Source organism: Cottoperca gobio, unplaced genomic scaffold, assembly GCF_900634415.1.
Source record: "Cottoperca gobio unplaced genomic scaffold, fCotGob3.1 fCotGob3_44arrow_ctg1, whole genome shotgun sequence".
In the NCBI taxonomy this organism is placed as follows: Eukaryota; Metazoa; Chordata; class Actinopteri; order Perciformes; family Bovichtidae; genus Cottoperca; species Cottoperca gobio.
Genome location: NW_021167017.1, coordinates 1 through 111,081, shown reverse-complemented (window position 1 = coordinate 111,081; position 111,081 = coordinate 1). Strand labels below are relative to the sequence as shown.

General features: G+C 41.2%; 3 protein-coding genes and 7 pseudogenes across 3 annotated transcripts; 3 read left to right on the top strand and 7 right to left on the bottom strand.

Annotated features, from left to right (window-relative positions):
• Window positions 1–12,922: 12,922 nt before the first annotated feature.
• On the bottom strand, window positions 12,923–17,081 carry LOC115006053 (nuclear factor 7, brain-like; annotated as a pseudogene).
• A 7,168-nt stretch (window positions 17,082–24,249) lies between these two features.
• On the top strand, window positions 24,250–33,737 carry LOC115006058 (calcium/calmodulin-dependent protein kinase type II subunit beta-like). Its single transcript, XM_029428083.1, has 5 exons — window positions 24,250–25,103; window positions 30,226–30,301; window positions 30,396–30,490; window positions 31,359–31,592; window positions 33,416–33,737. Exons 1-4 carry the CDS (start codon window positions 24,842–24,844, stop codon window positions 31,589–31,591), a joined length of 666 nt encoding a protein of 221 aa, XP_029283943.1. The 5' UTR covers window positions 24,250–24,841; the 3' UTR covers window position 31,592; window positions 33,416–33,737.
• A 4,765-nt stretch (window positions 33,738–38,502) lies between these two features.
• Window positions 38,503–55,722, bottom strand: LOC115006056 (nuclear factor 7, brain-like; annotated as a pseudogene).
• A 1,952-nt stretch (window positions 55,723–57,674) lies between these two features.
• LOC115006055 (nuclear factor 7, brain-like) lies at window positions 57,675–59,625 on the bottom strand (annotated as a pseudogene).
• A 3,303-nt stretch (window positions 59,626–62,928) lies between these two features.
• Window positions 62,929–65,612, bottom strand: LOC115006054 (nuclear factor 7, brain-like; annotated as a pseudogene).
• A 149-nt stretch (window positions 65,613–65,761) lies between these two features.
• Window positions 65,762–69,758, bottom strand: LOC115006052 (retinol dehydrogenase 14-like). Its single transcript, XM_029428082.1, is given in 5 exon segments — window positions 65,762–66,195; window positions 66,957–67,259; window positions 67,511–67,694; window positions 67,696–67,754; window positions 69,749–69,758. Coding segments are annotated over 5 exon segments (816 nt in total). The 3' UTR covers window positions 65,762–65,935.
• Window positions 69,759–77,096: 7,338 nt separating this feature from the next.
• Window positions 77,097–79,715, top strand: LOC115006051 (UDP-glucuronosyltransferase 2A3-like; annotated as a pseudogene).
• Window positions 79,716–81,079: 1,364 nt separating this feature from the next.
• LOC115006049 (calcium/calmodulin-dependent protein kinase type II subunit beta-like) lies at window positions 81,080–103,913 on the top strand. Its single transcript, XM_029428080.1, has 7 exons — window positions 81,080–81,758; window positions 99,026–99,200; window positions 100,177–100,338; window positions 101,102–101,177; window positions 101,272–101,366; window positions 101,785–102,018; window positions 103,842–103,913. Exons 1-6 carry the CDS (start codon window positions 81,672–81,674, stop codon window positions 102,015–102,017), a joined length of 828 nt encoding a protein of 275 aa, XP_029283940.1. The 5' UTR covers window positions 81,080–81,671; the 3' UTR covers window position 102,018; window positions 103,842–103,913.
• LOC115006048 (nuclear factor 7, brain-like) lies at window positions 85,443–90,631 on the bottom strand (annotated as a pseudogene).
• A 5,033-nt stretch (window positions 103,914–108,946) lies between the features above and the next one.
• On the bottom strand, window positions 108,947–111,078 carry LOC115006050 (zinc-binding protein A33-like; annotated as a pseudogene).
• Window positions 111,079–111,081: the final 3 nt, after the last annotated feature.

Genomic DNA, 111,081 nt, shown 5'->3' with positions numbered 1-111,081 from the left:
CAGTTGTTTTGGAGGAGGTGCTGGATTCAGTAAAATCTGAAGCTGGAAAATATTCTGGTTTTGAAGCTTTTGTGTCAGATGGGGTTGTATCTCTCACTGGGAATGCTATTAAAGTGCCTGTGATAATTCTACCGAGATACAGGCGCTAAGGATTCATTTATTCTAGCTTCCGTGCTGCCCTTTTCTCAGGACTCAGATACTGGTGATTGTGTGCTGGGAATGGGCTTAACCACTCTGTGTGTTTCTTTGCACAGAGCCAGTCTGTGTTGTGGCCTTTTGAATGGTGAGGTCCACATTGGGATCCGGCCTGCCTTGCCTATCGATGGGATAGATATCATTATGAGAAATGATTTGGCTGGTAACCGGGTTTGGGCTGATGGTCAGGATGGCTCCCCATCTGTTAAGTCTACTCCTTTTGTTGAAAGAACCAGATAAGTGTCAACAGGAATTCCCTGAGGTCTTCACAGTTTGTGCTGTGACACAGGCAATGACTAGCGCTAGGTCAGATTCTTCCGTTGAGGAGGAAGAGTGTGATTTAGGGAGTTGCATGTACCTGAATCTCTTCCCATCTCACAGCAGGAGCTTAGTGGTGAACAGCGAGCTGACGCTGCTTTGAGTGAGCTGTTTGACCAGGTGCGGCCTAGCAATGATGCTAAAAGTGCAGCTTCTGGGTATTTCCTGCAGAGTGAGGTATTGGTGCGTAAGTGGGTGCCCCAGGGTTTTGATTGTGAGTGATCCGGTAGTTCAAATAGTGGTGCCAACTAAGTATAGAAATGCAGTTTTGAAATGTTCGCATGATCAGACAGGGCATTTGGGAGTTAAGAAAACGTATTGTCACATTTTGCGTTACTTCTTTTGGCCTCGTCTTAAACGTGATGTGGCAGCTTACATTAAGACTTGCCATACCTGTCAAGTAACAGGTAAACCAAACCAACTTTTGCCATATAAATTTGTTGAAACCATATTGTGTTCATGCGTCATCTCAGGTTAAATCCTCCTCCTCAGAAGCGTTGTGCTGTTTTGACTGTTGGTACAGTGGCGCAAACAGCATTTAATGGGGGGGAGATGTGACCCGCGCCTGATGCGTTACTTGCGGGGGGCGTTTGAAGAAACTCTGCATCACTTCAGAACTTAGATAGTTTTTTTGCTCACTTGACTGTGGGAAAGTGTGCCGAGTTGGTGGAACTGTTGAGAAGTTATCCATCCCTATTGCGACACGCCTTCAAAAACACATCTGATTGAGCATGATATTGATGTAGGTGACGCAAAACAATTTGTCAACCGATTTTAGTCTTGGAAGAGAAGAGAAAAGTAATTGATGGTGAAGTTAAGTATATGCTTGATAACTCACTTGGCTGTACCCTCTTTCTTCTCGTTGGGCTTCACCATGTTTGTTGGTAGAAAAATCTGATAAATCACCAAGATGTTTGTAACAGATATCGCAAAGTAAATGCTGTGACAAGGTCTGATTCTATCCATTGCCTTTGTTTGACAGACTAGACGAGGGAAATTTGACTGTAAATTTAGCGAAATGGGAGTTTGCAAAAGGCCACTGTCATATCTTGGTAAGGTGGTGGGTCAGGGTCATGTGCGACCTGTCGGTGCCAAAGTTTCAGCTATGGACGAATTCCCGGTTCCCACCACTAAAAAGGAACTAATGAGGTTTTGGGTTTGGTTGGATATTACCGGAATTTCTCAACAGTGGTCGCTCCTCTAACTGACTTGCTGAAGGCCAAATCAAAATGTATTTGTTCTGCCTTATGTCGGCAAGCTTTTGGTAACGTGAAAGCTTTGTTGTGTTCTGCACCAGTCCTGTTAGCGCCCCCGATTGGACCAGCCTTTCAAGCTTCATGTGGATGCAAGCCATATTGGAGTAGGGGCCATACTCCTCCAAACTGATAAACAAGGGATTGAACGTCCAGTTAGCTTCTTTTCCCAAAAGTTCAAATCCTGCCAGCTGAATTACTCAGTGATAGAAAAAGACGCACTGGCAATGATCTTGGCTTTGCGGCACTTCCATGTCTACCTTGACTCTGGAATGCCAATTGTAGTATTTACCGATCATAACCCACTCACCTTTTTGACTCTCTACAGACACCCGAATCAGAGGCTCATGCGGTGGGCCCTGTTTTTGCAGCCTTACAACCTGGACATCCACATATTAGGGAAAAGATAATGTTATGGCGGATGCTTTTATCCCTTTATGCACCTTTTGTAACCTTTCGCAAGTTACCCTGTACTTGACTAACGTGTGTTGTACATTGTCCTCTGCAGTTTTGGTTCCCTTCCTCTTAAATTGCTTCCCAGGCACCAAGGTTGCTGAGGTTGGAGTTGCCGAGTCTTGGGTAAAGTTGTGTTTGGTAGGGGGGTTGTTTCGGCCAAGCACCTTTTTAGAAAAATAATATTGTGTGGGTAGGGTCCAGGGTAGGAACCCTGTCTTATGACCTTCTATTGGCATCAGACAAGGACTTGTCTCTGTTCTTGTCTTGTTAGACCTCAGTGCTGCTTTCGACACTGTTGATCATGACATTCTACTACAGAGACTGGAACATTGTGTTGGCATAAAAGGAACCGCACTAAGCTGGTTCAAGTCCTATTTATCTGAGCGATCTCAATTTGTACTTGTTAACGATAAATCCTCCATGACAGCCAAAGTCAGTCTTGGAGTTCCGCAGGGTTCTGTACTTGGACCGATTCTATTCACCTTATATATGCTTCCTTGGGCAATATTATAAGGAACCACTCTATAAACTTTCATTGTTATGCGGATGATACCCAATTATATCTATCAATTCAACCAGATGAAACCAATCAATTGGCTAAACTTCAAGCATGCCTTAAGGACATAAAAACTTGGATGTCTAGCAACTTTTTGATGTTAAACACAGACAAAACTGAAGTTATTATACTTGGCCCTAACGCCTCCGAAACGCATTTTCTAATGACATAGAAGCTCTGGATGGCATTAACTTGGCCTCCAGCACCACTGTAAGGAATCTTGGCGTCATCTTTGATCAAGATCTGTCGTTTAACTCCCACATAAAACAAATCTCAAGGACTGCCTTCTTTCATCTACGTAACATTGCAAAAATAAGACACATCCTGTCTCAAAATGATGCAGAAAAACTAGTCCATGCATTTGTTACTTCAAGGCTGGATTACTGCAACTCATTGTTATCAGGTTGTCCCAAAAAGTCGCTTAAGACTCTTCAGTTGATCCAAAATGCAGCGGCACGTGTATTGACTAGAACAAGGAAACGGGATCATATTACTCCTGTATTAGCTGCTCTGCACTGGCTCCCGGTAAAATACAGAATAGAATTCAAAATCCTTCTCCTGACTTACAAATCAATTAAAGGTCAGGCTCCAGCATATCTTAAAGATCTCATAGTACCTTATAAACCAACTAGAGCATTACGCTCCCAGACTGCAGGGTTACTTGTGGTTCCTAGAGTCTCTAAGAGTACAATGGGAGCCAGAGCCTTCAGCTATCAAGCTCCTCTCCAGTGGAACCATCTTCCAGTTTGTGTTCGGGAGGCAGACACACTCTCCACATTTAAGAGTAGGCTAAAGACTTTCCTTTTTGATAAAGCTTATAGTTAGGGCTGGCTCAGGTTTGCCCTGGATCAGCCCCTAGTTATGCTGCTATAGGCTTAGACTGCCGGGGGACACCTCCCTGCTCTCTTCCTTCTCTCCCTCTCTCTTCTTCTCCCTCTCTATCTGTATGCATTTATGTAAATGTATGTTACTAACTCACCATCCGGGGTATCATCCCCGGAGTGTCTGTCTCTCATGTGGCAGGTTGCCACTGATAAAGTTTACGTCAGGATCATGAATCGTGACAGCGCCTGCTGACCAGGTCCTGCTGGACACCGGGAAGCCTTATTGACATTTTCCTGGATTCATCCAAACTTTCTATTTCTTTTTTTTTCCAACACAACATAATTTCTGTCAAATGTTGTATTTGTACTATGTTGTTTATCCTGTACACACGACATCTATTGCACGTCTGTCCGTCCTGGGAGAGGGATCCCTCCTCAGTTGCTCTCCCTGAGGTTTCTTCCATTTTTTCCCCTTTAATTTTGGGGTTTCTTTTAGGAAGTTTTTCCTTGTGCGATGTGAGGGTCTAAGGACAGAGGATGTCGTAACCTGTACAGTCTGTAAAGCACACTGAGACAAATGTATAATTTGTGATATTGGGCTATACAAATAAATTTGATTGATTTGATTGATTATGGGGGGGGGGGGGGGAGTGTGACGGCCTCAGAGGTGGCCTTGTCCTGTCCTTCCCATGTTGTGTGCTTAACCTGTGTTTCAGGAGGTTGATTGGTGGAGCTGAGACCTCGTCATCTCTTCATCACTGATTCAGCACACCTGAGCAGGCTGGGCTCAGGCTATAAAGAGACCTGCAAGATCTTCTCTGTCTCTTCCCTCTGGCCTGCTGCCTGCTATTTGTGTTGTGCTTGTGCTTTGTGGATCATTTACTTAAATTAATCCATATAGAAAAGTTATTTGATTGTGTGGTCTCCCTCCTTGTCACCTCCTCTCGAGCCAGGTTGTGACAATCAGCTTTAAATGGGTGACATCATTTAAATGCCGAACAATAGCTTCAAACAAACCAAACCAATGTAAGTGCAACATACAAAGAGATACATTTTTTTGCAGTTGAAACAGGCAGAGCCTCCCCCGTTATTATGAAAAGTAAAACAATTAATAACAATAAAATAAAATATAAATGTATATTTGTCCACTGGTCTGTGCTATAAATGCATTTTCTGTATGATTCCAATAATATTGATCATTTTTCTAGTCAAAATCGCTGAATTTGCGTATTCTCTGTTCAGATACAGGAGAGATGCGAGCTGAGGCAGCGACGAGCTGAGCCTCCCCTCGGATTGCGCAATCCCTCGCAAACTAGGTTGAGCGCATGCATTCTCTCTGTATATCTGACTCTGAAAGAGTCAGTGCCTCCCCAGCCATGAACCTCACCGCACGTCACTGTCTGGGTCCCACTCACAGTGAGGGAGTAGCGAGCCGATTGGCCGATGCAGAGCGAAGTGAGCGAGCTGGGGTGTGTGATCATGGCCTGGATGTAGGAAGGGGCTGATCCATTCACAGCACGGTAGACCAGGACCAGAATCTTAGAGCAGATTTTGGCCCCCACTGGTAACCAGTGAAGGGAGGAGAGGTGTAGTGTGGGAGAACTAAGGTAGGTTAAAGACCAGTCGGGCTGCTGCATTCTGGATGAGCTGTAGAGGTTGAATGGCACATGCAGGAGTCAAGCAGTAAGATGACAAGAGCCTGAACCAGAACCTGCGTTGCCTTCTGAGTCAGTAGGGGACGTATCCTCCTGATGTTGTAAAGCAGGGGTGCCAAACTCATTTTAGTTCAGGGGCCAATTTGATCTCAAGTGGGCCGGACTAGTAAAATCATATAATAACCTATAAATAACGATCTCAAAATGTTTCCCTTTGTTTTAGTGCAAACGAGTACATTCTGAAAATGTTCACATTTAATGAACTATCTTTTTACAAAACATTATGAACAACCTAAAAGTGCAATTTCAACAATATTATGCCTCAGTTTATCATTTAGTTGCATTACAACTTACAGATCACAGTGTATCAGGCACAACACATTTAGTCACAGGTATCTGGAACAATATAGTATTTTATTTTATGATCAAAACAACTTGTCAAGATATAGACATAATTAGAAAATTACATTCATTTCCACATCTGTGTAGTAATCCTGACACACCACACAAACACAAACTAAAGTAACAACTATTAAGGAGGCATTAAGTTATCCGCCTGCCTTGTAAATGTATACATGTAAATACATAAAGGTTGTGTCTCTTTGTACTGCAGCTGCTGACTGACATTATATTTCACTGTTCAATGTCTTTAAATATTTCCACAGTAAGTATTAATTTTCACAGAAATATATTCTCACGGAAATATATAACGTGCAAAAGTGTCCGAAGCAGCATTTTACATTAAGTATGCTTACTCACTGTTTAGTTTGCTCCTGAAACTTGTAATCTTTTAGCGTCACAAGTGCGACAATATCAGGCGTCAAATCCTGAGGAGCAGCCAGGATGTCATTTAAGTGTTTGTGTGTGAGCCTAGAGCTCTGTAGAGCTTTGTTTTATTGATGCTCATTACAGAGAAAAGTTGTTCACAAAGGTAGGTAGTCCCAAACATGCACAAAACCTTTGCAGCGAGAGCTGTCAATGTGGGGTGCCCTGTCGAGAGATGCTGATAAAAGGTGTCCAAGCCCACCGAGACAAATTTTTCCCTCAAATCTGAATCGCACTGCAAGTTGATTACTTCAAGTTGGATGTCGACAGATCAGAAGCCTTGACCGTGAACAGTGAGCAAAGCACTGCAGTATGGCTTTGATGCTAATGCTATTTCACTAGCAATAAGGTAGTTAGCTTTCACTGCTGCATCGCCGACATCTCGGCTTCAGGCTGCTGTTTCTTCAGACCATTCGCCATGATGAGTCTCATAGTGACGCCAAATATTATAATCTTTGAGCACTGAAAGCTGCTGTGAACACACCAAGCACACACCTCTGTGAATAAATAGGAAACGGTCCATTTTTCTTGGAAAACTCTACACTCCGTGTCCACGTTTCTCCTTTTTTGACAAAGACATTTTGGGTAATGAGGCTGCGAGTGTAATGTTGACAGAACCCGCCAGTTCCAGAAGTTTTTTTACTGGCAGCTCCAGCATGAACAGTTTGCTTGCTTGCCAGTGTTGTTTGCGACCCACAGTGGACCGGTTCCGGCCCGCAGGCCGTATGTTTGACACCCCTGTAAAGAGTGTTTCTGCAGAAGCCGACTGTTGCAGAGATGTTGGCAGTGACAGTTGGTCGTCCAATGTAACACCCAGATTCCTTGCAGTCCGAATTGGGGAAACAAGCAAGGTGCTGTTGGACAGGCTGCCCCAAAAATAACTCTTATGACGCCCAAAGAGTGTTTGTGGACCACGGAGGCACCAACAGACTTCAAGAGGCCATCTACCACAGAGTTCCCATCGTCGGCCTTCCTCTGATGTTTGACCAGGAGGATCAGGATGAGAGCGAGGGCGATGCCAAAGTGCTGGACGTTGGCACATTAAACAAAGACATCTTCCTGGAGGCGGTGAAGGTGGTGCTTCATGAGCCGTCCTACAGGGAGAACGTGCAGAAGCTGTCACTGACTTGTATTCTAACAGTGAAATGTTTGTGGTAAGTGTTTGAAGGGAGGAAAGAAAAACTGCACTAACACAGATACTTCTGTTGCCCTGTATGTACCTCTGTAGCACTTCAGTTTTTCTCTGACAGCAGCAGAAAAAGAAAGAATGAGAGAAGCAGAGAATAAATGATTGTTGTGTCTCGTCAGCTATGTTAATTATGTTTAAATTCAGTGTTAATATCTTGTATAATTGAGTTTTATGATGGTACAGCAGCACAAAATAAATGTCGGCCTCTGAAGAGCTGAAAAGACTCATGTCCAAGATATCATTCAGTCTGAATAATGTCTTTGAGACTCGACTGAACTGGTGTCTGAAGAAGCAACAACATCAAGAGCCACAGCAGAGATGCATCTCTTATCTGCCCTGGACATACAGCATGTCTGACAAACACAATGGGTTTTTGTGAAGGATATGTATTAAAAGAAAATCCATCATAAACTGCTGAGAGGTGCTGCTATTGGTCAACCTGTGCAGCAAACAGGAATATGCATGTAAATAAGTGACAGATCAAATGTTCAGTGTTCAAAATGAGTCTGCTGTGAACAAAATGTGGACTTTGTCTCCATCTTGTGGCGTTTACAGGAAATATAATGTGACCATGTATCACATACTGTATACATATTGCACATTCAATAATGTGGATGACATTATGCACATGTGGGTATGTTGTCCCTGAACACTGCCTTCAGTAGGTCACACAATTAATCACATGTAAGAGTGAAGGAACCAAATCTTTAGTGAAAACTCTCCTAAAGAGCAAATCCTTCAGACAGCCATCACTACATGTGTGTGTACAACCCTCAGTCCTCCCTCTATTCAATGAACATCTTTATAACACACTTGAGCATCAACACACTGTTACAACTTCAGATTACAAAGCTGACCAACAACTGCTTTATTGGTTTCTCATAAGACAAAGTCTCAAAGTGAAGAAGTATGTATTTTCTCAGGAGACTGTTGTAAATGATTATATTTAATGCTGCAGTGAAGGTGTAGGAGGGTAAATGTGATTCCTGAATGTTTCTAAGTGAGAATCAATTCATCTCCATCAAATGAAACCCGTTGCACAACTCTTCTCCAACATGCCATGCTTTATTCCTCACACGTGTTCTGCTACTTACAGTGGATATATAAAGTCTACTCACTCTTATAAAATTGCAGGTTTTTGAAACGTAAAGACATCAATAACAACGTAAATGTCAGACTTGTTCGATCTTTAATGTGATCCTCCAACAAACAAATCCACAGAAAACAACTAGTTAATTATCAGAACAACAAAGTGATTGCATAAGTCTGCACACCCTTTCATAACAAGCTGTGTTCAAAGTTAACCAATCACATTCAAAATCATGCATGTAGGTAAACAGCATACACCTTCCATCCATGAAAGTGATTCTGACTAAAACCAGAGTAAAGTCAGCTGTTGCTGAAGTATTTGTTTGAATGTTTGGTGTTGCATCCTACTGGGAGAGCCATGGACCACAAAGAGTTACCAAAGAAACTGCCAGATCTAATTGTTGAAAAGTAGAATCAGGAGAGGGATATAAAAGAATATCGAAGGCATTAGATGTACCGTGGAGCACTGTCAACCCCATCAATAAGTGGAGAAGATGTGGCACCACAGAGACATTGCAAAGATCAGGACGAGCCTCCAAAGTTGATGAGAGGACGAGGAGAAGACTTATCAGGGAGGCGACCAAGAGGCCAACGGCAACATTGAAGGAACTAAAGGAATTTCTGTCAGGTACTGGTCCCTCCTTGCATGTGACCACCATCTCCCGTATTCTGCACATGTCTGGGCGATGGGGTAGGGTGGCAACACGGAAACCCTTTCTTACAAAAACAAATATCAAAGCCTGTTTGAGTCACCCCCGAACCATGTGGGAAGATGTGTTGTGGTCTGACGGGACAAAGGTTGAACTATGTTAAGATATGTTTCAATACAGCTCATCATCCAAGGAACACCAAACGCCTGTGAAGCGTGGTGGTGGGAGCATCATGCTTTGGGCTGCTTGAATGAATAGCTCCAAATATCAAGATATTCTGGCACAAAACCTGCTGTCAGAAAGATGAAGATGAAGAGGAAGAGGAATATCTCGTCACAACATGACAATGACCCAAAGCACACATCCAAGTGGACCAAGGCGTGGCTTCAGAAATGGAAAATCAAAGTCTTGGAATGTCCCAGTCAGAACCCGGACCTCCATCCCATCGAAAACATGTGCAATGACCTAAAGAGAGCTGTACACAGGAGATCCCCTCGCTATGTGAAGGAACTTCTACTTTTCTGCAAAGAAGATCAAATTCCAAAGTGTCGATGTGCAAAGTGAATAGAGACTTCTTCACAAAGACTTGCTGCTGTAATAAATGCACAAAGTGCTTCACAAAGTGTTCGTTGGGTGAGGTGTGCAGACTTACGCAATCAGGGTGTTGTAGTTTTTAAAAACGTCTTCTTCCTAATAATTAACTATTTGTTTTTTAACTGTATTTGTGTTTGTTTGGTGGAACAATTCAAACATTTACTACGTTGTTATTATTTCTGTCTTTACGTTTGAAAAGCCTGCAATTTTATAAGGTGTGTAAACGTTTTATATCCACTGTAGCCTTCATCAGGGTGGCATGAGGCTGTTCTAGCTTCTTTATATACAGTCTGTATATAACAGATATATATACGGTTTGGCTGTCCATACATACAAATAAAAAGAGGTTTAATTATTAATGTGTTGAGATTAAATAAAGTTTCTTTAGTAAAAGCTGGTTTTATTATCATCTTTCATTGTTTGTATGTTTTGTAATTTGTCACATGAATATTTGACGTAAAGAAAGGAAACAACCTCAGAGATAACATTTTAATAAAACTGCTGATTATTTAATAAATAATCATGTGAAGCAGCATGATGTACATTTTATAAAGATTTAGTTCATTTAGAAATGAAACATATTAAAGTAAATTGTACAGAAAGTATTTCCTTTATGTTGATCTAAAACTGGACATTGTCATTTATCATTCATGTTATTGACCATGTAAACACTACAAACAATGTTATATAGGCTACAGGTTGCAGAAGCACTGTAAGAATTAAGACTGAACTCAAATAAAAGTATATTAAATGACTTGTTCCCTCAGAGTAAAACAACAAATCCAAATCTGAACTCATTCATAAAAGAGCCAAAACTCTCCAAACTAAAAGTGATGACTGATTCTACTATACAAGGTTGTTTGACTAAACACTAGATGTTGATAACCAGGATAATTAACAGCTTTGACTTGTTAACTTTGTTTCCTGATGATGTGATAAAGTTTCAGCATCTTGTATCCACATTGTCTTTAAGAGGTGGCATGACATACACACTAAATCTATTTCTGAAACGCCAACAAAGCAGAGAATTCACAAAACAACGTCAAATATTCTGAAGACATCCATTAAAGAGAAAACAGAAAGTCAAGAGCAGGAGTTCCCATCTTTAGAGATTTTAGATAAACAAACTATAACTACATCCTTCATGGCTCAAGATTAAAACAATGTGTTTACAGTAAGTTACATGAAGACAATAAACACATGAAACCATGTTGCATAAATCATTTCAGACGGAGACAATTCATAACAACAAATCAATTCTGCTGAAAAACAAAAGAACAAAAACAATCAATGCATTTGAATACACTGAGACTCTGAGTGTAAAGTGTCAAACTCTGACAGTAAAACATGAGCAAATGTAAAATAACTCATCTGAAGATTCAGAAATGTAACAAACTAAAACTGACGTCTGAAGACAAAAGTTAAAGAATCACAAGTGAACACAAAGTATTTGGTTTAGTGGAGACAATAAATGTTACATTGTGGTGATTAAACACAACATGCTGCTAACCAGGCTCGTCTGTAAACCTGCAGGAAGGTTGAAGAGCAGATGATGTAATGCAGTTTGAGGATTAACATCATATTTGTCTGGATTTTCTGTTGTTTGTCTTGATTATTACAATGAGATCTAGACAGACAGTGAAGTCAGACTGAAGTCTTAACGAACACTTACATTCCTGAACGTCACAGAGAAATCTCAGTGGGACACATTTTGATATCAGCAGTTTTATCTTCACCAGCTTCTCCAATATTGAACCATGGGAAGAGTTTCTCAGTGAAAGTGTCTCTGAGAGTGCAGATGTGAGTCATGTCTTCAGGGTCGGAGAAGGAAACCTCCCCCCTGTCATAGTCCAGCTGGACTCTGATCCTCTGGAGATTCTTCTTCACTCTGACAGTCTCACCAACACTATTAGTGTATTCTCCACTGTGATGTACTAAACACCAGATTCCATATTCTGGTGAAGCTTGTATCTTTCCCTTCCTGTCAACTGACTCTTTAACCAAACCTACTAACCAGACAGGATGATCTCCCACCTCCTCCTCCCAGCTGTGTTTCCCTGAGCTGAAGCCCTCAGAGCCCAGAACATCAACATACTCAGTGCATCTCTCTGGATTATCAGGAAGCTGCTGGTTTGTGTCTCCATGTCTCACACTGGTCAGATCATCAGACAGATAGAGCCAGCAGTTTGAATCTTACATGATCCTGACGTGAACTTTATCAGAGGCAACCTGCCACATGAGAGACAGAAACTCCGGGATGGTACCCCGGATGATGAGTTAGTAACATACATTTACATAAATGCATACAGATAGAGAGGGAGAAGAAGAGAGGGAGGGGAGGAGAGACACATGATCACCTGCATCAGCATATATCATATATATTATACATATTATTAGAAATGACACTTCTTGTTACATTGTTTAATGAACTGCCAGCTGTACTTACTAATACATATCGCTGCCGATTTAAAACATCAATCCGTTTAAATCATTCATCAGGTAACAAATCCAAACATTTGCTCAAATTTGAGGATTTTGATGTTTTTATTTGGCATTTTTCACACTTTAAAGATATTTTGATTAAAACAATCAACACATTATTTGATAACAGAAATAATATTTAGTCGCATCCCAAATGCACACAATCTTAAAGTCAATATTTGATGTCTGATTTTCTTGCCATTCTGGGCTCCTCTAATATGGATTAAACATTGAATAACAATATAAACTTCATCAGGTTATTCCTGTAGAATCTTCTACAGTCAAAGAAGCACAAATAAAGAAGATTTATTTATTGTTATGGATAAACTGAAATAATATATAGAATATGTCGACAGTCACACACGCTCAACAAATCACAGGTGAATTATTACACTAACATTCACTGTTCTTACATTGTGCACAGTAAGACCTGACGTTTTATCAAAACACTGGAGAAACAATATGACTGTATTAAGATACAAAAGGTTGTTTCTCATGTCTGGGAAAATAACATTTGTAGATATAAGTACAATAAGATGAACACATGGAATCTACTCGTCCCAGTTCTTGCAGCACATTTACACCACCAACACATAATTCTGCCGACATTTATGCTTTAGTTTCTCATTCTGTGCTGTGGAAATATATTGTATATTATACAACAATCAAGGAACGTGATCCATCATGTGACCTGCTGAAAGAGATCACATCTCATTCTTTCTTTAACCTGCATCTCTACATTTTCTTCATGTACTTTACAATTACACCATTCTCATCTATAAACATTTAACTGGAATTATCTGTAACTGACAAAAAACCACCTCCAGCATAACAATCCTAATAAATCACTGAGACGTCACCACCCTCCCTGAACGTCCACAGAGAAATCTCAGTGGGACACATTTTGATATCAGCAGTTTTAGCTTCACCAGCTTCTCCAATACTGAACAATGGGAAGAGTTTCTCAGTGAAAGTGTCTCTGAGAGTGCAGATGTGAGTCATGTCTTCAGGGTCGGAGAAGGAAACCTCCCCCCTGTCATAGTCCAGCTGGACTCTGATCCTCTGGAGATTCTTCTTCACTCTGACAGTCTCACCAACACCATTAGTGTATTTCCCACTGCGATGTAATAAACACCAGATTCCATATTTTGGTGAACAGTATATCTTTCCCTTCCTGTCAACTGACTCTTTAACCAAACCTATTAACCAGACAGGATGATCTCCCACCTCCACCTCCCAGCTGTGTTTCCCTGAGCTGAAGCCCTCAGAGCCCAGAACATCAGCAGAATCAGTGCATCTCTCTGGATTATCAGGAAGCTGCTGGTTTGTGTCTCCACATCTCACACTGGTCAAATCATCAGACAGATAGAGCCAGCGGGATGCAGTGTTTGGGTCCAGAAGGACAGGACTGAAGTGGACCTTCTCCTTCATCTTCTCCCAGACTCTGAAGGACAGGTTGCCCAGGTGTTTGGCCACATCTATCAGCGCTCCTGAGAGCAGCTGTGGATCTGACAGTGAGCACTGGACTCTGGCTCTGGTCTGAGTGGCTTTATAACTGCTGAGGAATGGCACCTTGTGTTTCTGCAGGTCTTCTTCAACAGCAGAGATACTAGTGTGACAGAGAGGAGATCTGCTCCTGAATCATCTTCATCTCTCTGCTGATAGTCTTCCCCTTCTGCTCCTCTTCCTCCCTCAGAGCTGCCAGTCTGGACTCCTCTTCCTCTTTCAGGAACTGGTGGAGCTTGTTGAACTCTGCTCTGATCTGCCTCTCTGTGGACAACAGCTGCTTCTTGGACTCTTGAATCACTTTGTTGTATGTTTTCCTCCACTTGTTTCGTGTTTGTCCCTCTTGTCCTGCAGAGACTCTAAGTCACATGTCAGCTGGTCCTTCAGCTCACTGACTGCTTGTTCTACAGGAACCACCGTGTGACTCTGGTGGAGAGAAAAGTCACAGACAGGACACAGAACTCTATCTTCATCCTTACAGAACAATCGAGGCTCTTCTTGATGTTTACTACACAACACCTCCACCTTCTTCTCTCCTTTCTCCGTCTCAGATGATCCAACTTTCAGCCTCTTAGCAAAGCAGTCGGCCAGTTCCTTCAGTGCAAAGTCCACTACTATATCTTTTGAGGTCTTTCTTTTACAAATGGGACAGTTTCTGTTCTTACTTTGTTCCCAGAAGTTCTGCAGGCAGCTGGAACAGAATCTGTGGTTGCAGCTCAGAGACACAGGATCTCTGAAAGTCTCTGAACACACATGGCAGTTCAGGAAACTTTCAAAAAGAGCGGTTTTCTCAGCCATCTGTCTCGGTCCCTGTTGTCTTTTAAAAGCAAGACTCAACAAGTTACTGTCCTTTCTCTTCACTCCAGACGTGTGTTTTCCAGCAGAGATCTCACACCCTGTCCTGGCGTCTCAGCTCTGTTCAACAATATCAAAATCTTCTTTTGTCTCCATGTATCTCTGTCACAGGGTGAACTATCAACAGCAGGAAATGCTGCTCTGTCATTTATTCACCAGCAGATGGTGACGTCAGGATGTCTTTCAGAGGGAAATGTTGAGCTTTTCCTTCAGTTGGGGACAATTACTTTGTACAGGTATCTGTTGGAAGACAAACACAAGAGGTTCAATCATTTAAAAAGCAGATCTTAAAGTTATTTCTTTTGGTTATTCGATAGACGAGTCAAAGAGAGATGAGAGGGGGGGGCAGGGGACGACATGCAGCAAAGGGCCACGGGTCGGATTGGAACATTGACTGCAGCGGTCAGAACTCAGTCTTAGTACAGAGGACGCTCCAGTAAAAAAGATGAAGTTATATTTCATTGTTCACTAAATAAAGAGTTGGAAATGCTCATAAAGGCACAAACAAGGAGAGGTTTGTGTCTTTGACTGAACATTTCAACAGGCTGAGTGACATGAAACCAGTTTGACAGTTTTATTCTTCAGCCAGTGCAACAGGAAACATATTCTGCTAACACGCCTGTTTGACGGTGTTCATATATCCAGTTGGACTAAAGAAATAGCACTCTCTTAATGTGCACTTATAGGAACAAAGCTGTTGTTCACTTTTCATTTCTTTTAAAACAAACTGACTTCATTATAATTGTTTCTACATTTTGTCAGAGTAAATGTACAAATAACAATCCTGATATCGAGTCGACATCAAGTCTCTCAGCACGAGAGTATTTTCACTCACTCACCCTCTACTGACTCTAAGGATCACACTACATGAGTTTATCTCATCATGCATTTGTTGGAATTATCTTTTAAAGATTAACACCTGCAAAATAAAGAAATGATCAACAACACATACATGTTCTGTCAATGTCTTAAAGATATTTAGAGTTTATAAACATGACAGTGAAAGATGTCGGACAGAGACGGTATTGTTGAGGAGCTATAAAGATAAGAAAGTAGAAAGTCTTCATCCTCAAAATGTTCAAATAAAACAGATTTCTTATTGTCATAACTTGTGTTTTCAGCCTCTAAAGTAAAACCTAGAAGGACACAACACAGCTCTCCTGGAAATACTTTTACATCTCTTTCTTTAGTGTTCTTGTAGCAGTCACTCTTCCTGGAGTGCACACAAAACATCCAGATAACAGTTGACACAATATCTAGACACAGAAGCAGAACATCGTAAGAAAGCGTGTAGTTCAGGCACACGAGTTGTTAAATAGCAACACTTCCCACAGACCTTCCAGTCTTACAGCGTGGTAAGGATCTGGAACAGAGGGATGAGAAGTGAAAACATCACAGTCTTTGACTTTGTTGATTTTGTGCAGCTTCTCCATCCTGACAGCACGTCTCTCAGAACCATCAGGAAATATAGTTCAAAGTGTGACGTGCCTCTGTTTGGTCATTTCAAACTGTTCTGCTCTGAAACGTCACAGCTTCAGTCTGTTCAGATAAAATACCTCTAAACGACTGTGTGAACTTTGACCAACAACAGTCAGTGTCAGGCTCGTCACTCACACAACAATTCAAAGTTTAGCTTCCTGTTCTGAGACAGAAGCTGCACCGCCTGTTTATCTACTTTACACCTTTCCTCTGTACAACATGAGTTATAGTTATTGACTCCAGACGACTTTCAACTTTATTAACTATAAAGTGTAAAGAGATAAGCGTTAAAGCTTGATCCCTTCAGACTGCAGGTATTCAAACATGTGCAGAAGCCCACACTGATGTTTTCCTGATGTATCTCTGCAGAAGAACACAAGAGTTGTTGAGGTACATGTACATATGGGAGTGGATTCCCTTCAGACCAGAGTTCTGCAGGAAACATGTTTGTCTCATTAAACCTCATTTTAGGTTGAAGGTCTCAACAGTTGTGTGCTGGAATAAACTGAACTCATTCATTAAACCTTTATCCTGCCTGACATCTTCATGTTCATTTCAATTCAACTCTGTTGATGTGATTAAAAAACATAAAGTTATATTTAGGACTCACCGACTTACAGTCTCTCCACTTCTCCACTTGATTCACTCCAGACGTGTGTTTTCCAGCAGAGATCTCACACCCTGTCCTGGCGTCTCAGCTCTGTTCAACAATATCAAAATCTTCTTTTGTTTCCATGTATCTCTGTCACAGGGTGAACTATCAACAGCAGGAAATGCTGCTCTGTCATTTATTTACTACAAACGGTAAAATAAGTTTAAAAAACAAAAGCTGATCTTTCCGGTTTATTCATTAAATAAGAAATGAAAATGCTCATGAAATGCTACAAACACGGAGAGGAGTGTTGTATTCTAGTCTAACGAGGACTGAACTTTTCAACAGGCTGACTGACAATAAACAAGTTTGACAACATTTTTACTTTTCAGCCACAGTAACATGACTTCCCCTAAACTTTTATCCTGCCTGACGTCTTCATGATCCTTTCAATCAAATCTGTTGAAGTGATTAAAAAACATAAAGTTATTGTTGAGACTTCCAAGAGTTTCATAATGTGTCCAGATGCTCAAGATAAGCCCTTCATCATGATCTAACACCAGGTAAAAATAACACTAGAACCCTCTTCTCAACAGTCAGCCACCTACTTCAGCCTGCTACAACTCTCCCTCCAGATGTCTCCACCGACCACTGCAACGACTTCCTGCAATTCTTTGACACCAAAATCAACACCATCCATCATCAGCTGGCCTCATCCTGCACTTCCCCAAGTGATCCACGTTGGATGGTTACCATCGGCCAACCATTCACCAGCAGCCTCTCCAATTTCTCATTAGCAACAGAATCTACCATCTCCAAGCTCATCCTTAAATCCAAACCCACTACCTGTCAGCTCGACCCCCTCCCCACTATCCTCGTCTGCCTTCCTTTTCCACCGTGATCACAAGAATCATTAACTCCTCCCTCACCACTGGATCTGTACCCCCCTCCCTCAAAACAGCTGCAATTACGCCGGTTCTCAAAAAGCCTTGTGCTGACCCAGCTGACCTTAATCATTACCGGCCCATCTCCAACCTCTCCTTCATATCCAAAACCCTTGAAAGAGTCGTTGCTGCTCAACTTCAGTTCCACCTCGACACAAACAACCTCCATGAACCTTTTCAATCTGGTTTCCACCCCAACCACAGTACTGAAACAGCCCTCGTTAAACTCACCAACGACCTCCTCCGTGCAGCGGACTCTGGACTACTCACCATCCTCATCCTCCTTGATCTCACCGCTGCCTTTGACACCATCTCCCACCTGACACTCATCCAGCACCTGGTTGACATTGGAATCTTTGTTGTAGCACTTTCATGGTTTTCATCATATCTCTCTGACAGACAACAATATGTGCAACTGAGCAACCACAGGTCCAGGTGTTCTGCTGTTTCACGAGGTGTCCCCTAGGGTTCAGTACTGGGTCCGCTATTGTTCATCATCTACTTCCTTCTTCTTGGCACAATCTTCCGCCACCTCAGCTGATGTGACTGTAGTCTGTTATTTATAGAGAGGAAACTAGAAGTCACACTAACACTCTGCTCTCTGCTGGATGATTCATGAACAGCAGCTCAAACAGACAAACAGGTCCAACCATCCATGGAAAAGGTCCAGTAAACATCAAAACCCTACAGTACCCTAAAACAGTACATTTAAATTTGAACGACATGAATTATTTCACGATAAGAATGCTGCAGCTCCGTCGTGAGACTCCACTCTAACTTCAGCTTATTTCAAAGATGGAGAATCAGAATCAGGGCTCCCCAGGACAGAGCTGGCCTTCTTAACCAGTCTGTTCAGTCTCTTCCTGTCAGCAGCTGAGATGCTGCTGCCCCAGCACACCACTCCATAACAAATGGCTGATGCCACCACAGAGTCAAAGAAGGTCAGACCTCAGTCTCCTCAGCATATAAAGCTGCTCTGTCCCTTCTTAAACAGAGCAGCAGAGTTATCTGACCAGTCCAGTTTATTGTTCAGGTGAACACTCTTTTACAATATCAATGTCCGTTCCCAGGTTTGTTCACTGGTGTTGGGGGAGAATGATGGCGCCTCCTGATATCCACTCCCTGTAAGGCTTCCTGGTCTTCCCTGCGTTGAGCAGGAGGTGGTTCCTCTGGCACCAGAGGGCAAAGTCCTGTGTCAACTCTCTGCACTCCTTGTCATCCCCGTCAGAGATGAGGCCGACAATAGCAGAGTCATCAGAAAACTTCTGCAGGTGACACTTTGCTGTGTTGTGGGTGAATTCTGCAGTGTAGAGGGTGAAGAGAAACGACGCCAGAACCGTCCATGATCTAAGCTGGTGAGGTGATGATCCACCCCGAGCGCTCCAGCTTGTCCCCCAGCAGCCTGGGTTGAGTGATGTTGAAGGCACTGGAGAAATCAAAGAACATGATTCCCACAGTGCCCCCAGCCTTCTCCAGGTGAGAGAGAGATATCTGCATCACGTAGATGACAGCGTCATCCACCCCGATTTCACTACACGCCATTTGTCCAACATCACATTGGTCCTGACGTCCACTATGATGAGTTCGTTCAGGCGGCAGATATTTGGTTGATGAGAACTGACTTTTTCTTTGAGTTCTTTGTCCCACCACAGTGTAAACCCGCCAAGCAGCTTCCTCAACACCTGAAGGACTTTGTCTTGAGCTCTGCAGAGCATGGAGTCATTATTATGAGCTTGGGGACATTACGTTACGTTACAGTTTATTTAGCTGACACTTTTGTCCAAAGCAACTTACAATAAGTGCAAACAATGATGAGAATATAACTTCAAACAGCAAGAATCTTGCAAGTACATCATGTGACGGCCTCAGAGGTGGCCTTGTCCTGTCCTTCCCATGTTGTGTGCTTAACCTGTGTTTCAAGAGGTTGATTGGTGGAGCTGAGACCTCATCTCCTCATCACTGATTCAGCACACCTGAGCAGGCTGGGCTCAGGCTATAAAGAGACCTGCAAGATCTTCTCTGTCTCTTCCCTCTGGCCTGCTGCTGCTATTTGTATTGTGCTTGTGCTTTGTGGATCATTTACTTAAATTAAACCATATAGAAAAGTTATTTGATTGTGTGGTCTCCCTCCTTGTCACCTCCTCTCGAGCCAGGTTGTGACAATCAGCTTTAAATGGGTGACATCATTTAAATGCAGAACAATAGCTTCAAACAAGCCAAACCAATGTAAGTGCAACATACAAAGAGATTTATTTTTTTGCAGTTGAAACAGGCAGAGCCTCCCCCGTTATTATGAAAAGTAAAACAATTAATAACAATAAAATAAAATATAAATGTATATGTGTCCACTGGTCTGTGCTATAAATGCATTTTCTGTATGATTCAAATAATATTAATCATTTTTCTAGTCAAAATAGCTGAATTTGCGTATTCATCTGTCAGTGCCTCCCCAGCCATGAACCTCATCGCACGTCACTGTCTGGGTCCCACTCACAGTGAGGGAGTAGCGAGCCGATTGGCCGATGCAGAGCGAAGTGAGCGAGCTGGGGTGTGTGGTTTGATCTTGGCCTGGATGTAGGAAGGGGCTGATCCATTCACAGCACGGTAGGCCAGGACCAGAATCTTAGAGCAGATTTTGGCCCCCACTGGTAACCAGTGAAGGGAGCAGAGGAGAGGTGTAGTGTGGGAGAACTAAGGTAGGTTAAAGACCAGTCGGGCTGCTGCATTCTGGATGAGCTGTAGAGGTTGACTGGCACATGCAGGAGTCAAGCAGTAAGATGACAAGAGCCTGAACCAGAACCTGCGTTGCCTTCTGAGTCAGTAGGGGACGTATCCTCCTGATGTTGTAAAGCAGGGGTGCCAAACTCATTTTAGTTCAGGGGCCAATTTGATCTCAAGTGGGCCGGACTAGTAAAATCATATAATAACCTATAAATAACGAGATCTCAAAAATGTTTCCCTTTGTTTTAGTGCAAACGAGTACATTCTGAAAATGTTCACATTTAATGAACTATCTTTTTACAAAACATTATGAACAACCTAAAAGTGCAATTTCAACAATATTATGCCTCAGTTTATCATTTAGTTGCATTACAACTTACAGATCACAGTGTATCAGGCACAACACATTTAGTCACAGGTATCTGGAACAATATAGTATTTTACTTTATGATCAAAACAACTTGTCAAGATATAGAAATAATTAGAAAATTACATTCATTTCCACATCTGTGTAGTAATCCTGACACACCACACAAACACAAACTAAAGTAACAACTATTAAGGAGGCATTAAGTTATCCGCCTGCCTTGTAAATGTATACATGTAAATACATAAAGGTTGTGTCTCTTTGTACTGCAGCTGCTGACTGACATTATATTTCACTGTTCAATGTCTTTAAATATTTCCACAGTAAGTATTCATTTTCACGGAAATATATTCTCACGGAAATATATAACGTGCAAAAGTGTCCGAAGCAGCATTTTACATTAAGTATGCTTACTCACTGTTTAGTTTGCTCCTGAAACTTGTAATCTTTTAGCGTCACACGTGCGTCAATATCAGGCGTCAAATCCTGAGGAGCAGCCAGGATGTCATTAAAGTGTTTGTGTGTGAGCCTAGAGCTCTGTAGAGCTTTGTTTTATTGATGCTCATTACAGAGAAAAGTTGTTCACAAAGGTAGGTAGTCCCAAACATGCACAAAACCTTTGCAGCGAGAGCTGTCAATGTGGGGTGCCCTGTCAAGAGAAGCTGATAAAAAGGTGTCCAAGCCCACCGAGACAAATTTTTCCTTCAAATCTGAATCACACTGCAAGTTGATTACTTCAAGTTGGATGTCGACAGATCAGAAGCCTTGACCGTGAACGGCGAGCGAAACACTGCAGTATGGCTTTGATGCTAATGCTATTTCGCTAGCAATAAGGTAGTTAGCTTTCACTGCTGCATCGCCGACATCTCGGCTTCAGGCTGCTGTTTCTTCAGACCATTCGCCATGATGAGTCTCATAGTGACGCCAAATATTATAATCTTTGAGCACTGAAAGCTGCTGTGAACACACCGAGCACACACCTCTGTGAATAAATAGGAAACGGTCCATTTTTCTTGGAAAACTCTACACTCCGTGTCCACGTTTCTCCTTTTTTGACAAAGACATTTTGGGTAATGAGGCTGCGAGTGTAATGTTGACAGAACCCGCCAGTTCCAGAAGTTTTTTTACCGGCAGCTCCAGCATGAACAGTTTGCTTGCTTGGCAGTGTTGTGTGCGACCCTCAGTGGACCGGTTCCGGCCCGCAGGCCGTATGTTTGACACCCCTGTAAAGAGTGTTTCTGCAGAAGCCGACTGTTGCAGAGATGTTGGCAGTGACAGTTGGTCGTCCAATGTAACACCCAGATTCCTTGCAGTCCAAATTGGGGAAACAAGCAAGGTGCTGCTGGACAGGCTGCCCCAAAAATAACTCTTATGACGCCCAAAGAGTGTTTGTGGACCACGGAGGCACCAACAGACTTCAAGAGGCCAACTACCACAGAGTTCCCATCGTCGGCCTTCCTCTGATGTTTGACCAGGAGGATTAGGATGAGAGCGAGGGCGATGCCAAAGTGCTGGACGTTGGCACATTAAACAAAGACATCTTCCTGGAGGCGGTGAAGGCGGTGCTTCATGAGCCGTCCTACAGGGAGAACGTGCAGGAGCTGTCACTGACTTGTATTCTAACAGTGAAATGTTTGGTAAGTGTTTGAAGGCAGGAAAGAAAAACTGCACTAACACAGATACTTCTGTTGCCCTGTATGTACTTCTGTAGCACTTCAGTTTTTCTCTGACAGCAGCAGAAAAAGAAAGAATGAGAGAAGCAGAGAATAAATGATTGTTGTGTCTCGTCAGCTATGTTAAATGTATTCATGTTCGTGTTTAGGGTTTAGATCAGGCTTTTGTTTAATGTCATGTTAGTCTGTGGTTGTCATGTGACCTTTTGTGTAGTTAGATTCACTCAAGTCTTGTCTCGTCGTACACTTCCTGTTTTGTTTTGAAATGTTTTCTTCCCCTTGTGTCATGTCTTGGTTACTTCCTTCCTTGGTGTGATGGTCTGCCCCGCCCCTGATTGTTTCCACCTATTGTTTTGTACTTTGTTTGCAGCAAAGCATTTTATTTTGTTATATCCGTCTCGGAGTCGTTCATTTGAGTTCACCATTCTTGTCTCTGAGTTCCTCAACAACTATGTTTGAATTCAGTGTTAATATCTTGTATAATTGAGTTTTATGATGGTACAGCAGCACAAAATAAATGTCGGCCTCTGAAGAGCTGAAAAGACTCATGTCCAAGATATCATTCAGTCTGAATAATGTGTTTGAGACTCGACTGAACTGGTGTCTGAAGAAGCAACAACATGCTACAACAAGAGCCACAGCAGAGATGCATCTCTTATCTGCCCTGGACATACAGCATGTCTGACAAACACAATGGGTTTTTGTGAAGGATATGTATTAAAAGAAAATCCATCATAAACTGCTGAGAGGTGCTGCTATTGATCAACCTGTGCAGCAAACAGGAATATGCATGTAAATAAGTGACAGATCAAATGTTCAGTGTTCAAAATGAGTCTGCTGTGAACAAAATGTGGACTTTGTCTCCATCTTGTGGCGTTTACAGGAAATATAATGTGACCATGCATCACATACTGTATACATATTGCACATTCAATAATGTGGATGACATTATGCACATGTGGGTATGTTGTCCCTGAACACTGCCTTCAGTAGGTCACACAATTAATCACATGTAAGAGTGAAGGAACCAAATCTTTAGTGAAAACTCTCCTAAAGAGCAAATCCTTCAGACAGCCATCACTACATGTGTGTGTACAACCCTCAGTCCTCCCTCTCTTCAATGAGCCTCTTTATAACACACTTGAGCATCAACACACTGTTACAACTTCAGATTACAAAGCTGACCAACAACTGCTTTATTGGTTTCTCATAAGACAAAGTCTCAAAGTGAAGAAAGTATGTATTTTCTCAGGAGACTGTTGTAAATGATTATATTTAATGCTGCAGTGAAGGTGTAGGAGGGTAAATGTGATTCCTGAATGTTTCTAAGTGAGAATCAATTCATCTCCATCAAATGAAACCCGTTGCACAACTCTTCTCCAACATGCCATGCTTTATTCCTCACACGTGTTCTGCTACTTACAGTGGATATATAAAGTCTACTCACTCTTATGAAATTGCAGGTTTTTGAAACGTAAAGACATCAATAACAACGTAAATGTCAGACTTGTTCGATCTTTAATGTGATCTTCCAACAAACAAATCCACAGAAAACAACTAGTTAATTATCAGAACAACAAAGTGATTGCATAAGTCTGCACACCCTTTCATAACAAGCTGTGTTCAAAGTTAACCAATCACATTCAAAATCATGCATGTAGGTAAACAGCATACACCTTCCATCCATGAAAGTGATTCTGACTAAAACCAGAGTAAAGTCAGCTGTTGCTGAAGTATTTGTTTGAATGTTTGGTGCTGCATCCTACTGGGAGAGCCATGGACCACAAAGAGTTACCAAAGAAACTGCCAGATGTAATTGTTGAAAAGTAGAATCAGGAGAGGGATATAAAAGAATATCGAAGGCATTAGATGTACCGTGGAGCACTGTCAACCCCATCAATAAGTGGAGAAGATGTGGCACCACAGAGACATTGCAAAGATCAGGACGAGCCTCCAAAGTTGATGAGAGGACGAGGAGAAGACTTATCAGGGAGGCGACCAAGAGGCCAACGGCAACATTAAAGGAACTAAAGGAATTTCTGGCAGGTACTGGTCCCTCCTTGCATGTGACCACCATCTCCCGTATTCTGCACATGTCTGGGCGATGGGGTAGGGTGGCAACACGGAAACCCTTTCTTACAAAAAGAAATATCAAAGCCTGTTTGAGTCACCCCCGAACCATGTGGGAAGATGTGTTGTGGTCTGACGGGACAAAGGTTGAACTATGTTAAGATATGTTTCAATACAGCTCATCATCCAAGGAACACCAAACGCCTGTGAAGCGTGGTGGTGGGAGCATCATGCTCTGGGCTGCTTGAATGAATAGCTCCAAATATCAAGATATTCTGGCACAAAACCTGCTGTCAGAAAGATGAAGATGAAGAGGAAGAGGAATATCTCGTCCCAACATGACAATGACCCAAAGCACACATCCAAGTGGACCAAGGCGTGGCTTCAGAAAAGGAAAATCAAAGTCTTGGAATGTCCCAGTCAGAGCCCGGACCTCCATCCCATCGAAAACATGTGCAATGACCTAAAGAGAGCTGTACACAGGAGATCCCCTCGCTATGTGAAGGAACTTCTACTTTTCTGCAAAGAAGATCAAATTCCAAAGTGTCGATGTGCAAAGTGAATAGAGACTTCTTCACAAAGACTTGCTGCTGTAATAAATGCACAAAGTGCTTCACAAAGTGTTCGTTGGGTGAGGTGTGCCTCCCTTCCTCCCTCCTAAACTCAGCTGCCACAAAGTTTGCTGACCTGCTGGGGTCAGTGCGTAGGGGCTCAGGGCCCACATCTGACGGGGAAGGGAGATCCAGCACTCCACCTCCCGCTGCCCTCTCTGCCCCCTCCCCTCCACACACCCCTGTTGTCCCCATGCAGAGTAAGTAGACAAGAGAAAGAACAGGGAGAGTACTGGAGACGACCGCTGCAAAATTTGTCATTTTGGAAAAGGAATAAAACAAGCTTTACATAGATCACTATCTTATTTTTAACAATGAATTGTTTTTGGCTGCACCTGTTTTTAGAAATCCCAAGTTTTCTTTTGTTTAATCTTTTTAAGTTTGCACTGAAGAGATGTTGGATGGTGAAACCACCTCCAATTGCAGAATCTAAATATATTGCTGTGATGAGTTTTTAGGGGAAAAACATTATAGGATGAAGCTGACGATGTTCTACATTTTTATTTTCAAAGACAATTCAATGAAAAGAGCTAAATCAATGATTAATTGATTTACTGACTTAAAATGCAGTCTGTGTAGCCAAAGCCAGATCATGTTTATTCTTCTGGGCCAGAAACTTCCTCTGTTGAAAATAGACCCAAACAATAAATGCGCTCTTTACTCCTATTTAAGTAAAATGTGTTAACTGATTTACAAAATGTGTCTTTTAAATGAATGTCCCTTTATTTATTTTTCAGATTTAACACTTCATTAGGAATTAATTGGCTTGATATATAGACCAAATAAAATAGTTAAATTGAATATTTGTATGATAATGATTATAACTGCATAGTTGTGCATCATTTAAAGTCTGTGCTTCATATTTGAAGTAGACCTGGAAATGATGAATAATGGTGTGCAAACGAAAGGCTTGAAAGGGTTAATTGAAAGGTATAATACTGTCGTTTCAATGAAAGATTCCACATAAAACTATATCTGTGGGCGCTGAATCTTCCTCTGTGTGGCGTCTGTAGTGCAAAAGAAGGCTGTGACAATGAGTAATGTTGCTGACACTGTAGTTTAATTTATAGTTATTGTGACCACACATTATTTTATTCTCTAATCTGTTGTTTTGCATCACTCCACCCCCCACCTATCCATCCATCCATCCTGCCTGGGCGGCACTCAGTGTCTCGGCTCACAGACCTGGTAAGCAGCGTTCGCAGGGTGCCGGTGGCCCCTGCACCTTTATCAACGAAAGCTGCATTGGTAAATGATTTAATATCAGATAATAAGATTGATTTATTTTGTCTCACTGAAACCTGGCTGAGACATGAAGAATATGTCAGTCTAAATGAATCTACTCCACCTGGTCATATTAATACTCGCATTCCTCGAGGTACTGGCCGAGGAGGTGGAGTTGCGGCCATATTTGACTCAAACCTCTTGATCAATCCTAAGCCTAAACTAAACTATAACTCTTTTGAAAGCCTTGTTCTTACGCTCTCAAACCCAACATGGAAAACAATAAAGCCAGTTTTATTTGTTACTGTGTACCGCCCTCCTGGTCCGTATTCTGAATTTCTATCTGAATTCTCAGAATTTTTATCAAATTTAGTCCTTAAAACAGATAAAGTAATTATTGTAGGTGACTTTAATATTCATGTGGATGTTGATAGTGACAGCCTTAATAATGCATTTATCTCAATATTAGATTCAATTGGGTTCAGTCAGAATGTACATGAACCAACTCACTGTTTAAACCACACTCTGGACCTTGTTCTGGGATATGGTGTTGAAATTGAAAGTTTATCAGTGTGTCCACATAATCCTCTTTTATCAGACCATTTTTTAATAACTTTTGAAGTCCTGTTACTGGACTACAAGCCAGTAGGCAAAATATCCTACGCTCGATGTTTATCTGAAAGTGCTGTGACTAAATTTAAGGAAGTGATTCCATCAGCACTTAATTCAATACCAGGACTCAATATCAATATAACAGAGGACTCCAATGCTAACTTTAGTCCCTCCCAAATTAATCATCTTGTTGATAGCGCTGTAGCCTCACTGCGAATAACACTTGACTCTGTCGCTCCTCTAAAGAAGAAGATCATAAAACAGAAAAAGAAAGCTCCATGGCTTAATTTACAAATCCGCAAACTAAAACAAAAGTCGAGAAATCTTGAAAGTAAATGGCGTTCCACTAAATTGGAAGAATCTCGTTTAGTCTGGTTAGATCATCTTAAAACGTATAAGAAGGCTCTCCGTAATGCCAGAGCAGCTTATTACTCTTCCTTAATAGAAGAAAATAAGAACAACCCCAGGTTTCTTTTCAGCACTGTAGCCAGGCTGACAGAGCCACAGCTCTACAGAGCCTTCTATTCCTATATCTCTCAGTAGTGACGACTTCATGAGTTTCTTTAACGATAAAATTATAATTATTAGAGACAAAATTAATCTCCTCCTGCCCTCAATTGGTAATGACTTAACTTCAACTGTTGGAATTTTAAAAACATCTGTAATTCCTGAAATATATCTAGACTGTTTTACTCCAATCAACCTTAACCAACTAACTTCAACAATCTTATCGTCTAAACCATCAACCTGTCTTTTGGACCCGATTCCAACTAAACTGTTTAAAGAAGTTTTACCCTTAATTAACACCTCGTTATTAAATATGATCAACCTGTCTCTATTATCTGGCTACGTACCAAAATCCTTTAAAGTAGCTGTAATAAAACCACTTCTTAAAAAGCCTAGTCTTGATCCAGAGGTTTTAGCCAACTATAGGCCGATATCTAACCTACCCTTTCTCGCTAAAATCCTTGAGAAAGCAGTCGCAAAACAGTTGTGTGACTTTTTACATAATAATAGTTTATTTGAGGTTTTTCAATCTGGATTTGGAGTTCATCATAGCACAGAGACGGCACTGGTGAAAGTTACCAATGACCTTCTATTGGCATCAGACAAAGGACTTGTCTCTGTTCTTGTCTTGTTAGACCTCAGTGCTGCTTTCGACACTGTTGATCATGACATTCTACTACAGAGACTGGAACATTGTGTTGGCATAAAAGGAACTAAGCTGGTTCAAGTCCTATTTATCTGAGCGATTTCAATTTGTACTTGTTAACGATAAATCCTCCATGACAGCCAAAGTCAGTCTTGGAGTTCCGCAGGGTTCTGTACTTGGACCGATTCTATTCACCTTATATATGCTTCCTTTGGGCAATATTATAAGGAACCACTCTATAAACTTTCATTGTTATGCGGATGATACCCAATTATATCTATCAATTAAACCAGATGAAACCAATCAATTGGCTAAACTTCAAGCATGCCTTAAGGACATAAAAACTTGGATGTCTAGCAACTTTTTGATGTTAAACACAGACAAAACTGAAGTTATTATACTTGGCCCTAAACGCCTCCGAAACGCATTTTCTAATGACATAGAAGCTCTGGATGGCATTAACTTGGCCTCCAGCACCACTGTAAGGAATCTTGGCGTCATCTTTGATCGAGATCTGTCGTTTAACTCCCACATAAAACAAATCTCAAGGACTGCCTTCTTTCATCTACGTAACATTGCAAAAATAAGACAAATCCTGTCTCAAAATGATGCAGAAAAACTAGTCCATGCATTTGTTACTTCAAGGCTGGATTACTGCAACTCATTGTTATCAGGTTGTCCCAAAAAGTCGCTTAAGACTCTTCAGTTGATCCAAAATGCAGCGGCACGTGTATTGACTAGAACAAGGAAACGGGATCATATTACTCCTGTCTTAGCTGCTCTGCACTGGCTCCCGGTAAAATACAGAATAGAATTCAAAATCCTTCTCCTGACTTACAAATCAATTAAAGGTCAGGCTCCAGCATATCTTAAAGATCTCATAGTACCTTATAAACCAACTAGAGCATTACGCTCCCAGACTGCAGGGTTACTTGTGGTTCCTAGAGTCTCTAAGAGTACAATGGGAGCCAGAGCCTTCAGCTATCAAGCTCCTCTCCAGTGGAACCAGCTTCCAGTTTGTGTTCGGGAGGCAGACACACTCTCCACATTTAAGAGTAGGCTAAAGACTTTCCTTTTTGATAAAGCTTATAGTTAGGGCTGGCTCAGGTTTGCCCTGGATCAGCCCCTAGTTATGCTGCTATAGGCTTAGACTGCCGGGGGACACCTCCCTGCTCTCTTCCTTCTCTCCCTCTCTCTTCTTCTCCCTCTCTATCTGTATGCATTTATGTAAATGTATGTTACTAACTCACCATCCGGGGTATCATCCCCGGAGTGTCTGTCTCTCATGTGGCAGGTTGCCTCTGATAAAGTTTACGTCAGGATCATGAATCGTGACAGCGCCTGCTGACCTGGTCCTGCTGGACACCGGGAAGCCTTATTGACATTTTCCTGGATTCATCCAAACTTTCTATTTCTTTTTTTCCAACACAACATAATTTCTGTCAAATGTTGTATTTGTACTATGTTGTTTATCCTGTACACACGACATCTATTGCACGTCTGTCCGTCCTGGGAGAGGGATCCCTCCTCAGTTGCTCTCCCTGAGGTTTCTTCCATTTTTTCCCCCAGAGTGAGTATCGAGCACGGCCCACCCCGACCCTTCTCACATTGGCCAATCACGGGGCCTAATGAAACGGCATTTCAGCGCAGGCCTGTGTGTGAGCAAGTGTGTTTCACAGTCAGTGTTTTGTGCTTTCGGTAAACAGGTACATAACATAAAGTACTTTGTGGTAAACTGCTCTTTGGTCAGCTAAGTTGGAAATTGGAACATCTGGATGTGTGTGCTTTGTGCTGCTATTAACATCCTCTTCAGTCTGCCATGGAGAGCACTGCTGACTGCACTCAGATTTATGCTTTTAACTACTTGTGATGTCTTTGAATACAGCGGTGACATTGTGTGCGGTGATATAAGGAGATGCCTTGTGTGTGTGTTTGACAGTCGATCAGGATCACATGATGAGCAAGGCTCACTATTGTATGTGTGGACATGTTTGATTTAATTAGTTTGACATGTATGAGAAATGAATTCCAAAACTAATCAAGAGTGATTTAACCTGCATCTTCAAAGATGTTTGTTATACAGAATCCACACTTGGTACAATTACAGCAAGTTTACTATGAAGCATATATTTTGCGCTCATTATATAAATGACCAAAGAAGTTAAAACATTATTTGCAGTTTTCCCAAAGAACATAATGTATGTCAGGGTTCTAACTGCCTTTGCCTGAGCATCTGTGTTGTTGCGTGAACAATTCAGAAACTAACTGCTCTCGATCTGAACAACTGTTGTGTTTACCTCTGATTAACTTATGTGCCTGTTTTTCTTCTGCAGGACGCAAACAAGAAATAATCAAGATCACCGAGCAGCTGATAGAGGCAATCAACAATGGAGACTTTGAAGCATACGCGTGAGTCTGCGTTTTAGTGAGTGGTTTGCGTTCAAATGCATAGTTTAGAGTTAATGTGTGTCTTCGTTAACATGCCCTGCTCTCTCCTCCTCAGGAAGATCTGCGACCCTGGACTGACTTCATTTGAACCGGAGGCGCTGGGCAACCTGGTAGAGGGCATGGATTTCCACAGATTTTACTTTGAGAACCGTAAGATTGATACATTTGGTGGCATTTGTCTTATCGGTGCTTATGTTTATTATTGATTCATCTTGTTTATCTGTAATTTTAGTGTAAACATACACGTCATTTGTCTGAATCACAAAATGGGGCCGTGTTCTCTCCTTTAGCTGCTGTACATCTCTACATTTGCCCTATTACTGGTTTCATTAGGAAATATTTTCACAGGAAGCGTCAAGTAGGAAAATGAAAGTAGATAAATTTAACTAAAGCTCCACCCTAAAAAAACTAGACTCGCCAACAATGGCTGAAGATATTCCACAGCAGCAACCACACCGACTGAGATGATTAGTGTTACATTTACACATTGTCAGGTAAATTAATCCTGATCTTCATTAATCCACACTGGAAAGACTATCACATGTATTTGTCCTACCTCAATCAATATGTATTACGACACTACGAATATGTTTCTGCACTATTATGTATTTTCTGCACAACTATGTATTACAAACATAATAGGGGCACTTCCCCTTTTAGAGTAACAGGTCAACAAACCATCACTTCCGGACTGCTGACGGAGGAGCGTGTAGGCGCCAAACTGGGACCAATGAGGAGAAGGTCAACGCCTACTCCATGTATTAGATGCGAATTTTCAAATGTTTGGGCACACCTGGAGCGGAGCCGTGAGACCGCAACGATGGGGCTTTTTGAGCCATGCGGTCTATGGAAACGGCGACGCGAAATGTGTCCTCAGCTGAGAATATTTTCTTTGTTTGACTTATTGCGTTAAATAAATATATAGATTACATTAGAGGATAATTACATAGTTTGTTGAACTATTACAATTCCAAACCGGTGGTGTCTTACTCCATTCTTTCTCCTGACATCTTCTCAGTTTTGGCTAAGAACAGCAAGCCCATCCACACCACCATCCTGAACCCTCACGTCCACATGATCGGCGAGGACGCAGCCTGCATCGCTTACATCCGCCTGACTCAGTTTGTTGACAACCAGGGTCGGCCGCGGTCCAGCCAGTCGGAGGAAACTCGCGTCTGGCATCGCAGAGACAGCAAGTGGCAGAACATCCACTTCCACTGCTCAGGAGCACCTGCTGCGCCACTCCAGTGAGGTAATGGAGAAAACTGACAGCAGGAGGCGTTCCTCTCGGAGCATGTTGGTACTCTTCAGAAAGCAGCTGTTGTACCTATGCTGTATATTTCACATGTTAGTTTAACACAACAACCAGAGTGGTAATAGAGGATAAAAGGCAAGAACAAACATTTCAAAGTTGGTAGCTCTAATTCTAAATCTAGTATTGAGTACATTGACTGCATTGCTGTTGGTTCTTCTGGGTGCTCACACTGTGTAGAAGCAGAAAGAAGGTTCTTACGGGATGTGTTCATTCAAATGCTGCATAGATTTTAGGTGCAGCGACAGTCAGCAAAAGAAAATCAGTGTGCGTTTCCATTAGCCTTAGGAATGCTAATAGTCTGGAGAAAGCTTGAATTCCCACCCAGTAAATCATTTAAGTTAATTCTATGAATTTACTTTTGGTCCTCATGTGGTGCTTTTTCAACTGCATGTATTTATTAAATGTTTCAGCTGATGCTGTAGCCTTACTGCCTGGTACACAGTAATCCTAGAGGTAGAAGTTGCAGGTCTATCATGATTCTAATCAGACTTTTGTTTCCTTCGTTGATATTGCAATGTTTGCACCATAAACAAGTAGAACAACATTTCTGCTATATTTAAGCTTTATTGTGGCATTCCCACCAAAGTCATGAAATCATGCTTATTGAAATTCAAGTTTTGAAGTGGTAAAAATCAAACTCCAAAATCATAGTTCATCATTTTGGGACATTAATGTGCTTGCTTGCAGAGAGTTACATGAGAATGTTGATACCACTCTCATATACGTGAAGCTGGAGACAGGTGGCTTAGCTTAGCTTAGCATAAGGACTGGGAACAAGGGGAAACAACTAGCCTGACTTAAAAAATGTACCTGGCAGCAATTCACACAAACACTGCAGTGCAAAAATGTAGAGGTGCTGGTAGGAAAACGTTGTTACCTTTGGACAGAGGCAGGCTAGCTGTTTCCAGTCTTTATGCTAAGCTCAGATAACCAGCTGCTGGTGGTAGTTTAGTTAGATTAAATGGTTTCTGTGAAGGGAAATCTTTGTGAGTAGAGTAACTGGAGACCAAAAAAGCTGCAGGAGACGGACTTGATGTCTTACGCTAAAGGTTTATTGGAGCTTGGAGGATGAGAAATGCAAGTGAATTACAGAGACGTAGTCCCAGTGTACGACTTTCTCTCAGGGTACTCAACCTACGCTGGGCGCACTAGATTAAGACCCCCAAATATGGCCATTCTCTGCCAATCCATTCATGTTAAACGATGCCATTGGATAATAAGTGCGAAAACATGTTTAGCTAATGACGGATCACGTTGGGCTCCTCAGGTCACAGGCTGCACATTGTAAAAGAGGTAGTTGTTAGCATCTGCAGGTGATTTAAGGCAAAGTGCACCTAATCTTATCCACTGATGTCTGTGTGCTCCCATTGTGTATGTGTGGGTGCAGATCCACAGAGACGGAGCCTCCATAACTCTTATGTACCAGCTCTCTCTACAACAGTCAGCCCTGTGTGTTGAGCTATGTGTCTGTGTGAGACGACGGGTCCTGACCTTAGACATGGTAAAAGAACAAGGTGCATGAATGTGACCTGGGGCCCACTGTGTTTTGTTTCCTAACTTAAGGAGAAGAAACTGAGAAATCCTTCAGTGTGTTGCTTTAATAAGAGGAATTTCCTCATCAGTGTGAATCCACTCATCCACAGTAAAAACAAATAAGCCTATTTCCCAAACTGTCAGACTATTCCCTTCATTTAAAAATCTGATCTCAGTCATATTTATTATTTATCATTTATTTGACGCCGTTTTGTTTTCCTCCTCAGGGATGAATGCCATAGCTCTGTCCGTCAGGAGTGCTCTGCTGGAGAGAGAGAGAGAGAGAGAGAGGAAGAGGAGGAAGGGATGAAAGAACAAGTCCAGTGTCGGTTTGGGGACAGGCCCCTCAACAACAACAACCCCCCCCCCCACCCCCCCCCTCACTGGACCCCCGACCTCAACCCCCAGCATGCATCTCTTCTTTTACTACTACTGCCCCCTTTGTTTGTCACCTGTCCTACAACACAATCTGACAACTATCAAACAAACAGCTCGACGTCCTTCACCCCCTGCGGCTGCGTCTCCTTCCCTCCGACACTCTGGGTGGGGGGTGGGGGTGGGGGGGTGTGGTGTTTTCAGCACTCGGTGTGATGCCTTCTTCCTCTGGTCTCTTTTTTTGTGACACCAACCCTCTTGTGCTCCTGTGAATCCACACTTATGTGACATAAACACTGCACTGGAAATACAGTATGTAAAGTTTTAAGTAAAATCTATTATCATTACTATATTATTATTATTATTATTATTATATTATTATTATTATTATTACTATATTAATATTATTATTATTACACATAAGCAATTGTATATGTAATTTGTATAAGTCAACATTTCTGATGCCAGTGGTTTCTATAGTTGAAGGAAATCTTTTTTTGTTTTTCTCTATCTTGTTAAGGAAGCATGTTTTTCCCCCATATTAACAGTGGCTGTTTTTTATTGTGGCTCTTAAGTGGAAAATTATATTGCCATTTTTTGTCAGTTGCTTCTTGTACGTTAGCTATAATTCTGCGCCCAAACTCATGGACAACATGTTTTTGTTTGTTCGATTTCTTTTGGGGATTTCTTTTCTTCTTTTTGGAAGGGGTATGTCTGATGGTGTGAATGTAGAGACTGAGTCTTTATGTATGTGTGACTGTGGTAATGTGAGCCAGACACATAGTGCTAACTCAAACATAATGCCTCTGTACAGAATGAGGAACCTGGTGTTTTCTATTGCTGCAATGTGAACGGCCGGAGAAGAAACGGCACGCAATAGGAGTTTTACCGTGAATTCCCTTTTCCATCTCCATGTGTAACGCTGTAAAGGTAAAAAGCCCTGAGCTCTCGCACGCTGAATGGTGAGGTCTAAAAAAAACTAGATTTGTTTCTCTTGGCAAATATGTTCCCTTCCTTGTTTTAGTATTGCTGCCACCATGAGGAAAACAAATCTGTTTCTCATTACAATGAGACCATTTCCTTGATACAACAAGATACTTAATGTTGGAGATGACATACAGACTTATTTGGTAACAACTTTATAACAACGACCCCTTTTCAAATGATCTGAAAATAATAATTATTCTGATGTTGTAACAAGAAAAGCATCCGGTTCAAACAGGAACTATCATCACCAATATTAGTATTAGATTCTGCTTTGATTGAGCACAGACGTGTACATAGAAGCATACGTTAAGAACAATTATTAAACATGCAGGGCTAAACAAAAGAAAGAGGTCGCATCATTGTCTTAAATGAAGTGGAGGGGCACGAAAGACTGCCTGGTTACAGACCTGCATTATAAGTCCTGGACTAGGCTGATCTTTGACCAGAGAAACATCAAAACGTTTAACTGGACACTAAAACATTTAAATAATATAGTTTTGCTCTTCAAAAAAAGGACGTGGCATTGTTAAAATACACAAATCACCGCTGTAGTATAAGGAATTATCCATCAATCAACTGATAATGAATTATAAAAAGTTTAAATGACTAAATACATCAATGTTTTGTTTATGTATTGTGTCTCCTACCAAGACTCAGTACAACTCATTAACAGATGAGACTACAAAAATAAATGTTATTGTCTCAAGTAAAATATCTCATACTGTACTGAGCACTATTTACTCGTCACATGCGGCCTTTTCTCACAATAATTCAGACAAATCTTTCGGCTTGTATTAAAAACAAAGTGCTCGGAGATGGATGCGCTGTTGGCAGCTCCTGCTGTTGCTAGGTGACAGCTTGACTACCCGCTTGAAGCTCAAAAGCGATTTTCTTAAAAGTTGTGATATTTTTAACTCACTAAAATATTGGTGCTTTGTGGAAATACAACAGCGGTCCAAACAAAAAGGCAAACGAGAGGTCGGTGCTCTAAAGACGGTATGATGTTTCCACAAAGCCACACTTACATACTCGTATCAGTCATTAAGAATCAACGCTGTGTAAGCGTGAAGCCTCTACAAGTGTGAGGAGTTTTCTCCCATACCATTCATAAACTTCTCTCTTCTGGTTCCTCATTTCAGGGCAGTCCTTTGCCACAGGGTGCAAGATGTGTGTGTGTGTGTGTGTGTGTGTGTGTCTGCAAGCATGTAAAGTACACATCTCAGTGTGTATTATTTAGAGGAAATATTAGAAGTGTGTGTTGTGTGAGAGATGGAAAGAGAAGGCTTTATTTCGGAGGACATATCAGTCCCCTTGCCTTCAGCCCAGGACTTAAAGAAAATGTATTTTATGTTCTTTTTTTCATGTATTATCATCTTTATATGACATTAAGTGCTTGTTTGTGCCAGGGGTGGCAGGATTAATCCGATGGACTTTGCAGCACTGAAAACTGTTTTTGTTGGGATTTGACTTCGATCAGCTCGTCTGTACTTTGCTTGTCCACCATTGGCTGCCTTCACATTTGTCTCGCCCCTATTGGTCAGACCAAGATATTAAAGAGACCGGGCAGTCGGTTTGGTGAATAGTCCTCAGGTTTCTATTTATTTTGAATATTTATTTATTTTAGTGGATATTTTTATTGTGCTTTTCTTTTCTTTTGCCTATTGCCTATCCCTTGTTTAAAGGGACACTGCTCCATGTAAAACAGGACTGTTTTTAAAGGGATAGTACACCCAATTTGCATCCTGCATGTGTTTTTCTGTAACGACCAACGTGGTGTTCATTACTTTTTCTTTTCCTGCTATTTTTCTTCTGTTGAACTTTGTTGAAGTTGTTTTCAACATTATTTTTTGCAGTTTTATGGTGTCCATCGTTGTCTTCCACTTAGGTCATTACTACTTTGCCAGAGTGGGACATCTATCTCTTTAAATCTCAAATAATACAGGATTGTATTTTGAGGGAACTGTCCCTCCAAAGGCTTCATCGCCTTTATATAAGGTGATGAAGGTTGTTTTTTATCAAGGTGAAGCGCTGAGACGTTGTATAATCGTGTCTCATCCAGTGTTAATGCCTCGTTGACCCTGTTCTAATACTAAAAGGTCAAAGGTAACCTGAAGATGTTTAATGCGAGATCGTGCTAACCAGACATGTCCAAAAAACATAGCAGCATGTACAGTACAAATGTGTTGTTCTTCTGTTCTTCATAGTGTGTTTACTAGAATTGAAAATCAATATAATAGGATTCACATATTTAAAATGAGGGATTACACAGTAATACACAACTGCAACTAACTAGCATTGTAGCTGGCATTTTCTTTGCATGACCGTCAACGAGACACTTGTTTTTTTGGTGTTTTGCTTTTTATTTGGTTTCTCATTTTCTACTGAATGCTGGTATACTCGACCTTTCTCTGTCTATTTTCTCAGCTTTTTAAGTGCATATAACTATTTTTATCTCAAGATGATTCAATGAAGATGATGATATTAATGACTGTGGCACTATGAGGATGTTGACGGTGACGATGATGATGATGTGATAAAGAATATCTTGCATGCTTTTCTATGGGGCTCTGTGTTGTCAGTGCAGAATGGCTGCCTTTTGTACTTAGCTGAGAGAAAACGAGGAGCGCTTGTTAACCATCGGCACCAAGAGTGACTAAGTGACACTTAGCTGCATGTCACTTTGAGGATCAGCACTTGAGTCCAACGGACAGATTTAGAGGCAGTTCAGAGAGCGAATGAGCTCCAGCAGGGGGCGCAGTCACACAACGTAAGCCTCAAACACACACAGATAGACGGCACATTGATGCTTCTAATGTAGCTGCACGATAAAATGACTTTGTGACAAATATAACAGACAATCTGGTCAGAGACAGCAGCAGTTTATCACTGTAGAATAAGAAAGAGCTTCCATTATAATTATTTAGAAGGGCTGCACGATTATGACCATAACGACCACCCTGATTACAGTCTGACATCCTGATGCTGATACATCATTGTTTTACTCAGTCATTTTGGGGAACAAAATCGTTCCTCCTTTATTCTCCCTTATATCAGAAACATGTGCATTCATAACTAGATGAAATGTACCAACACATGATGAATCATGATTCTGTATGAATGATCAAAGCTGACGTCATGATAGGAAATGATTAATTGTGCAGCCCTACATATAAACTACAATAAGTGTCCTTCTCTGCTGCCTTCCTGTCAGCTGTTTAGTCAGATGAGGCATTACTGAGATCAGCTGGAGCCACTGTGTTCACTCTGAACCTCGGCCATCTTCTTTCTCCAGCCAGTGACTAAGTTGCACTGACAACACTGAGTTGGCTTCTCTTCGTAGGGTGTCTTTCACTCGTTCTCCCATTCCCTCTGTTTCCAACCTGATGCAATCATTTCTCTGCAGTTGGCTCTTTCTACTTTGTCTCTTTTTGTCACTTTGGCTTTTCTTCTGTAGACTAATATTAATCCTCTAGTTCTGACTCTTTGGATTATTGCTCTGTTCTCTTACGTGCTACACGTGTTTCTATAACTTCAGGAACATGTGTTAAGCTGTTATCAATAAAAGGATCATTTCAATAGAAAAGTGAATCTCTTCCTGTGTGCAAACACATCAAATTGCAGCTCAGCTTTGATTTGTATTGACAGAAATGAACTCATTAATGTGTTGACGCGACCAGGTAGGAAACATCCGAGTCTTTGAATCCAACGTAACGTGAATCCACAGTGTAAATCCTGCAGTTCATCCAACACACACTCATGTGCTGATGGGAAGTTTCACATCTAATGGACAGTTAACATCAACACACAGAAACAAACAGCACATGTTGAAGAATGATGAAATGAATGCTGCTGTGCGATCATAAAGATACAGATTAATGTGAGTGATCAAGGTGAAGGTGACCACTGCGACCTTTAACATTCAACATCCACAATTTAAAGACGAGGTCAGGGCTTTGCACTCAACATTTTAATACATATTATTAGAAATGACACTTCTTGTTACATTGTTTAATGAACTGCCAGCTGTACTTACTAATACATATCGCTGCCGATTTAAAACATCAATCCTTTAAATCATTCATCAGGTAACAAATCCAAACATTTGCTCAAATTTGACATTTTGATGTTTTTATTTGGCATTTTTCACATTTGAAAGATATTTTGATTAAAACAATCAACACATTATTTGATAACAGAAATAATATTTAGTCGCAGCCCAAATGCACACAATCTTAAAGTCAATATTTGATGTTTGATTTTCTTGCCATTCTGGGCTCCTCTAATATGGATTAAACATTGAAGAACAATATAAACTTCATCAGGTTATTCCTGTAGAATCTTCTACAGTCAAAGAAGCACAAATAAAGAAGATTTATTTATTGTTATGGATAAACTGAAATAATATATAGAATATGTCGACAGTCACACACGCTCAACAAATCACAGGTGAATTATTACACTAACATTCACTGTTCTTACATTGTGCACAGTAAGACCTGACGTTTTATCAAAACACTGGAGAAACAATATGACTGTATTAAGATACAAAAGGTTGTTTCTCATGTCTGGGAAAATAACATTTGTAGATATAAGTACAATAAGATGAACACATGGAATCTACTCGTCCCAGTTCTTGCAGCACATTTACACCACCAACACATAATTCTGCCGACATTTATGCTTTAGTTTCTCATTCTGTGCTGTGGAAATATATTGTATATTATACAACAATCAAGGAACGTGATCCATCATGTGACCTGCTGAAAGAGATCACATCTCATTCTTTCTTTAACCTGCATCTCTACATTTTCTTCATGTACTTTACAATTACACCATTCTCATCTATAAACATTTAACTGGAATTATCTGTAACTGACAAAAAACCACCTCCAGCATAACAATCCTAATAAATCACTGAGACGTCACCACCCTCCCTGAACGTCACAGAGAAATCTCAGTGGGACACATTTTGATATCAGCAGTTTTAGCTTCACCAGCTTTTCCAATACCTGAACCATGGGAAGAGTTTCTCAGTGAAAGTGTCTCTGTGAGTGTAGATGTGAGTCATGTCTTCAGGGTCGGAGAAGGAAACCTCCCCCCTGTCATAGTCCAGCTGGACTCTGATCCTCTGGAGATTCTTCTTCACTCTGACAGTCTCACCATCACCATTAGTGTATTTCCCACTGCGATGTAATAAACACCAGATTCCATATTTTGGTGAAGCTTGTATCTCTCCCTTCCTGTCAACTGACTCTTTAACCAAACCTACATCCAGACAGGATGATCTCCCACCTCCACCTCCCAGCTGTGTTTCCCTGAGCTGAAGCCCTCAGAGCCCAGAACATTAACATACTCAGTGAATCTCTCTGGATTATCAGGAAGCTGCTGGTTTGTGTCTCCACGTCTCACACTGGTCAGATCATCAGACAGATAGAGCCAGCAGTTTGCAGTGTTTGGGTCCAGAAGGACAGGACTGAAGTGGACCTTCTCCTTCATCTTCTCCCAGACTCTGAAGGACAGGTTGCCCAGGTGTTTGGCCACATCTATCAGCGCTCCTGAGAGCAGCTGTGGATCTGACAGTGAGCACTGGACTCTGGCTCTGGTCTGAGTGGCTTTATAACTGCTGAGGAATGGCACCTTGTGTTTCTGCAGGTCTTCTTCAACAGCAGAGATACTGTGTGACAGAGAGGAGATCTGCTCCTGAATCATCTTCATCTCTCTGATGATAGTCTTCCCCTTCTGCTCCTCTTCCTCCCTCAGAGCTGCCAGTCTGGACTCCTCTTCCTCTTTCAGGAACTGGTGGAGCTTGTTGAACTCTGCTCTGATCTTCCTCTCTGTGGACAACAGCTGCTTCTTGGACTCTTGAATCACTTTGTTGTATGATTTCCTCCACTTGTTTGTGTTTGTTCCTCTTGTCCTGCAGAGACTCTAAGTCACATGTCAGCTGGTCCTTCAGCTCACTGACTGCTTGTTCTACAGGAACCACCGTGTGACTCTGGTGGAGAGAAAACTCACAGACAGGACACACAGCTCTATCTTCATCCTTACAGAACAATCGAGGCTCTTCTTGATGTTTACTACACAACACCTCCACCTTCTTCTCTCCTTTCTCCGTCTCAGATGATCCAACTTTCAGCCTCTCAGCAAAGCAGTCAGCCAGTTCCTTCAGTGCAAAGTTCACTAATGTATCTTTTGAGGTCTTTCTTTTACAAATGGGACAGTTTCTGTTCTTACTTTGTTCCCAGAAGTTCTGCAGGCAGCTGGAACAGAAGCTGTGGTTGCAGCTCAGAGACACAGGATCTCTGAAAGTCTCTGAACACACATGGCAGTTCAGGAAACTTTCAACAAGAGAGGTTTTCTCAGCCATCTGTCTCGGTCCCTGTTGTCTTTTGAAAGCAAGACTCAACAAGTTACTGTCCTTTCTCTTCACTCCAGACGTGTGTTTTCCAGCAGAGATCTCACACCCTGTCCTGGCGTCTCAGCTCTGTTCAACAATATCAAAATCTTCTTTTGTTTCCATGTATCTCTGTCACAGGGTGAACTATCAACAGCAGGAAATGCTGCTCTGTCATTTATTCACCAGCAGATGGTGACGTCAGGATGTCTTTCAGAGGGAAATGTTGAACTTTTCCTTCAGTTGGGGACAATTACTTTGTACAGGTATCTGTTGGAAGACAAACACAAGAGGTACAATCATTTAAAAAGCAGATCTTAAAGTTATTTCTTTTGGTTATTTGATAGAAGAGTCAAAGAGAGATGAGAGGGGGGGCAGGGGACGACATGCAGCAAAGGGCCACGGGTCGGATTGGAACATTGACCGCAGCGGTCAGGACTCAGTCTTAGTACAGAGGACGCTCCAGTAAAAAAGATGAAGTTATATTTCATTGTTCACTAAATAAAGAGTTGGAAATGCTCATAAAGGCACAAACAAGGAGAGGTTTGTGTCTTTGACTGAACATTTCAACAGGCTGAGTGACATGAAACCAGTTTGACAGTTTTATTCTTCAGCCAGTGCAACAGATGGAAGTTCAGGAAACTTTCTTAAAGTCTTATCTCAGCCATATCTTTTGCTTTTAGAAATGATACTTATATTAAAGACTCACCCACTTTGACTTCCCCTCAGTTTGCCTCTTACGATCCTCTAAATGTTCATTGTTCCATAGAAATCTCTCACACTGTCATGGTGTCGAGGCTCTGTTGTACAATGTCAGACTTTGCTTTTAATTTCTCTCTTCTTCATGAGTTAATCATTGACTTTAATAATGCAGTCATATGTTTCTATGACCAGCAGATGAAACATGATACTTTGCAAGCTGAACATGAGAAGACGTTCATTCTGGACTCCAACATGTTTAACCCTCGGTTTCCCTCTGTGAGATGATCTGGTCAGTGTGAGAAATCTCATCTTAAACACTAACAGGACGATGAAGATTGTTGGAAAGACACTCATGTAAAACTCTTTCAAGATTAAACTTCTTCATGACATTTAACTGACGAGTGTGTGTGTGTGTGTGTGTGTGTGTGTGTGTGTGTGTGTGTGTGTGTCTCTCTGTGCATTTGATTATTTCAGCTGTTATATATATCTAAGAGATATCATCTATATAAGAGATTTAGTAGAAACGTGTTTGTTCAGCGTTCCCTTGTATTTCTGATTACAGCTCTCACTATCCGTGGACTTTGTGTGACAGCTTTCATTTTATTGCAGGACCTTTGAACTCAAAGTGTTATGGTACATGTACATCCTTGTGATATCAAGTGTTTAGTTTCATCATAACAATTGGAAGATTTAATGTTTAGGGTCACATAAATCTACTAACTGTGTTGAAGATCAAGAATGTTTTTATGTGTCTTTTTTACATGTTTTGTTTTCATTGTGAAACCTCTGAAACACTAAAAACAAATATCTGATCTTACTTAAGGTCTGTATGATTGTGTCAGATCATAATAATACTTAAGACAATGTAGGTTTTTATGTTCTTGTATAATCAGGTAATAATGATGCATGAAGAAGCAACCAACAACATTCAAATGTATTTACTTCTCAGCACCTTTCACGTCCGCACAGGTTTTCAACTAACTTGTACGATATGATACATTTAACTTTTAAGATTTACTCACAAACGTGTTATTGAGATGATCTCAGTGTTTCCTAAACTCTGCTTTAAACTCCCAGTTTGTGTGTGAAGCAGCTTCTGGGCCTCCAACAATGAGAAGAGTCTAGTGTATTACATTTAACCCAAGTATGTTCCAAACCCCAAAAACAATATTGTAATGCTGGATTTCTACTCTAAATGCAATCATAAATAATAAGCAGTCAAAGAAATGGGATTAAAATACTTATTATGTGTTATTCTTTCTGTCCATTATAATGGACGGAGAATCTGAATGTGAGAAACCACCAAATATTAAAAATGACAATAAATAGTCTTACGAGACCTTTTCTAACAAAAACATGAGTTTATTTTTCATATCAATGAATAAAGTGATTTTAAAACACATTGCATATGAATGTTGTATTATTATATATACATGTTGTTTAATTATTAAAAACATTTTGGAGCACAAATGATGTATTTTAACAATATGAATTCTAGATTACAAGATGCCCTGCACTTCCTCCTTGTCTTACAGTCAACGGTTGTGTGGAGTCACATGACAGTAATCATACATTTAAACTTCCTAGATAAGTTATGCATTTTGGAATGGACGGATTAAGACAGAAAAAGTTGGTAGAAATGTTCCAAGATTGTTTGTGTCGAGGAACCTTTCCTGCAATCGACAACATGCAAATACTGCAAATCTTTTGTTACTGAATCATTAGGACTGCTTTGTCCATGAACACTGACTCTCACACCATTTAGTCACTAGAATCCATCTGCTCCTTCAAACAATCTACTTTCACCACTGCAAACACAAAACAGATTCGTATCTGCTGTAAAGTTTCTCTTTAGAGATGTATTAAAAAGCTGAAAACACCTCAATAAATACCTGAAACCTTCATGTTCTGCATCCCAGGTCATTACACAGAAACAAAAGCTTATGTAATATCAGTCTCAACACTATGTCACACGTCTCGCTCTTTGTAGGGTGAACACAGCGCAGGAAGTGCTGTACTTAAGTACACATCTGAGTACTTTACAGTTCTATTCCACTACATTTTATGAGACAGCTATAGTTACTTATATATATTAAGATGTTATACAAACATACGATCGGTTTATAAAATATGCATATTTATAGTTGAAACTTCCTAACAGACAATACAGTTGTTAACTTTAGCTCTACTTTGACAACATCAGATGCTGCTTGGACGTTAACCAATCAGGAACAACATTTCATCACTAAATGTTTAACAAATATAACACTTTGAATGGAAGCAATTTGCATCATACTTTTACTTTTGGTACTTTAAGTTCAATTTGCTGCTAAGAATGATGTCATTTGTAATTTGAATACAGGACTGGTACTTGTTACAGAGTGTTGCTTCTTTGTGGTAGTTCATCTGTATGTGCATGTACAGGTTAGTATTGCAGTAAAGATGGATTACACTGTATGTGTGCTCCAACAGCAGAACCCGACAGACTTTACGCCGTCCTGGTTCTGCATTCCACCCCAAACGGAGCTCTCGTTCCATGTTACCCTTTACCCAAGCTCTCCCCCAGGAGCATTAACTGAATACACAAGCAGATCTTAAAGTTATTTCTTTTGGTTATTTGATAGAAGAGTCAAAGAGAGATGAGAGGGGGGGCAGGGGACGACATGCAGCAAAGGGCCACGGGTCGGATTGGAACATTGACCGCAGCGGTCAGGACTCAGTCTTAGTACAGAGGACGCTCCAGTAAAAAAGATGAAGTTATATTTCATTGTTCACTAAATAAAGAGTTGGAAATGCTCATAAAGGCACAAACAAGGAGAGGTTTGTGTCTTTGACTGAACATTTCAACAGGCTGAGTGACATGAAACCAGTTTGACAGTTTTATTCTTCAGCCAGTGCAACAGATGGAAGTTCAGGAAACTTTCTTAAAGTCTTATCTCAGCCATATCTTTTGCTTTTAGAAATGATACTTATATTAAAGACTCACCCACTTTGACTTCCCCTCAGTTTGCCTCTTACGATCCTCTAAATGTTCATTGTTCCATAGAAATCTCTCACACTGTCATGGTGTCGAGGCTCTGTTGTACAATGTCAGACTTTGCTTTTAATTTCTCTCTTCTTCATGAGTTAATCATTGACTTTAATAATGCAGTCATATGTTTTCTATGACCAGCAGATGAAACATGATACTTTGCAAGCTGAACATGAGAAGACGTTCATTCTGGACTCCAACATGTTTAACCCTCGGTTTCCCTCTGTGAGATGATCTGGTCAGAGTGAGAAATCTCATCTTAAACACTAACAGGACGATGAAGATTGTTGGAAAGTCACTCATGTAAAACTCTTTCAAGATTAAACTTCTTCATGACATTTAACTGATGAGTGTGTGTGTGTGTGTGTGTGTTGTGTGTGTGTGTCTCTCTCTCTGTGCATTTGATTATTTAAACTGTTATAATCAGAGGTGCACATAACTGGTACGTAGGTACGGATGCGGTGGCAGAAATCTGGATTGCGTAACGTCACTAGTGTCACTGCGCGCCAGGTCATCAAAACAACACATAGTTCGTCTACACGTGTTTCTTGTAAACACTCAATGGAGTAGACTACTAGACATGTCCAGAAAACTAAATACATTATGCAGCTACTTTGGCGTTTCAACACATGCAAAAAAACAGCGAACCGAGCCGGAGCAGAAGAAAATATTTTTTTCTGAAAGGTGGCTCCAAGATGTGCCGTGGCTGGATGCTAATGATGAGCGCACCGAAATGTGATGCAAAATATGTCGCTTGCATCCACATCTAGCAGACATAACAGGTGCGTTTCACACAGGCTCGAAGAATTTCAACCACCCTTTGTTTGAAAAACATGAAAAGAGCAAGGAGCACGTTAATGTGGCACAAACTATTGCTAATAAACAAGCTAGTAAAGAAGAACTCTACAGCCACCCACTTGCTAGATGGCAAAACAAGCTGAATGAAGAACAGCGGTAACCCCTGTGTAATATTTTTCTCCTCGCCTTTCATAAAGCTAAACATGCACGTGCATACCTGTCAACATTGGAATTTCAAAACAAGGGAATGTTTTTGGCGGACTCCGCCCATATTTTAACAGCTCTCAGCCACCTAGCCCCCACCCATGTAACATTTTATATATTTGTCAACAAACAAAATGCTTGTTACTCACCAAATCAACTGATTATTTGAACACAAAATCCATCCTCCCTTTCTTTCCTCAAGAAGACTTCAATCACTGTTGTACAGTTTATCTGTGCGTTTCAGTTCCACCAATAAGTCCTTTTCTACAGACACGGAGGCTAATGCTGAAAGCCGAGTCTGTCCAGCAGCATTTCTGCCATAAGTTTTAATTCTCTTTAAGGCCGAGAATGACCGCTCGGCAGAAGCAGTGGACACAGGGATAGACTCGCTAGCGTCGGGGTTGGCCAAATGATACTTTGATTGCACGTGTTTCAGGGTAGATAACACCGACTCACAGACGTACGTTGACCCAAACATTGATAGTAGCTTGAGTGCAGCCCGTTTGACATTGGGATATTTTTTCCATTGGCACAGTTTTCCAGAACTCAAGGGTCCCTTCCCTCAGAACAGGTTTCAGTCGGTCTTCCTCAGAAAGTTCAATCATCTCCGCCTCGTCCGTGACTAGCGCATACCTGTCAACCCTCCCGTTTTTCCCGGGATTGTCCCGTATTTTTAACGAAAATAGGCCTAATTAAAAAAAGGTGTACAGTGGCCTCCGGTAGAGCAGATGGCAGTATTATGTTTAACTTCAGCTGAAAAACGTTATCCGCCAGTAAACACACAGAAGAAGAAAACAGGAACAATAACACAGAAGAAGACGAAAACATATGATGAGAGTCACAGTGACCGGGAGATAGATGGAGACGCAGTTGTACCTGCCAAACAAGTTAAAACTTTATACAAGTACCTGAACAAATGGGAGGACACCTTCCCTTATTTATTAAAAGCAGAGTCGGGACAACTCGTGTTTTATGTAAAGTGTGCCATTCAGATGTTAGCATCGCACACGGCGGAATAAGCGATGTTCACCAGCATGAACAATCGTCCAAGCACAAGCACGTCAAGAGGCACAAACCATACACTGTCAATGACTTCATGTGTGACAAGAACTGTGTCGGAGGCAGACCAAGTGACCAGAGCTGAGGGAAAGATGTCGATGCTAAAAACAATGTCGCCTTCAGCTTCTGCATTGATTTCAGTCGCAGTGACGCGGACATGTTTCCAGACTCTGACATCGCAAGGAAGTCCTCGTGGGGGGGAACAAAAGCCACACAACTCATCCATCATCAAATACATTGATAATAACTCATCAAATAAAATACATAAATCTTATAAACATGTCTGTACAAGTAATACATACTTTACATAAAGATGTATTTCCTGAATGTATATACCCGTCCCTTATGTGTTTACGTTTACATTGGTGGCTGAGAGCTGTTGGAGAGCCGCGCGGAGTAATAATAATATAATAAGGAAAATAATTCCCTTATTTTGAAATTCCAACGTTGACAGGTATGCACGAGCGGGGCTTTCAAACAGTCCGTCTCACAATTAAAAGGGTCGACGAGGAACGTAATCTGTGACCTTTTCAGCTGTAGATCATGGAACAGGGTCGCAAAGTTTTCGTGCAGGGTTTCAACCAATGTTGCATTTCGGCTTGTCCGCTTGCTTTCAGCAGAGGGATAATGCGCTAATTCTCCCTTTTGAAGAAGTGTTTTAAACAGTTTCAGTTTGTTAACAAAGCAAATACACTTTGCACTAGGTCAGGCAGCATTTTTATATAAACATGAACTCTCCCACTCTAATAAAACGTCCTATGTTGGTCTTCATATTTTAGCTGTGCATTTTTCCCTGCCATTTTAGGATGGAACTCAGATGGTCAGATAGTGTTTACTCTACGATTGGTTCCCCCCCCCCCCCCCCCCCTCGAAGGTGATTGGTTCACTGCATCGCAGGCATTTTTGTGATTGGCTCTTGGGCCACATCAAAATTAGACGCACTGTCATGCTCTCATACTGACAGCACACATACACTCACAAATAAAATTCGATATGAACTGAAGAGCCGCATGAAGCTGGGCAAAGAGCCGCATGGGGCTCGAGAGCCGCGGGTTGGCCACCCCTGGCCTAAAGTATAATTGTATTTATTTTCAGGATTTTAAAAATAACCTTTTTTCCCCCATTCTTTATATGAAAAACATCTTCGAACTGCTTTGCTCAAGTCTTCAATCAATTTCTTACATGGCACAATCATGAGTTTTCGAAAATTAATAGTACTTATAACTGCACAATTTTCCAAACTATGTCAATTTGTATGCATTTTTGGTTAAAATATGTGTTGTGATGGGGGTGACATTGTGTGACAGAAAAGACTTCATGTGTTGGAAATGACAGGTCACAAAAACATTTTTAAACAATGTTCAGTTTTATTGTCCCTTACACAAAACCCCCCCACAATTTTCCATTTCAAAACGAACACATTGAAACATTTATGAACTAAGTGAGTTGAACTTCAGAACAAAATCAAATTTAAACTCCTTTTTTTTTTTTAAAACTAAGTTTCAAATGTTTATGTTCAAAACGAAACAAACTAAAACATTCCTGTCCTCTAAGGCTGGTTTTAACTCAATTTGAGCTAAAATGAATTCTCACAGTATTTATCTGTGAAACTTGCATACAGTATATAGCAAGTCTGCTTCTATTCATCATGGTCAAGAACAGAGCGCATGTCTGCTCAAACTGCAGGATCCAACATCACATGTCGCTTTGTAACTGGCTGAGGATCTGGGACCAGTCTGAGAACATCTTCTGTCCGATACCAGAGCACATCATCTCTCATTGGACAGAAAAACCTGTTTTTGCCATCACGACCCAAAGCACAGTTGTCAGAGCCAACATCCTGTATAATGCCTGGGTAAGGCTCCCCATCATATCTGACCACACACCACTTTCCAATTAGTCCCTCATGAAGGTCTGCAACGGACTGAACTTTGGTGGTAGGTGTAAGGTTCGCTGGAACCGACAGTACTGAACCCAAAATCACGACACAGAGACAGGCAGAATACAATATAGTTCAGTTTACTCAGTAATCCAGGCAGGGTCAAATACCGGTAAATCAGTCCAAAAGGCAAACAAATCCAGGAAGGGGCAGGCAGAAGAATCGGAGTCCAGAAACAGGCAAACTAATAGTGCGTGGAACGCGTGACAGTAGGTGTGCTTGTGGATGTGGTTTTTGAAGGAGTTTCAGTTTCACCTGTTTCCTCCATGTATACCGTTTGGAGACCAAAACATCTGCAAACATGGGGCTCTGAGCAAAAGCAGCTCAGAATGCGCCAAGAGATCTCTCCTGGTCTTGTACAGACAATCTAGGAGCATAATGCAGTGAAATTACACACGGCACAGATGAAAACAAAATGAAAGTGTCTTGCACTCATAAACCATGTTTGCATAACAAAGCCTGTGGGTGTGGTGGAAAACGTCTACCTGATGTATGTGCATTGTTCCTCGGATAGTCTGCAGGCCATTAGGAAGAAAACTGTCCATTTCCTCAATCTCCTTCTCAGTGACATCAGCTTCACAGTAGATGGCTGTTTTGAAAGCTGCTCATACAGCACTTTTCCATTTGGAAGATCAGTGCCGTTTACTACTAGTGAGTCAGCCTTCCGTTTAACTGCTGCACCAATTCCATCAGCCGGGCCTTTTCCATGTCCTGTCTCCAGAAAGTTCCATGTGATCCTCTGAAATCTCATTTGAAAGGGGATAAGAAGAAGAAGTTTTTCTTGGATCTGTATTGTGTGGTGGTCCCATCACTGATTACATGCAGCATTGTGGCTGTTGGGTTCAGCTCTTTGAGGTAAGGGAGCACTGTGTTGAGATGAGCCCAGATAGCTGATGGGTCATGGCGCATTGAGGAGGTAATAGAACAGACCGACACCACCCCATTTTTGGTGTTAGCCACACCTGTATGGAGAGTGGCTTGTTGGTGGGAATCACCTAAATGGACTGCTTGGATCTCATTCCCATATTTACACATATAATTCTCCGCAAAATCAATTTGCAAGATAATAGCATCCTCTCCTAAATGCTGCGTCAGGGTTCTGAGAGCTGAATACTGATGTCTGGTGTTGTAGGTGTGTTTTCCCATCTTTTTCTTAAGTAGGTCTGAAAAATCATTCAGCAGTGTATGTAGAGTCCCATGTATTATTTCCTTTGCTGTGAAGTGAACATTAAACTTTTCTTCTGTTCCATCCTTTTTCTTCTTCTCCCTCTCCTCAACCTTGCTTCTCCATTCAAACCACCAGGTTTGCTCTCTTATATCAAAAGCAGGAATTTGTAGTTCATTATCATTACAGTCAGGGCACTCCCTGTACATGCACTCTTTTGTTGCATTTGTGCATGCCAAAGACTCAGTAAGGTCATTGAGTTTGGCACATTTAATCACTTTGTGATAGAACAGCCTATCTGCCATAAACGGGAGATGTGCATGTATTTTACAGAGGCATGTGTCTCTGTCCCTGATTGTTGGTTTTACAATCCAGAATGGTCGCTTTTTGTTACTTCAGGATTCTCCATCAGAAACGTCTTGTGCAGCGCTCCCATTGTTTCAACCACAAAGTGCTTTTGCATTGTTTTCTTATTCTTTGTAATTGTCTCCTTCTTCCCTGTTGTTATCCTACTGTCGTCATCACGCTCAATAAATGTTGTTATTTTTTCTTCCACTTCTTTGCTGATTTAGTTGGATTGCATTTCACGGACGTATCGAAGTTTGGTGGCCCTCGTCACGTTTTCCCTCCACAGCTTAGGTGAGAACCCAAACTGCTTTTTAGCGAAGCTGACCATGTGGTATTTGTTCAAAAGCCTACCGGCCACAACTTTGGCGATCAATTGGCGATCTTTAGCAGCGTGCATATTTTGATATTTCTTTTTTATTTGGGAAATGATTGTGTTGTGAAACAGCAGAGTTCTTCTTAAATCTTTTGTTCCTTGTCTCATCTGTTGTTTGGTTTTGTGCTTTGGTGAATCGACCATCACCATTTCCTTCTTAAGTCGGTGACATCTTTTCTTGTGCTTCTCAACCTTCTTTAAGGCATCTTCCAGCTTTGCATTTGTTGCATGAAGATCTCTGTAGACCTTCGCCCTTGTCTTCGTAACCTTTTTTCTTCCTCTTTTTCTCTGTGTGTGGTTTTCAGGTGCCGGCAACTGTAGTGTTTCAGGTGGCTCAGAGGAGCTGGAGCTGTCTAGTGAGACATGTTCTGGGTCAACAAGAACGTCTTCTGGTGACTGTGGTGGGGTTGTTCCAGCCATAAATCTCTCTACTACAGCTACTCTTTTCAACTTCCTGCGTCTGTTTTGTTGACATGTTCGCCATTGTCTCCTAGTTTTTCTTTGCTCTCTCTTGGACAATTCTGACACAGATTTAACAACAGCTCGTTCCTTTTTTTTCAGGTATCTTTCTCTGTCTTTCCTGAGGGACTCCTGGTATTTAACCTGGTCTGATTTAATCCTTTCTCTGTAAGCTTTTGATCTCTCTGATGTGGTCTTGCGTGCCATCTTAAAGAACAAGAGAAGGTGTCAACACCAGCATTGGATTTTTTTTTTACTGTGTTGCCATACGAAACAATTAAGTGTTTTGTTTAATGTAATATACATTATATTTCACTGATATGAGCCATAACACTCAACGTGTCATTTCCATCACAATAATAAAAGTGATGGAAATGACTTTTTGTCACATTTTAAAAAGAATCTCATGATATGTTAGCATGCTAACGTCTTCTTTAGAGCTAGCATTAAATAAACACAAGATAGACAATACCAAATGTTGTTTTTCTTATTATTTCTAAATTTAAAGGATATATGAGCTATTTGGAAATGACAGCCAATAAACACATTTTCGATTGACCAAATATTGACCTTGATTTTATCTTGTATCACTTCCCTTCATGGAGCTGTCTTTGTGCTGCAGCCATGTGCTCTCCTGTCACATGACTAAGGCTGTGATCACCAAGTTTAAAAACTTTTTTAAAAACTCACCAAATTCACATTTTGATGGAAATGACATGGACCCCAAGGGACAGGTGTTCTTTTTATAAAACAAGACATGAAATACTAATATATCTTACAACACATGATACATTTCATTAAAATGGCCATTTGTGTATCATTTGCACATACAATTCATTTTAGGTCAATATTAAATTGAAAACTTAGCAGGTTTGAATATCCAACATCAGGCTCAGGGACAAGTGATATACAGCAATATATAAACTTTTTATGTAATACAAATAATGACTGGTCTATGATTTAATTTTTGTATGTTGCTTTTTAAGTGAGTGTCACAAAAACAAAAAATAGGAAATGTGTTTCAGTTTTTCTTATTTCTGCCAGGGACACAAACATGGCGATAGTTGAAGAATCACCCAGGTACAGCTGCGTCTCCATCTATCTCCCGCTCACTGTGACACTCATCCATCTCTTTTCGTCTTCTTCTGTGTTATTCTTCCTGTTTTCTTCTTCTGTGTGTTTACTGGCGGATAACGTTTCTCAGCTCATGATAAACATAATACTGCCTCCTGCTCTACCGGAGGCCACTGTACACTTTTTTAAATTAGGTCTTTTATTTATTTTTTTGAAAGGTTAAAAATACGGGATAATCCGGGGACAAACGGGAGGGTTGACAGGTATGAACTTGACAGAGACACTACTCTGAGAGAATGGATGTTTTTCAAGCAAGCAGGAAAACACTTGGCAGCCTCCTCTGTGTATGACTCCAAATAGCCAGAGCCAGTTGAAATAGAGGACAGTGAGGAGGACTGTGAAGAAGACTGCACTTATTGAAACCACGCTACGTGTGGGGTGAGTACCAAACTCTGTCTCCTGGTACTCATCTGAGTAACTCACTAAAGATGTTATGTGCACCCCTGGTTATATACATCTAAGAGATATCATCTATATAAGAGATTTAGCAGAAACATTCATTTGTTCAGCGTTCCTTTTTATTGCTGATTACAGCTCTCACTATCTGTGGACTTTGTGTGACAGCTTTCTTTTTATTGCAGGACCTTTGAACTCAAAGTTTTAATGGTACATGTACTTCTTTGTGATATCAAGTGTTTAGCGTCACACAAATCTAGAAACTGTCATGAAGAACAAGAAAAGGTTTGTAGGTGTCTTTTTTAAACAAATATCTGATGTTACTTAAGGTCTGAAAGAGTGTGTCAGATCATAACAATACATAACACAATGTAAGTATTTATTTATAGAGACAGAGAGGAAACTAGAAGTCACACTAACACTCTGCTCTCTGCTGGATGATTCATGAACAGCAGCTCAAACAGACAAACAGGTCCAACAATCTTCAACTCTCCTCTCATATTTTACATTTTAACAATGAGCTCTTCTGGATCACAGAACCAGCAGAAAATGTCCAGAAACATCAAAACCCTCCTGATGAGAGAAGAACATTTAAATTTGATGCGAACGACATGAATTATGTCACGATAAGAATGCTGCAGCTCCGTCGTGAGACTCCACTCTAACTTCAGCTTATTTCAACGATGGAGAGGAGTTGGACATCACACAGTTGCCCCCTCCCCGCTCTCATATGTTCCCACACCAGGCTCTGAACTGACTGATGAGGTGACTTAAAGGGGGACATTTATTTTGTATTCTCCTTGATATTACTCAATAACCAGGTGACAATAAAACAGCCTCTCTACACACCATTTGTCCACTTTGGTCCTGACGTCCACCATGATGAGCTCGTTCAGGCTGCAGATATTTGGTTGATGAGAACTGACTTTTCCTTTGAGTTCCTCGTCCCACCACAGTGTAAACCCTCCAAGCTGCTGTAATGATACATTTCCTATGTCCATGTGAAATATTTTATGGTTTGATACATGTTTCACTGAACCTCTGCCTCAGCTGAAGGCGACATTATTTTTAGCATCGCCATCTTTCCCTCAGCTTTGGTCACTTGGTCTGCCTCCGACACACTTCTTGTCACACATGAAGTCATTGACAGTGTATGGTTTGTGCCTCTTGACGTGTTTGTGCTTGGACGATTGTTCATGCTGGTGAACATCGCTTATTCCGCCGTGTGCGATGCTAACATCTGAATGGCACACTTTACAAAAAGCACGAGTTGTCCCGACTCTGCTTTTTATTAAATAAGGGAAGGTCTCCTCCCATTTGGCAGGTACTTACATAAAGTTTAAACTTGTTTGGCAGGTACAGCTGCGTCTCCATCTATCTCCAGGTCACTGTGACTTATCCATCTCTTTTCGTCTTCTTCTGTGTTATTCTTCCTGTTTTCTTCTTCTGTGTGTTTTCTGGCGGATAACGTTTTTCAGCTCATGATAAACATAATACTGCCTCCTGCTCTACCGGAGGCCACTGTACACTTTTTTAAATTAGGCCTTGAAAGGTTAAAAATACGGGATAATTACGGGAAAATATTTAAACGTGAGGAAAACAGGATAGAAGGAAAAATACGGGATAATCCCAGGAAAAACGGGAGGGTTGACAGGTATGCTTACACCCCTCCCCTCTCTGCTCACTGTCTTTTTAAGACATAAACACACACACAGTGGATTCATCACCCAGACTGCCTTGCATTCTGTATGACGATTGAACTTTCTCTGCGCAGAGAGTAAAGTAAAGATAATAGTTCTCTCAAGAATCTTTATTTCACTATTATAGAACTCACAAAGAAAAGGACTTGATTAAAGCTATCCACAACTCTGCTTCCTCAACACCTGGAGGACTTTGTCCTGAGCTCTGCAGAGCATGGACTCATTATTATGAGCTTGGAGACCTCGGTGGAGACTCTTCCTGAGGAGATAGCAGAACTGCTGCTTTTGCACAGTTCCCTCAGAAGGTCATCTGGAGGCGTACTGGGAACAGATTGTCCACCACAACACCATGCTGCTGGACAGGCTGCCCAAATTGACCTCTTAGGATGCCCAAAGAGTGTTTGTGGACCACGGAGACACCAACAGACTTTCAAGAGGCCATCTACCACAGAGTTCCCATCGTCGGCTATCCTCTGATGTTTGACCAGGAGGATCAGGATGAGAGCGAGGGCGATGCCAAAGTGCTGGACGTTGGCACATTAAACAAAGACATCTTCCTGGAGGCGGTGAAGGCGGTGCTTCATGAGCCGTCCTACAGGGAGAACGTGCAGGAGCTGTCACTGACTTGTATTCTAACAGTGAAATGTTTGTGGTAAGTGTTTGAAGGGAGGAAAGAAAAACTGCACTAATACAGATACTTCTGTTGCCCTGTATGTACTTCTGTAGCACTTTCTCTAACAGCAGAGAAGAGAGAGAGAAGAGAGAAGCAGAGAATGAATTATGTTTAAATTCAGTGTTAATATCTTGTATAATTGAGTTTTATGATGGTACAGCAGCACAACATAAATGTCGGCCTCTGAAGAGCTGAAAAGACTCATGTCCAAGATATCATTCAGTCTGAATAATGTCTTTGAGACTCGACTGAACTGGTGTCTGAAGAAGCAACAACATCAAGAGCCACAGCAGAGATGCATCTCTTATCTGCCCTGGACATACAGCATGTCTGACAAACACAATGGGTTTTTGTGAAGGATATGTATTAAAAGAAAATCCATCATAAACTGCTGAGAGGTGCTGCTATTGGTCAACCTGTGCAGCAAACAGGAATATGCATGTAAATAAGTGACAGATCAAATGTTCAGTGTTCAAAATGAGTCTGCTGTGAACAAAATGTGGACTTTGTCTCCATCTTGTGGCGTTTACAGGAAATATAATGTGACCATGCATCACATACTGTATACATATTGCACATTCAATAATGTGGATGACATTATGCACATGTGGGTATGTTGTCCCTGAACACTGCCTTCAGTAGGTCACACAATTAATCACATGTAAGAGTGAAGGAACCAAATCTTTAGTGAAAACTCTCCTAAAGAGCAAATCCTTCAGACAGCCATCACTACATGTGTGTGTACAACCCTCAGTCAGTCTACTCACTCTTATGAAATTGCAGGTTTTTGAAACGTAAAGACATCAATAACAACGTAAATGTCAGACTTGTTCGATCTTTAATGTGATCTTCCAACAAACAAATCCACAGAAAACAACTAGTTAATTATCAGAACAACAAAGTGATTGCATAAGTCTGCACACCCTTTCATAACAAGCGGTGTTCAAAGTTAACCAATCACATTCAAAATCATGCATGTAGGTAAACAGCATACACCTTCCATCCATGAAAGTGATTCTGACTAAAACCAGAGTAAAGTCAGCTGTTGCTGAAGTATTTGTTTGAATGTTTGGTGTTGCATCCTACTGGGAGAGCCATGGACCACAAAGAGTTACCAAAGAAACTGCCAGATCTAATTGTTGAAAAGTAGAATCAGGAGAGGGATATAAAAGAATATCGAAGGCATTAGATGTACCGTGGAGCACTGTCAACCCCATCAATAAGTGGAGAAGATGTGGCACCACAGAGACATTGCAAAGATCAGGACGAGCCTCCAAAGTTGATGAGAGGACGAGGAGAAGACTTATCAGGGAGGCGACCAAGAGGCCAACGGCAACATTAAAGGAACTAAAGGAATTTCTGGCAGGTACTGGTCCCTCCTTGCATGTGACCACCATCTCCCGTATTCTGCACATGTCTGGGCGATGGGGTAGGGTGGCAACACGGAAACCCTTTCTTACAAAAAGAAATATCAAAGCCTGTTCGAGTCACCCCGAACCATGTGGGAAGATGTGTTGTGGTCTGACGGGACAAAGGTTGAACTATGTTAAGATATGTTTCAATACAGCTCATCATCCAAGGAACACCAAACGCCTGTGAAGCGTGGTGGTGGGAGCATCATGCTTTGGGCTGCTTGAATGAATAGCTCCAAATATCAAGATATTCTGGCACAAAACCTGCTGTCAGAAAGATGAAGATGAAGAGGAAGAGGAATATCTCGTCCCAACATGACAATGACCCAAAGCACACATCCAAGTGGACCAAGGCGTGGCTTCAGAAAAGGAAAATCAAAGTCTTGGAATGTCCCAGTCAGAGCCCGGACCTCCATCCCATCGAAAACATGTGCAATGACCTAAAGAGAGCTGTACACAGGAGATCCCCTCGCTATGTGAAGGAACTTCTACTTTTCTGCAAAGAAGATCAAATTCCAAAGTGTCGATGTGCAAAGTGAATAGAGACTTCTTCACAAAGACTTGCTGCTGTAATAAATGCACAAAGTGCTTCACAAAGTGTTCGTTGGGTGAGGTGTGCAGACTTACGCAATCAGGGTGTTGTAGTTTTTAAAAACGTCTTCTTCCTAATAATTAACTATTTGTTGTTTTTTAACTGTATTTGTGTTTGTTTGGTGGAACAAGTCAAACATTTACTACGTTGTTATTATTTCTGTCTTTACGTTTGAAAAGCCTGCAATTTTATAAGGTGTGTAAACGTTTTATATCCACTGTAGCCTTCATCAGGGTGGCATGAGGCTGTTCTAGCTTCTTTATATGCAGTCTGTATATAACAGATATATATACGGTTTGGCTGTCCATACATACAAATAAAAAGAGGTTTAATTATTAATGTGTTGAGATTAAATAAAGCTTCTTGAGTAAAAGCTGGTTTTGTTATCATCTTTCATTGTTTGTATGTTTTGTAATTTGTCACATGAATATTTGACGTAAAGAAAGGAAACAACCTCAGAGATAACATTTTAATAAAACTGCTGATTATTTAATAAATAATCATGTGAAGCAGCATGATGTACATTTTATAAAGATTTAGTTCATTTAGAAATGAAACATATTAAAGTAAATTGTACAGAAAGTATTTCCTTTACGTTGATCTAAAACTGGACATTGTCATTTATCATTCATGTTATTGACCATGTAAACACTACAAACAATGTTATATAGGCTACAGGTTGCAGAAGCACTGTAAGAATTAAGACTGAACTCAAATAAAAGTATATTAAATGACATTACATTGTGGTGATTAAACACAACATGCTGCTAACCAGGCTCGTCTGTAAACCTGCAGGAAGGTTGAAGAGCAGATGATGTAATGCAGTTTGAGGATTAACATCATATTTGTCTGGATTTTCTGTTGTTTGTCTTGATTATTACAATGAGATCTAGACAGACAGTGAAGTCAGACTGAAGTCTTAACGAACACTTACATTCCTGAACGTCACAGAGAAATCTCAGTGGGACACATTTTGATATCAGCAGTTTTAGCTTCACCAGCTTCTCCAATATTGAACCATGGGAAGAGTTTCTCAGTGAAAGTGTCTCTGTGAGTGCAGATGTGAGTCATGTCTTCAGGGTCGGAGAAGGAAACCTCCCCCCTGTCATAGTCCAGCTGGACTCTGATCCTCTGGAGATTCTTCTTCACTCTGACAGTCTCACCAACACCATTAGTGTATTCTTCATCACTATATGATAAACACCAGATTCCATATTCTGGTGAAGCTTCTATCTCTCCCTTCCTGTCAACTGACTCTTTAACCAAACCTACAATCCCAGTAAGGATGATCTCCCACCTCCACCTCCCAGCTGTGTTTCCCTGAGCTGAAGCCCTCAGAGCCCAGAACATTAACATACTTAGTGCATCTCTCTGGATTATCAGGAAGCTGCTGGTTTGTGTCTCCACTGTCTCACACTGGTCAGATCATCAGACAGATAGAGAGCAGCGGGCTGCAGTGTTTGGGTCCAGAAGGACAGGACTGAAGTGGACCTTCTCCTTCATCTTCTCCCAGACTCTGAAGGACAGGTTGCCCAGGTGTTTGGCCACATCTATCAGCGCTCCTGAGAGCAGCTGTGGATCTGACAGTGAGCACTGGACTCTGGCTCTGGTCTGAGTGGCTTTATAACTGCTGAGGAATGGCACCTTGTGTTTCTGCAGGTCTTCTTCAACAGCAGAGATACTGTGTGACAGAGAGGAGATCTGCTCCTGAATCATCTTCATCTCTCTGCTGATAGTCTTCCCCTTCTGCTCCTCTTCCTCCCTCAGAGCTGCCAGTCTGGACTCCTCTTCCTCTTTCAGGAACTGGTGGAGCTTGTTGAACTCTGCTCTGATCTTCCTCTCTGTGGACAACAGCTGCTTCTTGGACTCTTGAATCACTTCGTTGTATGTTTCCTCCACTTGTTTGTGTTTGTCCCTCTTGTCCTGCAGAGACTCTAAGTCACATGTCAGCTGGTCCTTCAGCTCACTGACTGCTTGTTCTACAGGAACCACCGTGTGACTCTGGTGGAGAGAAAAGTCACAGACAGGACACACAGCTCTATCTTCATCCTTACAGAACCAATAAGGGACTTCTGGATGTTTACTACACAACACCTCCACCTTCTTCTCTCCTTTCTCCGTCTCAGATGATCCAACTTTCAGCCTCTCAGCAAAGCAGTCAGCCAGTTCCTTCAGTGTTAAATTCACTCCTGGTTCATCCGTTGCGGACTTTGTTTTACAAATGGGACAGTTTCTGTTCTTACTTTGTTCCCAGAAGTTCTGCAGGCAGCTGATACAGAAGCTGTGGTTGCAGCTCAGAGACACAGGATCTCTGAAAGTCTCTGAACACACAGTGGCAGTTCAGGAAACTTTCAAAAAGAACAGATTTTTCCGCCATTCGCTCTGATGTGTGAATTATCTTTGAAAGCAAGACTCACCAAACCGGTGTCCTTCTGAATGACAGATTATTCTCCTTCTGTTTATAGTAAAGATCCTTCTCCCTGTAATGGCGTCTCGAGATCAGCTTTAAGTTTCACTTTCGTCGATTTAAGTAAATCATTGAAAGCTGACATGTTATCTTCCTACCAGCAGACGGTGCTGTTTCATTAATTAACAGATTTTACGGTGACTTTCAGCATAAAGTGCCTTGTAAAAAATAAATAAGAAATACAATAAAATGCATTGGTAAAGAAATGTTTGACTGCATAAATACTTAGGTTAAAACCATAATGCCACATTGCTTGTGTCACATGCTTTAGGTAATAATCTCCATTTTAAATCATGTGTTAAATATTAAATAACAATGTTTATTAAATGACAGTGAAAAACAAAGTTTTTTATTTGTACATAATAAATACATTAAATACATAAACACATAAAATAACTAGAAATCTTTCCATCAGCATTTTACACAAACATGTCAATGAAAATAAAAGATATTTAAAAAGAAATCACACGACCATAAATAACTAAGAATCAGTTCCACCATCAGGCCAGTGTCACCAGTCTCTCACTGGCCTCCCACAGTTTTTTTGCCACACCAGCGTCTCTTGCGAAAGGACGCAGAGTAGCTGGTCTGCAGTCGACAAAGTAACCCCCGCTGTGTTTGGAGGCTTCCTCTGACACAGCACAGTAGATGACAGTCTGAGCTCCAATCTCACACGGCACAAAAAACATCCACATGATCACCTGCATCAGCATCCGGAACAGGATGGAGTAGTGGCACGTCCAAGCACTTTGGACAAAACCTGGAGCAGCACAAGGAAGCAGAGATATCAGGAGAAACATAAATAAATAGTGTCAGCAATTTTCAGGAACAAAATCGTCCTCCTTTATTCACCTTATATCAGAAACATGTGCATTCATAACTAAAGTAAATTTAGCAATACATGTTAAATGATGATTCTGTATGAATGATCAAAGCTGACACCATGATAGGAAATGATTAATTGTGCAGCCCTACATGTAAACTGCTGTTACGTCCCCAAGGTGTAGCTAGGGGAAGATGGAGACAATAACACAACAACCAATGATTGATAGTCAGAGTTGAAGTGAACATATATAATGTGTTTATTTTCTAAATGAAGCTGGTTCCAATGAACACTCAAAAGTGAGGGGGAGGAGGGGACAAAGTAGTTGTGCCAAACAAAAGAAATATAACAAAACTAGGCCTGACTAATACTTCCCTTTTAAACAAAGCACAAACAAAAGCCCTCACTACCTGATCTACTAACAATGGGTTTAAACTAGTGATGGCAGTGCGACACCGAAGCTTCGATATGTGCTTCAAACCCTGAACTACAATTCCATAGAACCACTGCTTCAAAGCTTGCTTCAAATCACGTGACATGACGTCCGAAGCAGTAACTGCTTCATTGCCTGAATGAATCACTGACTGGTTCACAGTCCTATCAGGTGACTCACTGGCACTGCCTCGTCTCAATTCTGACACGTGACAAGTTGAGACAGTTTTGAATTCGAGCGCGTCAACACTTTATAACCGCTCTAACCAATGCACAATTTGTGGGTTGTTGTCGTAGTATGCGTTGTTGATGTTGAGTTGTTGGTATTGGATCATTATGGAGCCAGCCAACGATCAAAACTATTGTTATGCACGCCAGCATCATCTGTTCCTTGTGAGCGAGTAAAGACACCGTTTAAATCAAAAAACAGTTGAAAGCAGAATGTAACTCAATAAAAGTCTTTGAGTGTTGCACATCCCACATAATCACCCCCTGCGGTGCCCCAGTAGCTCACCTAGTGGAGCGTGCGACCCACACATGAAGGCAGAGTCCTTGCCGCAGCGGCCCGGGGTTCGAATCAGACCCATAGCCATTTGCTGCATGTCATCCCCCTTCTCTCTCCCTTTCCAATCCCAAACTGTGCCATCAGTAAAGGCATAAAACTCCCTAAAAATATTCACCGCCTGCCAGATTTACACAAACACACCCAACCGAGATATACTTTATTGATCCCGAGGAAAATTTAGGCATCCAGTATCTTAAAAGACATGACATCACACATCTGCAGCCCCCCCTCCATTAAAAAGTAAAAATATAAATAAGCAATAAAAGGCTGTACATTATGAATACAAAGTAACAATACAGGCTGTTATAAATAATTACAAAAGTACATTGCAACATTGACCACTGTTTTTGTTTTATGGTTTGAAACGTTAGAATCCCCCTGCCATCCCCGAGAGGTGTACAGTCTTATGGCCGGGGGGGGGCAAAGTAGTTCTTGATTGTCTCTGGAGCAGGACAGGGACAGCAGTCTGCGACTGAACATGCTCTTCTGCCTGGTGTATGTGCTGTGCAGAGGGTGGTGGGCGTTGTCCAGGATGCATAACAGTTTATCAAGGGTCCTTCTCTCTGCCACTGTCACCAGGGAGTCCAGCTCTGTGCCCGCTACAGAGCCAGCCCTCCTCCCAGTCTGTCCAGTGTACAGGGTGCCCCAACTTACCTAAGTCCGCAACTTCTCACCACCTACATGTTACCACAAACAATTTAATATAGGTTGGAGAAGAAACAATAAGCTCTTCCTGGTCCTCCTTTATTGAGGGCCCTTACTCCTAATAGGCCAGCTGGTAGTTTAGGGAGCCAATCAGCAGTCAAGCTGGTCTGCACAGTCAGGAATCCATCAAGAGGTAATCACCACCTAATTAGAGCAAAGGTGAGAAGAGAGAAGAGCAGGAGAGAAAAACACAGCAACAACAAAACACAACCTGCCTGGCACGTAACAACTACAATAAGTGTCCTTCTCTGCTGCCTTCCTGTCAGCTGTTTAGTCAGATGAGGCATTACTGAGATCAGCTGGAGCCACTGTGTTCACTCTGAACCTCGGCCATCTTCTTTCTCCAGCCAGTGACTAAGTTGCACTGACAACACTGAGTTGGCTTCTCTTCGTAGGGTGTCTTTCACTCGTTCTCCCATTCCCTCTGTTTCCAACCTGATGCAATCATTTCTCTGCAGTTGGCTCTTTCTACTTTGTCTCTTTTTGTCACTTTGGCTTTTCTTCTGTAGACTAATATTAATCCTCTAGTTCTGACTCTTTGGATTATTGCTCTGTTCTCTTACGTGCTACACGTGTTTCTATAACTTCAGGAACATGTGTTAAGCTGTTATCAATAAAAGGATCATTTCAATAGAAAAGTGAATCTCTTCCTGTGTGCAAACACATCAAATTGCAGCTCAGCTTTGATTTGTATTGACAGAAATGAACTCATTAATGTGTTGACGCGACCAGGTAGGAAACATCCGAGTCTTTGAATCCAACGTAACGTGAATCCACAGTGTAAATCCTGCAGTTCATCCAACACACACTCATGTGCTGATGGGAAGTTTCACATCTAATGGACAGTTAACATCAACACACAGAAACAAACAGCACATGTTGAAGAATGATGAAATGAATGCTGCTGTGCGATCATAAAGATACAGATTAATGTGAGTGATCAAGGTGAAGGTGACCACTGCGACCTTTAACATTCAACATCCACAATTTAAAGACGAGGTCAGGGCTTTGCACTCAACATTTTAATACATATTATTAGAAATGACACTTCTTGTTACATTGTTTAATGAACTGCCAGCTGTACTTACTAATACATATCGCTGCCGATTTAAAACATCAATCCTTTAAATCATTCATCAGGTAACAAATCCAAACATTTGCTCAAATTTGACGTTTTGCTGTTTTTATTTGGCATCTTTCACACTTTAAAGATATTTTGATTAAAACAATCAACACATTATTTGATAACAGAAATAATATTTAGTCGCAGCCCAAATGCACACAATCTTAAAGTCAATATTTGATGTTTGATTTTCTTGCCATTCTGGGCTCCTCTAATATGGATTAAACATTGAAGAACAATATAAACTTCATCAGGTTATTCCTGTAGAATCTTCTACAGTCAAAGAAGCACAAATAAAGAAGATTTATTTATTGTTATGGATAAACTGAAATAATATATAGAATATGTCGACAGTCACACACGCTCAACAAATCACAGGTGAATTATTACACTAACATTCACTGTTCTTACATTGTGCACAGTAAGACCTGACGTTTTATCAAAACACTGGAGAAACAATATGACTGTATTAAGATACAAAAGGTTGTTTCTCATGTCTGGGAAAATAACATTTGTAGATATAAGTACAATAAGATGAACACATGGAATCTACTCGTCCCAGTTCTTGCAGCACATTTACACCACCAACACATAATTCTGCCGACATTTATGCTTTAGTTTCTCATTCTGTGCTGTGGAAATATATTGTATATTATACAACAATCAAGGAACGTGATCCATCATGTGACCTGCTGAAAGAGATCACATCTCATTCTTTCTTTAACCTGCATCTCTACATTTTCTTCATGTACTTTACAATTACACCATTCTCATCTATAAACATTTAACTGAAATTATCTGTAACTACAAAAAACCACCTCCAGCATAACAATCCTAATAAATCACTGAGACGTCACCACCCTCCCTGAACGCCACAGAGAAATCTCAGTGGGACACATTTTGATATCAGCAGTTTTAGCTTCACCAGCTTTTCCAATACTGAACCATGGGAAGAGTTTCTCAGTGAAAGTGTCTCTGAGAGTGCAGATGTGAGTCATGTCTTCAGGGTCGGAGAAGGAAACCTCCCCCCTGTCATAGTCCAGCTGGACTCTGATCCTCTGGAGATTCTTCTTCACTCTGACAGTCTTACCATCACCATTAGTGTATTTCCCACTGCGATGTGATAAACACCAGATTCCATATTTTGGTGAACAGTATATCTCTTCCCTTCCTGTCAACTGACTCTTTAACCAAACCTACATCCCAGACAGGATGATCTCCCACCTCCACCTCCCAGCTGTGTTTCCCTGAGCTGAAGCCCTCAGAGCCCAGAACATTAACATACTTAGTGAATCTCTCTGGATTATCAGGAAGCTGCTGGTATGTGTCTCCACGTCTCACACTGGTCAGATCATCAGACAGATAGAGAGAGCGGGCTGCAGTGTTTGGGTCCAGAAGGACAGGACTGAAGTGGACCTTCTCCTTCATCTTCTCCCAGACTCTGAAGGACAGGTTGCCCAGGTGTTTGGCCACATCTATCAGCGCTCCTGAGAGCAGCTGTGGATCTGACAGTGAGCACTGGACTCTGGCTCTGGTCTGAGTGGCTTTATAACTGCTGAGGAATGGCACCTTGTGTTTCTGCAGGTCTTCTTCAACAGCAGAGATACTGTGTGACAGAGAGGAGATCTGCTCCTGAATCATCTTCATCTCTCTGCTGATAGTCTTCCCTCTTCTGCTCCTCTTCCTCCCTCAGAGCTGCCAGTCTGGACTCCTCTTCCTCTTTCAGGAACTGGTGGAGCTTGTTGAACTCTGCTCTGATCTTCCTCTCTGTGGACAACAGCTGCTTCTTGGACTCTTGAATCACTTCGTTGTATGTTTCCTCCACTTGTTTGTGTTTGTCCCTCTTGTCCTGCAGAGACTCTAAGTCACATGTCAGCTGGTCCTTCAGCTCACTGACTGCTTGTTCTACAGGAACCACCGTGTGACTCTGGTGGAGAGAAAACTCACAGACAGGACACACAGCTCTATCTTCATCCTTACAGAACAATCGAGGCTCTTCTTGATGTTTACTACACAACACCTCCACCTTCTTCTCTCCTTTCTCCGTCTCAGATGATCCAACTTTCAGCCTCTCAGCAAAGCAGTCAGCCAGTTCCTTCAGTGCAAAGTTCACTACTATATCTTTTGAGGTCTTTCTTTTACAAATGGGACAGTTTCTGTTCTTACTTTGTTCCCAGAAGTTCTGCAGGCAGCTGGATACAGAAGCTGTGGTTGCAGCTCAGAGACACAGGATCTCTGAAAGTCTCTGAACACACGTGGCAGTTCAGGAAACTTTCAAAAAGAACAGATTTTTCCGCCATTCGCTCTGATGTGTGAATTATCTTTGAAAGCAAGACTCACCAAACCGGTGTCCTTCTGAATGACAGATTATTCTCCTTCTGTTTATAGTAAAGATCCTTCTCCCTGTAATGGCGTCTCGAGATCAGCTTTAAGTTTCACTTTCGTCGATTTAAGTAAATCATTGAAAGCTGACATGTTATCTTCCTACCAGCAGACGGTGCTGTTTCATTAATTAACAGATTTTACGGTGACTTTCAGCATAAAGTGCCTTGTAAAAAATAAATAAGAAATACAATAAAATGCATTGGTAAAGAAATGTTTGACTGCATAAATACTTAGGTTAAAACCATAATGCCACATTGCTTGTGTCACATGCTTTAGGTAATAATTACCATTTTAAATCATGTGTTAAATATTAAATAACAATGTTTATTAAATGACAGTGAAAAACAAAGTTTTTTATTTGTATATAATAAATACATTAAATTACATAAACACATAAAATAACTAGAAATCTTTCCATCAGCATTTTACACAAACATGTCAATGAAAATAAAAGATATTTAAAAAGAAATCACACGACCATAAATAACTAAGAATCAGTTCCACCATCAGGCCAGTGTCACCAGTCTCTCACTGGCCTCCCACAGTTTTTTTGCCACACCAGCGTCTCTTGCGAAAGGACGCAGAGTAGCTGGTCTGCAGTCGACAAAGTAACCCCCGCTGTGTTTGGAGGCTTCCTCTGACACAGCACAGTAGATGACAGTCTGAGCTCCAATCTCACACGGCACAAAAAACATCCACATGATCACCTGCATCAGCATCCGGAACAGGATGGAGTAGTGGCACGTCCAAGCACTTTGGACAAAACCTGGAGCAGCACAAGGAAGCAGAGATATCAGGAGAAACATAAATAAATAGTGTCAGTATTACATATGCTGTATGTTTGGGGTGGGCAATATGATTCAAATTTAAGAAATTAGTCATTTAATATTGTGTTTTAAGTGTATCTTGTGATATTATTGTGATGAATTCAATATAAAATAATGTTTATATATATATAACATAACCAGATAGGAATGTTTGTTGTTGGATCATCCAGTGAATGAAATACAAGTCTTAATAACGGCCTGTAAATAAATACACTATTGTCATAAAGAAACACTGCTCATTGATTTTCAAAACTGAGCACAACGGCCAAATAAGAACCACACATCCTGTTCTGAAGAGAGCTACCTCAGTGTAAGCAGTACAGAAATGTCTGAAAAAGGGTTTGAAAAGTGTTTCTTGCTATATAGACCAACCCCTATTTCATCTTAAATACAAACATAGTGTATATAATAACACAATAGAATTAAAACTATTAAATAGACAGTTTACAAACGACTCCATATGAAGTTGTAAGGCTGTGACCTTCGTTCATTATCAATTATTCTCTTGATATTTGTTTCTTCAATAAAATGTCAGAAAATAGAATCATCTGTGAATTTAGCACCAAATTGTGTTAGATTAAATTCCTTTAACGGTAACCTGTATTGTTCTGTAAGCTTTTCAAGCAAAGAAGGTGGATAGTGCAACCCCAGGTGAATACCGGTGCAGGACAAGAGCAGCGTACAAAGCAGCACCTCTTACCGGGGTGCACAGCATAGGAGGTCACTCCTTTCCCTTCAGTGATGCGGGCCACTTCCTGACTGAAGTAGATGTTTGCCAGCTTGCTGCGGCAGTAGGTGAAGAATGGCAGCAGGTTGTAGTTGAGGTCCTGAAAGTTTAGTTTCTGGTATTTGTAGATGGAGCATGTGAGGGTGATCACCCTGCTGGGGGTGCATTCCTTCAGGCGAGGCAGAAGCAGATTGGTTAGGAGGAAGTGACCCAAGTGGTTGACGCCAAAACACATGCTGAAGCTGTCGTCCGTCCACTCGAGGACACCGGGCATGCCTGAGGAAGCGCAACAGAGGGTGAAGAAAGATGGCTTTTAGCTGATGTTGCTAAACAATCTCTACAGTACAGCCACCTCTATGCCTAGACCCATGACAAGAAACAACTCAACAAATCTTTAATGCAATGTTTAGTCAATAAAACTTCTAAGTCATCTACTCGAAGGAACACATTTCCTCTTCTTTCTTTCTTTCTTTGGTGATATTGTTTTATCATGGATCAAGAAACTTCCATGCGGTTGACTGCCACACCTGCATTATTGATCAGGATGTCAAGCCTCTTCTCTCTCTGGAGGAAGCTCTTACAGAATTCCCTCACAGAGCGCAGGTTGGCCAGATCCAGCTCCATGTGAAGGACGTTAAGGCTGTGACTCTTGAACTTGATCTCCCTCACAGCCTTCTCAGCCTTGTCAGGGTCTCTGCAAGCGATGATGACACTGAGCGCCTCTCATTGCCAAGGCAACAGCTGACTCCTTGCCAATGCCTGAATTCCCACCTGGAATAGACACAAATAGGAAGTTCATGTGTAACTGCTGGATTGTCCATTAAAGAGGACAGCAGTAAAATTGCCTAAATAATCAGCATGTTAATGTAATATTAGGCAACAACAGGCAGTGGTGTTTAGTGTAGTCATTAACAATTCAAGCCACACTGATCTACATGTATACAGTACAGTCCACTAATAAACAAAGTTACTAAGGGAGGTGTTTGCTCAAAAACAAGACATGCTTATTTACCTGTTATAATAATTATTTTGCCATCAAGTCTTTTCAGGTCGGTGCAACATCTTCTCTTTTTCATCACATAAGTGCACATGCGCCAAATGCTCAAATATCGCAAGGTCTCGCGAGAGGATTTTACTTCAACGTGAATTACCCTTAACCCAGGCGCTGACGGTTTAGTTTACAATACTAGCTAAAGTTACCTAAAAACAAAATTATAAACATGACAATGTGCGTACCGTGAAGCATAAATATGGTGTGTTGATACGCCTGAAGAACCTACGTTAAGTGCACGTCTACTATCATCGGAAACTCTTGTTTGCTATTTAAATTACCTTTAATACTCTGCACAAGTCAATGGAAGGTTTTCAAACAAGCATAGTGTAGGACAGCTGTGTGTGTTCACAGTGTTATTTTGTTCTGTACGATAAACATGAAAGTACATATGAGAAGACCATTTTTCTCTGTGCAATTCTTTTATTTAATCACCTAAAACAGCTGGTAAGTGACTGTCAAAGGTATTTTAGGGACAAAAGAATAAATATGAGCTGCTGTTCAAATCTCAAATGTGCCTTCCTATTGCCACTTTTGCATATGCAGGATACTGAGAATTCTTATGACTTGTTTGCATTGTGTATTATAGCTAGATACAACAAACCAAATAATACAATGTGGAATGCAGGTATGGGAAGTGGTGCAAAGTAACTAAGTACATTTACTCAAGTACTATACATAAGTACAATTTTGAGTTTATTGTACTGCATTTGAGTATTTCCATTTTCTACTGCTTATACTCTTACTCCACTACAATTCAGAGAAAAATGTTCTACTTTTTACTTCCACTACATTTCTTAGACAAATCTGAATACTACTGCACAATTTGGAAAATATAAACAGTATATACAGATCACATGTTGTGTATAGTGCATATGTTTTGCAGTAGATCTTGTTTTGTGAGAGCCTACTTCTACTATTCTATAAAGTATTGGTAACTGATATGTGTGTCTAAATTCCAATCATTTTCAGAAAAGCCATAGATTAATATCAAATTTCTAAACAAAATCAAAAACCAAGAAATTCAAAATTGAGTTATTTTGCAGAACCTTTGCAAACGTTGTAACTCTCAACAAATACTCTTTGTAGATGTTATGCACGACTCCTGTCAGTAGAGCAATAGCAGTATATACGGACAAAAAGAATAGAAAAAGCTAAATGTTTTATGTATAAAACAGATGCTCTGGATAAGAGCATCTGCTAAATGACCTGTAATGTATAGTTCATAGTTCGTCTACACGTGTTTCTTGTAAACACTCAATGGAGTAGACTACTAGACATGTCCAAAAAACTAAATACATTATGCAGCTACTTTGGCGTTTCAACACATGCAAAAAAACAGAGAACCGAGCAGGAGCAGAAGAAAATATTTTTTTCTGAAAGGTGGCTCCAAGATGTGCCGTGGCTGGATGCTAATGATGAGCGCACCGAAATGTGATGCAAAATATGTCGCTTGCATCCACATCTAGCAGACATAACAGGTGCGTTTCACACAGGCTCGAAGAATGTCAACCACCCTTTGTTTGAAAAACATGAAAAGAGCAAGGAGCACGTTAATGTGGCACAAACTATTGCTAATAAACAAGCTAGTAAAGAAGAACTATACAGCCACCCACTTGCTAGATGGCAAAACAAGCTGAATGAAGAACAGCGGTAACCCCTGTGTAATATTTTTCTCCTCGCCTTTCATAAAGCTAAACATGCACGTGCATACCTGTCAACATTGGAATTTCAAAACAAGGGAATGTTTTTGGCGGACTCCGCCCATATTTTAACAGCTCTCAGCCACCTAGCCCCCACCCATGTAACATTTTATATATTTGTCAAAAAACAAAATGCTTGTTACTCACCAAATCAACTGATTATTTGAACACAAAATCCATCCTCCTTTCTTTCCTCAAGAAGACTTCAATGACTGTTGTACAGTTTATCTGTGCGTTTCAGTTCCACCAATAAGTCCTTTTCTACAGACACGGAGGCTAATGCTGAAAGCCGAGTCTGTCCAGCAGCATTTCTGCCATAAGTTTTAATTCGCTTTAAGGCCGAGAATGACCGCTCGGCAGAAGCAGTGGACACAGGGATAGACTCGCTAGCGTCGGGGTTGGCCAAATGATACTTTGATTGCACGTGTTTCAGGGTAGATAACACCGACTCACAGACGTACGTTGACCCAAACATTGATAGTAGCTTGAGTGCAGCCCGTTTGACATTGGGATATTTTTTCCATTGGCACAGTTTTCCAGAACTCAAGGGTCCCTTCCCTCAGAACAGGTTTCAGTCGGTCTTCCTCAGAAAGTTCAATCATCTCCGCCTCGTCCGTGACTAGCGCATACCTGTCAACCCTCCCGTTTTTCCCGGGATTATCCCGTATTTTTAACCTTTCATTAAAGAAAATAGGCCTAATTAAAAAAAGTGTCCTCCGGTAAAGCAGATGGCAGTATTATGTTTAACTTTAGCTGAAAAACGTTATCCGCCAGTAAACACACAGAAGAAGAAAACAGGAACAATAACACAGAAGAAGACGAAAACATATGATGAGAGTCACAGTGACCGGGAGATAGATGGAGACGCAGCTGTACCTGCCAAACAAGTTACAACTTTATACAAGTACCTGAACAAATGGGAGGACACCTTCCCTTATTTATTAAAAGCAGAGTCGGGACAGCGGCGGCGGCGGAATAAGCGATGTTCACCAGCATGAACAATCGTCCAAGCACAAGCACGTCAAGAGGCACAAACCATACACTGTCAATGACTTCATGTGTGACAAGAAGTGTGTCGGAGGCAGACCAAGTGACCAAAGCTGAGGGAAAGATGTCGATGCTAAAAACAATGTCGCCTTCAGCTTCTGCATTGATTTCAGTCGCAGTGACGCGGACATGTTTCCAGACTCTGACATCGCAAGGAAGTCCTCGTGGGGGGAACAAAAGCCACACAACTCATCCATCATCAAATACATTGATAATAACTCATCAAATAAAATACATAAATCTTATAAACATGTCTGTACAAGTAATACATACTTTACATAAACATGTATTTCCTGAATGTATATACCCGTCCCTTATGTGTTTACGTTTACATTGGTGGCTGAGAGCTGTTGGAGAGCCGCGCGGAGTAATAATAATATAATAAGGAAAATAATTCCCTTATTTTGAAATTCCAACGTTGACAGGTATGCACGAGCGGGGCTTTCAAACAGTCCGTCTCACAATTAAAAGGGTCGACGAGGAACGTAATCTGTGACCTTTTCAGCTGTAGATCATGGAACCGGGTCGCAAAGTTTTCGTGCAGGGTTTCAACCAATGTTGCATTTCGGCTTGTCCGCTTGCTTTCAGCAGAGGGAAAATGCGCTAATTCTCCCTTTTGAAGAAGTGTTTTAAACAGTTTCAGTTTGTTAACAAACGCAAACACACTTTGCACTAGGTCAGGCAGCATTTTTATATGAATATGAACTCTCCCACTCTAATAAAACGTCCTATGTTGGTCTTCATATTTTAGCTGTGCATTTTCCCTGCCATTTCAGGATGGAACTCAGATGGTCAGATAGTGTTTACTCTACGATAGGTTTCCCCCCCCCCCTCGAAGGTGATTGGTTCACTGCATCGCAGGCATTTTTGTGATTGGCTCTTGGGCCACATCAAAATTAGACGCACTGTCATGCTCTCATACTGACAGCACACATACACTCACAAATAAAATTCGATATGAACTGAAGAGCCGCATGAAGCTGGGCAAAGAGCCGCATGCGGCTCGAGAGCCGCGGGTTGGCCACCCCTGGCCCAAAGTATAATTGTATTTATTTTCAGGATTTTAAAAATAACCTTTTTTCCCCATTCTTTATATGAAAAACATCTTCGAACTGCTTTGCTCAAGTCTTCAATCAATTTCTTACATGGCACAATCATGAGTTTTCGAAAATTAATAGTACTTATAACTGCACAATTTTCCAAACTATGTCAATTTGTATGCATTTTTGGTTAAAATATGTGTTGTGATGAGGGGTGACATTGTGTGACGGAAAAGACTTCATGTGTTGGAAATGACAGGTCACAAAAAATGTTTTAAACAATGTTCAGTTTTATTGTCCCTTACACAAAAACCCCCACAATTTTCCATTTCAAAACGAACACATTGAAACATTTATGAACTAAGTGAGTTGAACTTCAGAACAAAATCAAAATTTAAACTCTTTTTTTTTTTAAACTAAGTTTCAAATGTTTATGTTCAAAACGAAACAAACTAAAACATTCCTGTCCTCTAAGGCTGGTTTTAACTCAATTTGAGCTAAAATGAATTCTCACAGTATTTATCTGTGAAACTTGCATACAGTATATACCAAGTCTGCTTCTATTCATCATGGTCAAGAACAGAGCGCATGTCTGCTCAAACTGCAGGATCCAACATCACATGTCGCTTTGTAACTGGCTGAGGATCTGGGACCAGTCTGAGAACATCTTCTGTCCGATACCAGAGCACATCATCTCTCATTGGACAGAAAAACCTGTTTTTGCCAACACGACCCAAAGCACAGTTGTCAGAGCCAACATCCTGTATAATGCCTGGGTAAGGCTCCCCATCATATCTGACCACACACCACTTTCCAATTAGTCCCTCATGAAGGTCTGCAACGGACTGAACTTTGGTGGTAGGTGTAAGGTTCGCTGGAACCGACAGAACTGAACCCAAAAGCACGACACAGAGACAGGCAGAATACAATATAGTTCAGTTTACTCAGTAATCCAGGCAGGGTCAAATACCGGTAAATCAGTCCAAAAGGCAAACAAATCCAGGAAGGGGCAGGCAGAAGAATCGGAGTCCAGAAACAGGCAGCAGGGTCAAAACGGGCAGGTCAGGAAAACTAAACAGGTAAACTAGACGATCGCTGGAGAGCTTGGCAGGAAAACACAAGACAATCTGGCAGGGAACAAGTGGGAGATACCTGGTATATATCCTCTGAGAGAACTAATGAGGGAATGAGAAGCAGGTGAGGAGATGGGCTGTGGAAACCAGGTGAGGGGAATAAGTTGATTGCAGGCAGTGAGGATGAACCAGGATCTGAAATGATAAGAGAATTACTGACAAGGTAAAACCAAATGAAAACAAACTAATAGTGCGTGGAACGCGTGACAGTAGGTGTGCTTGTGAATGTGGTTTTTGAAGGAGTTTCAGTTTCACCTGTTTCCTCCATGTATACCGTTTGGAGACCAAAACATCTGCAAACATGGGGCTCTGAGCAAAAGCAGCTCAGAATGCGCCAAGAGATCTCTCCTGGTCTTGTACAGACAATCTAGGAGCATAATGCAGTGAAATTACACACGGCACAGATGAAAACAAAATGAAAGTGTCTTGCACTCATAAACCATGTTTGCATAACAAAGCCTGTGGGTGTGGTGGAAAACGTCTACCTGATGTATGTGCATTGTTCCTCGGATAGTCTGCAGGCCATTAGGAAGAAAACTGTCCATTTCCTCAATCTCCTTCTCAGTGACATCAGCTTCACAGTAGATGGCTGTTTTGAAAGCTGCTCATACAGCACTTTTCCATTTGGAAGATCAGTGCCGTTTACTACTAGTGAGTCAGCCTTCCGTTTAACTGCTGCACCAATTCCATCAGCCGGGCCTTTTCCATGTCCTGCCTCCATAAAGTTCCATGTGATCCTCTGAAATCCCATTTGAAAGGGGATTTTGCTCAAGAAGAAGAAGTTTTTCTTGGATCTGTATTGTGTGGTGGTCCCATCACTGATTACATGCAGCATTGTGGCTGTTGGGTTCAGCTCTTTGAGGTAAGGGAGCACTGTGTTGAGAAGAGCCCAGATAGCTGATGGGTCATGGCGCATTGAGGAGGTAATAGAACAGACCGACACCACCCCTATTTTTGGTGTTAGCCACACCTGTATGGAGAGTGGCTTGTTGGTGGGAATCACCTAAATGGACTGCTTGGATCTCATTCCCATATTTACACATATAATTCTCCGCAAAATCAATTTGCAAGATAATAGCATCCTCTCCTAAATGCTGCGTCAGGGTTCTGAGAGCTGAATACTGATGTCTGGTGTTGTAGGTGTGTTTTCCCATCTTTTTCTTAAGTAGGTCTGAAAAATCATTCAGCAGTGTATGTAGAGTCCCATGCATTATTTCCTTTGCTGTGAAGTGAACATTAAACTTTTCTTCTGTTCCATCCTTTTTCTTCTTCTCCCTCTCCTCAACCTTGCTTCTCCATTCAAACCACCAGGTTTGCTCTCTTATATCAAAAGCAGGAGTTTGTAGTTCATTATCATTACAGTCAGGGCACTCCCTGTACATGCACTCTTTTGTTGCATTTGTGCATGCCAAAGACTCAGTAAGGTCATTGAGTTTGGCACATTTAATCACTTTGTGATAGAACAGCCTGTCTGCCATAAACGGGAGATGTGCATGTATTTTACAGAAGCATGTGTCTCTGTCCCTGATTGTTGGTTTTACAATCCAGAATGGTCGCTTGTTACTTCAGGATTCTCCATCAGAAACGTCTTGTGCAGCGCTCCCATTGTTTCAACCACAAAGTGCTTTTGCATTGTTTTCTTATTCTTTGTAATTGTCTCCTTCTTCCCTGTTGTTATCCTACTGTTGTCATCACGCTCAATAAATGTTGTTATTTTTTCTTCCACTTCTTTGCTGATTTAGTTGGATTGCATTTTACGGACGTATCGAAGTTTGGTGGCCCTCGTCACGTTTTCCCTCCACAGCTTAGGTGAGAACCCAAACTGCTTTTTAGCGAAGCTGACCATGTGGTATTTGTTCAAAAGCCTACCGGCCACAACTTTGGCAATCAATTGGCGATCTTTAGCAGCGTGCATATTTTGATATTTCTTTTTTATTTGGGAAATGATTGAGTTGTGAAACAGCAGAGTTCTTCTTAAATCTTTTGTTCCTTGTCTCATCTGTTGTTTGGTTTTGAGCTTTGGTGAATCGACCATCACCATTTCCTTCTTAAGTCGGTGACATCTTTTCTTGTCCTTCTCAACCTTCTTTAAGGCATCTTCCAGCTTTGCATTTGTTGCATGAAGATCTCTGTAGACCTTCGCCCTTGTCTTCGCAACCTTTTTTCTTCCTCTTCTTCTCTGTGTGTGGTTTTCAGGTGCCGGCAACTGTAGTGTTTCAGGTGGCTCAGAGGAGCTGGAGCTGTCTAGTGAGACATGTTCTGGGTCAACAAGAACGTCTTCTGGTGACTGTGGTGGGGTTGTTCCAGCCATAAATCTCTCTACTACAGCTACTCTTTTCAACTTCCTGCGTCTGTTTCGTTGACATGTTCGCCATTGTGTCCTAGTTTTTCTTTGCTCTCTCTTGGACAATTCTGACACAGATTTAACAACACCTCGTTCCTTTTTCAGGTATCTTTCTCTGTCTTTCCTGAGGGACTCCTGGTATTTAACCTGGTCTGATTTAATCCTTTCTCTGTAAGCTTTTGATCTCTCTGATGTGGTCTTGCGTGCCATCTTAAAGAACAAGAGAAGGTGTCAACACCAGCATTGGATTTTTTTTTTACTGTGTTGCCATACGAAACAATTAAGTGTTTTGTTTAATGTAATATACATTATATTTCACTGATATGAGCCATAACACTCAAATTGTCATTTCCATCACAATAATAAAAGTGATGGACATGACATTTTGTCACATTTTAAAAAGAATCTCATGATATGTTAGCATGCTAACGTCTTCTTTAGAGCTAGCATTACATAAACACAAAATAGACAATACTTATTATTTCTAAATTTAAAGGATATATGAGCTATTTAGAAATGACAGCCAATAAACACATTTTGGATTGACCAAATATTGACCTTGATTTTATCTTATATTACTTCCCTTCATGGAGCTGTCTTTGTGCTGCAGCCATGTGCTCCCCTGTCACATGACTATGGCTGTGATCACCAAGTTTAAAAACTTTATAAAAACTCACCAAATTCACATTTTGCATGGTGTGATGGAAATGACAGGGACCCCAAGGGACAGATGTTCTTTTTATAAAACAAGACATGAAATACTAATATATCTTACAACACGTGATACATTTCATTAAAATGGCCATTTGTGTATCATTTGCACATACAATTAATATTAGGTCAATATTAAATTGAAAACTTAGCAGGTTTGAATATCCAACATCAGGCCCAGGGACAAGTGATATACAGCAAGATATACACTTTTTATGTAATACAAATAATGACTGGTCTACTGATTTAATTTTTGTATGTTCCTTTTTAAGTGAGTGTCACAAAAACAAAAAATAGGAAATGTGTTTTAGTTTTTCTTATTTCTGCCAGGGACACAAACATGACGATAGTTGAAGAATCACCCAGGTACAGCTGCGTCTCCATCTATCTCCCGCTCACTGTGACACTCATCCATCTCTTTTCGTCTTCTTCTGTGTTATTCTTCCTGTTTTCTTCTTCTGTGTGTTTACTGGCGGATAACGTTTCTCAGCTCATGATAAACATAATACTGCCTCCTGCTCTACCGGAGGCCACTGTACACTTTTTTAAATTAGGCCTTTTATTTATTTTTTTGAAAGGTTAAAAATACGGGATAATCCGGGGAAAAACGGGAGGGTTGACAGGTATGAACTTGACAGAGACACTACTCTGAGAGAATGGATGTTTTTCAAGCAAGCAGGAAAACACTTGGCAGCCTCCTCTGTGTATGACTCCAAATAGCCAGAGCCAGTTGAAATAGAGGACAGTGAGGAGGACTGTGAAGAAGACTGCACTTATTGAAACCACGCTACGTGTGGGGTGAGTACCAAACTCTGTCTCCTGGTACTCATCTGAGTAACTCACTAAAGATGTTATGTGAACCCCTGGTTATATACATCTAAGAGATATCATCTATATAAGAGATTTAGCAGAAACATTCATTTGTTCAGCGTTCCTTTTTATTGCTGATTACAGCTCTCACTATCTGTGGACTTTGTGTGACAGCTTTCTTTTTATTGCAGGACCTTTGAACTCAAAGTTTTAATGGTACATGTACTTCTTTGTGATATCAAGTGTTTAGCGTCACACAAATCTAGAAACTGTCATGAAGAACAAGAAAAAGTTTGTAGGTGTCTTTTTTAAACAAATATCTGATGTTACTTAAGGTCTGAAAGAGTGTGTCAGATCATAACAATACATAACACAATGTAAGTATTTATTTATAGAGACAGAGAGGAAACTAGAAGTCACACTAACACTCTGCTCTCTGCTGGATGATTCATGAACAGCAGCTCAAACAGACAAACAGGTCCAACAATCTTCAACTCTCCTCTCATATTTTACATTTTAACAATGAGCTCTTCTGGATCACAGAACCAGCAGAAAATGTCCAGAAACATCAAAACCCTCCTGATGAGAGAAGAACATTTAAATTTGATGCGAACGACATGAATTATGTCACGATAAGAATGCTGCAGCTCCGTCGTGAGACTCCACTCTAACTTCAGCTTATTTCAACGATGGAGAGGAGTTGGACATCACACAGTTGCCCCCTCCCCGCTCTCATATGTTCCCACACCAGGCTCTGAACTGACTGATGAGGTGACTTAAAGGGGGACATTTATTTTGTATTCTCCTTGATATTACTCAATAACCAGGTGACAATAAAACAGCCTCTCTACACACCATTTGTCCACTTTGGTCCTGACGTCCACCATGATGAGCTCGTTCAGGCTGCAGATATTTGGTTGATGAGAACTGACTTTTCCTTTGAGTTCCTCGTCCCACCACAGTGTAAACCCTCCAAGCTGCTGTAATGATACATTTCCTATGTCCATGTGAAATCTTTTATGGTTTGATACATGTTTCACTGAACCTCTGCCTCACCCAGAATATCTCTGTAACTTTCTTATGATTCCCTCGATACTTTTCCTCTGTGCCTCCTTACAGATAAGTAACTTCTAATATGGTCAAACTGGACCGATGTATCTGAGGTAGGCACTCCCTGTTCCCTGTCTGAAGCTTGACTGAAGGTTATCCTGTACGGACAAAATGTTCTAAAGTGTTTAACTGTATTCTTATGTCCATCCGACACCCCCAACTGTTTGAATCTTACACCCATACCTGTCAACATTGGAATTTCAAAATAAGGGAAATGTTTTGGCGCCCATATTTTACACATGTAATGTAAACGTAAACACATAAGGGACGGGTATATACATTCAGGGAATACATGTTTATTTAAAGTATGTATTACTTGTACAGACATGTTTATAAAATGTATGTATTATATTTATTAGTTAATATCATCAATTTATTTGAGTGATGAGTTGTGTGGCTTTTGTTTCCCCCCACGAGGACTTCCTTGCGATGGCAGAGTCTGGAAACATGTCCGCGTCACTGCGACTGAAATCAATGCAGAAGCTGAAGGCTACATTGTTTTTAGCATCGCCATCTTTCCCTCAGCTTTGGTCACTTGGTCTGCCTCCGACACACTTCTTGTCACACATGAAGTCATTGACTGGTTTGTGCCTCTTGACGTGCTTGTGCTTGGACGATTGTTCATGCTGGTGAACATCGCTTATTCCGCCGTGTGCGATGCTAACATCTGAATGGCACACTTTACAAAAAGCACGAGTTGTCCCGACTCTGCTTTTTATTAAATAGAAGGTCTCCTCCCATTTGGCAGGTACTTACATAAAGTTTCAACTTTTTTGGCAGGTACAGCTGCGTCTCCATCTATCTCCAGGTCACTGTGACTTATCCATCTCTTTTCGTCTTCTTCTGTGTTATTGTTCCTGTTTTATTCTTCTGTGTGTTTTCTGGCGGATAACGTTTTTCAGCTCATGATAAACATAATACTGCCTCCTGCTCTACCGGAGGCCACTGTACACTTTTTAAATTAGGCCTTGAAAGGTTAAAAATACGGGATAATTACGGGTACATTTTTAAACGTGAGGAAAACAGGATAGAAGGAAAAATACGGGATAATCCCAGGAAAAACGGGAGGGTTGACAGGTATGCTTACACCCCTCCCCTCTCTGCTCACTGTCTTTTTAAGACATAAACACACACACACACAGTGGATTCATCACCCAGACTGCCTTGCATTCTGTATGACGATTGAACCTTCTCTGCCCAGAGAGTAAAGTAAAGATAATAGTTCTCTCAAGAATCTTTATTTCACTATTATAGAACTCACAAAGAAAAGGACTTGATTAAAGCTATCCACAACTCTGCTTCCTCAACACCTGGAGGACTTTGTCCTGAGCTCTGCAGAGCATGGACTCATTATTATGAGCTTGGAGACCTCAGTGGAGACTCTTCCTGAGGAGATAGCAGAACTGCTGCTTTTGCACAGTTCCCTCAGAAGGTCATCTGGAGGCGTACTGGGAACAGATTGTCCACCACAACACCATGCTGCTGGACAGGCTGCCCAAATTGACCTCTTAGGATGCCCAAAGAGTGTTTGTGGACCACGGAGACACCAACAGACTTTCAAGAGGCCATCTACCACAGAGTTCCCATCATCGGCTATCCTCTGATGTTTGACCAGGAGGATCAGGATGAGAGCGAGGGCGATGCCAAAGTGCTGGACGTTGGCACATTAAACAAAGACATCTTCCTGGAGGCGGTGAAGGCGGTGCTTCATGAGCCGTCCTACAGGGAGAACGTGCAGGAGCTGTCACTGACTTGTATTCTAACAGTGAAATGTTTGTGGTAAGTGTTTGAAGGGAGGAAAGAAAAACTGCACTAATACAGATACTTCTGTTGCCCTGTATGTACTTCTGTAGCACTTTCTCTAACAGCAGAGAAGAGAGAGAGAAGAGAGAAGCAGAGAATGAATTATGTTTGAATTCAGTGTTAATATCTTGTATAATTGAGTTTTATGATGGTACAGCAGCACAACATAAATGTCGGCCTCTGAAGAGCTGAAAAGACTCATGTCCAAGATATCATTCAGTCTGAATAATGTCTTTGAGACTCGACTGAACTGGTGTCTGAAGAAGCAACAACATCAAGAGCCACAGCAGAGATGCATCTCTTATCTGCCCTGGACATACAGCATGTCTGACAAACACAATGGGTTTTTGTGAAGGATATGTATTAAAAGAAAATCCATCATAAACTGCTGAGAGGTGCTGCTATTGGTCAACCTGTGCAGCAAACAGGAATATGCATGTAAATAAGTGACAGATCAAATGTTCAGTGTTCAAAATGAGTCTGCTGTGAACAAAATGTGGACTTTGTCTCCATCTTGTGGCGTTTACAGGAAATATAATGTGACCATGCATCACATACTGTATACATATTGCACATTCAATAATGTGGATGACATTATGCACATGTGGGTATGTTGTCCCTGAACACTGCCTTCAGTAGGTCACACAATTAATCACATGTAAGAGTGAAGGAACCAAATCTTTAGTGAAAACTCTCCTAAAGAGCAAATCCTTCAGACAGCCATCACTACATGTGTGTGTACAACCCTCAGTCAGTCTACTCACTCTTATGAAATTGCAGGTTTTTGAAACGTAAAGACATCAATAACAACGTAAATGTCAGACTTGTTCGATCTTTAATGTGATCTTCCAACAAACAAATCCACAGAAAACAACTAGTTAATTATCAGAACAACAAAGTGATTGCATAAGTCTGCACACCCTTTCATAACAAGCGGTGTTCAAAGTTAACCAATCACATTCAAAATCATGCATGTAGGTAAACAGCATACACCTTCCATCCATGAAAGTGATTCTGACTAAAACCAGAGTAAAGTCAGCTGTTGCTGAAGTATTTGTTTGAATGTTTGGTGTTGCATCCTACTGGGAGAGCCATGGACCACAAAGAGTTACCAAAGAAACTGCCAGATGTAATTGTTGAAAAGTAGAATCAGGAGAGGGATATAAAAGAATATCGAAGGCATTAGATGTACCGTGGAGCACTGTCAACCCCATCAATAAGTGGAGAAGATGTGGCACCACAGAGACATTGCAAAGATCAGGACGAGCCTCCAAAGTTGATGAGAGGACGAGGAGAAGACTTATCAGGGAGGCGACCAAGAGGCCAACGGCAACATTAAAGGAACTAAAGGAATTTCTGGCAGGTACTGGTCCCTCCTTGCATGTGACCACCATCTCCCGTATTCTGCACATGTCTGGGCGATGGGGTAGGGTGGCAACACGGAAACCCTTTCTTACAAAAAGAAATATCAAAGCCTGTTTGAGTCACCCCCGAACCATGTGGGAAGATGTGTTGTGGTCTGACGGGACAAAGGTTGAACTATGTTAAGATATGTTTCAATACAGCTCATCATCCAAGGAACACCAAACGCCTGTGAAGCGTGGTGGTGGGAGCATCATGCTCTGGGCTGCTTGAATGAATAGCTCCAAATATCAAGATATTCTGGCACAAAACCTGCTGTCAGAAAGATGAAGATGAAGAGGAAGAGGAATATCTCGTCCCAACATGACAATGACCCAAAGCACACATCCAAGTGGACCAAGGCGTGGCTTCAGAAAAGGAAAATCAAAGTCTTGGAATGTCCCAGTCAGAGCCCGGACCTCCATCCCATCGAAAACATGTGCAATGACCTAAAGAGAGCTGTACACAGGAGATCCCCTCGCTATGTGAAGGAACTTCTACTTTTCTGCAAAGAAGATCAAATTCCAAAGTGTCGATGTGCAAAGTGAATAGAGACTTCTTCACAAAGACTTGCTGCTGTAATAAATGCACAAAGTGCTTCACAAAGTGTTCGTTGGGTGAGGTGTGCAGACTTACGCAATCAGGGTGTTGTAGTTTTTAAAAACGTCTTCTTCCTAATAATTAACTATTTGTTTTTTTAACTGTATTTGTGTTTGTTTGGTGGAACAAGTCAAACATTTACTACGCTGTTATTATTTCTGTCTTTACGTTTGAAAAGCCTGCAATTTTATAAGGTGTGTAAACGTTTTATATCCACTGTAGCCTTCATCAGGGTGGCATGAGGCTGTTCTAGCTTCTTTATATACAGTCTGTATATAACAGATATATATACGGTTTGGCTGTCCATACATACAAATAAAAAGAGGTTTAATTATTAATGTGTTGAGATTAAATAAAGTTTCTTTAGTAAAAGCTGGTTTTGTTATCATCTTTCATTGTTTGTATGTTTTGTAATTTGTCACATGAATATTTGACAGACATAAAGAAAGGAAACAACCTCAGAGATAATATTTTAATAAAACTGCTGATTATTTAATAAATAATCATGTGAAGCAGCATGATGTACATTTTATAAAGATTTAGTTCATTTAGAAATGAAACATATTAAAGTAAATTGTACAGAAAGTATTTCCTTTATGTTGATCTAAAACTGGACATTGTCATTTATCATTCATGTTATTGACCATGTAAACACTACAAACAATGTTATATAGGCTACAGGTTGCAGAAGCACTGTAAGAATTAAGACTGAACTCAAATAAAAGTATATTAAATGACTTGTTCCCTCAGAGTAAAACAACAAATCCAAATCTGAACTCATTCATATAAAGAGTCAAAACTCTCCAAACTAAAAGTGATGACTGATTCTACTATACAAGGTTGTTTGACTAAACACTAGATGTTGATAACCAGGATAATTAACAGCTTTGACTTGTTAACTTTGTTTCCTGATGATGTGATAAAGTTTCAGCATCTTGTATCCACATTGTCTTTAAGAGGTGGCATGACATACACACTAAATCTATTTCTGAAACGCCAACAAAGCAGAGAATTCACAAAACAACGTCAAATATTCTGAAGACATCCATTAAAGAGAAAACAGAAAGTCAAGAGCAGGAGTTCCCATCTTTAGAGATTTTAGATAAACAAACTATAACTACATCCTTCATGGCTCAAGATTAAAACAATGTGTTTACAGTAAGTTACATGAAGACAATAAACACATGAAACCATGTTGCATAAATCATTTCAGACGGAGACAATTCATAACAACAAATCAATTCTGCTGAAAAACAAAAGAACAAAAACAATCAATGCATTTGAATACACTGAGACTCTGAGTGTAAAGTGTCAAACTCTGACAGTAAAACATGAGCAAATGTAAAATAACTCATCTGAAGATTCAGAAATGTAACAAACTAAAACTGACGTCTGAAGACAAAAGTTAAAGAATCACAAGTGAACACAAAGTATTTGGTTTAGTGGAGACAATAAATGTTACATTGTGGTGATTAAACACAACATGCTGCTAACCAGGCTCGTCTGTAAACCTGCAGGAAGGTTGAAGAGCAGATGATGTAATGCAGTTTGAGGATTAACATCATATTTGTCTGGATTTTCTGTTGTTTGTCTTGATTATTACAATGAGATCTAGACAGACAGTGAAGTCAGACTGAAGTCTTAACGAACACTTACATTCCTGAACGTCCAGAGAAATCTCAGTGGGACACATTTTGATATCAGCAGTTTTATCTTCACCAGCTTCTCCAATACCGAACCATGGGAAGAGTTTCTCACACGGCACCAACAACATCAAATCAAATGTATTTATATAGCCCAATATCACAAATTTGTCTCAGTGTGCTTTACAGACTGTACAGGATACGACACCCTCTGTCCTTAGACCCTCGCATCGCACAAGGAAACACTTCCTAAAAGAAACCCCATAATAAAAGGGGGAACATGGAAGAAACCTCAGGGAGAGAAACTGAGGAGGGATCCCTCTCCCAGGACGGACAGACGTGCAATAGATGTCGTGTGTACAGGATAAACAACATCGTACAAATACAACATTTGACAGAAAATTATGTTGTGTTGGAAAAAGAGAAAGTTTGGATGAATCCAGGAAAATGTCAATAAGGCTTCCCGGTGTCTAGCAGGACCAGGGCAGCAGGCGCAGCCACGATTCATGATCCTGACGTAAACTTTATCAGAGGCAACCTGCCACATGAGAGACAGACACTCCGGGATGATACCCCGGATGGTGAGTTAGTAACATACATTTACATAAATGCATACAGATAGAGAGGGAGAAGAAGAGAGGGAGGGGAGGAGAGACACATGATCACCTGCATCAGCATCCGGAACAGGATGGAGTAGTGGCACGTCCAAGCACTTTGGACAACACCTGGAGCGCCACATGGAAGCAGAGATATCAGGAGAAACATAAATAAATAGTGTCAGCAAGTTTGAGGAAAAAAACCATCCTCCTTTATTTACCTTAAATCAGAAACATGTGCATTCATAACTAAATGAAATGTACCTGTGGAAGACTCCTGTCCACAGCCAGGTAAAAATGACAGAAGAGAGGAAGTACAGGAAAAGGAAAAGTTGATTACAAACATGCTCAGACTTTTCAAGCAGCCAAAAATAACAATCCTCCGGCCGGGAGGAGCTCGGGTGTTTTCAGGGCGGTGTGGCCGTGAGACTCTCATGGGCCCTCCAGGACTCAGTCTACTGCAAGAGAACAGAAGCAGGTTACCATCATGCTTATATAGTGTTGCTGATTACCTGGTTCTGTCCAGCTGTCTGATCCCCAGCTGAGCCACTCCCGACTCTCCCCAGCAGGCGGCGCTATGACCACACCCCACTGCCACAGTAGCAACACAGGAAGAATCATGATTCTGTATGAATGATCAAAGCTGATGTCATGATAGGAAATGATTAATTGTGCAGCCCTACATATAAACTACAATAAGTGTCCTTCTCTGCTGCCTTCCTGTCAGCTGTTTAGTCAGATGAGGCATTACTGAGATCAGCTGGAGCCACTGTGTTCACTCTGAACCTCGGCCATCTTCTTTCTCCAGCCAGTGACTAGTTGCACTGACAACACTGAGTCGGCTTCTCTTCGTAGGGTGTCTTTCACTCGTTCTCCCATTCCCTCTGTTTCCAACCTGATGCAATCATTTCTCTGCAGTTGGCTCGTTCTACTTTGTCTCTTTTTGTCACTTTGGCTTTTCTTCTGTAGACTAATATTAATCCTCTAGTTCTGACTCTTTGGATTATTGCTCTGTTCTCTTACGTGCTACACGTGTTTCTATAACTTCAGGAACATGTGTTAAGCTGTTATCAATAAAAGGATCATTTCAATAGAAAAGTGAATCTCTTCCTGTGTGCAAACACATCAAATTGCAGCTCAGCTTTGATTTGTATTGACAGAAATGAACTCATTAATGTGTTGACGCGACCAGGTAGGAAACATCCGAGTCTTTGAATCCAACGTAACGTGAATCCACAGTGTAAATCCTGCAGTTCATCCAACACACACTCATGTGCTGATGGGAAGTTTCACATCTAATGGACAGTTAACATCAACACACAGAAACAAACAGCACATGTTGAAGAATGATGAAATGAATGCTGCTGTGCGATCATAAAGATACAGATTAATGTGAGTGATCAAGGTGAAGGTGACCACTGCGACCTTTAACATTCAACATCCACAATTTAAAGACGAGGTCAGGGCTTTGCACTCAACATTTTAATACATATTATTAGAAATGACACTTCTTGTTACATTGTTTAATGAACTGCCAGCTGTACTTACTAATACATATCGCTGCCGATTTAAAACATCAATCCTTTAAATCATTCATCAGGTAACAAATCCAAACATTTGCTCAAATTTGAGGTTTTGATGTTTTTATTTGGCATTTTTCACATTTGAAAGATATTTTGATTAAAACAATCAACACATTATTTGATAACAGAAATAATATTTAGTCGCAGCCCAAATGCACACAATCTTAAAGTCAATATTTGATGTTTGATTTTCTTGCCATTCTGGGCTCCTCTAATATGGATTAAACATTGAAGAACAATATAAACTTCATCAGGTTATTCCTGTAGAATCTTCTACAGTCAAAGAAGCACAAATAAAGAAGATTTATTTATTGTTATGGATAAACTGAAATAATATATAGAATATGTCGACAGTCACACACGCTCAACAAATCACAGGTGAATTATTACACTAACATTCACTGTTCTTACATTGTGCACAGTAAGACCTGACGTTTTATCAAAACACTGGAGAAACAATATGACTGTATTAAGATACAAAAGGTTGTTTCTCATGTCTGGGAAAATAACATTTGTAGATATAAGTACAATAAGATGAACACATGGAATCTACTCGTCCCAGTTCTTGCAGCACATTTACACCACCAACACATAATTCTGCCGACATTTATGCTTTAGTTTCTCATTCTGTGCTGTGGAAATATATTGTATATTATACAACAATCAAGGAACGTGATCCATCATGTGACCTGCTGAAAGAGATCACATCTCATTCTTTCTTTAACCTGCATCTCTACATTTTCTTCATGTACTTTACAATTACACCATTCTCATCTATAAACATTTAACTGGAATTATCTGTAACTGACAAAAAACCACCTCCAGCATAACAATCCTAATAAATCACTGAGACGTCACCACCCTCCCTGAACGTCACAGAGAAATCTCAGTGGGACACATTTTGATATCAGCAGTTTTAGCTTCACCAGCTTTTCCAATACTGAACCATGGGAAGAGTTTCTCAGTGAAAGTGTCTCTGTGAGTGTAGATGTGAGTCATGTCTTCAGGGTCGGAGAAGGAAACCTCCCCCCTGTCATAGTCCAGCTGGACTCTGATCCTCTGGAGATTCTTCTTCACTCTGACAGTCTCACCAACACTATTAGTGTATTTCCCACTGCGATGTACTAAACACCAGATTCCATATTTTGGTGAAGCTAGTCTCTTCCCTTCCTGTCAACTGACTCTTTAACCAAACCTACATACCAGACAGGATGATCTCCCACCTCCACCTCCCAGCTGTGTTTCCCTGAGCTGAAGCCCTCAGAGCCCAGAACATCAGCATACTTAGTGAATCTCTCTGGATTATCAGGAAGCTGCTGGTTTGTGTCTCCACATCTCACACTGGTCAGATCATCAGACAGATAGAGCCAGTGGGCTGCAGTGTTTGGGTCCAGAAGGACAGGACTGAAGTGGACCTTCTCCTTCATCTTCTCCCAGACTCTGAAGGACAGGTTGCCCAGGTGTTTGGCCACATCTATCAGCGCTCCTGAGAGCAGCTGTGGATCTGACAGTGAGCACTGGACTCTGGCTCTGGTCTGAGTGGCTTTATAACTGCTGAGGAATGGCACCTTGTGTTTCTGCAGGTCTTCTTCAACAGCAGAGATACTGTGTGACAGAGAGGAGATCTGCTCCTGAATCATCTTCATCTCTCTGCTGATAGTCTTCCCCTTCTGCTCCTCTTCCTCCCTCAGAGCTGCCAGTCTGGACTCCTCTTCCTCTTTCAGGAACTGGTGGAGCTTGTTGAACTCTGCTCTGATCTTCCTCTCTGTGGACAACAGCTGCTTCTTGGACTCTTGAATCACTTCGTTGTATGTTTCCTCCACTTGTTTGTGTTTGTTCCTCTTGTCCTGCAGAGACTCTAAGTCACATGTCAGCTGGTCCTTCAGCTCACTGACTGCTTGTTCTACAGGAACCACCGTGTGACTCTGGTGGAGAGAAAACTCACAGACAGGACACACAGCTCTATCTTCATCCTTACAGAACAATCGAGGCTCTTCTTGATGTTTACTACACAACACCTCCACCTTCTTCTCTCCTTTCTCCGTCTCAGATGATCCAACTTTCAGCCTCTCAGCAAAGCAGTCAGCCAGTTCCTTCAGTGCAAAGTTCACTAATGTATCTTTTGAGGTCTTTCTTTTACAAATGGGACAGTTTCTGTTCTTACTTTGTTCCCAGAAGTTCTGCAGGCAGCTGGAACAGAAGCTGTGGTTGCAGCTCAGAGACACAGGATCTCTGAAAGTCTCTGAACACACATGGCAGTTCAGGAAACTTTCAACAAGAGAGGTTTTCTCAGCCATCTGTCTCGGTCCCTGTTGTCTTTTGAAAGCAAGACTCAACAAGTTACTGTCCTTTCTCTTCACTCCAGACGTGTGTTTTCCAGCAGAGATCTCACACCCTGTCCTGGCGTCTCAGCTCTGTTCAACAATATCAAAATCTTCTTTTGTTTCCATGTATCTCTGTCACAGGGTGAACTATCAACAGCAGGAAATGCTGCTCTGTCATTTATTCACCAGCAGATGGTGACGTCAGGATGTCTTTCAGAGGGAAATGTTGAACTTTTCCTTCAGTTGGGGACAATTACTTTGTACAGGTATCTGTTGGAAGACAAACACAAGAGGTACAATCATTTAAAAAGCAGATCTTAAAGTTATTTCTTTTGGTTATTTGATAGAAGAGTCAAAGAGAGATGAGAGGGGGGGCAGGGGACGACATGCAGCAAAGGGCCACGGGTCGGATTGGAACATTGACCGCAGCGGTCAGGACTCAGTCTTAGTACAGAGGACGCTCCAGTAAAAAAGATGAAGTTATATTTCATTGTTCACTAAATAAAGAGTTGGAAATGCTCATAAAGGCACAAACAAGGAGAGGTTTGTGTCTTTGACTGAACATTTCAACAGGCTGAGTGACATGAAACCAGTTTGACAGTTTTATTCTTCAGCCAGTGCAACAGGAAACATGTTCTGCTAACACGCCTGTTTGACGGTGTTCATATATCCAGTTGGACTAAAGAAATAGCACTCTCTTAATGTGCACTTATAGGAACAAAGCTGTTGTTCACTTTTCATTTCTTTTAAAACAAACTGACTTCATTATAATTGTTTCTACATTTTGTCAGAGTAAATGTACAAATAACAATCCTGATATCGAGTCGACATCAAGTCTCTCAGCACGAGAGTATTTTCACTCACTCACCCTCTACTGACTCTAAGGATCACACTACATGAGTTTATCTCATCATGCATTTGTTGGAATTATCTTTTAAAGATTAACACCTGCAAAATAAAGAAATGATCAACAACACATACATGTTCTGTCAATGTCTTAAAGATATTTAGAGTTTATAAACATGACAGTGAAAGGTGTCGGACAGAGACGGTATTGTTGAGGAGCTATAAAGATAAGAAAGTAGAAAGTCTTCATCCTCAAAATGTTCAAATAAAACAGATTTCTTATTGTCATAACTTGTGTTTTCAGCCTCTAAAGTAAAACCTAGAAGGACACAACACAGCTCTCCTGGAAATACTTTTATATCTCTTTCTTTAGTGTTCTTGTAGCAGTCACTCTTCCTGGAGTGCACACAAAACATCCAGATAACAGTTGACACAATATCTAGACACAGAAGCAGAACATCGTAAGAAAGCGTGTAGTTCAGGCACACGACTTGTTAAATAGCAACACTTCCCACAGACCTTCCAGTCTTACAGCGTGGTAAGGATCTGGAACAGAGGGATGAGAAGTGAAAACATCACAGTCTTTGACTTTGTTGATTTTGTGCAGCTTCTCCATCCTGACAGCACGTCTCTCAGAACCATCAGGAAATATAGTTCAAAGTGTGACGTGCCTCTGTTTGGTCATTTCAAACTGTTCTGCTCTGAAACGTCACAGCTTCAGTCTGTTCAGATAAAATACCTCTAAACGACTGTGTGAACTTTGACCAACAACAGTCAGTGTCAGGCTCGTCACTCACACAACAATTCAAAGTTTAGCTTCCTGTTCTGAGACAGAAGCTGCACCGCCTGTTTATCTACTTTACACCTTTCCTCTGTACAACATGAGTTATAGTTATTGACTCCAGACGACTTTCAACTTTATTAACTATAAAGTGTAAAGAGATAAGCGTTAAAGCTTGATCCCTTCAGACTGCAGGTATTCAAACATGTGCAGAAGCCCACACTGATGTTTTCCTGATGTATCTCTGCAGAAGAACACAAGAGTTGTTGAGGTACATGTACATATGGGAGTGGATTCCCTTCAGACCAGAGTTCTGCAGGAAACATGTTTGTCTCATTAACACTCATTTTAGGTTGAAGGTCTCAACAGTTGTGTGCTGGAATAAACTGAACTCATTCATTAAACCTTTATCCTGCCTGACATCTTCATGTTCATTTCAATTCAACTCTGTTGATGTGATTAAAAAACATAAAGTTATATTTAGGACTCACCGACTTACAGTCTCTCCACTTCTCCACTTGATTCACTCCAGACGTGTGTTTTCCAGCAGAGATCTCACACCCTGTCCTGGCGTCTCAGCTCTGTTCAACAATATCAAAATCTTCTTTTGTTTCCATGTATCTCTGTCACAGGGTGAACTATCAACAGCAGGAAATGCTGCTCTGTCATTTATTTACTACAAACGGTAAAATAAGTTTAAAAAACAAAAGCTGATCTTTCCGGTTTATTCATTAAATAAGAAATGAAAATGCTCATGAAATGCTACAAACACGGAGAGGAGTGTTGTATTCTAGTCTAACGAGGACTGAACATTTCAACAGGCTGACTGACAATAAACAAGTTTGACAACATTTTTACTTTTCAGCCACAGTAACATGACTTCCCCTAAACTTTTATCCTGCCTGACGTCTTCATGATCCTTTCAATCAAATCTGTTGAAGTGATTAAAAAACATAAAGTTATTGTTGAGGCTTCCAAGAGTTTCCTAATGCTAATGTTGGGCTTCTTTTAGGAAGATTTTCCTTGTGCGGTGCGAGGGTCTAAGGCAGGGGTGTCCAAACTACGGCCCGTGGGCCAACTGCGGCCCGTGATCCATTTTTAATTGGCCCGCAGCAAATTCTAAAAGTATAATGGAATATGGCCCAGATAGAAACTTGCACTTGAATGTTTTGCACTTCTTAGTTCTAACACAGAAACACAGTTTTGACTTGTCAGCTAACTTAAAACATCAAGTGTCAGATAAAGCTTGTGCTTTAGATGTTTACTGATTGCATGTGATGAGAGCACGGATGCGACAGACACCGCACAGCTGTTTTTGCGGGGAGTTGACGACAACTTTTGCGTTACGGAAGAGCTGCTTGGTCTTACGAGTCTAAAGGACACAACATAATTCGAGCACGAGGACTTTACCACAGATAATTTAAAGCTTTCCTGTCTGATGTCGATGCTGAATACGGGGACGTACTCCACAGTTCTGATGTGCGCTGGCTGAGTCGCGGCTCCGTGCTGCAGTGGTTTTATTCCCTGAGATCAGAAACCGACCTGTTTTTGAAAAAGAAGGACCGACCTCTTCATGAGCATGAGTGACCCTCCATGTTTGGCAGACCTGGTATTTTTAGTTGATCTTACTGGTCATCTCAACACTGAACAAGAGCCTACTGCGCAACCTCTCTGATAACAAGGGGAAATATGTGTCTGTGATCACGTCTCTCATGACAGAATTCATTCAGCGCTTCCAAGATTTTTCTATCATTGAGAAAGAAATCGACATGATCAATGCAGAAGAAGAACAAAAGCAGATTGAGAATTTAAATGAGCGACAGCATCTCTGTGATGTCCTTCATATCTCAAACACCAAACTTACTCCTGACCTGCAGCATCCTTCAGTCCAAAGTGCAGTTTAGAGTGTTTAACAAGCTTGAGATATCTCCCCCCCCCCCCCCTTTATACAGGGCTGTGAAGGAGGATCACCATCCTGGCTAAGAAGCAATCTGAGGCAAACCCTTATTGTAACACATTAAATGAAACCTCATTAATAGAAAGCTGCGATGGAGGCTGTGATGGAGGCTGCCCCCCACCCCCACCCCTCTTGAGCATATTCAATTATCAAGCATAATCTACCTACATTTGATAGATTTTAAGGCAATATACCTCACCTCGAGTCAGTGGCCCAGCCCTTCATATATTTTTCTGTATGTGGCCCTCAGTGAAAAAGGTTTGGACACCCCTGGTCTAAGGACAGAGGGTGTCGTATGTTGTACAGGCTGTAAAGCCCCCTGAGACTAATGTGTCATTTGTTATATTGGGCTATATAAATGCATTTGATTTGATTTGATGTGTCCAGATGCTCAAGATAAGCCTAAAATAAAATATTTATCCTGGGGGGTAAAATATTGTAACAATATGTTGGCTGCTTCATAACTGGAGAACACGAAGTTTGTAAAGATTGTAAAGTTTTGAAAACATTAGGAACAAACATGGAGAAACTATGAAACCTGATACTAACTCACCTCAGCTGATGTGACTGTAGTCTGTTATTTATAGAGAGGAAACTAGAAGTCACACTAACACTCTGCTCTCTGCTGGATGATTCATGAACAGCAGCTCAAACAGACAAACAGGTCCAACCATCCATGGAAAAGGTCCAGTAAACATCAAAACCCTACAGTACCCTAAAACAGTACATTTAAATTTGAACGACATGAATTATTTCACGATAAGAATGCTGCAGCTCCGTCGTGAGACTCCACTCTAACTTCAGCTTATTTCAAAGATGGAGAATCAGAATCAGGGCTCCCCAGGACAGAGCTGGCCTTCTTAACCAGTCTGTTCAGTCTCTTCCTGTCAGCAGCTGAGATGCTGCTGCCCCAGCACACCACTCCATAACAAATGGCTGATGCCACCACAGAGTCAAAGAAGGTCAGACCTCAGTCTCCTCAGCATATAAAGCTGCTCCGTCCCTTCTTAAACAGAGCAGCAGAGTTATCTGACCAGTCCAGTTTATTGTTCAGGTGAACACTCTTTTACAATCTCAATGTCCGTTCCCAGGTTTGTTCACTGGTGTTGGGGGAGAATGATGGCGCCTCCTGATATCCACCACCAGCTCCCTGGTCTTCCCTGCGTTGAGCAGGAGGTGGTTCCTCTGGCACCAGAGGGCAAAGTCCTGTGTCAGCTCTCTGCACTCCTCGTCATCCCCATCAGAGATGAGGCCGACAATAGCAGAGTCATCAGAAAACTTCTGCAGGTGACACTTTGCTGTGTTGTGGGTGAATTCTGCAGTGTAGAGGGTGAAGAGAAACGACGCCAGAACCGTTCCTTGGGGGCCCCCGTGCTGCAGACAATCATGTCCGAGTGACACTCCCAGGTCCTCATGTACTGTGGACGGTTGGTGAGGTAGTCCAGGATCCAGCTGGTGAGGTGATGATCCACCCCGAGCGCTCCAGCTTGTCCCCCAGCAGCCTGGGTTGAGTGGTGTTGAAGGCACTGGAGAAATCAAAGAACATGATTCCCACAGTGCCCCCAGCCTTCTCCAGGTGAGAGAGAGATCTCTGCATCACGTAGATGACAGCGTCATCCACCCCGATCTCACTACACGCCATTTGTCCAACGTCACATTGGTCCTGACGTCCACTATGATGAGTTTGTTCAGGCGGCAGATATTTGGTTGATGAGAACTGACTTTTTCTTTGAGTTCTTTGTCCCACCACAGTGTAAACCCGCCAAGCTGCTTCCTCAACACCTGCAGGACTTTGTCTTGAGCTCTGCAGAGCATGGAGTCATTATTATGAGCCTGGAGACATTACGTTACGTTACAGTTTATTTAGCTGACACTTTTGTCCAAAGCAACTTACAATAAGTGCAAACAATGATGAGAATATAACTTCAAACAGCAAGAATCTTGCAAGTACATCATGTGACGGCCTCAGAGGTGGCCTTGTCCTGTCCTTCCCATGTTGTGTGCTTAACCTGTGTTTCAGGAGGTTGATTGGTGGAGCTGAGACCTCATCTCCTCATCACTGATTCAGCACACCTGAGCAGGCTGGGCTCAGGCTATAAAGAGACCTGCAAGATCTTCTCTGTCTCTTCCCTCTGGCCTGCTGCTGCTATTTGTATTGTGCTTGTGCTTTGTGGATCATTTACTTAAATTAAACCATATAGAAAAGTTATTTGATTGTGTTGTCTCCCTCCTTGTCACCTCCTCTCGAGCCAGGTTGTGACAATCAGCTTTAAATGGGTGACATCATTTAAATGCAGAACAATAGCTTCAAACAAGCCAAACCAATGTAAGTGCAACATACAAAGAGATTAATTTTTTTGCAGTTGAAACAGGCAGAGCCTCCCCCGTTATTATGAAAAGTAAAACAATTAATAACAATAAAATAAAATATAAATGTATGTGTGTCCACTGGTCTGTGCTATAAATGCATTTTCTGTATGATTCAAATAATATTGATCATTTTTCTAGTCAAAATCGCTATTGCGTATTCATCTGTCAGTGCCTCCCCAGCCATGAACCTCATCGCACGTCACTGTCTGGGTCCCACTCACAGTGAGGGAGTAGCGAGCCGATTGGCCGATGCAGAGCGAAGTGAGCGAGCTGGGGTGTGTGGTTTGATCATGGCCTGGATGTAGGAAGGGGCTGATCCATTCACAGCACGGTAGGCCAGGACCAGAATCTTAGAGCAGATTTTGGCCCCCACTGGTAACCAGTGAAGGGAGCAGAGGAGAGGTGTAGTGTGGGAGAACTAAGGTAGGTTAAAGACCAGTCGGGCTGCTGCATTCTGGATGAGCTGTAGAGGTTGAATGGCACATGCAGGAGTCAAGCAGTAAGATGACAAGAGCCTGAACCAGAACCTGCGTTGCCTTCTGAGTCAGTAGGGGACGTATCCTCCTGATGTTGTAAAGCAGGGGTGCCAAACTCATTTTAGTTCAGGGGCCAATTTGATCTCAAGTGGGCCGGACTAGTAAAATCATATAATAACCTATAAATAACGAGATCTCAAAATGTTTCCCTTTGTTTTAGTGCAAACAAGTACATTCTGAAAATGTTCACATTTAATGAACTATCTTTTTACAAAACATTATGAACAACCTAAAAGTGCAATTTCAACAATATTATGCCTCAGTTTATCATTTAGTTGCATTACAACTTACAGATCACAGTGTATCAGGCACAACACATTTAGTCACAGGTATCTGGAACAATATAGTATTTTACTTTATGATCAAAACAACTTGTCAAGATATAGAAATAATTAGAAAATGACATTCATTTCCACATCTGTGTAGTAATCCTGACACACCACACAAACACAAACTAAAGTAACAACTATTAAGGAGGCATTAAGTTATCCGCCTGCCTTGTAAATGTATACATGTAAATACATAAAGGTTGTGTCTCTTTGTACTGCAGCTGCTGACTGACATTATATTTCACTGTTCAATGTCTTTAAATATTTCCACAGTAAGTATTCATTTTCACAGAAATATATTCTCACAGAAATATATAATGTGCAAAAGTGTCCGAAGCAGCATTTTACATTAAGTATGCTTACTCACTGTTTAGTTTGCTCCTGAAACTTGTAATCTTTTAGCGTCACACGTGCGTCAATATCAGGCGTCAAATCCTGAGGAGCAGCCAGGATGTCATTTAAGTGTTCGTGTGTGAGCCTAGAGCTCTGTAGAGCTTTGTTTTATTGATGCTCATTACAGAGAAAAGTTGTTCACAAAGGTAGGTAGTCCCAAACATGCACAAAACCTTTGCAGCGAGAGCTGTCAATGTGGGGTGCCCTGTCAAGAGAAGCTGATAAAAGGTGTCCAAGCCCACCGAGACAAATTTTTCCTTCAAATCTGAATCACACTGCAAGTTGATTACTTAAAGTTGGATGTCGACGGGCAGATCAGAAGCCTTGACCGTGAACGGCGAGCGAAACACTGCAGTATGGCTTTGATGCTAATGCTATTTCACTAGCAATAAGGTAGTTAGCTTTCACTGCTGCATCGCCGACATCTCGGCTACAGGCTGCTGTTTCTTCAGACCATTCGCCATGATGAGTCTCATAGTGACGCCAAATATTATAATCTTTGAGCACTGAAAGCTGCTGTGAACACACCAAGCACACACCTCTGTGAATAAATAGGAAACGGTCCATTTTTCTTGGAAAACTCTACACTCCGTGTCCACGTTTCTCCTTTTTTGACAAAGACATTTTGGGTAATGAGGCTGCGAGTGTAATGTTGACAGAACCCGCCAGTTCCAGAAGTTTTTTTACCGGCAGCTCCAGCATGAACAGTTTGCTTGCTTGGCAGTGTTGTGTGCGACCCTCAGTGGACCGGTTCCGGCCCGCAGGCCGTATGTTTGACACCCCTGTAAAGAGTGTTTCTGCAGAAGCCGACTGTTGCAGAGATGTTGGCAGTGACAGTTGGTCGTCCAATGTAACACCCAGATTCCTTGCAGTCCGAATTGGGGAAACAAGCAAGGTGCTGCTGGACAGGCTGCCCCAAAAATAACTCTTATGACGCCCAAAGAGTGTTTGTGGACCACGGAGGCACCAACAGACTTCAAGAGGCCAACTACCACAGAGTTCCCATCGTCGGCCTTCCTCTGATGTTTGACCAGGAGGATCAGGATGAGAGCGAGGGCGATGCCAAAGTGCTGGACGTTGGCACATTAAACAAAGACATCTTCCTGGAGGCGGTGAAGGCGGTGCTTCATGAGCCGTCCTACAGGGAGAACGTGCAGGAGCTGTCACTGACTTGTATTCTAACAGTGAAATGTTTGTGGTAAGTGTTTGAAGGCAGGAAAGAAAAACTGCACTAACACAGATACTTCTGTTGCCCTGTATGTACTTCTGTAGCACTTCAGTTTTTCTCTGACAGCAGCAGAAAAAGAAAGAATGAGAGAAGCAGAGAATAAATGATTGTTGTGTCTCGTCAGCTATGTTAAATGTAGTCATGTTCATGTTTAGGGTTTAGATCAGGCTTTTGTTTAATGTCATGTTAGTCTGTGGTTGTCATGTGACCTTTTGTGTAGTTAGATTCACTCAAGTCTTGTCTCGTCGTACACTTCCTGTTTTGTTTTGAAATGTTCTCTTCCCCTTGTGTCATGTCTTGATTACTTCCTTCCTTGGTGTGATTGTCTGCCCCGCCCCTGATTGTTTCCACCTATTGTTTTGTACTTTGTTTGCAGCAAAGCATTTTATTTTGTTATATCCGTCTGAGTCGTTCATTTGAGTGCACCATTCTTGTCTCTGAGTTCCTCAACAACTATGTTTGAATTCCGTGTTAATATCTTGTATAATTGAGTTTTATGATGGTACAGCAGCACAAAATAAATGTCGGCCTCTGAAGAGCTGAAAAGACTCATGTCCAAGATATCATTCAGTCTGAATAATGTCTTTGAGACTCGACTGAACTGGTGTCTGAAGAAGCAACAACATCAAGAGCCACAGCAGAGATGCATCTCTTATCTGCCCTGGACATACAGCATGTCTGACAAACACAATGGGTTTTTGTGAAGGATATGTATAAAAAGAAAATCCATCATAAACTGCTGAGAGGTGCTGCTATTGGATCAACCTGTGCAGCAAACAGGAATATGCATGTAAATAAGTGACAGATCAAATGTTCAGTGTTCAAAATGAGTCTGCTGTGAACAAAATGTGGACTTTGTCTCCATCTTGTGGCGTTTACAGGAAATATAATGTGACCATGCATCACATACTGTATACATATTGCACATTCAATAATGTGGATGACATTATGCACATGTGGGTATGTTGTCCCTGAACACTGCCTTCAGTAGGTCACACAATTAATCACATGTAAGAGTGAAGGAACCAAATCTTTAGTGAAAACTCTCCTAAAGAGCAAATCCTTCAGACAGCCATCACTACATGTGTGTGTACAACCCTCAGTCCTCCCTCTCTTCAATGAGCCTCTTTATAACACACTTGAGCATCAACACACTGTTACAACTTCAGATTACAAAGCTGACCAACAACTGCTTTATTGGTTTCTCATAAGACAAAGTCTCAAAGTGAAGAAATATGTATTTTCTCAGGAGACTGTTGTAAATGATTATATTTAATGCTGCAGTGAAGGTGTAGGAGGGTAAATGTGATTCCTGAATGTTTCTAAGTGAGAATCAATTCATCTCCATCAAATGAAACCCGTTGCACAACTCTTCTCCAACATGCCATGCTTTATTCCTCACACGTGTTCTGCTACTTACAGTGGATATATAAAGTCTACTCACTCTTATGAAATTGCAGGTTTTTGAAACGTAAAGACATCAATAACAACGTAAATGTCAGACTTGTTCGATCTTTAATGTGATCTTCCAACAAACAAATCCAGAGAAAACAACTAGTTAATTATCAGAACAACAAAGTGATTGCATAAGTCTGCACACCCTTTCATAACAAGCTGTGTTCAAAGTTAACCAATCACATTCAAAATCATGCATGTAGGTAAACAGCATACACCTTCCATCCATGAAAGTGATTCTGACTAAAACCAGAGTAAAGTCAGCTGTTGCTGAAGTATTTGCTTGAATGTTTGGTGTTGCATCCTACTGGGAGAGCCATGGACCACAAAGAGTTACCAAAGAAACTGCCAGATGTAATTGTTGAAAAGTAGAATCAGGAGAGGGATATAAAAGAATATCGAAGGCATTAGATGTACCGTGGAGCACTGTCAACCCCATCAATAAGTGGAGAAGATGTGGCACCACAGAGACATTGCAAAGATCAGGACGAGCCTCCAAAGTTGATGAGAGGACGAGGAGAAGACTTATCAGGGAGGCGACCAAGAGGCCAACGGCAACATTGAAGGAACTAAAGGAATTTCTGGCAGGTACTGGTCCCTCCTTGCATGTGACCACCATCTCCCGTATTCTGCACATGTCTGGGCGATGGGGTAGGGTGGCAACACGGAAACCCTTTCTTACAAAAAGAAATATCAAAGCCTGTTTGAGTCACCCCCGAACCATGTGGGAAGATGTGTTGTGGTCTGACGGGACAAAGGTTGAACTATGTTAAGATATGTTTCAATACAGCTCATCATCCAAGGAACACCAAACGCCTGTGAAGCGTGGTGGTGGGAGCATCATGCTCTGGGCTGCTTGAATGAATAGCTCCAAATATCAAGATATTCTGGCACAAAACCTGCTGTCAGAAAGATGAAGATGAAGAGGAAGAGGAATATCTCGTCCCAACATGACAATGACCCAAAGCACACATCCAAGTGGACCAAGGCGTGGCTTCAGAAAAGGAAAATCAAAGTCTTGGAATGTCCCAGTCAGAGCCCGGACCTCCATCCCATCGAAAACATGTGCAATGACCTAAAGAGAGCTGTACACAGGAGATCCCCTCGCTATGTGAAGGAACTTCTACTTTTCTGCAAAGAAGATCAAATTCCAAAGTGTCGATGTGCAAAGTGAATAGAGACTTCTTCACAAAGACTTGCTGCTGTAATAAATGCACAAAGTGCTTCACAAAGTGTTCGTTGGGTGAGGTGTGCCTCCCTTCCTCCCTCCTAAACTCAGCTGCCACAAAGTTTGCTGACCTGCTGGGGTCAGTGCGTAGGGGCTCAGGGCCCACATCTGACGGGGAAGGGAGATCCAGCACTCCACCTCCCGCTGCCCTCTCTGCCCCCTCCCCTCCACACACCCCTGTTGTCCCCATGCAGAGTAAGTAGACAAGAGAAAGAACAGGGAGAGTACTGGAGACGACCGCTGCAAAATTTGTCATTTTGGAAAAGGAATAAAACAAGCTTTACATAGATCACTATCTTATTTTTAACAATGAATTGTTTTTGGCTGCACCTGTTTTTAGAAATCCCAAGTTTTCTTTTGTTTAATCTTTTTAAGTTTGCACTAAAGAGATGTTGGATGGTGAAACCACCTCCAATTGCAGAATCTAAATATATTGCTGTGATGAGTTTTTAGGGGAAAAACATTATAGGATGAAGCTGACGATGTTCTACATTTTTATTTTCAAAGACAATTCAATGAAAAGAGCTAAATCAATGATTAATTGATTTACTGACTTAAAATGCAGTCTGTGTAGCCAAAGCCAGATCATGTTTATTCTTCTGGGCCAGAAACTTCCTCTGTTGAAAATAGACCCAAACAATAAATGCACTCTTTACTCCTATTTAAGTAAAATGTGTTAACTGATTTACAAAATGTGTCTTTTAAATGAATGTCCCTTTATTTATTTATTTATTTTTCAGATTTAACACTTCATTAGGTATTAATTGGCTTGATATATAGACCAAATAAAATAGTTAAATTGAATATTTGTATGATAATGATTATAACTGCATAGTTGTGCATCATTTAAAGTCTGTGCTTCATATCTGAAGTAGACCTGGAAATGATGAATAATGGTGTGCAAACGAAAGGCTTGAAAGGGTTAATTGAAAGGTATAATACTGTCGTTTTAATGAAAGATTCCACATAAAACTATATCTGTGGGCGCTGAATCTTCCTCTGTGTGGCGTCTGTAGTGCAAAAGAAGGCTGTGACAATGAGTAATGTTGCTGACACTGTAGTTTAATTTATAGTTATTGTGACCACACATTATTTTATTCTCTAATCTGTTGTTTTGCATCACTCCACCCCCCACCTATCCATCCATCCATCCTGCCTGGGCGGCACTCAGTGTCTCGGCTCACAGACCTGGTAAGCAGCGTTCGCAGGGTGCCGGTGGCCCCTGCACCCGAGGGTGACGCTGCACCGGTACCTAGCGCCAGGCCCACCCCTACACCTGCACACACCACCTCCCCACCTCCCCCTCACTCCCCTTCCCTGTCTTCCTCCCAGAGTGAGTATCGAGCACGGCCCACCCCGACCCTTCTCACATTGGCCAATCACGGGGCCTAATGAGACGGCATTTCAGCGCAGGCCTGTGTGTGAGCAAGTGTGTTTCACAGTCAGTGTTTTGTGCTTTCGGTAAACAGGTACATAACATAAAGTACTTTGTGGTAAACTGCTCTTTGGTCAGCTAAGTTGGAAATTGGAACATCTGGATGTGTGTGCTTTGTGCTGCTATTAACATCCTCTTCAGTCTGCCATGGAGAGCACTGCTGACTGCACTCAGATTTATGCTTTTAACTACTTGTGATGTCTTTGAATACAGCGGTGACATTGTGTGCGGTGATATAAGGAGATGCCTTGTGTGTGTGTTTGACAGTCGATCAGGATCACATGATGAGCAAGGCTCACTATTGTATGTGTGGACATGTTTGATTGAATTAGTTTGACATGTATGAGAAATGAATTCCCAAACTAATCAAGAGTGAATTAACCTGCATCTTCAAAGATGTTTGTTATACAGAATCCACACTTGGCACAATTACAGCAAGTTTACTATGAAGCATATATTTTGCGCTCATTATATAAATGACCAAAGAAGTTGAAACATTATTTGCAGTTTTCCCAAAGAACATAATGTATGTCAGGGTTCTAACTGCCTTTGCCTGAGCATCTGTGTTGTTGCGTGAACAATTCAGAAACTAACTGCTCTCGATCTGAACAACTGTTGTGTTTACCTCTGATTAACTTATGTGCCTGTTTTTCTTCTGCAGGACGCAAACAAGAAATAATCAAGATCACCGAGCAGCTGATAGAGGCAATCAACAATGGAGACTTTGAAGCATACGCGTGAGTCTGCGTTTTAGTGAGTGGTTTGCGTTCAAATGCATAGTTTAGAGTTAATGTGTGTCTTCGTTAACATGCCCTGCTCTCTCCTCCTCAGGAAGATCTGCGACCCTGGACTGACTTCATTTGAACCGGAGGCGCTGGGCAACCTGGTAGAGGGCATGGATTTCCACAGATTTTACTTTGAGAACCGTAAGATTGATACATTTGGTGGCATTTGTCTTATCGGTGCTTATGTTTATTATTGATTCATCTTGTTTATCTGTAATTTTAGTGTAAACATACACGTCATTTGTCTGAATCACAAAATGGGGCCGTGTTCTCTCCTTTAGCTGCTGTACATCTCTACATTTGCCCTATTACTGGTTTCATTAGGAAATATTTTCACAGGAAGCGTCAAGTAGGAAAATGAAAGTAGATAAATTTAACTAAAGCTCCACCCTAAAAAAACTAGACTCGCCAACAATGGCTGAAGATATTCCACAGCAGCAACCACACCGACTGAGATGATTAGTGTTACATTTACACATCAAATTACATAGTTTGTTGAACTATTACAATTCCAAACCGGTGGTGTCTTACTCCATTCTTTCTCCTGACATCTTCTCAGTTTTGGCTAAGAACAGCAAGCCCATCCACACCACCATCCTGAACCCTCACGTCCACATGATCGGCGAGGACGCAGCCTGCATCGCTTACATCCGCCTGACTCAGTTTGTTGACAACCAGGGTCGGCCGCGGTCCAGCCAGTCGGAGGAAACTCGCGTCTGGCATCGCAGAGACAGCAAGTGGCAGAACATCCACTTCCACTGCTCAGGAGCACCTGCTGCGCCACTCCAGTGAGGTAATGGAGAAAACTGACAGCAGGAGGCGTTCCTCTCGGAGCATGTTGGTACTCTTCAGAAAGCAGCTGTTGTACCTATGCTGTATATTTCACATGTTAGTTTAACACAACAACCAGAGTGGTAATAGAGGATAAAAGGCAAGAACAAACATTTCAAAGTTGGTAGCTCTAATTCTAAATCTAGTATTGAGTACATTGACTGCATTGCTGTTGGTTCTTCTGGGTGCTCACACTGTGTAGAAGCAGAAAGAAGGTTCTTACGGGATGTGTTCATTCAAATGCTGCATAGATTTTAGGTGCAGCGACAGTCAGCAAAAGAAAATCAGTGTGCGTTTCCATTAGCCTTAGGAATGCTAATAGTCTGGAGAAAGCTTGAATTCCCACCCAATAAATCATTTAAGTTAATTCTATGAATTTACTTTTGGTCCTCATGTGGTGCTTTTTCAACTGCATGTATTTATTAAATGTTTCAGCTGATGCTGTAGCCTTACTGCCTGGTACACAGTAATCCTAGAGGTAGAAGTTGCAGGTCTATCATGATTCTAATCAGACTTTTGTTTCCTTCGTTGATATTGCAATGTTTGCACCATAAACAAGTAGAACAACATTTCTGCTATATTTAAGCTTTATTGTGGCATTCCCACCAAAGTCATGAAATCATGCTTATTGAAATTCAAGTTTTGAAGTGGTAAAAATCAAACTCCAAAATCATAGTTCATCATTTTGGGACATTAATGTGCTTGCTTGCAGAGAGTTACATGAGAATGTTGATACCACTCTCATATACGTGAAGCTGGAGACAGGTGGCTTAGCTTAGCTTAGCATAAGGACTGGGAACAAGGGGAAACAACTAGCCTGACTTAAAAAATGTACCTGGCAGCAATTCACACAAACACTGCAGTGCAAAAATGTAGAGGTGCTGGTAGGAAAACGTTGTTACCTTTGGACAGAGGCAGGCTAGCTGTTTCCAGTCTTTATGCTAAGCTCAGATAACCAGCTGCTGGTGGTAGTTTAGTTAGATTAAATGGTTTCTGTGAAGGGAAATCTTTGTGAGTAGAGTAACTGGAGACCAAAAAAGCTGCAGGAGACGGACTTGATGTCTTACGCTAAAGGTTTATTGGAGCTTGGAGGATGAGAAATGCAAGTGAATTACAGAGACGTAGTCCCAGTGTACGACTTTCTCTCAGGGTACTCAACCTACGCTGGGCGCACTAGATTAAGACCCCCAAATATGGCCATTCTCTGCCAATCCATTCATGTTAAACGATGCCATTGGATAATAAGTGCGAAAACATGTTTAGCTAATGACGGATCACGTTGGGCTCCTCAGGTCACAGGCTGCACATTGTAAAAGAGGTAGTTGTTAGCATCTGCAGGTGATTTAAGGCAAAGTGCACCTAATCTTATCCACTGATGTCTGTGTGCTCACATTGTGTATGTGTGGGTGCAGATCCACAGAGACGGAGCCTCCATAACTCTTATGTACCAGCTCTCTCTACAACAGTCAGCCCTGTGTGTTGAGCTATGTGTCTGTGTGAGACGACGGGTCCTGACCTTAGACATGGTAAAAGAACAAGGTGCATGAATGTGACCTGGGGCCCACTGTGTTTTGTTTCCTAACTTAAGGAGAAGAAACTGAGAAATCCTTCAGTGTGTTGCTTTAATAAGAGGAATTTCCTCATCAGTGTGAATCCACTCATCCACAGTAAAAACAAATAAGCCTATTTCCCAAACTGTCAGACTATTCCCTTCATTTAAAAATCTGATCTCAGTCATATTTATTATTTATCATTTATTTGACGCCGTTTTGTTTTCCTCCTCAGGGATGAATGCCATAGCTCTGTCCGTCAGGAGTGCTCTGCTGGAGAGAGAGAGAGAGAGAGAGAGAGGAAGAGGAGGAAGGGATGAAAGAACAAGTCCAGTGTCGGTTTGGGGACAGGCCCCTCAACAACAACAACCCCCCCCCCAACCCCCAACCCCCCCGCCTCACTGGACCCCCGACCTCAACCCCCAGCATGCATCTCTTCTTTTACTACTACTGCCCCCTTTGTTTGTCACCTGTCCTACAACACAATCTGACAACTATCAAACAAACAGCTCGACGTCCTTCACCCCCTGCGGCTGCGTCTCCTTCCCTCCGACACTCTGGGTGGGGGGTGGGGTGGGGGGGTGTGGTGTTTTCAGCACTCGGTGTGATGCCTTCTTCCTCTGGTCTCTTTTTTTGTGACACCAACCCTCTTGTGCTCCTGTGAATCCACACTTATGTGACATAAACACTGCACTGGAAATACAGTATGTAAAGTTTTAAGTAAAATCTATTATCATTACTATATTATTATTATTATTATTACTATATTAATATTATTATTATTATTATTATTATTACTATATTAATATTATTATTATTACACATAAGCAATTGTATATGTAATTTGTATAAGTCAACATTTCTGATGCCAGTGGTTTCTATAGTTGAAGGAAATCTTTTTTTGTTTTTCTCTATCTTGTTAAGGAAGCATGTTTTTCCCCCATATTAACAGTGGCTGTTTTTTATTGTGGCTCTTAAGTGGAAAATTATATTGCCATTTTTTGTCAGTTGCTTCTTGTACGTTAGCTATAATTCTGCGCCCAAACTCATGGACAACATGTTTTTGTTTGTTCGATTTCTTTTGGGGATTTCTTTTCTTCTTTTTGGAAGGGGTATGTCTGATGGTGTGAATGTAGAGACTGAGTCTTTATGTATGTGTGACTGTGGTAATGTGAGCCAGACACATAGTGCTAACTCAAACATAATGCCTCTGTACAGAATGAGGAACCTGGTGTTTTCTATTGCTGCAATGTGAACGGCCGGAGAAGAAACGGCACGCAATAGGAGTTTTACCGTGAATTCCCTTTTCCATCTCCATGTGTAACGCTGTAAAGGTAAAAAGCCCTGAGCTCTCGCACGCTGAATGGTGAGGTCTAAAAAAAACTAGATTTGTTTCTCTTGGCAAATATGTTCCCTTCCTTGTTTTAGTATTGCTGCCACCATGAGGAAAACAAATCTGTTTCTCATTACAATGAGACCATTTCCTTGATACAACAAGATACTTAATGTTGGAGATGACATACAGACTTATTTGGTAACAACTTTATAACAACGACCCCTTTTCAAATGATCTGAAAATAATAATTATTCTGATGTTGTAACAAGAAAAGCATCCGGTTCAAACAGGAACTATCATCACCAATATTAGTATTAGATTCTGCTTTGATTGAGCACAGACGTGTACATAGAAGCATACGTTAAGAACAATTATTAAACATGCAGGGCTAAACAAAAGAAAGAGGTCGCATCATTGTCTTAAATGAAGTGGAGGGGCACGAAAGACTGCCTGGTTACAGACCTGCATTATAAGTCCTGGACTAGGCTGATCTTTGACCAGAGAAACATCAAAACGTTTAACTGGACACTAAAACATTTAAATAATATAGTTTTGCTCTTCAAAAAAAGGACGTGGCATTGTTAAAATACACAAATCACCGCTGTAGTATAAGGAATTATCCATCAATCAACTGATAATGAATTATAAAAAGTTTAAATGACTAAATACATCAATGTTTTGTTTATGTATTGTGTCTCCTACCAAGACTCAGTACAACTCATTAACAGATGAGACTACAAAAATAAATGTTATTGTCTCAAGTAAAATATCTCATACTGTACTGAGCACTATTTACTCGTCACATGCGGCCTTTTCTCACAATAATTCAGACAAATCTTTCGGCTTGTATTAAAAACAAAGTGCTCGGAGATGGATGCGCTGTTGGCAGCTCCTGCTGTTGCTAGGTGACAGCTTGACTACCCGCTTGAAGCTCAAAAGCGATTTTCTTAAAAGTTGTGATATTTTTAACTCACTAAAATATTGGTGCTTTGTGGAAATACAACAGCGGGTCCAAACAAAAAGGCAAACGAGAGGTCGGTGCTCTAAAGACGGTATGATGTTTCCACAAAGCCACACTTACATACTCGTATCAGTCATTAAGAATCAACGCTGTGTAAGCGTGAAGCCTCTACAAGTGTGAGGAGTTTTCTCCCATACCATTCATAAACTTCTCTCTTCTGGTTCCTCATTTCAGGGCAGTCCTTTGCCACAGGGTGCAAGATGTGTGTGTGTGTGTGTGTGTGTGTGTCTGCAAGCATGTAAAGTACACATCTCAGTGTGTATTATTTAGAGGAAATATTAGAAGTGTGTGTTGTGTGAGAGATGGAAAGAGAAGGCTTTATTTCGGAGGACATATCAGTCCCCTTGCCTTCAGCCCAGGACTTAAAGAAAATGTATTTTATGTTCTTTTTTTCATGTATTATCATCTTTATATGACATTAAGTGCTTGTTTGTGCCAGGGGTGGCAGGATTAATCCGATGGACTTTGCAGCACTGAAAACTGTTTTTGTTGGGATTTGACTTCGATCAGCTCGTCTGTACTTTGCTTGTCCACCATTGGCTGCCTTCACATTTGTCTCGCCCCTATTGGTCAGACCAAGATATTAAAGAGACCGGGCAGTCGGTTTGGTGAATAGTCCTCAGGTTTCTATTTATTTTGAATATTTATTTATTTTAGTGGATATTTTTATTGTGCTTTTCTTTTCTTTTGCCTATTGCCTATCCCTTGTTTAAAGGGACACTGCTCCATGTAAAACAGGACTGTTTTTAAAGGGATAGTACACCCAATTTGCATCCTGCATGTGTTTTTTCTGTAACGACCAACGTGGTGTTCATTACTTTTTCTTTTCCTGCTATTTTTCTTCTGTTGAACTTTGTTGAAGTTGTTTTCAACATTATTTTTTGCAGTTTTATGGTGTCCATCGTTGTCTTCCACTTAGGTCATTACTAATTTGCCAGAGTGGGACATCTATCTCTTTAAATCTCAAATAATACAGGATTGTATTTTGAGGGAACTGTCCCTCCAAAGGCTTCATCGCCTTTATATAAGGTGATGAAGGTTGTTTTTTATCAAGGTGAAGCGCTGAGACGTTGTATAATCGTGTCTCATCCAGTGTTAATGCCTCGTTGACCCTGTTCTAATACTAAAAGGTCAAAGGTAACCTGAAGATGTTTAATGCGAGATCGTGCGAACCAGACATGTCCAAAAAACATAGCAGCATGTACAGTACAAATGTGTTGTTCTTCTGTTCTTCATAGTGTGTTTACTAGAATTGAAAATCAATATAATAGGATTCACATATTTAAAATGAGGGATTACACAGTAATACACAACTGCAACTAACTAGCATTGTAGCTGGCATTTTCTTTGCATGACCGTCAACGAGACACTTGTTTTTTTGGTGTTTTGCTTTTTATTTGGTTTCTCATTTTCTACTGAATGCTGGTATACTCGACCTTTCTCTGTCTATTTTCTCAGCTTTTTAAGTGCATATAACTATTTTTATCTCAAGATGATTCAATGAAGATGATGATATTAATGACTGTGGCACTATGAGGATGTTGACGGTGACGATGATGATGTGATAAAGAATATCTTGCATGCTTTTCTATGGGGCTCTGTGTTGTCAGTGCAGAATGGCTGCCTTTTGTACTTAGCTGAGAGAAAACGAGGAGCGCTTGTTAACCATCGGCACCAAGAGTGACTAAGTGACACTTAGCTGCATGTCACTTTGAGGATCAGCACTTGAGTCCAACGGACAGATTTAGAGGCAGTTCAGAGAGCGAATGAGCTCCAGCAGGGGGCGCAGTCACACAACGTAAGCCTCAAACACACACAGATAGACAGGCACATTGATGCTTCTAATGTAACTGCACGATAAAATGACTTTGTGACAAATATAACAGACAATCTGGTCAGAGACAGCAGCAGTTTATCACTGTAGAATAAGAAAGAGCTTCCATTATAATTATTTAGAAGGGCTGCACGATTATGACCATAACGACCACCCTGATTACAGTCTGACATCCTGATGCTGATACATCATTGTTTTACTCAGTCATTTTGGGGAACAAAATCGTCCTCCTTTATTCTCCCTTATATCAGAAACATGTGCATTCATAACTAGATGAAATGTACCAACACATGATGAATCATGATTCTGTATGAATGATCAAAGCTGACGTCATGATAGGAAATGATTAATTGTGCAGCCCTACATATAAACTACAATAAGTGTCCTTCTCTGCTGCCTTCCTGTCAGCTGTTTAGTCAGATGAGGCATTACTGAGATCAGCTGGAGCCACTGTGTTCACTCTGAACCTCGGCCATCTTCTTTCTCCAGCCAGTGACTAAGTTGCACTGACAACACTGAGTTGGCTTCTCTTCGTAGGGTGTCTTTCACTCGTTCTCCCATTCCCTCTGTTTCCAACCTGATGCAATCATTTCTCTGCAGTTGGCTCTTTCTACTTTGTCTCTTTTTGTCACTTTGGCTTTTCTTCTGTAGACTAATATTAATCCTCTAGTTCTGACTCTTTGGATTATTGCTCTGTTCTCTTACGTGCTACACGTGTTTCTATAACTTCAGGAACATGTGTTAAGCTGTTATCAATAAAAGGATCATTTCAATAGAAAAGTGAATCTCTTCCTGTGTGCAAACACATCAAATTGCAGCTCAGCTTTGATTTGTATTGACAGAAATGAACTCATTAATGTGTTGACGCGACCAGGTAGGAAACATCCGAGTCTTTGAATCCAACGTAACGTGAATCCACAGTGTAAATCCTGCAGTTCATCCAACACACACTCATGTGCTGATGGGAAGTTTCACATCTAATGGACAGTTAACATCAACACACAGAAACAAACAGCACATGTTGAAGAATGATGAAATGAATGCTGCTGTGCGATCATAAAGATACAGATTAATGTGAGTGATCAAGGTGAAGGTGACCACTGCGACCTTTAACATTCAACATCCACAATTTAAAGACGAGGTCAGGGCTTTGCACTCAACATTTTAATACATATTATTAGAAATGACACTTCTTGTTACATTGTTTAATGAACTGCCAGCTGTACTTACTAATACATATCGCTGCCGATTTAAAACATCAATCCTTTAAATCATTCATCAGGTAACAAATCCAAACATTTGCTCAAATTTGACATTTTGATGTTTTTATTTGGCATTTTTCACATTTGAAAGATATTTTGATTAAAACAATCAACACATTATTTGATAACAGAAATAATATTTAGTCGCAGCCCAAATGCACACAATCTTAAAGTCAATATTTGATGTTTGATTTTCTTGCCATTCTGGGCTCCTCTAATATGGATTAAACATTGAAGAACAATATAAACTTCATCAGGTTATTCCTGTAGAATCTTCTACAGTCAAAGAAGCACAAATAAAGAAGATTTATTTATTGTTATGGATAAACTGAAATAATATATAGAATATGTCGACAGTCACACACGCTCAACAAATCACAGGTGAATTATTACACTAACATTCACTGTTCTTACATTGTGCACAGTAAGACCTGACGTTTTATCAAAACACTGGAGAAACAATATGACTGTATTAAGATACAAAAGGTTGTTTCTCATGTCTGGGAAAATAACATTTGTAGATATAAGTACAATAAGATGAACACATGGAATCTACTCGTCCCAGTTCTTGCAGCACATTTACACCACCAACACATAATTCTGCCGACATTTATGCTTTAGTTTCTCATTCTGTGCTGTGGAAATATATTGTATATTATACAACAATCAAGGAACGTGATCCATCATGTGACCTGCTGAAAGAGATCACATCTCATTCTTTCTTTAACCTGCATCTCTACATTTTCTTCATGTACTTTACAATTACACCATTCTCATCTATAAACATTTAACTGGAATTATCTGTAACTGACAAAAAACCACCTCCAGCATAACAATCCTAATAAATCACTGAGACGTCACCACCCTCCCTGAACGTCACAGAGAAATCTCAGTGGGACACATTTTGATATCAGCAGTTTTAGCTTCACCAGCTTTTCCAATACTGAACCATGGGAAGAGTTTCTCAGTGAAAGTGTCTCTGTAGAGTGCAGATGTGAGTCATGTCTTCAGGGTCGGAGAAGGAAACCTCCCCCCTGTCATAGTCCAGCTGGACTCTGATCCTCTGGAGATTCTTCTTCACTCTGACAGTCTCACCAATCACTATTAGTGTATTTCCCACTGCGATGTACTAAACACCAGATTCCATATTTTGGTGAAGCTAGTCTCTTTCCCTTCCTGTCAACTGACTCTTTAACCAAACCTACTAACCAGAAAGGATGATCTCCCACCTCCACCTCCCAGCTGTGTTTCCCTGAGCTGAAGCCCTCAGAGCCCAGAACATCAGTATACTTAGTGAATCTCTCTGGATTATCAGGAAGCTGCTGGTTTGTGTCTCCACATCTCACACTGGTCAGATCATCAGACAGATAGAGCCAGTGGGCTGCAGTGTTTGGGTCCAGAAGGACAGGACTGAAGTGGACCTTCTCCTTCATCTTCTCCCAGACTCTGAAGGACAGGTTGCCCAGGTGTTTGGCCACATCTATCAGCGCTCCTGAGAGCAGCTGTGGATCTGACAGTGAGCACTGGACTCTGGCTCTGGTCTGAGACTGCTGAGGAATGGCACCTTGTGTTTCTGCAGGTCTTCTTCAACAGCAGAGATACTGTGTGACAGAGAGGAGATCTGCTCCTGAATCATCTTCATCTCTCTGATGATAGTCTTCCCCTTCTGCTCCTCTTCCTCCCTCAGAGCTGCCAGTCTGGACTCCTCTTCCTCTTTCAGGAACTGGTGGAGCTTGTTGAACTCTGCTCTGATCTTCCTCTCTGTGGACAACAGCTGCTTCTTGGACTCTTGAATCACTTCGTTGTATGATTTCCTCCACTTGTTTGTGTTTGTTCCCTCTTGTCCTGCAGAGACTCTAAGTCACATGTCAGCTGGTCCTTCAGCTCACTGACTGCTTGTTCTACAGGAACCACCGTGTGACTCTGGTGGAGAGAAAACTCACAGACAGGACACACAGCTCTATCTTCATCCTTACAGAACAATCGAGGCTCTTCTTGATGTTTACTACACAACACCTCCAC

Coding starts and splice junctions, on each gene's coding strand:
- LOC115006058 (XM_029428083.1), top strand. CDS start 24,842: ATGTGCAAAGTGAATAGAGACTTCTTCACAAAGACTTGCTGCTGTAAT. Junction 25,104..30,225: donor CCCTGTTGTCCCCATGCAGA/GTAAGTAGACAA, acceptor TTTCTTCTGCAG/GACGCAAACAAGAAATAATC. Junction 30,491..31,358: donor CAGATTTTACTTTGAGAACC/GTAAGATTGATA, acceptor ACATCTTCTCAG/TTTTGGCTAAGAACAGCAAG.
- LOC115006049 (XM_029428080.1), top strand. CDS start 81,672: ATGTGCAAAGTGAATAGAGACTTCTTCACAAAGACTTGCTGCTGTAAT. Junction 99,201..100,176: donor CCCTGTTGTCCCCATGCAGA/GTAAGTAGACAA, acceptor GGCGGCACTCAG/TGTCTCGGCTCACAGACCTG. Junction 100,339..101,101: donor TTCCCTGTCTTCCTCCCAGA/GTGAGTATCGAG, acceptor TTTCTTCTGCAG/GACGCAAACAAGAAATAATC.